The sequence below is a fragment of the Oreochromis niloticus genome, linkage group LG11, assembly GCF_001858045.2.
Source record: "Oreochromis niloticus isolate F11D_XX linkage group LG11, O_niloticus_UMD_NMBU, whole genome shotgun sequence".
NCBI lineage: Eukaryota > Metazoa > Chordata > Actinopteri > Cichliformes > Cichlidae > Oreochromis > Oreochromis niloticus.
This window is the reverse complement of record NC_031976.2, coordinates 29,911,767-30,055,945: the sequence shown is the minus strand read 5'-3', so window position 1 is coordinate 30,055,945 and position 144,179 is coordinate 29,911,767. Positions and strand designations below refer to the sequence as shown.

General features: G+C 38.1%; 6 protein-coding genes, 3 long non-coding RNA genes and 1 pseudogene across 14 annotated transcripts in view; 4 read left to right on the top strand and 6 right to left on the bottom strand.

Annotated features, from left to right (window-relative positions):
- LOC102075790 (uncharacterized) overlaps window positions 1-1,594 on the top strand; it is a 15,384-nt gene extending 13,790 nt beyond the window's left edge. For all 4 annotated transcript variants that reach the window (XR_003222257.1, XR_003222256.1, XR_001223019.3 and 1 more), the window contains one exon: window positions 1-1,594. This exon is cut by the window's left edge and continues 178 nt beyond it. This is a non-coding gene — a long non-coding RNA (uncharacterized LOC102075790).
- Window positions 1,595-40,969: 39,375 nt separating this feature from the next.
- On the bottom strand, window positions 40,970-50,478 carry rhbg (Rh family B glycoprotein). The gene is made up of 10 exons (XM_003456422.5): window positions 50,108-50,478; window positions 46,746-46,932; window positions 45,848-45,998; window positions 45,566-45,713; window positions 45,117-45,283; window positions 43,646-43,783; window positions 43,203-43,336; window positions 42,633-42,754; window positions 42,243-42,316; window positions 40,970-41,677 (listed from the first exon to the last, which is right to left on the bottom strand). The coding sequence occupies exons 1-10, from the start codon at window positions 50,283-50,285 to the stop codon at window positions 41,585-41,587; spliced, it is 1,392 nt and encodes a 463-aa protein (XP_003456470.1). The 5' UTR covers window positions 50,286-50,478; the 3' UTR covers window positions 40,970-41,584.
- Window positions 50,479-62,500: 12,022 nt separating this feature from the next.
- On the top strand, window positions 62,501-67,291 carry hapln2 (hyaluronan and proteoglycan link protein 2). Its single transcript, XM_005472777.4, has 6 exons — window positions 62,501-62,752; window positions 62,890-62,994; window positions 63,756-64,112; window positions 64,498-64,614; window positions 64,705-64,887; window positions 66,564-67,291. Exons 1-6 carry the CDS (start codon window positions 62,719-62,721, stop codon window positions 66,839-66,841), a joined length of 1,074 nt encoding a protein of 357 aa, XP_005472834.1. The 5' UTR covers window positions 62,501-62,718; the 3' UTR covers window positions 66,842-67,291.
- A 1,949-nt stretch (window positions 67,292-69,240) lies between these two features.
- bcan (brevican) lies at window positions 69,241-97,647 on the bottom strand. 2 transcript variants are annotated; one of them, XM_013264845.3, is made up of 15 exons: window positions 97,431-97,647; window positions 88,018-88,100; window positions 84,703-85,110; window positions 80,264-80,438; window positions 79,725-79,852; window positions 79,300-79,593; window positions 78,207-79,073; window positions 76,334-77,065; window positions 74,753-74,992; window positions 73,652-73,756; window positions 73,365-73,523; window positions 71,646-71,728; window positions 71,307-71,451; window positions 71,019-71,201; window positions 69,241-70,449 (listed from the first exon to the last, which is right to left on the bottom strand). In XM_013264845.3, exons 1-15 carry the CDS (start codon window positions 97,433-97,435, stop codon window positions 70,334-70,336), a joined length of 3,723 nt encoding a protein of 1,240 aa, XP_013120299.1. In that variant the 5' UTR covers window positions 97,436-97,647; the 3' UTR covers window positions 69,241-70,333. The 2 variants fall into 2 exon arrangements, with proteins under 2 accessions (XP_013120299.1, XP_005472835.1); XM_005472778.4 differs by having other exon boundaries at window positions 84,703-85,095.
- Window positions 97,648-102,785: 5,138 nt separating this feature from the next.
- isg20l2 (interferon stimulated exonuclease gene 20-like 2) lies at window positions 102,786-109,371 on the bottom strand. 2 transcript variants are annotated; one of them, XM_019364785.2, is made up of 4 exons: window positions 109,277-109,371; window positions 107,355-108,085; window positions 105,170-105,370; window positions 102,786-104,766 (listed from the first exon to the last, which is right to left on the bottom strand). In XM_019364785.2, exons 2-4 carry the CDS (start codon window positions 107,961-107,963, stop codon window positions 104,653-104,655), a joined length of 924 nt encoding a protein of 307 aa, XP_019220330.1. In that variant the 5' UTR covers window positions 107,964-108,085; window positions 109,277-109,371; the 3' UTR covers window positions 102,786-104,652. The 2 variants fall into 2 exon arrangements, with proteins under 2 accessions (XP_019220330.1, XP_019220329.1); XM_019364784.2 differs by having other exon boundaries at window positions 109,020-109,344.
- Window positions 109,372-109,709: 338 nt separating this feature from the next.
- mettl25b (methyltransferase like 25B) lies at window positions 109,710-116,124 on the top strand. The gene is made up of 8 exons (XM_019364783.2): window positions 109,710-110,044; window positions 111,170-111,288; window positions 111,838-112,054; window positions 112,139-112,201; window positions 112,421-112,558; window positions 113,447-114,261; window positions 115,126-115,310; window positions 115,398-116,124. The coding sequence occupies exons 1-8, from the start codon at window positions 109,943-109,945 to the stop codon at window positions 115,484-115,486; spliced, it is 1,728 nt and encodes a 575-aa protein (XP_019220328.1). The 5' UTR covers window positions 109,710-109,942; the 3' UTR covers window positions 115,487-116,124.
- Window positions 116,125-116,334: 210 nt separating this feature from the next.
- On the bottom strand, window positions 116,335-121,988 carry LOC100711512 (interferon-stimulated 20 kDa exonuclease-like 2). Its single transcript, XM_005472779.4, has 4 exons — window positions 121,842-121,988; window positions 119,412-120,109; window positions 117,676-117,876; window positions 116,335-117,437 (listed from the first exon to the last, which is right to left on the bottom strand). Exons 2-4 carry the CDS (start codon window positions 120,012-120,014, stop codon window positions 117,246-117,248), a joined length of 996 nt encoding a protein of 331 aa, XP_005472836.3. The 5' UTR covers window positions 120,015-120,109; window positions 121,842-121,988; the 3' UTR covers window positions 116,335-117,245.
- A 2,354-nt stretch (window positions 121,989-124,342) lies between these two features.
- On the top strand, window positions 124,343-125,679 carry LOC109204087 (protein RRNAD1-like; annotated as a pseudogene).
- A 5,937-nt stretch (window positions 125,680-131,616) lies between these two features.
- On the bottom strand, window positions 131,617-133,429 carry LOC100691040 (uncharacterized). The gene is made up of 3 exons (XR_269581.3): window positions 133,331-133,429; window positions 132,679-132,832; window positions 131,617-132,565 (listed from the first exon to the last, which is right to left on the bottom strand). It is a non-coding gene; the product is annotated as an uncharacterized LOC100691040 (long non-coding RNA).
- A 6,561-nt stretch (window positions 133,430-139,990) lies between these two features.
- On the bottom strand, window positions 139,991-141,129 carry LOC100690774 (protein S100-A12). The gene is made up of 3 exons (XR_003222094.1): window positions 141,084-141,129; window positions 140,445-140,595; window positions 139,991-140,336 (listed from the first exon to the last, which is right to left on the bottom strand). It is a non-coding gene; the product is annotated as a protein S100-A12 (long non-coding RNA).
- Between the last annotated feature and the right edge of the window lie 3,050 nt (window positions 141,130-144,179).

Here is a 144,179-nt window from a genome sequence, read left to right as displayed (position 1 = left end):
TTGATGCATCGCTCGAACCAACACTCAGCCTGGACTGCTTGTGAATGACTTTTGGTGTTTTAACTGAGCAAACATCATCGTGGACTCCAATCATGGAAACCTGGGGGACTCAGTGGAAAATAAGCAGCCCGAGGGCTGGAGGAACTGCTTGATAATTGTGACTCTTCTTTCTTTTATTTGTAGATGTGGCACTGAATTTTGTAATTATTATCCTATATTTGATTGTAAAAAAAATATTGTTTAGACATGAAGGAATATAATCTGTGTTCAGCTATCACAGGCTCCACTTAATGTAGGCTGTATTTGATTATTTGTAGCCCATATTTTGCTCATTTTCTCTTTTGTTATAGTTGCTAGGACTCAAAAGACATGTGAATGTGAGACCCACGGCAGCAGTGAATAATACTGCACTGCGATTGGGCAGCTCCGTGTGTCAGCTGACACAATGGCGAAGGAGTGAGCTGTCGTCTTTATACTCTATGCAACTGTTCTCTTTTTTTCCTTTCTTTATTGTTTAGAGGAAAAAACCTTTTCATATTTATTTTGGATTATTTTTTGAGCCACAAGTTTACAGAAATTCCTTCAGACATCATCAAGAGAAATGGTTTATGAGGTGCCGACATTGCAGTTATTAATATAGTGAAACAGAAATTACAGTCAGGGTGTGTGTGTGAGTGTGTGACAGATGACAGGATACAGCAGTTTCATCAGTGGATGGATTGAATCTCATATTTGCAGCTTTCGACTGTGCAGCCATGAGCCAGAGTCTGAGTAAATGTGGACTCAAGCATTTAATATTCCTGGTGGTTGGAGTGTGTTTGATCAGCAGGAAGTGGCTCTGCGTGTATACAGAACATGCCACACTATTAAAAGCGGCTCCCTATAGCAGTCGTTGAGGCACAGCGGTTTGGCACATAATAGTTACCTGCTTTAGTGTAATGATACATCTTTGGGTGAGACATGACAAATACATTGGCTTCAAACACTGCCTTAATTTCCTGTTCTTGACATTAACACACAGCGACACACACACCCGCACACACACATGCACCCAAATGCAATAAGGCAAGTACTATCAGAGCCTAATTCATTCTATATTAATTTTCGGGAAGTGGCAAATTTTTTATTACGATTGATAATCTATGCAAATCTTTTAAATATTACTTTAGACAATCTATGTCTATGCAGCGCTTTTGCAATTGATTCAAGGGAGACTATCTTGGCCTAATTTAGAAAATGTATTCTTTTGATAATCATGCACATCCCAGTGCTCAAGACAATTACTTATCTGCCTGGATAAGCTTGAAATTATGTTTTTAATCTCTTGCAAAAAAAAGTCACTCTTCTGAAATCAGTCCAGAGGCTTGAAAACCATGAATTGTGGTCTAAAATAATTAAATCAGTTGCACTAAATCTCCCTTTTCCTTAAATGTAGATCAAATATATATATTTAGCTTTGAATAGCATACTGTTTATATAAGCAACAATGTTTGTATTATGCAATCTCATCTTTGTCAATGAGTGTTCACCACACGTGCCTTTGTATGGAAAACTGTTGAAATAGTAATAAAGGTTTACACTGAAAACAATGAAATTTCCTGTGCATGCTTTTGATCAGTTTTGGTTGCATATCGCTGGCTGGCAGGATCGTCTAGTGATAAATGGAAAAGTACATTAAGCAGCCGTATATAGTGCTGAAGTGTCCTTGAGCCGTCGCTGAGCCTGGTCAGCAGTGATGTAATTCACTGAAAGAAAGAAATATAAATGTAAATAACTGTCTTTAAAATGAGAGACAGAAGAGGTTACAGCTTTCTAAAATTACAAATGGAAAATCTATAAAAACAAACAAAACCTAAATGTGCTTTTCCTTAATGATTTTGCTGCTTCAGTCACATCTACAGAGAAATCTACCACAGTTCAGTTTCAGCACATTGTCACTGCCAAATGAAAAGATTACCACAATTCCCCCGAGATCAAACAATTTTCTAAACACCATCAGGGATGTGGGTGTTCAGACGCAACCTACACTGGAGGGAAACAGAACAGTTCTGTCCTCTTTTGGTGTAAAATTAATCAGGACAAAGACGCTCTCTCTAGTAACCAATAAAAATCTTAACCTTGGTGTTTGTTGTGTAGATGAATAATAAGCCAGCCACATGTCATTTAACCTGCTGTTATTCCAAGTTTGGGGAAAACAAAGAACCCATAGCACCCTCACCCTGGATTGTGATAATCTGCGTGCAGCGCCGTCGCTTTGCGAGCTGCTGTGTGCTGTACAAAACACTTCCCCTGCGTGATTTGCTGTGTGACACCACATATGGCGAACGCGCCCACACCGACATATGGGCCCCTCACAATTCATTAGCATTGTCATGTAAAAAAAGGGTAATCCCACTGTAAAACAAATGAAATGTAACCCTTTACAGTACAGGTTGATTTGGCAGCTCTTTTCATTCATTCCCTCTCTTTTATGAAGTCTCATGTAATTCAATGAAAGAGGTTTTTAACGCAGCTCCGATGCACCCCCATGGGTGTCTGCATTCTCGGTTTGTAGCAGCCGAGGCTTTACGAGCTACTCTCCTCTTGTTTACAGCTGCGCTGCACGTTCAAATGAGCCATAGTACACATAAACAGCAGCTCCATGCAAATATTACAATGCCCTTATTAACCAGGGCAGGCGGCAATTACATTATGTCCCAGGCGTTAACATCCAAAGAGCTAGCGTGGTCCTCTGTGACAACTCCACTCGCCCTCTGTGTTTCTTGGCTGCGTTATGGCCCTCATAATCTGATTCACAGTTTTTGTCATTCTGCCAAGAGGCAAGCTGCATTAGCCAAGCACTATAGGCTTTAATGAACTGAGTGTCAATGTTAAGCATACTAGAGCAAGCTGGAGTGACGGCGTACAACCAGGCTGTCGTTTGCAGCCATGTTGGATCACAGTCAAAGTTCTAGCCGCTCAGAATTAAAGGTTTGTCAGGCCACTGAGTAAAAAAAGAAAAAGTTGACCCTGCTTTTTGCTTTGTGCTTTGTGCTAAATGACAGTAAGTCTTGTGTTTAGGGAGCTGTGTTTATAGCGATGGGGTGTGGCTTCCTTTTGACATAAAGCACAAAATGGCTGCTCGCAACGGCCAATCATGAGACTGAAGAAATTGATTCCAAGATGGCGTCTCAATGACATTAACACGACTTGGACCAGATTTAAAGAAAAAATGCAAAGGCGACGCTTCTGCAGGACAATTTGATTGACGAGAACACAAGGAGCCTGGTGACAAGAGGGGGAAATGGCGGGTTTTGGTGCACGTCCAAGGTCTTGGAACTGGTGTGATGCTTTGTGATGAACTTTCACAAGTTGCTCAGAATCGCATTGGTATGCAGGAATGCAACCCTAGGAGGCCATTCTGTGTGATTTTGGGGGGAAAACATGTTTGCAACTGGTTGCAAGGACAGAGGATATGTGTGTCTTTGGATGCTGTCGTAGCTGGAGCCAAAAAAAGTGGGCGTCCGTCCAGATCTGTCCACCTTTGTGAGCTGCTTGCAGTGTGGCAGCCTGGTCATTCTGTTCATAGAGCAAAGACAAAATGACATCAGATGCTCTGAAGGATGTGTTGTCGAGTGTGATGTTTCATTTATAATAAATAAAGAATAAAGATGCGGACGTGTGTGTGTGTGAACAGAGAGTTGGTCTGTTCGGTGTGGAGATTACTGAAGGATTTCTTGATAAGAAATCTGGCGAGTGGCAGCTAGAGGATCAAATTTTAGCCCCTTGTACACACACACACACACACACACACACACACACACACACACACACACACACACAGTGTTCACATGGGTAAAAAGTGGCTTATGCCACTCAGATAAAATTTAAAATATTATTAAACATGATTGTTCCACTTTGACTATCAGATGATTTATTTTTGCTATAAATACATTACCATCATGAAGCTGAAAGGGGGCAGACAGGATGGACAGCGGGTCTGTAAGTCAGACTGGAACGAGTATTTCTTCATTTGAAAAATAGTCTGAATAACTGCTTTTCTAAATAGAGAACATATGACTGGAAAACCATGTATCACGATGTTCCTCTTGTGTGCTTGGCAATGCTTTTGTTCCTAGTAGTGAAGAAATCTGGAAATCTGACAACTAGAGGGTTCGAGCTGCCAAATAAGGAGACTCATGGGAACTCCAGTAACACTGACTTAATGATTTTTCCTTTTCTGGAAAAGCATCTTTCATGCTTCTGCTCCTATACATTTCAAAAGGGAAATGATGTCTTATTTTCGAGCTGAAAATCTTGATACTGCTTACTTTGAATATTATGATGCAACATAAAAAAAACATGCAAACATTTGATGATTAGTAACAGCATACAAAAATAGTTAAACCACCATAAGGTGCTATGAATGAGCATAATTAACGAATAAGTACTGCTGCATTAAATGATGTACAATTTACTGAATTATGCTCCATTCTTTTTCCTTTAAATATTTTTAGTATCATTTGCTAATACACTGTGAAATCTAATTAGTTCCCAGAACTTGAAAAAATTACACAAACTCGTTGCCTTAAAAACACTAAGTAAAGCTTACTTAAGTTGAATAAGTTAGGGTAGTACTACTTAGCAAACCTAAGCAAAACAGTGAATACTGGACTTTCACTAGTAATGTTAAAATCATATTTAGATGACTGGATGTTAGCTATGTTATTGCGCTTCACAAAATAACCTTCATTTTTTTGAAGCTGAGATTACATAGCACACATACGTATAAAACGTTCACATTAAACCCAAATTCACTTCTTTTTAAACTTAGACATCCGCCATTACTCTTCACATTTCACTGATATGAAAAATTGTGACCTTATGTTCGGCTACAATAAGAGAAGGGGGTAAAACGACACCAGAATCGACACGTTTTTGTATTTCTCAGGATGGCAACTCAGTACCATAATCTAGCTTGCAGCTTGACATCCCTGCATTTTTCAGTTTGGCTAACGGAGTTTGGAAAGATAACAGAATTGTGTGGCGTAAACGAGGACCTTCAGTGTTTCAGCCTAACTTAAAAGGTAAAAAAAGTGAGAGTGACAAGGTTTTTACCTTTGCAGGATGACATTTCAAATTGAAGTTTTGTCATCTGCACAGGTAGCAGTTAAAACATTAAGCTTAAAATCCTCTCACACCCTAAAGCCGTCGCTTGGAGCTTATGTATTTATAAAATGAAGGAGAAATACTCAAGCAGGAGAGGCTAGTAAAACTTGCAGCTTAGGCCTGATGAGTTAGACGTCCGGATCACTGAGGATGCTTTTTCTTGAAGGCGAGCGAGCCCTGTTGTGGAATGTCAAGTAGTTTGGCCGGGGCGGGTGACTGAAGCGGGAAGTGATTTGACTAATGTTTTTCCTTTCATAGGGCTGCTCTCCACCACGTCCCCCTCTGTCCTCCCCAACCGCCAAAAACCTCCCCAGAAAACTTTACGGTGATGTCATTCATATGCAAAACAGGCATGCTTTTAGCTAGTGAATGTGTGTGCATGCGTCCGTGAGCAAGTGTGTGTGTGTGTTGCTTGAGTGGCTGATTCCATTACTTGAAGGACCATTACACTTGCCTGTCAAAAGCCAAAAGACCTGAGAAAAATTAGCAGATTAAATCACTCTGCTCCTCTCCTCCTCTCCTTCCGTCTTCTTGCCCCCGCTAGCATCCGAGTTGTTGTTCATACCATGGAGGTGTTTTGACAAAATCAAAAATGCAGTGCAACTCCTTTGAAAGCTGCTTCATTTTTGATCAGTGACAGGTCCTAATTTTGGAGACAAATCTCTTAAAAATGACAAAAAAATGAAAACAATGATAATGGTGCAAGACACAATCAGAGCAGAGCTCCTGGGAACGTGAGTAGCTTGGAGGCAAAATCCTATAAACAGGGGCAACTAGGGAGATGGAAGCTAAATGTGGTTTTATAGTCTTGTAAAAATTAAATGACACATTTGGGGATCCGGTACTCATTTATTGAAGCAGTTGGGTGAAAGTTAAAATGCTGGTCAGGGTTCAGAAGATTAAAGATTGGAGAATTCCTGAAAATCATCAGTTCTTTGATGGCTTTAATCACAAATCTTGATCATAATGCTGTAACAGAGTTCAGCTTTTAAACCTACAGTAGTTATCCTTTGCCCTGTGATAGGACAAATCCTGCAGCGCTTCTCTCCTTAAAAACAAAAGAATAAATCCCAGATCCAGAATGTGGGAATGAGCCCCCCCACCCTGGGGGTCAGATTAGCATTCTGGGAAAACAAAATTCCCCACTGGAGTGTGGGGAGTTTGCACAGAGCAGATGGGTACACACAAATCAGAAATACAGGGGGAAGTGGTTACAGAAGAAGACGAAGAGGAAGAAGAGGTTTGGCCCCCGGGGAAGATGGAGGACAGAGCGTTGGGTGGGGAGGAGCAGGTTGTGAGAGAGAGGCGCGAAGAGTTAATGCCGACAGCTCAACAAAGGCCACCACCACCGCTGAGGGCAGAGAGGAGCACGGGAAAAGAGCTAAGGTCAAGGGGACCTCGGGGGGGTGGGGTTCAAGTTCAAGGCGACTGTCAGTGTCTGCTTTTTAACAGTTGCACCACACCCTCTGAGTATACTTACACTTCTATTTGGAACAACAACTGCACCCCCACATCACCATTTACTCCCCAGCATTAAATCTGAAGCTGCACACAAGCTGGCCATTGTCTCTCTGTTGCCATATCAGGGCCACATAGAGGCAATAAGGTGAAAGCAGTGAGGGTGGAGGTTTATCTGGCTGGCTCCCATGGTAATGCGTGAGATTTTAAACTTGTGAGGGCCTCCGCAGGAGAGCTGCTGTCGGGAGGTCTTGTGTGTTTGTGGGCTGTGGGTGGCATTGTGGATGAAGGACAGGAAATGTTCAGTGACTTGCATGAAATGTGTTGTATTCAGTGGCCTCAGATTGTTTAGAGATGGGTCTGTCTGGACGTTGGAGGAACTGCGGCTTTTCAGTGATCTAATCTTGACACGGCTCAGGCTGAGAAAAGACCCACGAGTGATGAATGTTGTAAACTTGTATTGTATTGGTAAATTAACTATAAAGTATATTTGAACCCTCAGACATGCAGTTTATTTCTCACCCAGCAACTTTAAGTTAGTTAAAATTAAATTATTTCCCTTATTTTCACAGTATATAATATTCGGTGTATAATGCTGTGCCAGGCTTTTCTTGAAACTATGGTGAATTATTCAAAGAAATGAAATATTCTATATTTACATATTTTCTCCTGAGTTTAGTCTGACAGCTTCGAAATAAATTAAAATCTGCACACAAATGTGAAATAATGTGGGCTGAATAACCTGTGAACAATCTTGAAACTTGCTGTAAATTTCTGGAGTTCACAGTAATGAATTAATTGATGTTAAGTAATGTAATGTTATCAATTTTAGGGGACACCGCAAGGATTTAAAAATATAACACACATAAAGTAATGGGTATTGATTGGTTATTTCCCTGCTAAGAAAAGGAAGATGAATATCCTGAAATGTTATTGAGCTTTTTTGTTCAACTGCCCTTTTGTGATTTTTGTACATTATTTAACAACCGCAAAACTCAATTCCAGGGTTGTTTTATTGTGGCCTTCATCAGCAGATTAAACAGAAATGAGAGCGCTTTTAATCAATATTTTTTCAATGTTTTTTTCTGTTTGTTTTAAACATGCTTTACACATTAAAGATTTCTTTGTTCCTCTGAATGTGTGAAGTTCCTCATCTCGCCTTAATGAGCTCCTAGCTGTAAAAGACAGAATTTCCTATGATACTTTTTAAAAGTCAAACTCTGGGGGGATATTTGAAGACACTGGGGGTAAAACACCATTTACATCACTGATACTGTGACTGTTCAGCAGCAGGTTCAGAATTACTGCATAACCGAACAGACCTTTTTTCCCTATTTTCAAAATAACTTCCATTATGAGAGACTTTTACTGAATTAAACATCATTACTTGGTTACATTAAGTATTTTGGAGAAAACGTGAGTTATAGCTATCTGTTTCTTTTGGGGTTTTACATCCAGAATATTCGAGCACTTAAAATAAGATTCTGCCAAATATGCAGAACAATGGCATAATGAGATTTTTAAAGTCAATTATATCGATTATTTCTGCTTCTCTCACATGTCAAAGGCTACATTAGGATGCCAAAACAATTCAGCATGGAAGAAGGAGATGTAATCTGCTACAACCTTGAAATATGTTATTTGTCGCCACATACTGTTTGAGTTAAGGTACCTAGGAAAGCACTGGTCTGGCTGGTGACACAGAATGAAAAGGAAACAGTAAGATAGTTTCTCAGAGCAAAAGGAAAGATGGCTATATGTTAGAAAGAGAAAAGATTCAATGATTCACTTATTCAAGTGCTGTATATCACAGAGGGCGAACACAGGTTCAGTTCACCTTTGGCCAACCCAGCAGCTCTGTGCACACCATGTTGTACATTCAACAGGTGGTTGATATCCTTTTGGTAGTGATTTGATGACTGAAAAATCCAAAACTTTCAAGGTCTCCCAGGTAGAACAGAAGGATGTTGTCCAAATGATTTACTTTTTCTTTGTAAACTAATTAATAACAGGTTAAACTACCCAACAGGTCCCGCAAAATACTGACACACTGTTTCAGGTGCAGACAATCTTAAACAGGATTTTTAAAAATATTTTTTTAATTTACTAATTTTTTTTTTTTTTATCGTTACATCTGACACCTTAAGCTTTCCTGCAAAAATTAAGGCAAACTTGAGCTGAGGTTTGACTTGAGAAAGGGTGAAACTAAGTTCCTGGCAGTATTTAGCAGAATAATTTTTTTTGGTTGCCAAAATTCTTGGATAGGCAAAGAAAAAAAAAGTCCTGGGAAGACTTTTCAGATTATTTGAACAAGTATATAAAGTGGAAAAGTTTGTTTCAAAAACTAGGATATGGACAGGCAGCGAAGTTTGCCTGGGAACGTGCGGTGAGGAAAAGGTTTATGCTGAGGAATATGTGCATAAGTTGGTCGTTGTCTGTTAATGACAGAGAGATGAGCTGTCTATTGTCAAATTCTGTCTTTTTGCTTTGATAAGAGTGTTGTTTTATGTATTATTTGAAATAGTTTTTAAACCAAGCTATCTAACTGATCTGTTAGAATCACATTTGGGGATAGGAACAGATAAAATGTCCTGTTCTGATATGGAGAAATGGGGGTTTTTCTATCTTGACATTATGGTCTGGAAACACTGTGACATTACATCATCTCTAAATAATCTTGACCATAGTGGAAGTCCTAATCTATTTAATGAACTGGAACCTCCCAAGTTGTCCCTTGTGATTTAGAGTCAATTTAAAAAGAGCATATGTTTGTTTTCTTTTCTATGATCAGGCTGAGGTCAGAGGTCAGGCAGACCACCATCAACCCGTAAAACATAGCATCTCCACTGACCTCCTTGTCACCTCTCAAACCTCCCCACAATGGAAGGTCAATGGGGTGGAAATTTGTGTCATTGCCTGCTTTTGTTACCCTGAAATGGACTAGACAAACCACAACATGTCCACAAGCCGACCTCTGACCAATCAGCGTGATGGTCAAACTCCCCAAGCTCTGTGCAGCGTCCCAGCGAAGAGATTAATATCTAAACTGCAGATTCAGCCTTTCTGAATCACCAGTGTCAGACAGGGATAGTAGTGAGAAGCATTTTTTGAAGTTATTTATTTGATAAGAGAAATTCACTCATAGACAAAAAACTGTTTTTTACCTGTGTACTTTCAGTGGATTTCAAATCCTGTACTTTTTCATTTTTACTTGAATAAAGAGTTAAATCAATATCTCATTTTTTTCACTATTTCCGGAAGCAGACAATAAAGAAAGGGAGCAGAAACCCTGGCACTTCACAGCCAAATGCAATTTGGGGTTTTGGGGATAACAAATTCTGCATGAAATATTGTCATTTGGATTTGGGCATTTCAATATTTTTATGTAGCAAGCACGTCTATACCCAAGTGCTTTGAAATGCCTTTCATTAACCTCAAACACATATACGCACCGATAAAAGAGAGGTGCCATTAAAGGCGCTCTGAAGCAGTTGCACGTTCAGTGTGTTGCTCAAGGACACTGTTGACATATTGGTTCAAGTTCATGGAGATAAAACCAACAAATTGAAGAGGGATGGAAAACCTGGTTCATCTTCTGAGACTTTCTGATTTCACTCATTTGAGAGGTCTGCACAGCCAAGGCAGTAATCTAACATACTGATCATAATACTGAGGATATCATGTAGCTGCTGTATCTACTGTATGGACAATGTTAAAGGGAACATGGGCAAAAACAGGCCATTCGGGTTTAAAAGAATGATTCAAAAGCACATGAAGATTTTATACAAAATATATCATTTCCTCACTCTCGAGCCAAAAACCCTTTGACCTTTGACATCACTGCTTTCACAATTCATCCTCAGGAACATGCAGCTGCTTTAAATTCAGTGTGATTCAATGCAAGAAACTAAATATCCCAATGGAAGTAAACGCCCAAGGATTTGGGCGTTTACTTCAAATCTTTACTGAAATCATCAACATAAACTTGAAAGCAGAACTTGGATGTGACAGCTGTAACAATAAAGCCTTTGTTAAATACACTTTTAACTGGTATACTCTATAAGCTTCGTGTAAACTCACAAGAGGGAGAAAATGTTTTTCCAGCCATAAAGTGACATCTAATTATTGAATTTAAACAGCGAAGTGTAACTGGAAAGCAGACGATGGTTAATGGACACAGCATCTTTTGTTATTTACTCTTTCAGGCTGTTAATGTCGCCATCCCCCTCCTCCCCTGTCTCATTATGGGTCAACACAGGAATATGCACAAAAACACACATTACTGCATCACCTTCACATGCACACACACACACACACACACACACAAACAGTGGCAGTTGCTTGTCAGGCTGGTGCCATGCTCCACCTCTCCTCACAGCTTTCATGCTAGCTCCTGGTTGCCATGGCAACTGGCTGTGTGTGTGTATGTGTGTGTGTGAATGTTGGCACTGTGTTGAGAACGTGAAGAGAGAAGGAGAGCGTGGAGAGCAGCAAATGCAGCTACACATGCAAAAACACACAAAATGTTTGAGGGAAACACATGCGCATGCACGCACACACACACACATATACACACGCACACACACAAATTAATTTATGGAGATGTGAGAAGTGCAGGATTAGCATTATGGCTGGTGTTACTACACATCCACTTTAGTGGCCTGATGGCGAAGCAGACCACAAAACCACATCGTCAAGCCAAGACATGTTGGATCCTTCTCTCTCTGTCTCGCCGTCTTTCTCAAAATACAAGAACGCATTCAAGAAAAAAATCAAATAAAAAAAACGCAAACACATGGGAAATAACTGAATGACAGGAAATGCACAATCAGTGGTGATTTAAAGGTGGTAATAGAGTGTAATTGATTGTTGCTTTCTATTAAGCGCTCTGTAATTTATGGAGAGCGATTCTGTTTTGTTATATGTGGGTATTGTTATGCACATTATACATATGCAAACATTACATGCACTGAATGCATTCCAGCTATACTGCAGGTGTGTGGCTCTAAATGTGTGGATGACTTAAAGTCCGTAACCACAAAAGGTGACAAAATTGCTAATCTGCCGTCATTTATGCTGCACATTTCATGCATATTTTAAAACTAGAGTGCGTACTGCTTGGGTTGATCTACTTTGCATTCATGCATCCATTTACCTTCCCTTTATTTTTCTGAATTAAGGTTATTAAAAGGATTTACTACAAACAAGGTGACATCACACCTACACGTTAAGTTAAGTGGGTGTCCAGATGAAACACCCATATGACTGCTTAGCAATTTGTTTTAAATCCATTACCATTAATGTGTTTCTGTAACGGCTTCAAATGTCCTGGTTTCTGAAGGGTCACGGGTGGGATGAATAATTTTGCTTCTTTTATGTTACTTTTTGTGACATCACTGGGCCACTAACACTTCTTTAAAGGAAATATCCCTCATCAGTTGCTCTGTTAGTAAGACACATGCCAACTGAGACTTGGTTTCACAAGCAGACAACGGTCATTTTCATGGTAACAAGTCAAAAAAGAAACAAATGAAGCAGATAATTAAATCAACTTTATGGAAGTAGTTTTCTGAGGACCATTATTACACTTTTGCATCCATTTTTATAAACAGAACATGTTGTCCTATATTTTTAAAACAGAAGGCATTGCCATTCTGATTGTTCTCTTGCTGTGATTACTGTAGAAGCAAAATGCGCCGTGTGCGTACAGCTGAGGTTTCACTAATCTGTCAGCTGTAAATGTCAAGAATGTGACGTCACTCCCTCACAATCAAACAGAAGTTGTTTCAAGAGCCATCCTTTCCTTCTGAGGTTTAGTCAAAGATGGTGAAATGTACTGCATAAAAGACACAGAGTCATTTTTATACGTACAACCAAACACCAGAAATGAACCACAATGCAATGAAGCTGCAGCTTGCATCAGTCGAGCTGTGTTAACACTGGAATGTGAAGTCTATACAAGTGTCCCTTATTGTCTTCAGTGTTATTACTATCAGTGTCATTCAGTCTTCAGACACCAGTACTCTGCAGCCACAGTACCGCTGTTTTCGGTCTCACCAGCTAATTGCAGTTAATTGCATTCACCTGCTGGCCCTGGTGTGAACCAGCCCCTAATTAGAGGGTTGGAATGAAAAGCCACAGGACTCTGCAGCATTCCGACTACGACAGAGGACTGCTGACCTATGTGTAGAGGCCGTTTTCACATTCAGTCCCACTGGGATGCTACAAATCAGCTTACCTTCTCCATTTTATATACATATGTATGTATTAATGTATATATAGATATAGAGATAAACTGTGAAATGTTTCCAACTAACATGCAGGAAGTTAATATTGAATATATCATTAAAATGTTCATTTGTGGTAACAGATCATATTAAGCTTTTATGTGGAGATATTATTTAAAGCAGTTTTACTTTGCTTTATATGGAAAATAATGAATTAAAAATAAATTTTACACTTTTCTTTTCCTCCTAAGCATAACATGATGTAACATGATGTAAATGAGCATGGTCTGCACAATTTAAGCCATTAAAAAAAGGATAATATAGAGGTAATGTTCATGTCACAGACTCTCTCTCTCATATATATATATATATATATGAATTAGTCTGAAGCTACATTGGAAGTAGATTGAGTTCCTGAGTCTGAGAGTGACAGTGTCACTTTATTTGATCCCATAAAGATTGTTGTTGTACACCTTAATCCACATGCATGCCTCCTCCCTCTTTCATTGAGGAGCTCTGATTGGATTACACCACAGCTCAGCCCATGTGTGTGTGTGTGTGTGTGTGTGTGTGTGTGTGTGTGTGAGAGAGAGAGAGAGAGAAAATAGGGAACAGAGAGAGTGGAAAGAAGAGCATATGGGAGGAAAAGAGGGAGAATAATGCTGGTGAGCTGGATTCAGTTCCTTTCACAAACGCCCTGTATTTCCATCACATCTTGTCTCCATTGTCATGTTTATAACCTTAAGACAGAATATTTGGATCTTGATCAAGTTTTAAGCAAAACCTTGAAATCTTTCATTCCAGTATATTTTCATTTCACTGTGATTTTTTTTCTTTTCAGTGTAAATTATGCTTCCAAAGTTCAGATCCAAATCCAGATTTAAACTAGATCTCCAGATATTTACAAATTGTTACATACCGATGACCAAAAAATCCAGAAATATACTGTATATATTAATATTACTTTAAACACATATTGCTGTGCTTTATATTAAAGAGGCATTTCGTATTGACTACAAAAAAATGCTTGAACATGCTGCACTCCAGCATCTACTGTGTGCTTGCGTGCCTATGTGTAGATGTGTGCATGTACATGTGTGTGTCTGTGTGTGTGTGCCATTATGCTTTGTGTCTACAAAAAATTGGATTCTAATTAAGATTCCTTTGAGCACACAGACAAAAGCTGTCCCATTTCCATACATACTTATTCTAAACAGCTTTTGAGTTTGTAGTATGAGTGTAGGGGAAATAAAATCAGCAAGCAGTTTAAGAATGTGTAATTTTCAATTTGGTTGTTGACAGATGCCAATGTCCCACAATAGGGTTGCGCACATAAGGAATAAACAAACAAACAAATAAATAACCAAATAAATAAATAAGCAGCCTGTGGAGTTTGCGTGTCGTCATTATGCTGATGTCGGCTCCTTCCACAGTCCACAGACATCCTTGTTAGGTTAAATGGCCATTCACAAGTGAGCATGGGCACAAAATGGATAAAGCTTATGGAATAAAGTCCTGTAAGACTATATGGTTAAATTTATGAAATACTTTGAAGGCACATTAAGACCAAAATAGAATAAATGCTCCATAAATGCCAATCAATTTCCATATACACCAAAAACTGTATATTGTTTCCATGGAGCTTGAAATTACACTACAGCTATTATTTGTTTTTTTGACTTTGGCAACATGAAGATTGCCTTTAAAACCTTGAGTGTAAACCACAGAAATTGCACAAAATAACACCACGATGAAGGGAGGCAAAGGATTGTTGATCTTCCAAATTACAGGGCAAAAAATACAACTATAATATCAACTGTAATCCTACTACTAAACCATTTTTTCTGCATTAGCTTTTATACCAGCACAGAGGGTTATGCATTATTTTACTAGCTAACCATTGCCTCCTCTTAGCAGTGTAAACTATGAGAGTGGACTTTAGATTGAAACGCACAGAAGGCAAGCTGAAATTTGAATAATGGCATTTTAAAATCCTCTTTGAATATGACAGTGAAACATTTTCTAAAAAGTATTACTAAATATCAAACAGGTCCATCGTGATCCTGCACTCTTGTGCACAGTAACCAGATTTTCTGCTATGCTATGTTAGTTTTAAACAAAAGGCTTTGGTTTGTGGTTCAACTTTACAAGACCCTTAAAAACTTATATTAGGAAAGGGGAATGTCAGAAAGACAAAAATGAGCCAACAGATACTGTGTCCCGAAAGTGTTCACAGACTATATCAGAACATTAGGGTAGGAAAATAATGGCTGAAAAGAGGCATGTTTTATGCAATTTAAACTCATCCACTTCTTTAAATGCAGCTCATTGCTGACAGACTTAGCAGTTTTGTTCTCAGAGTCATGCTGTTTATGCAGTTTGGAAGTGTCCACAAAGTAAGCACTCACACAGCCCATTCAGCTGAAATCGTTGCATGTGGTTGCCTAGTGATAAGATAAAACTGAAGAAAAAGAATGACTGTGAGCCCATAGTGCAGCTTTCCTCTATCAAAACATAAGTGAATAGGATGTCAAACGCATTGTTCTATACAAAGCATAAAGTACAAAGTGCTCTACAGTCTGTGATTTTCATTTTAATGAAATGGTAGAAGTTTTGGCTGTTTATACAAACTGTTGCCTCCTGAGTTTGATGTGTTAAAAAAAATACATGGCTCTGACCTCTGACTTACTACAAAGTGTCTTTATATTATACCATACCACTGTAAGGCCATATTAAATGGGAAATATTGTGGTTTCGAATAGATGCCCATGCATCAAAAGCAATTTATTAATTGTGGTATCCTATATTTGGTTATTCTGAATCTAAATAGACACTTAATTAGGTAAACCTTGCTAGTATCGGGTTGGACCCCCTTTTGTCTTCACAACTGCCTGCCACACAGTTGTTGCAGATTTGTTGGATGCATGTCCATGATGCAAATCTCCTGTTCCACTACATACCAGAAATGCTGTTTGGATTTAGTTCTGGTCACATTTGTGGCCATTTGAGTATAGTGAACTCACTGTCCTGTTTAAAAACCAGTTCAAGACAACTGGAGTATTGTGATATGGCACGTCACACAGCTGGGTATCAGAAGATGGGTACATTGTGGACATATGGGGATGGATGGGGCCATAGACAATACTGAGGCAGGCTTTTAAAATGCCAAGAAAACATCCCCAACACCATTACTCCACCAACAGTGTCGACCATTGGTACAAGGCAGGATGGAGACTTAAGTTCTGCTGAATACCACAGCAGAAATCAAGTCTCATCAGACTAGACCCTTGAAATGTTTATGCAAGAAAATCTCAGCATATCAGCAGCTTCTGAAATACTCAGATGACCCCATCTGGTTCCTACAACCACCTTCAAAGTCACTTAAATCATCTTTCTTCCTGATTCCGATGTGTCTAAATACACTGGTTTGTTCTTATGTGATTGTTAATGCAAATATCCAGTAAGCCAATCAGTTGAACAGGTGTTCCTAATAAAGTGTCCAGTGAGTATATATATTAGTGTCATCGCTTACTGATGCTTGTTCAAGACATACTCGTTATATTTTAACAAATGAAACAACGTTTTAATTAGTGTGAAAATTGTAACTGATGAAAAAGTTTATTCTTTTAAAACTGTGAAAGGAGCTATTCGAACCCAAAACTATGACATGGTTTCCTAAACGTTACCAGACAGTGACTGAAAAGGAAAATGAAAAATAGATAAAAATAAAAACCAACAGTTCTAGATGGGATACAAACCCATGCTTTTTTTGTTTTCTTTGTTTTTAGTTAGACTGTGTGTCAGATTTTTCTGGTACATCATCATGATATCCATCATGTAAATATGAGTATGATACATGCTACCTCTACAGTTAAGGTGGGTCTCCCCAGCTCACAAACCAGGACAGCCAGAGAAAGTTTGTTGGCATCTCCCTTCATTTTGATGTTCAAAAAGATGTCAAGCTTGCAAGCCAGTTCAGGCAGTGAGTTTAAGTTTGCTCCTACTCTTAGATAACACAATACTGTCACTGCAAGACACGGCATATCTGATCCATCCTTTTTTTATAGTAGAGTACCTAAATTGTCAGCACTCTTGTGGCCATGCAAGATGATTTGGACAAGCTGCTTATCAGAAAACCTACCCTCACGTTACAGCAACATTTCAGTAATTACTATTATTAAATCTAAACAGTGAGTAAACGTGGACGCAAAGAGCAAGTTTAAAAATAAAAACGTAAGAAATCAGCAACAGAACAGAAAATGGAGAGACAAAATATAACAAAGCATATACAATTTTTAACTTAAAAACCAGTGACTCATGAGATAAAATAAGATAAAAATGTATTTTAAAGGTTATGGAAATTACTGAGTTACAGCAGCTACAATATGAAAAGCCAACCTAGCTCAGGAAAATAAATTTAACATCACAAAAAAGTTTTTAAAAATATAAAGAGCTCAATTTATCAAAATCTAATGCTAATATAAGTATTACTGAATAAAGAGCTCAGTAAGTAAAATCAAACAAATGAATAAAGGTACTGTATAGCTAGGAAAGTTGTGAGACAGGTTATCGATTTATTTACAATCAGTCGATGTATTTAATTCTACCTAAATCAAAACTGAATTTAACCAGAAACAACAACTACAGATTTTACTTGACAAAAATGGATGCAATCACACAAGTCACACTGTGGTCCAGCTCCTGGAAATGCTGTGTTCCCTCTGGTCTTAATCACCTTCTCTAGCTCAGGAACATGCTGGCATTTTTGGAGGTTTTAGTGTCCTGCCCAAAGGCACAAATAACCAAAGCCAAAGATCAAACCACCAGGACTGGGGGACAGGAAAGAGAAAGAAAGAGAGGTTGGGAAGACAGTCAACAGAAGGAGAGGAGAAGAAAAAGAATAGACGAGAAGAGGGATAGCGAGAGAAAAGACACTGAAAATCTGCTTGATCAAACCACCAACTTTCCGACTAGTGGAATCACCTTCTGTACCTTGTGAAAAACATGAATTCCAAATGTACACATGTATGCATGATTGTGTCTTGAAGACAGTGAGAAATGTTGGATGTAGACAAAGAAACATAACCTTGGAGTTATGCAGTGCTGTCTCAAGCATTGTGAGCTGCTCTGCATAACGGCATGCACTAAAAGCCCAAAACATAGGACCATCACCAAAACCCAAGGTCAAATCTACAAGGTTGCTTGAGCTATTTTAAGTCATTACTCTGCTTCTCTCCTTCAAATTGGCACAAATATAAAGGTCTTAAGTGACATTTTGCTCTGGGAGTCATGGCAACCATTTTACTCTAAACCCCACCATTACCACCTGAACATATTAGGGATGAGGCACAGAAAAGAAAAAGGCACCTGAGGGTGTGCTCTATGTCTGTTGTTCCTCTATGAAACATCCTTAAAATTACTGGGACAGGTCAAGGCTGTTAGAAATACTTACTGACCTCAGAGAGCTAATGCTTGCAAGGAGTTTGGCTGCTGTGAATCAACCCTCCCAGGTTAGAGATGTGGGGGCAGGAAGAGGAAAGAAGGAAAGTTGAAGCTCGTGAGTTGACCTCTACATGTGTGTCTGACCGTCCCCCTGGGAAAAGAAGAAGGCAGAGGACAGAGCCTTTTGATGGCCTCCTACAGCCAGCTCTAGTCTTGCTGAGGACAATGAGCAATCAGGACTAAGTGTTGATGATTAGGGAGACACTCAGAGCACACCTGGCCTCCACTGAATCTACTGAACCCCAAACAACAGCCTCCAGCAACCCTTAAAGAACCATGCCTTCCTGTTCTTTCTAAAACTGAAAACAAAGCCTTTTCTTCTCGTTTCCCACTTCCACTTGCTAGTTTCAGACCTTTTTCAGAAAAGAACTTTTAAGTTCTCTTACAAGTGGATACGACAAAAACTTGTGCTTGCATTATGATGTGCGAGGTAAGGGATTTTGACAGCAATTACATAAACTTACACTCGATAAAGTGTGTGGACATTTGCTCTTTCTTTCTCACTCCTAATTTATTTTGTCAGGAGGATGCTCAGTTTTAAATATTGATTTAATAAATATCACTTTGCTGAAAAGCATAACCAATAAGTGAAGAAGGACCAACAGAGCCACTAGATTCAACCTGATGGAATACAGCAGTCTATCTAAACTATGTATGTATTACTCTTGTGAAATGGTAGCTGTAATAATTTAATTCATAATGGAAAGAAAAAAAAGAAAGAAAATGAAATACATTCTTTTTGGTCTAGTGTAACCATGTATGGATGGGTGGTAAACGTGAGAGACGCAACAAAGTCTAAATCACATACTTGTCATATATAGTGATACTTAGTTCTCTCATGGTATACAACCGGATATCCTTTCAGCATCGCTTTTCAAGGTGAAGGGCTGCACTACAACATGGCAAGATGGGGATGTATAAGAACCAACAAAACTCCAGGTTAGCAGATAAGTGGGCCCACACTGGCATAAGCCGCAGGATCCCAAACACATTCGTTAATGTGGAATCTAAAACTGGTGATTATGGATTTCTATTGGACTACACTGACTTTTCACTTCTCGCTATCAAATCTGCTTGGTGAAGTTTAGAAACAGATCACAATTTTTTGGTTTGTTTCACAGCTTTGATCATATATCTACTTTAAATCCTTCCTCCTGGCACCGGGCTTCTTCTTTTTCTTGGTTAACAACCAAAGGGAAGCGCAAACAAACAAGATCAACAAGTTAAGAATGAGCTCTCCATCCTTAAACTTAACTTGACCAGAAAGTATTTAGCTGTTTAATCTTTCTCATTTATAATTGTTTGACACATCCTTGGCTCCATTTCTAAAGGTCAGCCCTTGTGTGAGATCACTAACCTCATATATTTGATTGGAATAGACTCTTTGATTTGTTGGAGGTGATATTTTTGGGCTCTAGTAGCTGATTTATCTATGTGATATTTTTTTTAAATTTTATACATTTTTAGATAATCAGCCTCTTTTTAAAATTTACTCTCAGCAGTGTGAAAGACTCTGAAACAACATTGAGACCAGAATGGAATATTAACATTTTCCATTGAACATCAGACTAATGAAATTCTTTCATGGTTAGCAGCTCTTCAAAGCTACATGACCCTATGACACTCACATGTATTCAATAGCTGGGACCTGGATGTCTAGAATAAATTACTGCATTTAAATGAAGAAATAATGTCAAAAGATTGTTGTAAATGAACAGTTAAAATGCAGAATAAAGGCTGCCATAAAACACCAGTTCAATGAAGGATGTCTGAATGTGGATTTAGGATGAATTAAATAAGTAATATACAATCCTAATTGATGTAGCGTAACAAAAAAAAAACTGACTTCAGAAAAGCAACCTCTGCAACTGAGGTAAAAAAAATCCACAGTTGATCAAATATTAATCTTTGCTGCTCTTAAACATCCTCACCACTTTGTCTGGATGATAATTAGCTTCGCATTTTTGAAAAAAACAACAACAAAAAAACACATTTCAATGGTGCTACAAAAATTTTAAAACAACATCATTGCAATCAAAACTGCTTTGGTGTTAAAAGCAGTCGTGGTGATTACCATATGGAAACAGTAGCGCGTACAAAGACATTCCTGGGCTTTGATGCTAAAACAGAGGACACCATTGATGCTGCTGTGATTGTGACGCACTCATAATATGCTGCATATGTTTCTCATCCCGTTGCAACTCTGTGGGATTAGGCCTACAAAGCTAGACACATGCACACACACATACACAAAGATACACACATGCAACAGCCTTGCAACTCAGGGTTTCCCTAATCATGTTCCTTCCATGGGTCCCCCTGTCTTCATTAAAACTCAGACAAGAAAAGGGGGTGCAGACAGGAGCAGGGTGGCAAAGAAAGGCTGCTGAGACGGAGTCCTCCAGCCTGTCTGGTTAAGAGTGTGGGAGCGTGTGTGACGGTGTGTGTTTTTGGAGAGAAGGGGGTGTATGGGAATTGACTTTGGCATTAAACAACTTGATTGAAAGACACCCACCCACTCTTCTTCCCCGGCGCGAGGACCGCAGGGGCTGTCGAGCACTGAGGGACCCGCCACTACCACCGCAGCAATTTGCTGTCTGGGAAGCACAAAGGGGAGGTCAGAGGTCAAATAAGTGCAGTGAGACGGAGGTGCTTTCTCATGATAATGCACTCACAAACAACTCTGCATCATTCCAGGGCTGTTAGGGAAGAACAGCAGTGCACAGAACGTGGGGGACTCTCCAATATTATGCTGGCCTGATTATAAACGACACCTTTGAGGAATCTATGTGAAGTAACAGACAGCTCTACACTGAGTTAAGCAAGTGACAAACAAGCGTGAATCACAGTTACATATTTAACATCGGCGAAAATACCAGCCGCAGTTTATAGTGGAGGTGGGAAAAACACACTAACTTTACCCGGTCGTCAAAGCCAAGTTATTCGTTTAAACTTTGTTTATATAATTTATTTAGGTGAGAATGACTATATCATAGGAGGAATAGGTAACAAGCAGCACTACAGTGATCTTTCAAATACAGAATGACTCAGAAAAGAAATGCTTTAGGGGTAGCTGTAGATTTACTCACACGCTGTTACCATTATTCTCACAAACCAAGCAGCAATACTGTGACCTCCAGATAGACTGCATAGTAAAGAGGACAGATGTGTCTTTATTGAAGTTATGTGGACCCTATCACAGTTTTAAAGACTAAAAATCAGCATAACTTGATCTAATACTCGAGCAGTTTGGACAACTGGAAACTTTTCCTGAAACTTTTGTAGGAACTTTGCCTACATTTCAGCTACAGGCTTCTGGTTCAGCTCTGTTCTTCCAGGCTTCATCACCTCAAAGACATTTAGACTGTATTATTGTAGGGTCCCTACCTTACAATATAAAGCACCTTGAAGTGACTGTTGTTGTGATTTGGCGCTATATAAATACAATTGAATTGAATTGAATGCATATTCCCTTAAGCTTGACTTGGAACTACTATGGAGAAATGCAATTGTAACTGTAATTCTAATCTATTTTTTTCTAGTAGCTGTCCACTTACAAACATTGATTTTTGTTAAATCAAAAAATTGACTAGACTAATATTTCAAAAGCTGAAAAAATTGAATCTCTTACAAACTATTGTATAACTGTTTTCACTAGACACATCATTATGATAAAGTAAAACTATTGTCCACATCTGGAGACATTTTGTTTCAGAAAATGCCGAGTTGGAACACATGACCCCGAGCACAGCCACTCACTTGGTGTTAATTTTCTGGACAGTTTCTACTCTCTGTATTCTAGTCGTACTGGACTCAAACAGCTCGACCAGGAGACATCTAAAAAGTTCAGGGCTAAAGTTCTTAACTAGTTTTCAGTGTAACGTTCATTCAGCACTCAGAGACGGGATTCACTTCAGTTTCTTGTTTGGTTTAGGCAACATGTAATTTAGTTGAGATATTAAAAAGATTTTGATTAAATGTAAATAAAAATGGAGTTTTTTCCTCTATTAGACGCAACCACAATCTCTCACTAAAATAAACTAAGTGTTTCCAGTGCATTTGCATAACCATAAAAAGGTTACATAATGGTGTAATTTAAAGTGGATACTTTGGCTGAAAAATGTGTTTTTACTGATACATTCTGCATGTGCTTTAATTTGCCTTATAGGTTAATAATGTTTCCCAATTACAGTGATAGAAAATGTAATTTTGTAGCAATTACATTTTCTTTAGGACATATTTGCAATTGCAATTTAGTTCTATAGAAACATAAATTGTAGGGGACAACTTTTAAAAGTGTTAGCAGATCCTTACTAATACTATCTGTCTTGCCTGTGTGATCTGTACTCTTTCCAGCATATATTAAACATTACAGTTACTCAGCAAATGGCAAATACATGAATGATATCATGATGAGTACAGCATCATAATAAACCATTGCTCTTGGCTAGCTCAGTCTGTAAAAGCAGAAATAATTTTCCAAAATTTTCCACTGCTTCTTAAAGGCTCTGAGTGTAGCCCCTGGGACTAAAATACAAAAATACTTACAAGTGGTCTTAAATAAACACAAAGATGCAGCAAAGTCAAGGAGCTGATTCATCCCACCCCTGCACTTTTTCACACACACAGAGACCTCCACCCTTTTGTTGTTGGCTGGCTGCCTCTCAGGAGGTGGCTGTGGGATTGGGCCTGACTACAGAACCTCCTTCCATCTTCTTCTGAGAGACAGGGAGGCCCCTCCACAAGCATACATGCAGTATTATATTTGCAGCCTGCCTTGTTGTCTGGGTGGAGAGGCTGTTCAGACGGAAGGGAGGAGGCACCTCAGGCCTCATTACAGGGATGTTCATTAAAGCTGTCTCGGGTGTCGACAGAGAGTAAAAGCATACACTCCATACTTGAATACTTGCAGTGTGTCCAGGCGTGCTCGTTTCATGACGTCTCTAGCAGAGGAAGGAAGACATCATTAGAATCAGCCCAAAAATGACAGTAAAGGTTAATTGTTTGATGACGGTTAAAACAACCAGTGTTTATTTATTAAGGTGACCTCTTGTGGTTGTGTGAATAAGTACAGTACTTATAAAATCTCCAAACTTTTCAAATAAGCGATTTCATGGTAACTAATTTCCTGACAACCACCCATATTTTGAATGGGATGAGAGAAGGTCGTAACAGGTGGTCAAAATTGTGAAATGGTCTGTTTATATCTAAACCATTATCTCCTTCTAAGACTAGACTAATTTAATTGCCCCAAAAATCAAAAAAGCTAATTAAAAAAAATCATAATATTAACTAAAAATAATATTGTTCTCACATGGGGCACATAGCCACCAGCAAAGTAAATAACTGTTGATCATAGCCTTGAAGCTTGGAAAATGGATTACTTTGGGTTTATTTTGTTTGTTTGTTTTTCTGTTGTTCACTGATGGTATGGTTTCTTTTTGTTCAGTGCAGTAATCTTCATGAATACAATAAGATATACTTTTATAAATACTGCTTCCCCGAATCCAAGATCTACAGGCTGATCTCATGTGTTTTCAGAGCTGCTGATCATGTTTTGTCTTTCTTCACAGTGTGACTGGTGTCGAGCTAACATTTCAACCAGGGGAGGATCCCCGAAGGAGCCTGCCAGGCACAGGCCCAAGGGCCTGAGGTTAAGAGATCCTTGGGCAGTTCTTCTGTTGGCATTTCCTTTTAGAAATTTAATCAACCAGCTACAAAGAGGGACAAGATAACTATAGCTGCCTTTTTAACTGCCTCCTTTTAGCCTGGCAGTGCCGTACAAATGTGCAAATGCAAATTGACATTTCCCTTCAGTTTCCATCAAGAGCTGTTTTCAGCAGATCAAAATGTATTTGGACACAATGGGCTCAACATACAACCACACAGTGCAATGCACCATCTGAATGATATAAAAATGTATACACAGTTCAGCAGGCTGAGATTTTGGTAACAGAACAGTTACGATCAGCCTGGCATAAGCAGAGCAAGTGAAACACTGAATCCCTGATTTGTTTCGAGGTACATTAAGGTGGCTCTTTGCATCAGTGTCAATTCGGGTTATGTGGGAGGAGTGAGGGGCCTCTTACATATCTGTGCCCAAGATCCCATTGTCTCATAGGCTGTGCATGGTGCCAGCTAGATAAAGAGTATAAAGACTTTTTTTCTTTTTTCTATATTGTTAGCGTACAACAATTCCGCATTGTGAGTTGTTTTTATCAATTAAATTTTATAAATTATTTAATTTATTTATTTATACAGAATCGGTTTTAACTCATATTTACCTGATTTTGTCACACTAAAAGACTGCCATCCATTCGTATTCATATGGGTCCTGTTTCAGCGGTTGTGGCATTCATATGTTCTGAGTCTCTTGAGTCTGTTTAAAGCGTGAACTAATCCAATAATAACCAGAAACACATTCGTTATGCTGATCACGACTCATCAGCAGCACCAACCTGCTCCATCATGCCTCCTTAGCTAAGACGACCGAAGGTCGTACTTTTTGCTTTTGTGGAAAGTTTAGCTTATAATGTTTTGCGCTTGATTGATTTCTTTTTTTCCCCCCTGTGTTTATTAATTTAGTTATGTCCTTGACCTGTATTCACTGAAACACTGAAGCCCAGAAGTGATTTGAAGAAGGCATTTTATTTTTATTTATCATTTCAAAATAAAGTACCCGAGACGTTTTATTTTGAAATAAACTTTTTAACGACAATAATGATTAGATATGACTAATTCCGTGTAGCAACCCAAATGTAAGTAGACCCCCAACCTCATTTTATTCTGTCTTAATTCCTTTTTTTGCATCATCCGATAGCTCATGTGTTGATATGATATCGATACTTCACAAATATAGTAGCAGGGTACTATAAGTATTAAGATTTTTTTTTTTTAACTTAAATAGAGGAAAAAAAACTAAACGCTTATCATAAATCAGCTGCTGGGATTATGAAAATGCATTTAGAAAAATGAAGTCCTCTCTTAGGTTAGGAAATAAGTTTTTGTCCTCCATTTTTCAATCAGTAAATGTGCTTAAACTGAATTTGGGTCACATATTAATTTTTATGATGTTACAGTGACTGTTTTCCACCGTATTTCTGCAGAAAAGATGAAAAATGAAGAAAATATAAATTTTCTAATGAGAAAAAGATAAACTAGAAAATGATAATTTTTTTATTAAGAATAATGATGAGTGAAATCTCCATGCTTCGGGCAACAGGAGTTTCAAGCAGCTCCTTGTGTACTGACAGAGGTGATCTGTATGTCCTGTAGGCTAATAGATATGGCTGAAATAATCACAAAGATGTATTCAAATGTTCAAAAACGAAAAAGCGGGCCTTTATTTGTGATGGTCACCGGACAGGAGCTCTTCTCTCAGGGCCTTTTCTTTCTCTTTGCAGGCCCCACACTCTCTCCATCTCTCTTTCTCTCTCTCTCTTTCTCTTGCCCTGTCTGCTGAGGGGTGTCTAATCAGGAAAGACAAGCGGCTGACGGAATGACGATGCTTAATTGGCATGGAGTCGTGGGAACGCGTAAACAAACAGCTGCCATTTTCATTTTGCTTGTTTCCCCCTCGTCCCTCTTCCTCATGAATAAAAGCCGCCGCAGAGAAGAAGTGGAACAGCAACCTGGCAGCTGCAGGGAGGCTGAACTTAAGGAACGAAAAAGAGAAGAAGAGGAGGAGGAGGCCCGGATTGGAGATTAGCTTCACTTTAATCCGCCCTCAACCTCCTCCAGTGATGGGAGGAAAAGAACACCGCACAGATATACCTTTCTCAACAACAGAAAAATCTCCTTTTTACATAAAGGGGAACACATTTCCAAGAAAAGTCCTGCATGTGATTATCCCTCTTTTATACAAGTATAGATATGCCCTGTAAGAAAAAAAAATACCCCCCCCAAATAATCACAAGTTTTTCTCAAGAGCCATGAACTGCTCCATATAAATATAGCGTATTGTCTGTCCCTCACGGCGCTATATTCCTATAATCTCTCTGTTATAGTGGGACACACAACTGAAGATCATCTTTTTATACTACACTTAAAAATTTAAATTGCTCAGACAACTTCAGTACACAAAAAATTACTACAATAAATTAAAAAAATAACTATAAAAGTTTAAAGATGCGTAAAAGAAATATTCATGAACAAAAATGCCAACTTTTCTTTCAGAAAAAGAATGCTTTGTATGTTTTTTTTATTTATGTATTTTTTACATTGAATAAATTTTATAGGCTATTTAACTATAGTGTCCACCCAAAATCTCTCAGTTGATTTATTTTGTGCCTGTGAATTGGTCACACTAACAAACAACAGCCAAAATGATCCCATAACAGATTAAAATGTACAGAAAAAAATGTACAACTTAAAAAATAGTTTACATATTACAACTATTAGATTTAAAGTTCTGCATCAAAGGTAAGTAAGTACATTTTATAGTCCTACATAACTCTTAAAAACAAATATTTCAAAGTGTTGCATTGAAAATAAGAAAATATCAGAGTAATAACAGATGCAAGTGCAGTAAAATGCATTTCACCAAAGAGATATGGTGTAAGCCAAAAGACCAAAGAATCATATAAGAAAAATAAGGAATTTTAAAAAATATTTAAATATTATTGTTCATGGTAATGAAGGAACGTGCTGACCAGTTCAACAGTGGACCACGTGAAGTTTTTAATTGTTCTATGCTCCTCAGGGACAATATATTTCTCTGTGGCATTAACTGGCAATTAGAAAAATAAGGTAGATCACCGATTTAAGTTTTCTTTGGATGACGTCTTGCTTCTGTGAATTGTTGTCCCTGATGTGAACTTCAGCCATTACAAGGCAAACATATTAAACTTTACAAATAAATGCATGTTATCCTCCAGCACTGAATGAATGAAAAGGACCTGTAAAGGTCTGACCTTCTATACATGTCTCTTTTCTGCTCTTCAAGCTTTAAATCACCTTTGTCAGTTAAAGAAGAAAGATGCATTATTCATCTGAGCAAAAGTCCACTAACATGTCCTGCTTACTTAAATTTATCAACATGAAACCAGCAACTGGAGACTTCTTCAAATTCATTATCTCCATTAACAATGCCATTAATTCAAATGGAAGCTGCCTGTTTCTTTTCATAATGTGTTTTGATGGAAATCCTGTAATTTCATCAACTTAACTGAACTCTGAATAAAGCCATAACTGCACATTAAAGTTAAAATGTCACATAAAGAATATTTTACCATCCATGTCTTCTGCGAGCCAAACTGACAACTGCGCACTTATGGCACTAATTTATCTCTGAAACATGTTATTCAACAGTTAGTATAAATCTCCACATTAGCTGCTCTTCTTCTTTGAATACATTCTTATTAGCATTTCATTTTCAGCTATTTAATCCCCGCATATGTTCTATCAGAACTCCATATAGTGCCGAGCAGACATTAAGATTAAGCCTTGATTAAAAATGAGAATTAATTAATTCTTTTGAAGTTACACATGTTCTGATTGGCTTTTGTAGTGAAGCAAAACTTCATCCTGAAATGTGAGATCTGCTCTGACAGGGCTCTGCAAAGGTAGTACAAACAGGAGAGCAGTGCACTAACACAAATGTGATATGTAGACTGTATTTATAGAGCAAATCAAAGCAGAAAAGAGATATCCAAAGCTTCTCCTTGCTTAGCAGTTGATGCAGTTTTACACAGCTTGTCTATCTTTGATAGTGCCAGTTAATTAGCCCACTTAATATACACAAAAAGGGAGCTTGTGCAGTGGGATGGTCGAGTTAAAAGTCATCATGACTGATTCCTTTCTTTATTTTCTATCTGGATAAAATCAGAGCCAGAATCTGCACCTTCAGGGTTTGATACTAGTGTCTTAACAAGCTTAATGCATATCAAACTTATCTTCCTCAGCAGATGGGGTTTGCATAGCTTTTTCTTTTCTGAACACTTAAACAGCTTCCAATATTTTGTTTGTAGTAGTTAGAAGTGTTTTACACAAAGAAATGTAACGCTTACAACATGCTGCATTTTCTATTACTTAATTCGTATATTACTATTACATGAAATTTCCCCTGTCAGAGGGGGCGATTAACAATGTGACTGTATGTTTGCTGTTTGGCTTGTCTTGTAGTGTACTAATCATCTCTGAAAAGGCTTATTGGTGGACATGAGAAATGTTTTTGAAAAGGAGTCCAATCAGTAAGCGAACTCCCACTGCTTGAAGCCAATGATAGGTGGGATGAACGGGGAGGGACCGCAAGCAGAGCTCTTCTTGTAAGGATTTAAGAGTTTGACGCACCTTTGATATTTTTCTTTAAATATAAGGGGGCATTTTCCTTTTTTGTTTCCCACAGTGGTATAATTGAGTACGGCAGCAGAAAGGGGACACCTCTGCAGAGCCACAAATTATGCTATTTGCAAAGCTGTGCTGTATTTTCTGCTCATAAGAATATGTGGTGGTGTTGGGGGTGCAATAGGAGAAGAAAAGCAACAGGACCACAATTGGACCAATGAAGCATATCACGTGCATTCACTTTGCATTTGCCACTTCCTTCGAGACTTTTCTTTCTTTGATTTCTTTGATGCACTGCGGCACTCCTCACATGCTAATAATAGACTTGTCCATCAACTGTCCCCACCCTTGGAGTTAATTGGCGTTGTGCAAAGGGAGCCAGTGTTGCTCTGAAGTCGGGCCATCATTAGATCAGTGGATGCTGACCATCCTCTGCTCACATACATCCCTCTGATCTGCACACGCTCCCCATCTCTTTTTCACCACCCCACCTGCTCTCACAGCATGCCCCCACCCCTGCAGAGCTGACCCTCCCTTTTGCCATCCTGTGGTGTCTTCTGAGAAGGTCTTGAGAAGGCCGACCTGGCTCTTTTCACATCTTCGTCTCAGATGCTTCTGATCTGATCTCACTTTAACTAGATAGCTCTCTTACAGTACCCCCCCACCCCCTTCCCCCAAAAGCTAGAAGAGGGTACTCATTCTGCAGCTTGGTTTTACCTTCATAAAATTCTCTGCTCTGTGTTCGTCTATCAAATTTTCTATTCAAAGTCTTATTGGATCACTTGTTTCTCTTATTTTATTCTCCTTCTTATCTTACATAAAATCTTTTGCCAGTTTGTTGAAATTACTCCCACATATTCCTACTGGTTTCAGCAGTTCTCTTCTGGTATGAGTGGCTACTTTTTTCTTTCTTTTTTTTTTTTTTTTTTTTTACCATTTTTTACCCTTTCATTGAAATGATTTATTAAAAAAAAGGATAGTTAGATTGCTATTTCTTCCCATGTTGAAAAGCAATGCTTACAGAAGCAGCTATGACATAAACACACTGACTGCCAAGTTCATGTGTGTGTGTGTGTCGGTGGGTGGGAGTGTAAACATGTGAACCTTTGGTGCACACAAATACACACAATGCATATGTGTGCCAGCAAGTCTCGTCCTTGTTTTTGGCTTCTACTGTCATGCTTATGCATATCTCCAAATGTGTGCATCTTCACTGGTGTTTCACTGATTGATATTGGTGTTTCAGCAGGTTATGGTGGATAATTATTTAAACATTGGAGAGACGTGGTGGTGTCCACAAAAAGGCAATGACTGGAGTAGTAAAACAAAACAAAACAAAACCCTCAGAAGAAAAACAGGAAAATATGAGATTTTCATGGAGTGAAGAATTTGGACACCCAGCATGGGGTTTAATTCTTTTTACAGTCGTTCATTTTATGATATTTCCTTTTTTACTCTCTGCGCATTTCATTGGTTTATCTTTTGTTATTCGCCCGCCACGTTCATGAAAAGAAAGAAAGAAATTGAATCTATGCCAATAACAAGTATTTTATTTGTATTCAAAGCCTAAAATATCTTGCTTCTCTGCCACCGAGCCCCATTGTTGTCCAAAAGCACATTAAAAACACATCAGTGAACCATACTGTTGCATTGGGTGACATGATCCTTCATTACCATGAGAACGCACAAATCTTTTTCTATCCCACATGCACTGCGTTGCACAAAAACACTCTGTAGATCACTAAATGTTGATTAACGCACAGCTGATAAACCCAACAAATGTCTTTCTGAGAAATATTTCACAAAAATGATTTGGATTTTTTCTATGACAATATATAGATTTCTGTAGAAGATGCTAATTTTTAGTAAAACAGTAACTATTACTGAATATTAACATGTTGTTAGTCCCTGGAATTTCATTATTTGAATGTTATTTGGCAAAAAAGAAAGGATGAGATCACTGTTTTATTCTTAATATGTGTGAATCTGTGGGGTTGTATTTAGATATGCGGGGAAAAGTTCCATAAGAAATGTGTTAATTTTTTAAAAATTGTGCTGAATACATCATGAAAAAATAGTAATTCAGATCTTTGTTAGAACAAAACCTCTAACAACTAATGCCTAAAATATTGGCACCAGCCTTCAAAACCCAGCAGTAGCTGAACCTTGCTACATACATGCAAGCCCCAATTTGTGCGTGCAAGAGAATAAATGTGTCCTTTTGGGAGTTTGTGTATGTATATGCACAGCAATGAGTTTCGAACACAAAACACTGCCTCATGCCCTCTTTGTCCCATCCTCCCCTGCCCTGGCAGCTCTCCCAAGATGCCCCTGCCCCCGGCTTCCTGCCTCTAATGGCCGTCTCTGTGTGCCATCTCGGGAAGCCTGACATCCCCTCCAGAGGCCGAGGGCCTGGCGTTAATGAAAGCCATTGACGGGCGAAGAAAGCCTCTTTTGTGGTGCCGGGGGCAGGCGTGGGCACCCGTTTGCTCAAACACAGCTTCCCCTCCGCACACACTGGGCCCACCGCTCAGAACTGAGTGCCAAGAGCGGAGATCGAAAGACAGGAGAAGCAAAGTGCCCCCTTACCAGGGAAATGGCAGAAAGCGATGGGTAAAGCCGAGGGAGAGAGGAAGGGAGGGGGAGTGCTGGTGAGAATGAGAGAGGGAGGGTGAAAATGACAGGGGGTTGCGTTGGCAAAGAAGGGGAAAGCAAAGAGGAAGGGATAGGTGGGGATAGGCCCGAGTGAGAAGAAAGGCCGAGAAAGAGCATTAGAGATTAGCCCAAGAAGACAAATTCAATTGGCGCATAGGAGGAATGAATAAAAAAGGGGAAATGGGGTACAAACCTCGCAACCAAACACAGAACACCAGAGAAAGGAAACCTGGAGAAAAGGGAAATTGAGCAGCAAAAACAAAGAAACGGAGGTTGGACTTGCCCATGTAAATGAAGCTGGGTGGCCTTGAAGGATAAAAAACAGTGGCAGGGTGCTGGAGGTCTCCCTCTGCCACTGTACAGCCTGTCAGCTTCTCACTGGCTCACACCCCTTTTGGTGATTTATAACACCTGAATTGTTCTCCTTTAACAGAGTTGTGAATGGGAGAGAAAGAAGAGAGCTGCCAGCATGCCAAACAGTCGCTCCGTTATTGATAACCAAACAGATGTGTCCAGTTTGGATTTAACATCTGACGCTAAATCTGGGCTAACGGTTTTTGTTGTCAGGGAAATACTATAAACTGGCAGCCAGGCACTCAATAGAGATGCAGAGTTATAGTGTGTAATATTGGCTTCATTCAGTTCAAATAAAACCTGTGTTTGCTTGTACATTGCTTTGCAGGTGAGCTCCCTTCCTTGCTTCATTGTTGGCTGTGAAAAGCCTTCAGCAAAAATCTAAAATATACCTTTTTGATTACGTTCATTTGATGACACGTCCGGTTTGAATGCACATTTTGAGGTTTATGCATGGAAAAAAAGAGCTTTTGTGCAGTTTTAAGCTTCTTTGACTCAACATCGCCACCTATTGGTTTGACATTCACCCCATCAGCCACCTCTTGTCTCCCTGCTGCGCAGCACACAGCCTACTGTATTGTTCAGGCCACTAATTCATCCCAACAGCTCCTGCTGCTAATTTCCAACCACTGGCAAAATGCCATTGGCGGAAGTGGCAGTGTGCACTCCCTGTATCCATGCGCCACCGTGGGAGAGCAGCAAGAAAGTAGTGCCATATTTGTCCCAGTATGTCATCTGTTTAACACGCCTGATTGGCTTTCACACCATAGCCTCCTAATTAATATGCAGTGGCCCCTCGCCCCGCCTCTCCTTGCAATGCCCTAAGACAAAAGCGTATTGTGTGAGCACCTCCTGTTTTAATTACGCTCAAAAGGGAGCTGTGTGAAGATTTTCAGTGTGTGTGTTTGTGCCGCATTTATGAATGCATGAACAGCACTTGTCCACTTGTTTGTGTATATGTGTGTGTACACACGGTATGAAAAAGTACAGTATGTGCACCAAGGGAATCATAAAACAAGCACATTCGTCGTCATGTCATCCTGCACGTATGCTCCTGTTTGTGTGTGTGTGTGAGTGTGTGCATACTAAAATGAGAAGAATTGCAATTCCATTGCTAGGGGAGGAGCTGCTGCTGTCCTCTCCCACAGGAGAGAAAAAAAGTGTTGTTGCTTGTTGCCTTTATGCAAATAGGCATCCGATAAAGGTTTTTTGGGAGAGCCACAAAGAGGGTTTGTGATCGGAGCACTGGGGAGAATGGGAGAGGTTAGGAGGGGTTATGGGGAAAAGACAGGGACAAAATTCCCATCGGCGTACCCAGACCCATCATGTTACATCTCTTCTCTGACTTTCTTTTTCCTCCTCTTTCTTTTCATCCCTCTTTTCCTCACATCCACGACCCAGTTATTAATTTGGTTGAGATTAGTCACTCGTTAATTAACGCACCCCCCTCAAATCTTTTAGTCTTTCATTCTTTCCTTCATTTGATTGTATCAGATTCTGGCTATTTTCTTTTCCCCTGTCTTTCATCAGAAGGCTTCTTTTTTGTCTTTTCGGTGATGAGAATGAGGTAATGCACAGTGTGAGGGGAGTAAGAGAAGAGGGTTGTGTGGGTCTCTCCTCGATTCCATCAGGGAGCTTTTCCAACATAGATAGTGAACACTTTAAAATAGGATGGTCTGAACTGCTGAATTTAAAATTTGATTTCATAGACAGCTGAGATCTGGACTGATTGCTTAGATCTTCAAACAAATTCACTGAATTTCATCCTGGAAAATGACACACAGAACACGTTTCCACCTCTAAACAGACCTTGTCTTGTCTTTGTTCTTTTGTAGCTCTAGGATTTAGTGAAATTGAGCTCAGGGGTCTCTAATATGAGGCATACAATAAGATATATGCAGTAGCATTGAATAAATCGAGTCTGCTGTGTAAACAATTAAACAGTGAATAATATGACCAGGAGCAAGATTCAGCTTGGAAAATTTTAAATTTAAACCCCCAGAATCTAGCTGGGAATATGTGTGGTTTGGCAAAAATCTCTGACATCGTCCTGATTCTTCTGATTCATGTACGGCTTTCTGTAAAGAAGTTGTCTTGATGTCTTCTTCAATTCTCATGAACCAGCATGTTTAATTGGCAGATGTATCGTAGTATTTCCTTTTTGGTTAAGCATATAGATGATTAATATTTCAGGCACACTCTTATCAGTAAGAACTTAAAACATCTAAACATTCCAATCAGACAACATTTTTCTGAAACCAAATACAAAAAGTTCCCTTTGGACATGGAAACAATATTGTTGTATGCTATATATATATATATATATGTTTTATTGCTTAATTACACTTTTTTCCCCAGTCATCTACTGTGTATATCCTGTGCACCAGTATTCAGATGGCTGCTGTTCTTCCAGCTGTTTCAAGCTCTTTATATTCAGGTATTCAGTGTTTTTTTTTTTAACATGTGGCCAATTTTGAGGATTAAATGCTGAATACCAAGCATCATCATAACTTAACTTTGGACCAAGACCTGAGGTCAGCATTATTTACTTATATTAGCTTTTTACTTTGTTGTTAAAAGTCAGGCACAATAAAATGTTTATTATCCAACAAGGTGATGTTATTGCTAAGGTCTCAACAAGAAAGTCTTTACAAAGGAATTTCATTTAGAAAGGGCAGGTAAAAATAAATAAATACAATCAGCTGAAAACCTGCACATGTATTTAACCATGTTTTCTATCTGGATTCATAAAGGCCCAAATTAACACTAAGCTCAATACTGTAAAAGCAGAAAAAAACACTCCAGAGACCTGAGAGGTGGTGTGATGGGCTCTGCTGTTCATTCATATTGTCATCTCTCTCTCTGAGCTTTTTTTGCTCTTCCAGCTAAACTAGCGTGACCTCATAGCTGCTCTTAGCCTCTGGTCTGGCCATGCTGAGCCACATGCTCCCTTGGTGGCTCACTCAATTAAAAGGCCACGAAGCCCCCAACCTCTCCCGACCTCTGCCGACCCCCTCGTGTCACGCATCTCCACAATGCCTGCAGCACAGAGGGATGCGTGTGGTGGAAGTGGCTGATCTGGAGCAGAGGGCCCATGAGGGGGTTGGAGGTTTGTAGTGGTGGGGTTGGTCAGTCTGCTTTTGTTCCAGTGGTGTCCATCTTGCCCCCCCTTCACCCCTGGTGTCTTTCATAAGGAGTGTGTAATAACTGCCTTTGTTGGTTTTTCCTCTTGTAATGGGTCCAGTGGGAGGCCTTGTTAGTGCACAGGGTGCTAAGCCAGGGGACCTCGCAGGAACTCTGGGATTAGAGGCTGCCCCATTCTGCCCTAAATGTGATCCTTCTCTGTCAGAATGGTCATTCAACCAGTGGATGAATGTTATTCTTTAGATCTTCCTAATTGCAAAAGCCTTTTTTGTTCTATCTAAAAGTCTTAAGTTTCAGTTTACTTAGTTATCTAAGGGAGAATTAAAGGCCCAGTACGCAGCGTGAGGAAGGATAAAGAGAAGTATGAGTTATAGAGTGGCACATCAATGATATAATGACCTCAAAGAATCAAAGTAATAGAGACTTGTGGAATGAGGTCATGAGAAAGCTGTTTAGTAGCAGTAGCAGAAATTGACTTGCTGTTTCTGTGGATTTGTGATAAGACTTGGATGCATTTTGGTCTTGATGTTAGGGGGGGTCTAATTCCAGCACTTGGGTCTTAGTTTTAAAACAACAAGAAACTTTGGTTTCAACCACTTTTTATGTTTGATAACATTTTTTCTTTTTTTCATCTAAGCTTGCTTTAAAATGACTTGAATGCCTACTTTAATTACATTCTAAATCATTAGCAACACTTTCAACTCTAATATCTATAAAATGGTGTTGAATTGATACAGTTAATTTAATCTTAAAAAACTTCAAGAGGATAACGGTATCAAAATAGTGCTAAACAATGCATCCCTAACAATTTGCAACACCTCTATTTTTGAATCAGTTGCTATTAAGTTGCCAGTGTCACTGCCAGTGACACAGTGATTATAACATATATATCAGGTCTTTGAAGCTAATGATGGCTAAAATATTAATCTTGGTTGAGAAAATTTTAAAACACACTTCCCTTAATTTCCAAAATGCCCGGGGATAGGGTGAGATAGATAGCTACATGTGCCCTACAAATTCAGTGTGAATTTCTAACCCATGTTTGTATGTAATTTGAGGCATTATGAGTTCAACAAATCTTGAATTTTGTTCAAGAGAGAATATCTTCAAATCAGTATTTGCTCATGCTGGACTTGAGGGGAGGTCCAGGTGTGACGGGTTGCACTCTGCTTTCACACGCAGGATTTGTCGACCACAGGCTATAAAAGAGGCCCATATTTGAGGGGCACGAAATGAACACTGCCTCTACTTTTGTTGATTTGGCATTCATACAGCTAGCCATTTTTCAGGGAGGAAATTCAAGTGAAGCACTCCCATGTACTTGTGAAGCACACTGAAGGCAATTTCCCCTCAGTCAAGAGGCTAAAACCCACTCAAACTGAACTACTTCCTGCATTTAGTCAACACCCCCCCACCGACACTGCTGCTCCATCATCACCCTGCTTAGCTGGCATCAGTCACAACCTCTTACTGGGGCTCTGCTCTTTCCAGAATGGTGACAAGGAGGCTACGACAACAGCTTTGTTTCTGAACCTAAACCACAATCACAGACATAAATCTCAAATGTGCATTTAAGTTTAGTTTTTGCATTACATCCTATGGTTTCATTTCCCCTGCGAAGATTTTAAGTAGTAATGCTCAAGCAAAAATGTTTTCTGTGGTGTGGTGATTATACACACAGCTGACAAGTGCTGATTGGAGAGCTGATATGGCTTTGGGGATGACTTCAAAATTATAAGTGTGTGTTAAATTAACATTGATGAGTGTACACTTCTAAATGTACCTATAAAGTGTTTATATTTGTACTTGTGAGTGCAAATCGCAGCAAGAAGTTTGCTTTTGAGGGTCTCAGCAAAAGCCATAAGCAGATGGAATAATCATGCAATCAAAAGATTATCACTGTAAATTAAAAAGTTAGGTAACCAAAGTGCATGAAGTTTTGCACTTTTAGATTTTACGTTTCACTCAGGATTCAGAATTCATCATGGAACAGAGAAAGCACTACGGGCTATGAAGAGACTCATCTCTGCGCTTGTAGTGTTAGGCCTCAATACAGTGCTCAATACTGTTGATTTTAATACACAGACTAAAATACACTATTGTTATTAAAGTAAATGCACAACAGTGGTTTGAATTATATCTATCTGACAGACTCACAGTTGCAGAGTTCCACAGGTTTCTGTACTGGGACCAATAGTTTTTACATTATACATGCTTCATTAGACAGTATCATTAGAAAACAATGCATACACTTTCATTGTTTGCTGATGATGTCCAGCAATGTCTATCTATGAACCCAGATGACAAAAATCAATTAATTAAATTGAAGGTTGTCTTAAAGACAAAAGGCCCTGGAGGTCCCACTATTTCCTGACAAAACTGAGCTTCTTGTTCTTGGCCATAAATATCTTAGAAACATGATGTCTAACCAGGTACTTACTCTGGATAAATTTACTTTGGCTTCCAGCAACGCTGAGAAATCCTGGAGTCATTTTTGTTCATGATATGTCCTTCAATGTTTACAAACAAATGTAGGTATCGCTAAAATTAGAAACATAGTGTCTCAGAGTTATGCTAAAGAACTAGTTCATGCATTCATTACTGCTAGGCTGAAGTATTGCAATTCATTATTATAAGGTTGTTCTAAAAGTTCCCTATAAAGCCTGACAGGGATATACGCTTCTCCCATACATGCTTCTCTTCATCATTCATCATCACTTATCATTCATGGCCAAGGTGGCTAGCAAAACGAAACTCATCTGTTACGATGATAAGTCACTGAAGCTCGTTTATTTGCTAATGCTAGCTGTGTTTCCACGCAAAGTGCAGATCATCACTGATCTCAGAGAAGTGAAAGCTGAGCAAGAGGCAGTTTGCCTTGCACACTTGTCTCCCATCAATTTACAGTCGAAGACTGGAGGTTTATCCACAACGTGCATCTACACTCAACCAGAAAAATGCTACTGGCCAATCAGCTTGCCCAGCTCCAATTATTGTTAATAGGAGACAGACACGCCCATACCACAGAGAGAGCGATAGTTCTTATGAGCGTGAAACACGTGCACTTTCCAGTGACAATAGCTGACTGTGGCCACATGATGGCAGTATTTTAAAGGATGAACTTTATTATAGCCCTGTCCGAGATAAAAGGAGAGAGAAATCAATTTACTCTGGTATGTTAATTTATGTCTGTCGTTAGAGTTAGCAAGGCAAGTACTGCTTAACTTGCTTATCCCAATGATTCCGAGAATTTCTAAACGTAGAATGGGAGGTAAAGCCTACAGCTATTAGGCCATTTCCTGCGACGCCAGCTCCCAGTTTGGATTAAAGAGACAGATATCCTCTATATTTTTCAGATTAAACTCAAAACTTTACTTTTTAAAAAAACAAACAACCTTATAGTTAGGCCTGGATCAGATAACCCTGAACTATCCCTTTGTTTTTCTGCTATCGGCTGACCTGTTAACCTGAACCTGAATTGTTGTCAAATTTTTGTATTTATTTTATTTTTTAAATTTACATTCAGCTACACAGGATTTTATACTTTTACTGCTCTACACTTCTGGATGTATTCCAAATACCACATTATAAAATTATCAAACTCTGATGGCCTTACTTGTTTCCAAAAAACACTTTGAATTTCATGAATGAATAATTTGTGGTTTGAGGTACATTTTCTTAAACATTTCAGGTAAATAAATGCCCCCATTTCATGCTATCCCTTCATAAATGATGTATTTTCTTATAAATCTTATCAGGGTCTGATATCCTGTCAGTGTGTCAGATCAATATAGCGGTGTAAGCCTTACCCCATTATGGCCTCCACAGGACTGCAAGCAGACTAAGGGCTCCCACAGGGGACCAGGAGATCCTGAGGGAGCCTATTAATCCATTATGTTCACCTCCAGAGCAGTGTTAAGGATAACAATCACATACGAGCCGGAGGCAGGGCCACAGGAGGCTACAGCTGCTTAGGATGACCCGCGTTGCCTGGGGGACTGATCAGCATCATTCCCATGCTGTGTCTTGCCCAGTGACCACATGTAGAGAAGTACAGTTATAAGGTCAAGAGTATATTATTTGTAGAAATTTGGATGTGATGTTATAGTGAAAAGTGAGAAATCATGTATTTTTTAAATTATATTTTCTGCCTTATCAGGAAATGTTAATATATTTAACAATTTTAACAAAAAATTCCATCATCATAATAATTATAAAAATGAAGAAGACAAAGACTTAACTCTAAAATGTCCCAAAAAAGGAAAAATATGGCCTTTCCTGTCCAGGCTTTATTTAGATTTATTATATATTTATTTATACCAACTCCCTAAAGATTTAGTATCACCATTTTTTTCTATTATAATGATAGCTTTTGTACAAGCTTGACAACCTCAAAGGATTTTTACTTTTTTTTTGTCATTGTCTTCAACATATTGCAGGTATGATGCCAAAGAAGCACATCTCCAGAAGACATATTAGACAATAGAATAATTACCATAATCATGATTATTTTTCCTTGCATTTTAATTAGCCCTATGAAGCTCAATTAAGCTCTTCAGTATAAGCGCCTATTCAGTAAACAGCTGTCCACCTGTCTTCTAGTTCTTGGGAAAAGGCTGTGGCGCCTGTTCACGCCAAGGAAACCATCACCAAACCGGGTGGGGGGTAAAACATGGCCCCTGCAGCCTGCAAGGGGCCCCTTATATGAAGGGTGATTAATGAAATACAGTGGCAGGAAAACAACAGGGACATGGACTATATGCATGTATATAATCCAAACTGAAATATGATGTGACTGATCAGAAAAAAAAAATTATAGATTGAATTTTGCTTGTTTAAACAAACAAAAGTGTTCTTGGCAAAGTTATCGGTTTGAAGAATACAATAAAATAAAATACATATATAAAAAAAGAATTAAATATTTTTTGTGAAATGGTATATAATATGTAACAATATCCAAAAAATAAAAGTTCCACTGTAGTGGGCATAGTTATTATGATTGGAGCAAAGGAAGAAGTTGGGATGTGGTCAAACATTGGACTGGAGGTGGCCAGTTAGCTATGTTGCTTCTTGTCTAAAGCATGATAGAAAGCATGTTGTTCTGTGTTGTTATGTCCCACCCTTCCAGAGTTTTACTTGTAATGTTCTAACTTGTTGGAATAAAATCAGGTAAAGTGGTATACTGCTGGAACATCCATACTAGCGTCTCTTAAATGTATTGATGCATAAAAAGAAGGTAGAAAAAAGCCATTGTAGCCTCTGTTTGTATTCTTCTTTCCATTATTTGTAATAAACCTGTGTGTGGTTACCATCAATCAGTCCTGCACAGCAAATATAAGGTTGCTATTTTTGTATATATGCATTGTGAAAAGACACGCTGCATTAGGTACAAGAGTTCCTCATTGCATTCTAGAAAAGGAAACAAAGAAGTGTACAAGTATATTTTAGGCACTGTAGAAAAAGTTTGATAGTCACAAGACAATATTTAAAATCTGATTTAAAAACCATATAAATAAGGAGAACTCTGTTTTTTATGATATACCATGATTATATTTATGGACAGTCATCTCAATGGACAAAACTGGATCGCAATTGATAACTGATTCTACTGACTGGGGGCTGATGCAAGGGAATAAGTTATTACAGTATGTGTCCTTTTTTAAAAGTTCTTCATCACGATGCAAATCCTGTCAAGTCTTTGTAGCTGCCAACAATAAAACAAAGTGTGCACACATGTTTTGTTTTTGATAGCGCTTCTGTACTTCTTTAGTGGCATTGGCACTGAGGAGACCATTTCTTGTGAGGACACCTGCTTTCTTTGGTTGTTTCATCCTTGAAAGAGAAACTGTGTAAATTACTTGTGAGAGACAAATCCCATATGAATTGAAAGCATTAACCCATTCTGTCATTATTGCTACGCAGTCATTAAGCCTTCAAGACAAAAGAACTAATGATGACTGGCCTTCATCATAATAAGCAGAGACTTGATTACATAGCTCCTTGCCTTCTTACCATATTCTATAAAATTACTAAATCTTATAACAGAGAGCCAGACTTTTCTATGTTTCATTCTGATGTCCAATTTTTGATTATGATGATCAATAACTGAATGTCATTTGTTTTTATTCCTATTGTTTTTGACCCCATTAACAAAAAAGCAGACCCACTTAGTCATAAGTAGTAAATGAAACACAATGCACATTTGAAATATTTATTTTGCCAAAAATATTACAATATTGTCTTTCAAAATTATTTAACTTCAGATGTAACCTTCCTTAGGTCAGTCTCCTAAATGTTAAAATGTCTGTTATACTAACCAAATAGATGTACATAACTAGAAAAAAACAACATATTGGTTGAAGAATAACATTTGTAATATGTAATGTTCTGAAGGTATTTTTTATTAGATGCCTGTCTTTGGTTTGAACTGTCTGTAAAACTTTTATTTTGTAACAATACGTTGCTTTAGGAAACAATTACAAAGCACCTTTCATCAAATGGACACCTCATTTGGAAATGCAGCCTTTCTGCAGGCCAGTAGCACAGAGTGATGGAGCTCTAGATCGACATCTAGTGGTTGAAACTGTCCAGAACATATTAAATGGACACTTATGTTCTTTTTAGTTTTAGTTCTTTAGGGATTTTTTCATTTTGGAAAGCAAAGATGTGAATAAAAATGTAACAGCACATTGTGGCAAATTTACATTTACATTAGTACAATATAGGTAGCTTTATATATTTTCTTAGAAGGGTCTAGGTTGCTATAATCTCACAGTGTGTGTGCCTGGTTCTGTCTTTCTGTCTTTTTGTGTCTAGTTGAGCTTCTCAGTCTCCTCTGGCTTTGCGAACTCTTCTGTCTTCACAGTGGTCAACTGGCCCTCGTGACTTCCCTCGTCCCCAGGTACCTGACAGATACCAGGAGATAATTGAGTTCCCAGACTTCCGATATCAACTGGTCTCAAACATCCTTCCATTTTCCACTATGTCACATTTCAAGGCACTCATTAGTAGCTGGTTCTTGGTTTAATGGTATTAATTGTCTACTGGTTCAATGTATCTAAATGTCAGACGGATTGCAAAAATGGGACAAATGTATTTCTTTTAAACGTGTGGTCATTCAAACATTCATAAACACAAACTCAAAAGCACCAAGGGCAACAAAAATCTAAATGACGTCAGCCCAAAGTGATCAGATTCTGTGTAATAAACCAGGCTGATCATAAATTGTAGTGTTGAATTTGCTCCACCTGGTGGTTCAACAGCTTTACTAGCTATGAGCCGTATGACAGTCTTTGACATCTGATTGTTGGTGAAACACTCCCATCTTGTGGCAAAATTAGGCACTGCTCTGTTTTACAGCAGGGAAGTCTGAATCTTAAACTCCACATAGCCTACAGTATAGTTGCAGTGTTTCTTTGGCTGTGGACAAATACAGAGTTTAGAAGTGTCTAAAAGTTTCTTTGAACTTACTTCCCAGTAGATGCTGTCCTCAAAACACGAGGCGTCAGAAGGAGCTCCAAAGATGGGAAGCTTCATAATGAAACCTAAACAAAGGATTATTTGTAATTAATCTTTTTTTTTTAAATGAAGATTTTCAATAAGTTTTAAAGACATAAGTTGAAAGCAAGGCTTTGGGTTTCTAAATTTACAAGATTTTATTTGTTTGAACAGCACTGCTGACCGCTGAATTATAAATCTTGAGATATCATTTACATAATATTCTTTGCTTTTTACTGATCTGGTAACTCACAGGTCACAAAAGTCCACTAAGTTAAACTGTACTTCATGTTTCATATCACGCATGTTAACAGTGTGTTAAATCCAAGGAATTAAAAAAAGTAAAGGCGGGTGTGAACCTACCAACAAGAAGCCCTCCCACCAGGGCAAAGCCTAGAGTGACAGCAAGGGAGATGGCCTGAATTGCACCTTGGTAAGATGCGGTTCTCTTATTATCTGCCACGTCAGGGAACACTTCTTCCATACTGAAATATGCACAGAGGAAAAACATAGAGTAAGCTCAAATTTAATTTACGGAAGGGCTGGATGGATTTTTCACTCTCAAAATTGCACACCTCCACATCCAACATATTTCCATCCCATTGCAATCCCCAACAATGAAAGGAGCAGGTTGAAGAAAGCCTAAAGTTTTCTGCCTGATAATTTCTGATTTGTAAATCATCAAAAGAATGATTTACATTTTTTATATGCAACCCTTTAAATCGAATATTTTTAATGTTCTTTTATGTCCTGGTCTTGACAGTTCATAACTTAGACCATATGCTAAAGTACATATTTTTTTGTATTTGTTCTTTCAAAATTATGCTCTCCCTTAACCTTTCATTACAATGTTTTTTGGGGGGAAAAGGTCAACATGATATTTGATCTTACACCTTTTTATTTTTTCAAACAAATACAAAAAGAAATGTTTACCCATTGCCATAAATCTCTATGGTAGCCAGAGAAGCAGTGACGGCTCCCACAATAGCGCCCATAACACCGGGCATACCGTGCAGGTTGTGAATCCCACAGGTGTCTTGGATCTTCAGCTTGCTCTCCAGGATGGGCTGATGGAGAGAAAACAAAATGAGAGGATTATGTGGCAGTGTTTGTTTTGTGGATGAAACTAGTGCTAAACAACATCATGTATTCACAGCCCATTCAAGTTAATAATATTTTCAGTAAAAATGAATTAATTTTAGTGTTTTTTAACCCCACGTTTTAATAACTTGAAAACATAAATTAGCACATACATATTTTTGAAAGATTAGCCGAAATTGTATGTTTTAGCAACCTCTTTTTGTTCCTTTCCCTTCCACAAGTACATCACAGTTCATTGTCTGATTTATTAAACATGAAAACTGAATCATCCTTACTGAGAGGTACTTGTAGCCCAGAACAGAGATGATACCAGCCAAGAAACCGACAATCATGGAGCCAAAAGGCGTCAGCATCATTTCTCCAGCTGTTCCTGCTGCCACTCCACCGGCCAAGGCAGCGTTTTGAATGTGGACCTAAAATAGTGACAGAAGGATTTTTAATGATGCATCTTTAAAATTACACAGCAAATCCTGTAATCACTCCGTTAGATTTATATAACACATTAATTTTGGACTTTCAACTTTAAAATTTGACTAATTTATGTATTCAGTTACCTTTGTAGCTGAAAGTTGTTTTTTTACTTTTAAATTTCTTATTTTGAGTACATTTCAGAGCCTGTACTTTTTCACTTTTACTTAAGTTGCTTCAATACTTCAACTTTTATTGGCGTATTTTTTAACCCAGGTATCTGTATTTCTACTTAGGTAGAGAAAGTCTGTACTTTTGCCACCTCTGGTCCTCATAATGTACCACAAATATGACTTAAATAATCCCGTTTTTCTCTCTTTTCATGAAAAGCATGCTTTATTATCTTGCTTTCAGCAACTACAGTTCTGTAGACTGTATGTATTTGCATGTCTGTAGAGGAGATCTACAAAATAATAAATGAACAGATGAGACCGTCAGATGCGAGCACCAAGAACTGTAAGATAATTAATCTTTCTGTAGCATGCTGGTTTTGCGCCACGTGCTAGCAAATAGGTGGAAGATATTAGAGATAAGCTGATTCCTTCTGATGATTGGTTTGTCTTTACTATCAGCAGGTTGTGTGGCACGTCTGTCTCCTTTGTCAATTTTATGAGCTGTTTATATTTCCCTCTTCGGTTTGATTCAAATCAGCACAGGAATGTCTCGTCTTGACTTCTTACTGTTAACAGACGGGCTTGACAACAAGCACATGTGACTGAGTGACAGTGTCATTTTTTGGGGGGGAGTGTACCGTCAGCTGACATGTTTGTCAGTTTTTATCAGAAGTGACTCTGTCGTGACCTGGATCAGCTGACTTTCACATTGCTGACAGGAGGAAAAAACCTAGTTCTTGACCCCACCCTGCCTTCACTGTGTTAATACTGACTGTGCACTCCTTCTGACTTCTACAGATGTGAATAATTTTTTAAATTATATCTTTTATTCTTAAATCTTTACCCCATAAGAAAACATTTGACAACCTCCCCTAAACCCATTATAATAAGTTTTACACCTCAGTATGGATCAATAAAAATGTGGTTTGATGTCCACCAGACTGCTTTCTGGGTTTTACCAAGGGTAGCTGCATAGGCAGAGACCCCCCCGACTAACTTCTGATGCAAACTCAGTCATTTTGTTCCACAAAGAGGCCTGAAATATGACGGTTTAGAAATAAGCTTCAAGGGATACTCCTATTAGGCTTTCAAGTGGTAAAGAGTTAAGGTGAATTGCTTTTGGAAGCTACAATTCAATTAATAAATTATAATTTTGTATCCTCACCATGTCCAGTTTGCCATCATGAGCCGTGAGGGCAGACATGGCATAAGTAGACAGAGTGCAGGCTGCCAGGGAGTAGTAGGTGTTCAGTGCTGTACGATGCTGATCGTCTCCGTGAGCTGTGATGGCAGAGTTAAAGCTGGGCCAGAACATCCACAGGTAGAGAGTACCTATACAGAAACAGTATAGAAAAGACAACATTTTAATATTTCATCACTACAGTAGTTTTGATTGCATTTTACACTTTGAAATTACTCCAAATAGAACTGTTCCTGTTTCAAATACTATAGCGTGCTTCTATATGTTTTTATTTGGGTGATTACAGACACAGTTCACGCTAACAGCACTTGAGAGCACAAGTGACTGAAGATTTACTCTTAAATGAGACAAGTATACATATAATAAGAAAAATTTTATATTTGCATTTCACAAAAGTAGTTGCAAGTGTTTACCGATCATAGCAAACAAATCTGAGTGGTAGACTGAGCTGTTCTTGTGTTTGCTCTTGTCCAAGTTGGGTCGGTACAAGACTCGAGTCACCATCAGGCCAAAGTAGGCTCCAAATGTGTGAATGGTCATGGAGCCACCAGCATCCTTGGTCTGGAACAGGCCGAGTGTAAGAATGGTGAAGATTCAGGTGTGCATTGTGCATTTTAGACCAATCTCTACAGTTCCAGTTTTTATTTATGTAATTCATGTTTTCATAATATGAATTTCATTATATTATAACTTACTCCAAGAATGCTTAGCAGGATGAACTCGTTGACTGCAAACAGTGTGACCTCAAACACAGCCATAACAAGCAACTGGACTGGACTTGTTTTACCCAGAACAGCTCCAAACGAGATCAGCACAGAGCCGGTGCAGAAATCAGCATTGATCATACTGAAAGAAACAAAGGAACAAATACCAATTTAATGTTTTGTTTTGGGTTTTTTTTGCATTCATCAAGTGGTAAGAGTATTGACAGTTTACTACCTCCAGGTAACCATAAGATGTATTCAGGCTGCTTTAAATGTAAGATATGCAACTGAGCAATGGTCACACAGTGGAGGTGAACAATATTTCCAGGAATTGCTTAACCATGAAGCAATTAACACTGCAAAAGTAGTCAGCCACTCCTATAGTCAGCCACTCCTATAGTCAGCCACTCCTATAGTCAGCCACTCCTATAGTCAGCCACTCCTATAGTTTCGACAAAGAACATTCTGTCCCCCTTGTCATAAGAAAAGGCTAAAATAAGATCTTTATTGCCATTTTTTATATAAGTACACAATGTGCCAGTCTCACAGGTGGAAATCAAGACTAGCTCAAGAATAACTTACAAATCTTGTCAAATCCATTATTTAAACTCTTTTCTGACAACCTAAAAAGAGTTTTTCTTTAAATTAGTATTTTGTTTAATTATTTGCCTATGCACATTTAACTGCTGTTATTATATGCCATATATGGATAACAAATGAAACTGATTTGTTTGTATATGTATTTGCACGTGTTCAATTATGTGCACTCGTGTTTATAATTGTAATTAAGAGGATTAAGAGTCAAGAAAAGACAAGACTTTTCTCATGTATTTTGCATATTCTGTATGCGTTTGCATGCACATTCATATATGCATGGTTGTCCACATACCTTTCCACTCCAACGTGGATCTTGCCTCCATGCATACCATGGAAGAAACCCTGCATAAGTGTGGCCCACTGTAAGGCGAAAGCTGCAATCAGGAAATTGAAACCAACACTGCTGAAGCCATAACGCTGGAGGAAAGTCATGAGGAAACCGAAACCAATGAAGATCATAACATGTACATCCTGGAAACCTGCAAAATGTAGAACATGTAGATGAAAAGAGTTAAAAACTGAGAAACAAAAAGATGAAATAATGAATTACCAATGGTATTTAAAACATTTTCCCCTCATTTTTTTTTTCATCAAACAACAATAAATTTTCTTTGGTCAGAGGAATTCCGACAGCACTTCAGGGAGGATATCACTCGCTTGGATTGGTCTGGAATGTTTTCCTTAATAGCTACTCTCAACAAACTCACTCAGTCATTGCCAGCGACACTGTGACTTGAGGGCTTTGTAGTGAAAAAAAAAATAACAGACTGAATGGCTACTTACATAAGCTTTGGTTAAATGGAACGTCAGGTTAAGTTGCGACATGCTTCAGTATGATGAAACCTCCTATTCATTCTTGGATCATCACTTTATCACTTGTATTGTGTGAAAGACTAGCTTTTGCGACAAGAAAGCATATGAATCTGAACTCTCTAAACTTGCACCTGGGTGTTTCCATTTATGTTTATCTATTTGTCCCATATTCCCAAACACAAAATTGCACTGTGCTTTGCCTGCTGTCACTATGGTAACAGTTAACTGGCAGGACAATGCAGAGGCGTTGCCAATGTCCTCATTGCCGTTTTGGCCCAAATGCCGTTCTCATTAGCTCCTGGTTAAGATAAGATAAGATAAGATAAGATAACCTTTATTAGTCCCACATGTGGGAAATTTGTTTGTCACAGCAGGAAGTGGACAGTGCAAAAGTTATGAAGCAAAAATTAGAATAAAATAAAATGAGAATAAATACAGTACACAACTGTACAGAATAGAATAAAATAAAATACTATATACAGTAGAATAAAATAGAATAAAATATACAATAAGATAAAAATAGAATACAAATGCTATATACAACTGAGTAAAAAATACAACGATCCCAGGAAGATTATTGCACATTAGTGTTATTGCACATGTGTTGACACCAGAGTCAAAGCAGTAAAAGGTTTCACTGGGTTAAGTCTAACATTTGGCTTCTGCTTGACCTCCAGTAACAACTATTTACATGTTTCCACATTGCGTTGAATTCAAGACACTGATATTGTCTCTCATTTATGGAATTTTTATTTGTTACAAAATAAAACAAACAAAAAAAAACAGTAAAAGCATTAAAGCTATTACTGTAAAAGTATTTATATTGTTTAATGACAAATAAAATATGCTTATGTGATTTAGGATCAACAGAGACAGACTGAAGTCCTTGAAAAATTCTTGATAACATTTACACAAAAAATGGATGTTTATCTGCAGTGTAGGGTATCAACTTGTAACCTTTAGACCACTGAAAGATGACCTCTTTCATTACTTATTGGCTTTGTTCACCCTCAGGTAAACTATTGCACCAGTTCTCAACTATAGTTCCTCAGTCAGAGCACTTTTTTTCTAAACCTACCCATGCAAGTGTTTTTCCAGTGAAACTTGTATGTCGCTGGATTTCAAAAGAATATATTTCAGAGGAAGTGCACATCAGGACTTCATTTTAACTATAAGTTGTGACCTGTGTGTTTCCTTTCTGGAGGACAGTCTAGTAAAACACAGGCTTTGTACAGTGTAAACTTCTATGTTTACTGTACATTTTTTCCCAAGAATGAAATAAGGGTAAACGATGTAGGTTTTGCAAAAGGTGAACTTTTCTATCATCTCCCATGACAGTGAGGGTGTCAGGTTAAAGACTGCCATACACCACAATGAACCTTTTGTCTCTGTGCTTACTTTATGAATTTCGAATAATCTGTTATGTCCTGTACTGTTTGAGGCAGAGCTGAAGAGAATAGTTGTCATTTGGTCAAAGCTTTGTTAAAAGTACAGGTTTTAATGTTTCATTTTGTACCGTTGAATGATGTGTCAAAATGCAGTGACTATGCTAACCAACTGATAACAGTCAAGTTATTAGTTTAGCTCACCAAACAAATTTCCCATGTGTGGGACTAATTAAGGTTTATCTTTCAGTGCAAAGAACAAATGTTGCTGATGAGAATGTGATGAGTTTGCAGAATTTTCTTTTTATTTAAAAAATTGTAATAATTGGTCATGTAATAACTACGTAAAAAAATATTGCTGACTTTGTGGCTTTATTAGTTCCTGTAATTTGGTTTTGAAATAAAGTAATATGTACGCTAATTCTGCTCCAGTAGGTTCTCAAAGGTGACTTACAAATAGGGCAGGGCAGGATCAACACCCAAGTTAGCTGCCTGCAGGTGGGAGGTGGCTTGTAAAGAAGAGGGAGTTCATCTCCCCAGATTCTCTTCACAGAATGCTGCCTGATTTGTTAACACACGCCCAGCATAACACAAAGCACCATCTTAACAGACATGTCCAACTGCTAAGCTAGAACTTTGTGCTCCATGACTTCCAAGAACTTCAGTGTTAAGTTTACCAATGTAAATGCAAGAAACAAAACACATATTTTCCATTATTAGGTCTATTACATTTCATTTTAAGTTCTGCTGAAAATATAATTTCTAACTGGAAGTTCTATATATTAAATGTAAATAAAATTAAATGTAATAAGAGCGTTAATACAATCATTTCAAGTTATTACATAAAACTGACCACAAATCTATACTTTTATTTATCCAATGAGTGCCCCTAACAAGTATGAAAGTTGTTTTTGGTTGTTGTTTTTTTGTTTGTTTGTTTGTTTTTTGTTTTTTTGCCACATAAATGTTTTGGTAACATCACAAAGTTAACAAATAGCGGGGACAATGTTTTTGCCTCTGTGGGACAGCAGTGGACTGGAAGACATTTCCATGAAATGTTCACTCACAATGAATAGGATCATCCAATTATGGAAAAGAGAGCTGGTGAAATTTAATTCAGCAGCTTTTCTCCTTTAATGCACAACTAAACAATTGTGTTTTGTTGAAATATACTTGCATGCGATCATGAATTACACATCAGTCCTAAAATAAGCACACAGTGAGGCCATGTCTCAAAACAACGGGCAATAAAGAGAACCACTTTAACATATATATTTGAAACTTTGAAAGGATTTGCTGATAGCCTAAAGAACAAGGCAGAGGTAAGCTTATCGTTAAAATTATTATTTTGTTTTCTTGGTTTACACTAATCTGTAATATGCTATGTGCAAAAAATAAAGTTATATTAAGTAGGAGTAATGTACAAATTTTCCTTCCATGTCTGCAGAACACTCACTTGGGTAGCGGTAGTAGAAATCGTTGTCATATTGACTGTGGTTCGAATGGTGCCACTTCTTTGCGTCTGTCTCTTCGTCATACTCCACCAGCACCCCAAAGAGGATGATGAGGATGATCTCCAGGATGAAGCAGGTGATCGGCAGTTTGAGCCGCATGTTGGTATTTGCGTCTGCCATGTTTTCTTCCCGGTGAGATGAAGAGGAGAAATTTAATGAGGCTTGTTCTTCATGAAATCAATTACAGCTCTAGCACAGAAAGTTGGACACACTGTCTCTCTCACACACTGAGGGGCGTCCTGCAGAGACAGGAGGATGTTTTGTGTGAGAGTGGAAGAACTAGCTCACAGACAAACACAAGCGCTGAACTTGCATGTGTGTTTTTCATCTCCTGGGACACACCTACCGGACGTAAAATGGCATAATTAATATTATTCCCGCCCCCTTCTACCTACTTTTTAAGGTGGTTTGAAGTGCTGGAGTTCAGCAAATAAGTTTATGATAAGTAATAATCCAGTACTTTTGATAGATACAGTTTGATCATTTGTGTTTCAAGTGTTTTTAGACACTAATTTATGGCTAATAAGTTTAAGTTATAAACTAGTAGTTTAGCACTTAGTTAAGCCTCTAGTTTATGGCTGCTGGACAACCACATTTTAGCCAGTAGCATCAGATTTAAGTGTCATGTTAATTTTCTGTGTACAACTGTCATCATAATATTGCAATTTGGCAGCAACCACTCTTTCATTCAGACAGCATACAGTTTGAGACAGTTTCTGTTCTGTATTTCTGTTTCATGCTAAAAGCAGAGAAAAGCAAAGCAAAATAATTCAGCTACACAGTCATAGTGGGTGTGTTTTTGAATCCTGTTTGAAAGAATGCATAAACAAGTTCCTGAAAGTTCCTGAGACAACTCACTCACACACACACACTCTGGATGCACAGCGGATCTCTCAGTGATTAAAAAAAACTGTAGCCTATAAGGCCTACTACTCATACAACTGTCAATTAAAACCACACAGGGATGAGTTCAGAATGAAAAGGACAAGAAGCCAGTATCAGCAAATACATATAGGGTTTTATCATTTAAAAGATTTGTAATAATACTAGACCATTAAAAGAAAAAAAAAACATATTTGCACAAAGTAAATCACCTGAGAAAAAAAATACTAAATCACACCAACAGGAGGCTTACAGGTTACTTTAGTAACAAATCCACTATAAATAAATGTGATCCTACAGGGACAATTACATGAACTCAACACCTCCCCACTGCAACAGCTGCTAGCACTGCAACCAAATTATACTATCCTATACACAGAAAATCCTTATATCACGAACAATTATACAAAGCCCGACTCCTACATGGTATTAGCCTCAGCTCAGGAATTGCACGTACCCATCTATAATGTTGCACCATTGCTAGGTGACATAAAAACAAACCAAAATAACAACATTCACAATAATAAAATAAGGGCTTTTTAGCCTATTCAAAAGTAATACCATGGAACATAAAGGAAAACAGGAGGGAAAATTTAAAAAAGCATGACAATGTGACTCACACAGACACTCTCTTACAGGATACAATTTAAGTTACATATCAGCCTATATTTACAACAATGTTTTCTCTCAAAGCTTACACAGAAATGCTGTACCTTGGCAAACTGAATGACACGCTTACCACGCTTGATTGTAATTATATTAAGAATTACTGAAAGAAGAAGAAAACACAATAAGTATCATATAAATAAATTACACATAAAGATAGGCAGTAAAAAGTATATACGACCTAAAACATTCATTTTGCACGTTAAACCTCTGCTGAATGGCAGTGTAGTCCTGAATGTGTGTCTGAATGGCTCCGGGAGATTTTCGGGATGGCCACTGAAATTTGGGATTCTCCCGGAAAAATCGGGAGGGTCTCTAATCGTTGTACCCCAGTCTGTAACACACCCACTGAAGAGACGGTAACCATCCTGCTTTGGATAGAGCAGCTCTCATTTCTAGAAACCTGGCCAAACCCCCACAAAGAATGTGACTATCCAGTTGGGACCAGGAAGCAAAGCTGCAATCTTACATGCCTCTCTGCAGCTTCTTTCCTCTTGTTATTCCCCTGAAATCCTATCCCCATAGAGACTGTGTCTGCTCCCAAACCAACAAGAAGCAAAAAGACTCCATCAAAAAATCACAAAGAAAGAAGAATATAGTGTCCACGAGTGAAAACAGTGTGATGTGAAACATTAAACATTAGATTTTTTTTTTCTAAGTCCCTGTTAGTACAAAAATGCATAATCTGCTGTTACTGGCCCCTAATGCTATTTACTGCAACTCCTACATGCACGTACATTTCACACTTTGAAGAGGTCTCCAAAGTGTGAAATGGACACGGTGGACCAGCGTGTCCATTACACATTTTTCCATGATATTAAGCTGAGCAGAGTGGCATACTTAGCAAAGCCCCACGAGAAAACAGAGGTATTATGAAGCAAACTACAAATAACTGTAGCTCTGTGCTAGTCGGCAGTGCCCATTCAGCTACTTAGCAGAGTCAATGGCCATTTTAAATGCAGAAATCAAATGCTACAGATATCCATCTTGATGCTGCGGCACATCTCTAACTTTAGACTGTGCTCTGTGAGTCTAGTCAAGACCAAATCAAGATGTTCAAAGTGCTGATAAGGCGGATGAAAAAACAACAATATCGCCCAGATGCGGTAGCAAAGAAACTACTTTGCTCTGGTGCTCACTCCTTTGTACTTTTAATGGATTAATTTTAAGTTTAGGAGACTGCATCAATTTGATGGAAGATGTAATTACACACTAATCAGTGTATATTTATGGGAACAATATGAATGATTGTACCTAAATAGAATCATACCTTAAATTTATGGAGCAACCATAGATATCAGTGCCTCACAATGCCGATTTTTTCCCCCCCATAATTGCAAGTTTTCTTCCTTTTACGATAGAATGTCTGATATGCAAAATGAGATATCCACATATGCAGAGTTCAACAGACACAACAGAAAATTAAATCACCAAATGTTGATATTTCACCCAATAAGATATCATCGTGTGTTATCACTCATGCATTTTTTTCTCCAGAATCTCGAAACTAAAGCCACAGATGCATAGACCATTTGCTATGCTTTTTACACAGACAGAGCTGTGACAGACACTAGAGAGAACAGCTATATATTTGTGAAAGGACTGGACAAGCTGAGGTTGTACAAAGCTAAGGTAAGCTAACTTTCATGTGCATTCTCTTTCTCTTGCTATAATGTTTCATAACATATGTCACTCACACCTGTATCTTCATCTTCTATCAGCACAGGCTGCCTTTTCTTCAGAGCTGGCAAGAATGCTGTTATGTTTTTGAAGTATTTAAACTATTACCCCGTGATACCACGGGCGTCAAAGAGAAGCCATGAACTCTGGAGAGAGATAACTCTTTCTGCTCAGCTTCCTGTCACAAAGTCAAAACTTCACTGATCGGTATTCTCATATGACACGATGTCATGTGACAAACTAAGCATTTTATCATTATATAAGCTTTATATCCATGAAAATACCTAAATTAAATGTGAATTCCTGTTGTGGGACATGTATATTATTCATCTATACCACAAATTTATTAAAGTATGTTGCTTTAAAGGTACAGTTCTGGTACAGTTAGTCATTTTTTGAGCTTATTTTATAGAAGAAAATATAATATTCACAAATATGCACTGCTTAGTGTGTAAATGAGGATTGTGTTGGTGTGTGAAACTTTAAGTTCAAGTTTATATTGTTAGTATGAGGCAATCCACTTCTGGTCATTTTATGGAATAATGACAAAGTAATGTAATAAGAAAGTTAAGAGTAATTAAGTGTGCACTGAATTACTTTAAAGAAAAGTCAAATGCACCCCTTCAGCTAAATTCTACTGATATACTTCAATGATAAGTTACACTAACTGATACAGTCTGGTAATAAAACATTTTGGCAACTATAATGGCGATAACTTATTGCACTGCAATTTATTTATTCAATTCACAGAAGTTATGTGTTTCTGCAGCAACTGCGCAGTTGGTTTTTGAACTTTAAAAATTGCAAAACAAATGGAAATGTTTTGAGGATATTGCGAGTTCACAGTCAGCTGTCCTTGTGTGAGGTGAAGTCATTGATGCACTTTTGGACTAACCAAAAATACCTCTCCTGTTTTGACTCCATGATCTAAAACAGATATTTTTGCGCTTTTCAAACTGTGGTACATATCTCTATGAGTGTACTATGCATGCATGGTACAGTAGTAAATACACATGTTTGAGTGGGTACAAGGGCATTTCTTTCTTTTTTATGTCTTTTTTAATTTTTATGTAATAACAAAGCGGCTTGAGCCTAAAGTTGGTTGCCTCTCCATGTCTCCGTCCTCCAGTTCCTAGGATTTTGTAGTTCAATTGGGAGGGAAAAGAAAACAGAATTCAGTTGACCACAGTCTGTAATCTGGTGACATCTACCAGTTTTATTTTACACACTTTAACTTTAATACCATAAACACAAACTCTAGAGTCTATATAACCTATTCCCTATAAAAAAAATGTTATTCCCAAATAAAAGGCATCTGTGTGTGTTTCTGAACCACTTTTTATATCCAACTATAATGTAAAGTAAAATCTCCTTATAAGATATATTATCAAAATGTGTTCTGGATTCCATTGCATTAAAAAAAGTCTAAGAAAGGAGTATTGTTTTAAACAGTCTTAGTATGCCTTATTTTATCTTCTTTTAACATTTGGGAGTTTTAAAATTGTAAATGAATATATAAATTCCTTTCTACAGGTGCGTTGTATTCCTAACTAATTTAAGAATAAAACAGTTTTTAAAGAAATTTTTATCGTTAGAGAGTAATTTACACAAGGCTGAAGATTACCAGTGTAAAGAAATCTCACAGATACCCTGACATAGACTTTTTACGGAAGATTTCATACCTAGCTGTTCAATCGAACAGAAAACAGAGCAATGCATTTAATTCAACACTCATGCAGGTATAGTCTTGTTTATGGAAAAAACCCATTAGATATGTCTTGTTTTATGATTTATAACCTAAATGAAACATAAAACTTCAGAGATAAGGACCTACATGTAGACATGCCAAATCTTGTCTTTGCTCTTGAACTGGTCCTGTTCCTTATCGCTTTATCTTAGCAGTTTGAGGCTTGCATTAAAAATCAACAAGGTTTCCAGCCAACTTCAGCTTTCTAAACTTGAAACTGAAACTCTGATTAAAGTTCACAACTGCTGCTGCTGTTAATGGGAAAATGACAACATAGAAACCTCTCAGCTCATTGTATGTGAATGTGATGACTGATGTGCAACAGCCTGAAACAGAAACTGAATGAGAAAGATCTTGTTAGAAATGAAGGATTGTTTAGATATCACAGGGAAGCTGACAGCTGTCCCAACAAATGCAATCAGAACCTGAGACAGCAACACAGAAACATGTGAGTAAAAAAATTGAAGGTTTATGTAAAACAAACGAGGAAATTATTTATAACCAATGTAGGGAATGAATCCCCTTCTCTAATAAGCATCCATTACTTCAGAGAAAAAAAATATCATTATTTATCACGGCTTGGGCAGTCAGATCAATATCAATAAATCAATATTTATCACATTACTGTAACTCCTTGTATGTTAGTTTTAGCCAGTCCTCGGTGTCTCAAAATGCTGCTGCATGACTTTTAAATGGCGTTGCGCCACCCTATCTCTCTGAGTTGCTGCACTTCCAGCCCCCTTTCCCATTGCTAAGAGCTCCTCCTGGATGTGCCAAGGGGGCAGGGCTTTTGCTGTATAGCAGCTCCCAAATTCATTTCCATTTCACATTGGACAGGCCTCTTCATTTTCAGTTTTTCAAATTAGTCACAAATTAGTAACTCCAAAAACAAAATGAGTAACAAATGTTGTTATTCTTTGTTTTTATTAATAGATAACATAATGTGACACAGAGCAGGCAAACCAAAGCTGGAATATATCCACATATCGCTCTGCACAATCAAAACATCTGGATTATCCTTAACCTTGCAACTTTCAGTGTTTATTTAAATGGGATTAACCTGTAAGTGATGCATGTAAAGCTCACTCCAACAGGTGCCTTTAAAAAAAAGTGTTGAGGGAGGGGAGCCAGATGTAACCAGTGTAATAATCCAATGATATAATGAGCAACAACAATAATGAAGCACAGCTGTTACCTTACTCAGAGCCTCGATCTAGAAAATTTTACATGGGGGGAGGGGCAAAGGAGGGGCAAGAGGTCTAGGCAGGGGGGCACTCAGTGAAATATGTGAAAATCCCCTATATGTAAATATAGCCAACAAAATACCCACAAAAACACTTGAAAACAATTTATTGCATCATGATCTTGTCTAAGAAAAGAAAGGCTACAAGAGGCATTTGCACAAACAAGCAATTAGTTTTTACAAGGGGAGGGGGGAAGTTTCTAAACATGGGGATAGTTGCCCCCCCACCCCCACCCTTGTAGATCTGCCCCTGACCTTCCTGCTAACACGCAAACACTTTTCTGACTGAAGTGAAGTGATCCAAACCTGCAGCGATTTGTTATGGTGCAGGTTTGGAGCATTGAGCTCTTCCTTAACCATGATTTGATTAAAAAAAATTTGGCCAGTTAGCTTTCCTCAGTCTGATGCCAAAACAGACAAACCAACCGACAGACAAAAGGGCACCAAAGTCAAAAGATACCTCAGCTGCACTTCTTCAAAGATAAGGCTGAAATGAGATAAATTTAGAATGTTCGGTATCGTTTCCAGATCTTACAGGACAGAGGTGCATGTGAAAACTACATTAGATAATTGTCGTTGGTGTGTCACCTGACTGATTGTGAACTAGCACCAGGGGTTCAAGCGTGCATACCACAGTTTTTTTTGTAGTACTGTGTTACTTATTGTCGTTCCACCAGTGCAGTACTGGCTCCCATGTTCTACTGATAACACAATCTTCCCATCAGAGGCGGTATAGTAACAACAAACAGAAAGAGCCCCAGCACCACATGAAAAGAGATAAATGCAAGACTAAGCTTGCCTGTTATGTAAGACTGAGATAGCTGACAGTGGGAAGCTATACTGGTACTTGACACTTTTATACTGTACTCTTGGAACTTTGTGCCTATGTGACCTTTTAAGAGAGCAAAGCAGGAAAAAAAGGATCTATTATTTGAGCTTACTATAACTGAACCAAATTTTTAGTTATAGCGTTTTTGTTATAGCCATAGAAAAAATGATATAGCTTTCTGTACGAAATGCCTTAAACCTGCATGAAAACACATTTGAATGAAAACACTTTCCTAATAAGTTCATAGTATCATTGCTGGTTTCACATCGCGTTGAACACAACATGTTGTGCAGTTTGAAAAAGATGATCCCAGTAAGAATAAAATAGTCAACATAGTATGAAGCAAGGTACGCTTTAGGGTGTGGCTATTTTTGATGGACAAGCGCTGCTGTATGAGCATGCAGTGTTCCTTGGTTTCTAAGTCAGATCCACCTCTCACTTGTCATATCCAGCTTTCAAGACATCAAGGTGGCAATGACCAGAATATTCAACTTGGGTGACATCACACTGGCCATTTTCATTGTTTAAATTCAATCTATGCCACTTCATCTGAACGTACAGTATCACAATTTGCTAAATCTTTAACCTCTTCATTTCTTTTTCGGTATAATACCATATGTTATATCTCTGGCACAAAATGTCTTGTCCCAGGGTAAAACTGACAAATTATATATTTCTTTAAATAGTGGCAATTAGAGTTAGGGTTACATCATTGTAGGAAATATTTTACATATATTTTTAAATGTATGTAAAGTTATAAGTTATAAGGTAAATGATTTGATATTGATGAAAGTATCAACTATATGTATACTAGTTACAGGATTAGTACCACGCACACACACACATACACACACACACACACACACACACACACACACACACACACACAACCTGCATTTTGTTGTTTTTGGTTTCCTGTTCTGGCAGGAAACAACCTGGAGGGAGCTCCATTCTCAAAAGGGAAAAACATGTATGAGAATGTTAAGTTAAGATTCATATCTACTTCTTTGACTGTTACACAACTAACTCAGCTTGTGCCCCAGGCCTCAGGTTCATTAGTAAATCACTCCGTGTAAAGGACAAGGGGTCAAAGGACTCCTGTCTTTTTTTTAAATATATTTTTTGTATAATGTACAGTGCTGTGAAAGTATGAGTATTACCCGCTTCTAATATAATGCAGATAAATATAAAATGTAATTTCTACATGATTATTTCACTTACTAAGTGAAAAAAAAACCATGCGTCAGTGGTGACCCTTCCCAGTTGTGGACAGCTTATCAAAATTACTCCATTGACAAAATCCGCTGCTGATCAAAAAGAACATAAAGGCTTATCTCACATTTGCCAAAAAAAACATGTTGATGTTCCCCAAAAGCTTTGGGAAAATATTTTGTGCAGTGACTGTGTGCAAAAATGTGAAAACTTCTTTATATAAATAACTAAATGTGTAGCAATGTTTATTGAAGCATTTTGTTCATCAAAACTAAACAATGTTGAAGTGTGATAGGGTATGAGTACTCTCATTAGAATGAGGTATCTGAGCAGCCAACCAATGCATGATCTGGATCAGTGCTTCGAGACTAACAAGTGTCACATGTCTTATATCGCATTAATCAGCATACCATGACAACGTGATTTGTTGAAAATCATGGACAGAGTCAAATGACACATCACACTGATAACTTGACAACCATCAGCGTAATACAGAAGTGGCATCACGGGAATGTTTAAATGCTTACAGCACGCTACTAAAATATGCCACTATCCTATTGACATTCCAAACACAGCCTTACACGACGTTAATTTGTATTGATGTGAAACAGTAACATCAGTGATAATGTAAAAGGAAAAATAAATAAAGGTGCAGTCAGTGAGACTGGCACAGAGAACAAATATCCTATTCAAAGTCAGTGCAGTTTTTGTTCTTATTTACTTAATTTTTAGATGCAATTTTTAGTACAAACAACAAAAAAAGCTACTAAATTTGGAAAGTGAACTGCTACCTTGAATTATGTTCACTGGTAACATTTGAGTCAACTGAGCATGGAAAATGTGAAGGGATGTGAAGGGGTGAATGGTAAGTATACAAAGGTAAGTAAAGGACTGATAGTAATGACTGGTGTTTCCATCCGGCAGCCTGCATGGTTTAAAATGTGTTTTGTTTCATGTAAAAACATTTGCCCTTACTGATGAACTCATCTAAAATTACAGCCTGACTCTGTAGTACACCTCAGCTCTACATCTTACAAGCTTGTTGTTTTGGTTTTAAATACCAGCAACTTCATTTTCAGTGTAACAGTCAGTTGACATTTCCTGAGAACTGTTTTCTAAGAAACAGTTTGTGCCCATATGGGCTTTATGGTTACAAGGACGGTAAAAGTTTACAAGGACCTCTGAAAGTAGCAGGGAAAATAATACATTATTTCTCCTAAGAGCTGGCTGTGAAAAAGAGACATGTCACTTTTAGTTTCACACATTTCTGCTGTAAACACTTTACTTGATGTAAAATTAAACAGGCGCAGGAAAGGAGCGGAAAACAGCTTTCACACTTCTTATAGAAGATCATTATATGCTTCATAAGAATCAAAAGGTCAAAAGGTTTTATTTTAGACCCCTGGTACTTCGATGAAATGCAATGACAAAAAAGCCACCTACAAGGAAGATATGGGAAACCTAGTCAGACAAGGAAGTGCCTCCAGCCACTCATTAGCATTGGATTTTTTAAAAACTTTAAGGAAGGTAAAACTGTCATTATGCTCACAAACTGTCACTCTCTGCATGGGAATCAAGAAGAAGGGTATTTTGAAGTGTGTTAGAAGTTAGGGTGATGTGTCTTTACATGACGAAGTTTCAGAGATGTAGAAGCGTTGGCAAAAAGTACATACTTTTACCATGAGGCACTTTCATGACCCCAGCACTTTTCACAGATTTTGTCAACAGAGTCATGCATCAGTACTACATCAGGGCTGCAGGCAGGTCGACCAGCTCTTATATCAGCCCCACTCATCAACTGTAGATGGACTGAGCGGTTATCAAATGCGTTGAGATTAAAACGTTGAACGCCTTTAACGGACTCTGTGATTTGCAGCCCTGCTTAGTGCTTCAAAAGTAAATTGCAAAACACCAAGAACACATCCATCAAGAAAATGGAAATTAATTGTCACCGAGTGAGAGAGCATTTACCTGCAGGCTGGAATTAGTAACTATGAGCCTTAGGCAGCTGCGGAATATAAGAAAATGAGCCAAAAACTAAGAAGAAAAATATTTTTGTGAGGCTTTTGAACCTTTGTTATATTTACAGTGAAGAGCTGAAGTAACTTATGCAAACTGTGATCTATATTTTTCAATAAAGAATAATAAAAAATGTTGAAAAATATAGATCACAGTTTGGTGTAAAAAATTGTATTGAAACTACCACATGATGGCACTATGACAAAATGAAGTTACTTATTGTCGTTATGATAGTTAAACTGCAGAGGGCAACATTTCTATACAACATAGGGCACAAAGCCCTCCAAGCAACATTCAGCTATCCCTTTAAATGCAACCAGAATCTGAAGAACAAATATCCTGATGATTTTGTTTCTTCTGTTCTCTGATAGAATTGGTGTAGTTGCCCCAAAATGGCATAACATTATTTTTCTTTTCATAGACAGGAGATCAACACTCACAAAGACCATGAAAGCCTGCACAAAATGGCATGCAGTCAAGTGAAAAAGAACATTTTCATAGGAGTTCATGCACTTGATTAACTGATCATCAACAAGTGTGATCTCCTATATATAAGCAGACGTCTATGTAGTTTGCTGAAATGGAACATTCAGGTCTGTGTTAACACAATGCAAGGCTCTTCACAGGCGTTGATATCCCAGCAGTTCACCCCAAAGAGATTCTACAGGCTTTAGTTTACATGCTAAATATTAAACTTATGAGAGAACAATTATAAAACAAGCCTGAATATGCTGGACTTGTTGGGAGGGTTATCAGAAGAAAGCTTGTCTCTATTAGGAGCATGACTGCATAGCATAGATTTGAAAACTTTGATTTGAATAAATCAAAAGACCTCTGGAACAGTGTTGTTTGGGGACACCAGCCACAGGACACATTGAGTCAACCATGAACTCTTCTGTATACCAGTTGAATGTGAGGCCAGGTAAAGCTTTGTTTATCAGCAGGCAAAGTTACTGAAATAAGAAAGAATCAAAGTGATGTAATGATCCAATCAAAGTGTAGAAGATAGCTGTGCACAAAAGAATACCTTCAAACCTTAACAAACTGAAGCAACGTAATAAATGCATTGGTACTGTATATGGAGAGAGTTCTGTAGAGCCACTTGGTTGTTGTCACCTAGAGGTGTTTGTGTGAATACTAATTGGAGGACATGAAAGAGTCCCATTGATGACGGAGCACAATGGGGAAGCAACACAAGCAAAAACAGAAGAATCCCATCATTTAATCTTTTTTCCACATTGGACCGTGTTTGTGTGTCTCCTGCCTGCTGTCACTGTGTGGAGAACATGACCCTCACAATGCTGCCCTTGTGCCGAGGACTGTGGTGGAATAGGAAACTAGGTCCGACACAGCTTCCTCTCCCACTGCCCCCAGAGCCATGTGGGCAATAACAAAGATGGCTCAATGCGCACTATAGTGCTCTTTGGCAACGACCTTATGGGAAAGGTTAGAATACACAGGCTAACTTGTTGTCTACAGGGTTCAGAGATGGCTCATCACTCTGTGCACTTTATTGTACAATATGTTTTTTGACAGCACAAAGGAATGTAAGAAAAGTCTGCAGATTTGATGAAAGTTAATACTTTTCTTTGTTTTAATGTGTAATTTTAAGGTTTTCCTTCTTAAGTGTTCTTAAGACGCAACACACAAAACTTATCTTTGTATATATTCATTGTTTTTTCAGTCATTTCAAACAGGAATTTAATAAGATTATAGTTTACAGATACTTTGCTATCTGGTAATTGATCAATTAATACTTTAATGGGCAATTAATAAATAATGCATGTGTTCTAAAGGTAACATCTACCACTGACAAGTTTAGAATGTGTCAGCTCTCTTTGCATTTTCAAACAAGGCATGTTTTACAAGTCAGTGTTTGCACCTTGACCTGCAATACCAAAATGTAGAATTTTAGGTGCTAATGTTTCATTCATAGTTATAATCCTCTGAAAAACTTTTTGTTTTTCATATTTTGTCTCATATTTAATAAAAACAAAGAAAGAATGACTATAAACAAAAACAGACAGAAAGCTTTTGAGTGTCAGATCTTCATATGGTTACAAGAGTCCAGTTTACACACTGTTGATTACAGAGTGGACCATATGACCAGAGCGAGGGGAGAGAGGGAGTAAGAGTTAGAGACTGATGACAGATGAACATTTGATGATTGGACAGAGGACACAACAGAGATAAATAGTAGAGAAACAAAGTCAAGCTTTATCCAGAGAATTTTCTGATTGGACACTGAAAACATCGTGCTGGACGATGCTGGAGGATGACCGAACGGATGTATCTTCTCAATTACGCAGGTTTCTGTCTTTGCCTTTCCGATTAAAAATTTGGGAAACATTGAATTTAAAATTTACCTCTTAACTGGAAGTTTTATTGACTGATGATGCCAGGCTGTCTGTGAGAACAAAATATTCTGTTTTCTCATGAATCACAGGAGGAGGAGGAGTGACACCCTTCATAATGAACTGTGTGGTGATTCTTTTATTGATATCAAGGTGCTTCACCTGGTCTTCAGCTTTATATACCCCTGAGAGAGCAGGTAAAATCCCATTACTCTCACATGATGGGTGACGTTTTGGCAAAGCTTTGCAGTTATATATTCATGTACTGACCTGAGCATACTTTACATACCTGTTAATTTACTGCCTAACTTGCATCATTTTTGATGACTCAACCTGTGAATTTATCTGTGTAACAGAAGAAAAATAATTCATATTTGTGGATGTTATCAATATTGCCCAGTATTGAACTCCTGATCAGTTTGTTTTATGTAAAATGCAAATATGGGCTAAATTTCATCTTCAGCACAGTATTCATTATGAGGAGAATATTTTTTTATCAGTGCTGCAAAGAAAAGAATATATGTTACTGCATACAATGTAGAAGGCTACTTCTAGTCATAGATGGAGTGGAATTTATATACCACTACTCAATCGGAGCACTTAAAGTGCATCAGGGAGAACTTGGGGGTTTAGTATTTTGTTCAAAGACCCAACCAATCCAACCTTCTGGTTGGTACTGACCTGCTCTTAAAAATCATTACTGAATTAGATTGAATTAGATTTTTTTTTTCATGATTATCAATGTAAATATTTTTGCCAAAAATGTGTCTTGTGAAGAAAATTTTAAAGCTTTAACCTAAAAGGGTAAAAATAACTTTTGCACTGCAGAAAAATTACACTACACTGCTCGGTGTAGTGCAAACAAGTTGTTCTTTTACCCAAAAAAGTTGTCACAGTGGAGGTTGACATTAGTGTTCTATTTATGACTGACTGATACTTGACTTTCTTTCGCCCACAGCTTCCAAGAAACTAAAGTATCTTCTTGAGCCGCCTGTGTCTGCAGACGTCACTGGTCAAAGAGGAGATAATGTCACCTTACCATGTATCCTCAGAACCAAACCCAGCCATTACAAGGTTAAATGGACCAAAACTGAACCAGAGAAGGTTGGACCAGAAAATATTATCATGATATCCAATGCACATACATTCAAGCCATACGGCCATCTTGGACAGCGAGCTTCTCTGCGGAAGGCTCATGCCATGGACGCCTCCCTGCAGCTCGGCCGTCTTGAGCTGGAAGATGAAGGCACGTATCGCTGTGAGCTGGTCAATGGCATTGAGGATGAGAGCGTCACCATTACTTTGAGGATTGAAGGTAAAAAAAAGTTTGTATCTGCTTTTTCAGGATATCGGTACATGTCTGATTATTCAATTATTCATATGGTATACACTAGCTAAAAAAGGGTATTTCTGGTAAAATAGTGGTTTGAGCCATTGGTGGGTCATGGGGCAAAAACACATGAGAATAAAAAGGATTTTTTTGTAGAAAAAATAAGGTTTACCCATGTTTTTATGGTTCAACTTGGATCTTTTTTTCTCCTGCTTATCAAGAAGGGTCTGCCAGAAAAAAAAAATAGTCTGAGAACCGCTGATGTGAAAGATATACAGGCTATTTTGAAATGTTCTCATAGCTTCATAGGGGCACTCATTTTGCCAGGGCAGAGAAAAACCAGCACTGACAGCAGGCCTTCTATTTGTAGGTGTGGTCTTCCCGTATCAGAGTAAAGATGGCCGTTACAGATTCAATTACCAAGAAGCAAAAGAGGCTTGTGCCACGCAAGATGGCACATTAGCCACATACAGCCAGCTTTACAGAGGTACCCCACACACTGTTCAAAGCATGTATTCCCAATCAACAAATGCTATCTACTGCTTGTCCAGCTTTATTATTTTGTCTCTTCCTGCAGCTTGGACTGAGGGTTTGGACTGGTGCAATGCAGGTTGGCTCCATGATGGCACTGTTCATTATCCGATTATTCACCCACGACCAGTTTGTGGAGGCGAGTTGCCTTCAGGCATCCGCAGTTATGGCCCAAAAGATAAAAACAATGATCGGTTTGATGCTTTTTGCTTCACTTCACAGACATCTGGTAAGATAGGAAACAAACTTTTCTACTCTTCCATTTTTTTGCAAGTGTGGTTAAATATTTTTCAAATCTCAAACTGTTTGAAATATAGAATCACTGATCCGAATGCTATTATTTATTCCTGTTGTAATACGCTTGTCTAAAATCACAGCATTTTTTGGAGACCGTATCTTCAGAAAGAATTAATCAGCAGAAGCCGAGAGAGTCACATAACAAGGCGTGGAAGTCTTGAGAGGCTAGTGTATGTTTGCTCTTCATGTGGGAGTTCTTCAAAATAGAAAAGGAATCGAATAATACTAAGTCAGCTTCTTTAAGAAATAATTTAACACCAGATAAAGTATACAATGTCACACAATAGACTGTTTATAAAAGATGGACATAGCCACGTGACCATACCCAGTGGTTTTAAATCCCCATTTTGACTCCTGGAATGTTGGTTTTGTTAAACCTGAAACAGCCTATTTTATTTGAGAGGGTGGAGTGTGAAGTTAATTTAACCCACCAAAACTGAAACACAAGCTTCATGTACCACACAGCAACAAGTTGTATTTTGTGTAATTCAATAAAAATGACCCAAGTTCTCTATATCAGCACTCAACAAAACAAGTAAATTACTGAAATAGAAAAAAACTGTCACTCATCTTACAGCTGTTACCAGTTGAGAAACAGCCTTGGGTGACTTTTCCAAGAAATGCAGGTTTTAGCACTTCCTCATCCTGCCTTAGGCACTCCTGTAGGCTGTATGCACTCTTGGTTACACCCTTAATTATGAGAAAACAATTCTGAACTTCTATGAATCAAAGTGACAAAATAAACTGACTCAACCCAGAAGAATCCTTAGAAAATATCATCTTTTTTGTATACAGTTATACAGTTTAACAAATGTATTAAACCACCAGAAAAAAAGTCATAAAAACAAGAAAATTCAAATATTTTAAAAGTCTTTTAGTCATTTTTCAACTAAAAATAACTGGGTTCACTGAACTTAATTCACATTTTTCTCATTTAGGCTGAAACACGGCTTAACTGTAAAACAGCAAATTCATAAGCTATTACTATTATTTTAGCATGAAATGATTAACTATTACAGAAATATAAAACGTGATATTGTTCATTATCAGTACTGTTAACATTACACTGGGTGGTGGCATAATAAATTTGTGAAGCACTGTATATCGTGCAGTTAAAAATCTATGCAGTGATTATTTTTTTAAAAAGAGTTCCCCCTTTAGAAACCCGAGCAGTGCACCTCAAACACACCCAGGTCCCAGAAAGTCACCACACTTTGGATTTCTTGGTAATGCCAGTAGAGCCATGGTCTACAGGGCGTTGCTTCTTAATTTTTTATTGATGATTGTTTATGGTTGAGTGCAGTGATACTGAATCCGGATTCTCAGTAGAAATAATGTGACCTTTAATACCTACCACACAAAAGCAGTATTGATAGTAGGTGCTGTTGTGACATGATGGAAACACGTTCAGTGGGAAAATGCTTGTTTGTCTCTCCAGCTGGAAAGCCCTACTGATACTCCCACTCTTACTGTTGAAAATATGACAGACATGTTTGGACTTGTAAAACAATAAGGACTTTTAAACAGTTGCAGATTTTCTTTTTGTCAGCATTTAAATAATTACCTATTCTCTATATCTCTTTCTACAAATGTTTCCTGCTCCCACAGGCTCCGTCTTCTACATAGCAGGGGCTTTCTCCTTCGAACAGGCCGGACGCACTTGTAAAAATCAGGGAGCTGAGATGGCATTGGTTGGCCAGCTTTATGCTGCCTGGCATTTCCGTAAGTTTGACCAGTGCGATGCCGGTTGGTTAAAAGATGGCAGTGTTCGGTTTCCCATCAGCAACCCCAGGGAGCGCTGTGGAGGCATCCCAGAGGCAGGAGTACGGTCATTTGGATTCCCAGACAAGAACACACATGTTTACGGGGTCTATTGCTATAGGTAATCCAAGAGCACGACTAAGAAAGACAGAGAAACCTGAGAGACCACAATACATACAGCTTTATATACCAAAAGATTGTCCCAAATAAGAAAGTTTATATCTGAGGCTACAGACACTTTGCACTATTGTTATTTTCAACATTATAGTAAAGTAACTATGACTGGGTATAATAATGATTAAAAATAACTAAAAGAATGAAAGTTCGTGGAAAGTTCAACAACTAGTAGATTGCAGGCAAATGTTATAAAATAATGTTTATATGCACAATCATCTATCACTAAGCCTTTAATAATAACAGCTCTGCAAACACATCATGTGTCTGTTTAACATAACTCTGACTTGCTTTTATATGAGCATATTCTAAGGAGAATAAACACAAAGGATGAACTGATTTATGTGTAAATTAATGATACATAATTTAATTTACTGAATAAAAAGATGACCTGTTATCAGTTTGGATGTTTTTGTATATTTTTTCCTTACTTTCCAAAAATATCTCAGCTGCTGGAGCCTCTGTCCTTATTTATCATAGTGCCTGGATGTAGCCTACCTTTAAAATATTCATTTTTGACATGCATCTAGATGCCATCAGTCCTTGGAATATAAATGAAGGAAGGAGTAGCCTCTTTCAAAACTGCACAGATAAGGTCATGATGTCAAGATGTTAATGATTTAAAGTAGCAGCAACAAGTTACATTACAGTTTACTGTTAAGTTTTCAGTTTCAGTACAGCTGCTAGGTTTCAATGTGGGTCCAAGGGTGTAAGGGAAAGCTTCCTGCCTCAACAGTGCATTGAAAGAAAATATTAAAGCAAGGAGGGACTTATTTAATGAGCCTTGCAATAGAAGTTAAAATAACACGAATTATACATTTTTACACATATTTATGAAAAATATATACAAATAAAAAATATAAAATATAGCAGTGATCTGCACTCCTATTAAATGTTTAATGAGTACCGAGACAGTCCGGTAGCCTTATCCGTTTGTCTACATGAAATTTCTCTGATTTCAGTGTTGGTACTTTCCCTCATCTAAAGAAATACCAAAATTAAAGGGAATCACTGATGTCCCCTTCAAGAAAATGTTAACATAGTTTCCACATGGTGTTTAAATCAGTTAAACATGTTAGAAAACAAAACAAACTGTGTCTGATTAAATCTGATTAAAGCTGGTGTGACTCACACTTTGATGGGACCTTATCTATATGTAAATTGTATCTATACATTCTTAAGAGAAATAAAAAAACACTTCCAAAGAAGTTCCCACCTCTTCCTCCTTCTCTTATCTCCGCCTTCAAGCAAGAAAACAACAACAGATGAACCAGTCCTGTGAAAAAATGAAGAAAAGGAAGCGCCCAAACAAAAGGGTTACTCCAGGTCAGTCAAAGAACCACAAAGCAAAGGCCCCATAAATGATGAGGGTCGCAATTACCAAAAAGGGGTGGGCAGCTGGCCCACAACATATTACTCCATATTATTTGGATCAATGATAAATTTGTCATCAGTGTACGCTATGGTGGGCAATCTTATGGCTACAAATGAGGGGAACTCCTAAATATTCACACTGTTTTTGAGACATAACATCTCTAGCAATAAACAATTTGACAACAACGCTTATCATGTTTGGGGTTTTTTTGTTGCTTGAATTTTTTTTATGTTCACTGTAATTAATGTTGTGGTTAGTTTTGTTTGCTATTATAACTAATATTACATGGAGGATATGTCTCAGTGGCAAGATTCATCAAGTTCAAATATTGTATTGCAAAATATACAGTTGACTCACAGTCAAGTGGGTAGCCAAGTCTAAGCAAAGAATTTCCAAATCTTCCTAATGCTTGTTGTGTTGACAAATGTCTAAATACTACAACTACACATTGCCTTGACTTGCCATTTTTAAGTTTGTTTTTCAAGCCCACACATTTTTTTGTACCCTTTTCGTAACCTATAATGATCTTGCTACAGAGTATACCACATCATTTCCTTTTATCTGAGATGCACTGCACTAGCCCTTATAACAGTTACACATTGAGATCTACTACCCACTTTCAGTTAAAACAGAACACACATGAAATCCCTTTTTAATAAAGGTGAAAGGTGAAAAAAGATTTTGTGTTTAGAATTCAGCAAAGTTATAGCAGCTTCAGAGAAATTTATAACAGTAAAACAAAATGTGTCCCTTTAATGAGCAGTTACATGCTCTTTCTCCCAGTAATGAAGCATTGTGCTATATTAGAGCAGAATAGCAGCACTTCCTCGAGTGCAGCTACTCTAAGGCCTCATTTGAATTTCTTTGATCATTAGATATGTGTGAGCTATCTTAGGTTTGACACATCTGGTGGTGTTTTCAAAATTAAAATTCACAGAAAACCGTCACTCATAAATAAAAACAAGGAATCAGTCAGACTGTAAGAACAACAGATTTTAGTGAATGTCAGACCAGCTGATGCTGAGAATCAATTCACACTTTGCTACATTTAACACCTATCAGAAACTCATCAAACTATCATGAACAGCAGTTTGTTACAAATATGTTAAAATTACAGTGTGTGGTAGCAGCAGTCAAATTCAAGAATTCAACATTGTCATTAAACAGGTTGATTTCAATGTCTGCTATTGTCACCTAAAACACAACAAAGGCCAGCTAGAACGGCTGATTGTGAAAGTATGTTACATCAGTAACAGTGTTACTAAGTCATAACTGGCTACAGTTACTGGTTCATAAATATTCCTTGATCTCTTAACTGCCCATATCGTATTAACAGCTTGGGTCAAATTTTTTTTTTATATCATCTACTTGGTACTTGGTTTCCATTTGATTTGGTGTATTTCAGGTATTGCAGGCTAATCATCATACATAGATATGCAAGACCTAATTGTTTCCATAATCTGCAATTATTGCTCTAATTATACCACAGATCTCTCATCTTCTAACTGATTCTAATTGATTTATATAAAAGTTGTCCACCAGCTTAAAAGTTGTCCTTCTGTATTAAAAGTAAGAATGTATTTCTTCCATACATACTCCAGCAAAAAATAGATTTTTTTCTTTTTAAACAGAAACCCATTTCTTCCAAAAAGGAGGAGGATGATTGTTGCACCAAAGTATCGTCTACTGATCCAAAATGCGTGTTGGATCCTACTTTATCTTTTGATAAGGTTCATTAGAAACTTATTCTGGGAATCATATTTTTTTCCATGCATGTCTAGATCGAACTGCATTTTCAAACAATATGAACAGATTTTTCTTGATTTCACAAACATTTTAGACACGCTTTGGTCAACACTGTAAAACGCATATTTAAATTAGAGCACTTTTCCAGAATTGTCCATTATTGTGGGAACTGTGACCTTGAACTGATATTAAAATGAATGACTTGTTTTATTCAGGGCAATTTAATGCAGAAACTGGGCAGGACTGACTTATAAGAAACAAGAAAAGTGTGAAAACAGGAGAAGGAATGTTTGATTTTTGTTTTAAATAAGGCAGGGTGGCTTTAAACATTCCAGTTAATGTCCCAGTAGAGCAGAGCTTCTTTCTCTGTGGCTGTACCCATGGCCTCCTCGCGCTGCTCAGCATGTACGGTAACTAGGTCCTCTTCTTCTGAATGAGCTAAATGTGCAAGAAAACAGGGAAAAAAGAAATGATTGCAGATGTTAAAAGACTGATTTACAATATTTTTAGACTTTTTTTTCCATGTCAGCTGCTTTAAATTAGTTTGTTCTCTATAATCTTTGTATAAATGAGCTTCCTGTGCTCAGCTGACACTCCTACGGCCTCATAATGGACAGTCTCAGCTGAATCTGAGATATTCTTTCTTGCCAAAAGTTGGTATGTTCAGTACACCTTAACACCTGCAGACACTTTTTTTTAGTCCCACTCTTGACCATTATATTACGTTACTTCTTGTGCTACAGAGGTCAATACATGCATGCCTGATTTTCTAGTATATTGTTCACTTAGAGTGAAGAAATTTATTTTTTAGGGACAAAAACTCGCAATGTTTCACGGATCTGATATCTGAAGATATTCTGTCTTAAGGCTTTTAGATAAAAATACCAGAAAAGTGTTTTTGTATTTAATTTACATTACAGTCACATATTACATGGCAGAAGCACGTGACGCGACTGTTTTATAGTAATAGGTGTAACTAATCAAGGTCAGACATATGACCAACTTACTTGGCATGCAGGTAATTTGAGGCTCTTCCCACTGGCCACCTGGCAGGCATTTAATGATAGGATTCATTTTCTGGACAAAATCCTCTTCACAGTAGTATCGCACTTTGGTGTTTGTCTCGTAACGCGACCGCTTTTTCCCAAACACCTTGGCATGGGGAACATGGGGGGGCTCACCACAGGAGGCTGTTGGAAACCACTTTGAGTCTTAGATCTTTACTTTTTTTTTTTTTTTAGAAAAGGAGTTTAAAATAGAAGGAATTAGGGGAGATTAAAATGAGGTGAACTCACTGACGCCCTTCTTGCAGGTGTATGACAAGTGGTAGTTGCATGGCACGTCACTCCAGCGGCCTCCATCATGCCACACCATCACCGCACAGTCCTCACCAGACAGGAAGTAGCTGTCAGGCTGGCCTTTGTACCAGTTTTCATAGAGCTGACAAAGAGAAGTGAGCAGATTTGAAATTACATAGTAATCTGTTTGATGTGCTCATTCTCACAGTCATAAATCAGGTGATTAAACAAACCAAATGTAAGAAAATCATGTTAAACAGCTGATAAATCCTCATGTACTTCATGTACTCATGTACTGAATCTCAAACAAGTCAGGTCAAAACTAATAAAACTCACCAGTGGGTTTCCATCTGACCAGCGGAAGTCTCCCTCAATGGTTCTGTCATTTAGTCCAATCCACTGATATTCTCTGTATTTTTCTAAAATTAGCATAAGAATATATGTATTACATATATTGTTTATTAAGTCATTGCACTTTTATTTTGAGGACAAGTTGTAGACAGTTTTCTGTTTGTTGTCAATTTTTTTTAAAATTAGTAAACCCTATTTTTACTCCTGAGAAACACTGCCTCTCTAAGATACTCTTCTTATATCCGATCACCTTTTGCCAATTAACATAATTAAATTATGTTTGTCCAGCTGTTTCTGTGTTCTACTGTGAATAATGCACTTTATGACATTTGCAAATCATTCTGTCTTTACGTACATTTTACACAGCATCACAACTCTTTGGGGAATTCGGGTTACGTTCATCTGCCCCCCCCCCCCCCCCCCCCCCTCCCCCACCCTCAGATCACAATTAAACATGTAATAAAAAAACAAAATGCTTCATGTTCCCAATTTAACATTTATGCACAGCATGTAAACAATATGCAGATATATTCTTCACACTTGCCAGCAAGAATAATTTGAATTAAAGTATGTTTTGTGAGAAAATTATGAAAGAAAAAAATCTTTTGTAGTACACATTCCTGCTTTAAAGTTCTCTGCTGTTTTGGGAAGCCAGCTGCTTTTCACATCCTTACATAACATTACGAGTATCAGTTAATAGGATCAGTACCCACTGCCTGCCGAGCACAAGGAGCCGCCACCACAGCGATGTCAGATAACTATGTCATCGCCCCTTAGCAAGACAAAATACCAACAGCAGCTTTGAGTCACTGCCATTTTCTTGGAGAGAAAAACACATTCCAAGTGATGAAAGACACGAGAGGTTATTGTTGTGTCTTGTCTGGAGAACATCTCAGCGCCTTGTTCCTAAAACAAACTCATGACTTTTCATTTTTTAATAGTTTGACTCATGTTGAAGCATGCAAAATGACTGGTTTGACATCTGCCTCAGTGTAGCAAGGCACAAAACCCAACTGCACAAAACCCAAATAGCACTCAGCTATTAGAAACAACAAAATTCATACTGTCCTTTGATTGGGAATGTGACTTTTTTTTTTTTTTTTACAATGAATTTTAGATTTTACGCGCGGAGAACAAAATACATTATGCATTATTGACCACTGTGCCAGCATCTACCAGTGTTTCTCCACTGGGATTAGGTTACTGACATCTGAAACAAATGAACAAAAATATTTGTACTTATTACAGAAAGTAACTTAATAAGTACCATTTAGTTTTTCATGAGAGCAACCCACATACTCAACTCTGCTGCTCAACTCACAAATGCTGGGAAATAAACAGGTTTTCCAACTGTATAGGATTTACTGCCAAAAAGCATTATTGCAACAAAGAAATAAATGCCCAAATACATACTTCCTTACTTTTTGTGACAGGTTTATTTTTTAAAGCCATGTAATTCAGTGTGTGCTTCTTAGACATGAATTGGATTTTTCAAGTAAGTATTTCAAAACTTTGCAAGATTACCCAGTGCAAACATTAAAAATATACAGACAATCTAAAAGTTTGTCATCATTATTTGTGCGATATACTTGACGTTTCTTCAGCTTCAAGAATCAACATTTAACTCATCCAGTCAAATTATGTTTTTGCTTCCTGATTACAAAATCTTTGAAAAGCGTATGAGTCACTTGAGTCATGTTTTACCATTGATGTAGTCCTGCTCCTCAGGAGTCATGACAGAGAGTAGATGCCCGCCGCACATCCGACAGTGCTGCTCAGCTGCCTCCCAGCTCTGCCGCTTGCTAAAATGACGATAACAATATCCCTGAAATTTCTCCCAGCCTGGCTCACACATCTCCAGGTCTGAGACAGAAGAGAAGAGAAAGGACAGAAAAATATCAAGAAATGTATTAAGTCTGAATAAGTAGAAAGGTTTGCTTATGTTTGGAAGATTGTACATCTGTATTTTCCGTAATTAGCTGGTGCTATACCTCTCTGGCAAAAGTCTCCTCCATAACCGGGTAGACAAAAGCATCTTAGCGATTCACCGTCAACACACGTGCCTCCATTCAAACAGGGATTCTCCAAGCAGGAGTCTGCAGATATGAGAAATGACAGTTATAACAGAGATCCAGAAATATTTCAGGTGTGTGCATTATTCTGTATCTGTGAAACTAATATTTTAGATTTTTTTTAAAAACTGCATGCTTCATTCATTGTATTAAATTGTCAGAGTCTATGTATACAAACATTAATTTCCCAGCCATTTTCTATATTAATGGGAATAAATTTCCACATATATTTTTTATTTTATTTACAATTATAAAACTTATTGCTTAAAAACTCAAAATACACTTAAAAAAAGGAACAGATTATAAAGATAAAACTAATTTTCAAATGTAAAACCCCTTCAAAGACACACCAGCAGAGGGAGCTGTTGCCACAAACATCGTTTCTCCAAATTAGTTACCAGTATTTACTCTGTTATTCTAATTTTAATATTGCAAGTCATTTAATGTCATTTTAAAAATGGGTTTCTTTAAAAAAAAAAAAAAAAAAACAATCTAAAATTTTTAATTGCCTGAAGTGATCCTGCACATTAAGAAAGAACATCCTTCATTCCAGACTTACGCATGAAATACAATATTTGAACTATAACCACAACAAAATCAACTCAAGGGATTTTACGTTAAACATTATGAGTCTCTGATGACATGACCTGGCTGTTCTTTACACTAAAATAACTAAGTTATGTAAATAACTAATCTAATCTAAACTAATAACTGATCCATCCGTTGAGTTGAGTCAGCTTGAAGTCTTAAACAGCAGTATAGGGCTGCGCTATATGATGAAAATCTAATATTGCAATATTTTTTTTGGCTATATCACAATACACGATATATATCGCAATATGTCTTGAGCCGCAGCGCCCCGGTACCGGGAGCAAGGGGGGTGAGCTACAGTTTAACCCTCTGTGCAGTGTAAAATAAACTCCACATTTGACATTTTCCTAATCACACCTTACTCTTCCCAAAACACTGATAAGCATCAGCTGCTGTTTCTATTAGCACTTCTTTCTGGAGTACAGATACCTGAAAAGCCTCCTTGTCCTGCAGCTGAAACTTTGGCAGCAGGCAGGGAGGCAGCCATGGCAGTCTGCTCATTCCCTTCAAAATACACAGGGTATATGGTGGGAGCAATGATAGTCATATCACTGTTGTCTGTGGTCAGTGCTGAACTGGAGGTCTCCTCCTCTTCAGGATGCCATGTGCATATTTTAACTGAAGGCTCATCTGTGCCGGTCACCTCCATACCACCATGGGATCCATGTTCTGCTGAGACATTTCACTACATGTTCACAAGTTCATTTTAAAATCAGACAACAACTTTCTTGGAGTTTGTGTAAGTTGTCTAGCTCTCCATGAGTAAATAAATATGTGGCTTATTAAAAACAGATATGTTCGGACTTCATTACAACTCACTATGTAAGACGGTAGAAGAGGTTACTGTTTGATAAACAAAATATTTTTGTGAAGTATCTAATAAAGGCTTTTAGAGGAGACATATTATCCACAATTTACTTTGCCACTGTTGCGTGCATAATTAGGTATCCCCACTGTGTTGAGACACACAAAACATGAGAAGATAATATTTCTTTGATTTCTTTCATTTAGGTCAGCAATCATATCTGTGAACCAATAAAATTTGCAGCTGTGGTGGCAAGCACAGCACTCCATCCATAAATACATATGCCTGAAAAGCAAGCACTCATAAATCGAAGACAAACTAAGGCAGTTTACCATTGTTATTTCACTGCTACAGCCACCAGAGCATGTCAAATGCTGTGCTTTTACTGAACGAGCAAAACTGGGTCTTTACACACTCCAAGTATTTAGAGGACATTTGAAGAACAGAAGATCCATTGATTTACTATTATTTTGATAGAAAATGGAAAATCTTAAGTGTGGCTAATGTTACCATTACCTTCACAGGCCAAAGATATGCCAAAAAAAGTCAAGAGGTAGGTTACAACTTTTGCTTAATAGGTTAATAGGGCACAATGTCCTGCTGTTAGAGTGATGTTACCAAGGAAGAATGACCCTGAGGTTCATTGATGCTTAGATGGAGTGGCACATGCAGTAGTCACAACTGTCAGAGCAGAACATTGCTTGATCTCTTCTAATAGAGGTTTTCTCATCTACATTTTTTTCTTAGTTTCTTGTGACTGAAATGTGACATATAGTCTAATTAACCATCCATCAGTCATAAGCCGTTTTCCATTTTTCTATAATAATACTATGTCTTACACATGACTTATGAAAGGCAGTGATTCTATACAATGGTGACTTAAAAAGTAAAAGTTCATCATTAAAAGGTTATCATCAATGTCAACCATCCATGTCAACTGAAGGAGCTGCTACTCCCATTGGCTGCTCTACTGTGTCTGACAGAGATGTTATTGTAACAAACAGCAGCTCTTTTGGAGTTATAGCTAAAAACATGTAAAAACAAAAACAACAACAACAAAAACCTGAATGGCACAGGCCTATAAACAAGGGTTTATGAATGATCTGCATGGTTTCCTCAGCTAAAACTCACAATACACATACTGGGAACATGTGGGCCCTACATTTATTTGTTAGAAAGGGGTGTTGGACCCTTTTAAACTTTACCATTAATGGTCCCGGTGTTGATCTCTTGCTCGTTAGAAGCATCATCAGTTTCCTCAGGAGCAGCAGGAGGCTCGGCGCTATATTCTCGATCAGACCGAGACTCCTGTGGTGTGGCGGGAGAAAGCTCAGGTTCCCAATTGGGTGTGAGTGTTAAATGAGGGATCAGAGTGATTTTTATCTCTGAAAGAGGTGCATTCGTGCCAGCATCACCATTAACTCCTTCTGAATTGGTGTCCCCTGAGTTTTCTGGGTTTTCTCCTGACGATTTACCTGGTCCTTCTGTGACATCTTTTTCGGTCCCCTCTTGTGCAATATTTGTGATATTTGGGGCTGTGCGGAGGATAATCACTGAGTTGTCTCCTAATCCCTCCATTTTGGGTTTATCCTGAATGTCGTCCAAAGGCTCAGCCCCAGATGAAATGTTGCTTTCTGGTATGTAGGTTATTATCTCTGAACTGGCTTCAACTTCAACCGGAGGAGGAGATAAGGTTGCAGAGATTGGGGATCCCAACAATAAGACAGGTTGGTTTTTTAGAACAGGAGCGTCGATGCTGGAACCTATGTCGTCTGAGAAAGTGATGACCTCTGCAGCTGAGATTACAGTTGGAGGGTTGTGTCCACTCTGCTCTGCCAGATCATCTGTTGCCACATCTCCTGAAGTGCTACTCAATTCCTCAGCACTATGGTCAATTGACTCCATTACATCTGAGTGGGCTTGAGTAGGATCGTAACCTGCAAACAAAAAAAATATCTCTACACTTCTGAAGCAATTTAGACTCATAATGGGAAAACCACATGCATGGTATAATGCTAAAAACTAGTAAAGTAGCAAAGAAAAGTAACATTTTGGGTATTGGAAATTGTGTTTAAGATATACAGAATGTCACTGTGGGTTACTTTTTGTTGGATACAGACGTGGACAGGCAGATGGGCTGACAGTACACTTTAATGGTGCTCAGAAATAATGTAGCAGTATGCAATCGCTATAATGCTAATTGTGCTGTGGCGCAGGCAAACGTCAGAGCAACACATGTGTACCTCTGCACCAAGGAGGAGAGAAGCCAAGAAGTTTATTTATTACCCAATTCCAGCATGAAGAGAAAGTATATTAGTGGGAGATTACACAGCTGACCACATCTACATGAATTATTTAATCAGTGGATATAATAAATGGATACAGATCAACTAAAAGGTTTAAACTGTAGTAAACAACAGCTCTTTACTTGGTTCTTTATATATATAAATTATTTTAGCTGTGTAATTGTGTTTAAAAATAGTTAATTAGAACAGCAGGCCATTAAGATACAATGGCTAACCTAATCACCAGCTTTTAATGTACTGGCCCTGTGCATTTACTGCCTTGACATTTTGTATTGACACTTAATATCTTTCTACCTCCTGAGTTTTCATTTAGCACTACTACTTGGTCATTTTTTTTAAATTCTGCAGCCGCTTCCATTTTTTCTATTTATGTATTTAATTTATTCAACAAAAGCAGAACAATATACACACACACAATCTCTACCACTAGAGGAAGTAAACAAATTACAACCTTTAGAACTCTAGAAACTCTAGAAAGAGTAACTCTTAATGAAAATAGACTGCCATTTACTCTGAATGACTAATCAAACGACTTTAAACTACAGCTCTCATTTAACCATGTACTATTTTTTCTATATTTTACATATTTAACCACGTCTAATCCATGGCTAGTTTTAGAATCACAAGTTAACCCTTTTGGGAAGAAACCCCCAGACACAGATGGAGAATGACCGCAGCCAGGGTTCAAACCCTCCTGCTGTGAAGGCACAGTGCTAATCACGGCACTACGACCCGTCTTATGGGCTAAATTTCACATTTAAATCTTACTTACTTGAATCAAGGTTTGACTTAGTGACCACTTCGGTTATGGGAGTGGTGTCCAAATCGACTGTCACAGAATGTTCCTGTTCTTCATCTAGAGAATCATCAGCTGTACTATTTTCAAATGCTGGCATCGGGGAAGTGGCGTGAACATCTGTTACCTCAGTGTGGAGTGAACTCATCGCCACTGATATCTCCTCAATAGTACCAGTGCTGGCTTCTTCTGGCTGTTCTGAAGCATCATAAGAGGTGCTCACATAGACAAGCTCAGTCACTGAGGTATTTTCCTCAGGGACATATGGAGTGTGGTCCTTTCGCAAAACAGGTAAATGCCACTCTTGATGCACCTCATCAGCTCCAGATGTGGCATTACTAACTGGCACATCTGGATTTTCAGTCATAGAAATATGATGCTCTGTGGGTTCTCCGCTTTCTGGATCTGTCACATCAGTTATGGGTATAATGGAGTAATAACCAACTGTAACTACATTATCTGTGTTTGGAGAAGGGGATGAAATTATATACGACTCCTCGTGATCTGTGCCTGGATCCTCTTCAGGTGCTGGCTGATAGGACTCAGGGTAGTTGGCTTTCTTTACCAGTTCCCAAGTGTCATTGGTGGACATGTGCTCTTGGTGATCAGACAGAGGAGTTACAGTCTGAGGAATGTCTGCTGTCAATTGTGATATTGTCACTGTGTGAGCCTCGACAGTGCCCTGCTTTATTGGATTTGTAGTCTGGGCAACTCCGTCTGTCGTTGCTTCACTTTTGCTGACATCCTCCTGCGTAGACGTAGTTACAAAAACAATATCTTGGCCAATATCCTCTGGCTCAGTGGCTAAATCCTGGGGAGAATCTGTGTAGGGGCCATTATCACCTGGAGAAAGAAACATAATTTAAAAAAAAAAAAAAAAACTGAATTCACAATATCCCTATGTTTACTCTTCATGGCAATAAATGTAAAATGCCAAATTGAATTTTGTGTAATAAAGCTAAATTTCTTTTCTGTCATTTTTACCATGAAACTACCTGCAAAAGCACCGGCACTGAGGGGACAGAGAATAAACTCTGACAAATAGAAATGACACGACTTGCTCTCTTACTTCTGAAGCAGTAGACATCATGTCGAGAGTGGGTCTCAGGAAAGCCCGTCTGGTTGCTGTATCTGTAAACGGTTCTGACCCCAGGTTCACCACCTCCACAGCGCTCTCTAGGGGTGACAATGGGGTACCGCACACTCCCGTCTGCCAGCCATCCTGGGCTGCAGTGATTTAGTCCGTCATTCCAAGCTGCATAAAGCTGAGCAGTGGTGGCCAACTCTGCACCATGACTGAGACAGTAGGCCTTTGCCTCACCAAAGGTGAAACGCTGGGGGGTGGAGCCATGGAACACCTCACCTTTGATACAGAGAAACAGTAACGTTGACATGTTACTTTTGCTACAGTTTTACATACTAGGTCTAATAAAGCAGGCAATTATCACAAAGGCTATACTTTTGGTATTTTTGATCATTTAACAGTTGTCTTACCGTGAATATTCTCCACATAGCAGTACACGTCATACAGCTCATCAGGCTCTAATAGTCCATAGTTCCTCACTCCTGGCAAGGCATCCATGTCTCCAAAACAGCCCTCTCTTGGCATCTGAATGGGATATCTGTGGATGGAAATGCCAAACATCACTGAAGCACCGCTTCTTCTCTAATGGCAGCACTCTAAACATGGCACTTGTGTAAGTACATTCGTGAGTAGGTCTTGAAGAGCTGAAATGTCTGGTTTGAGATCAGATAAGTGACTCTCGGGTACTTGATGATCTCTGTGTTATAATGTGGAGAGCATATCAAATATTAGCTGTCTGAGTGGAGCACTATCATCCCCAGAATGACTGACCTCTACACTAAATGCTCTTTTTTCTACATAGAAAACAACAAGTCAATCTACAATGTCAGGCCTGATGTTTGTTTGGAGCTGAAGAAAGGATTTGGATTGATTGCAAATGTTCGCTGAAAACAACCTTGAATTAATTTAAATAAAATGCTTAAAAGGCCTTAAAATACCAGGTCCTCACCTCACAGAGTGGTCTGAGAGCCAGCCTGCATCACACTGCTCATATCCGCTGTTATAAGCAGCAAGTAGTTGCTCTGGGGTGGCGATGTCAGCCCCGATGTCCTCACAAGCCTCTTTAGCCTGCTCAAAGGTAAAAGCATAGCGACTGGATGCATCACGGTAGTGAAACACCACTCCTGCAAAAAAAAAAGGAAAGCTTTGCGAGATCTGTGCAGATCTTGTAAAACATGTAATACTAAACAAGCACTCACATAAACAGATTTTGCAAAGACTTTTACATTATTGCAGAGCACATTATCAACATGATAAAATAAAATCATAAAATTATAAAAAACTAACTTCACTAACTGTGATAGAATGCACTTTGCAGTTTAATCTTTTGACTTAGCTTTAAGATTCCTGTAAGATGGTCTCATTGACCATCAGTTGCTGTTCCAAAACATAAGTATTTTTAAGCTTAATTGGCTTCCGCTGAGCATATGCTGCTTGGCTACATGCTGAGAATGGCACCACTAAAACAAAAGATGGGCTGCATGTTGTATTCCCCATGATTGGGCTTTGTCTTGGACATTAAAAGGGGACATGAAACGCTACACATATAAAGGCTAATATACACCGTTGAGCCCTGCTGTTAAAACAGACATAAGTGTAACACTGTCTGTGAAGCTGGTTTTAAGAAATAAGTGCTTAAAGTTTTAAAAACATGTTTACCACCATCTTGTGTCAGTGCGTGTGTCATGACATCATGCGGTTGGTTGGTTGTGGCTAATAGACTTAGTTTATGTTAGCTAAATAGTGATAGAATCAATAACTCAGTGGAAAACAAGGACTAATGTAAGTCTATGAGCCGCAGCCAACCATCCAACTAGAAGACGGTGGTAAACTTTGACTTTAAGGACTTATCCAGCTTTAATCCAGCATTAAATCTACGTCGGTTTTTGAGAGCAGGGCTCAGTGGTGTATATTAACCTTTATATGTGTAGTGTTTCATGTCCCCTTTAAATTAATTAAATGAAATCTGAACTGAATTCCTTTCTTCTGTTAACTATAAGAAGAAGCTGGTTTATTTCCTTAAATTTACATCCCAACAGCCCAACCTTATTGTGATCTTAGTGAGCAATACAATGGAATTCTTGTCATTATTTAATGCAAACTTCGTAAAAGCAGAATTCAGAGCCTGATATATTGGCTCACAAATTACTGTGGTCAGAATATCCATATTGTATTGATTTGAGAGGGCAAAGTCATTCATCACACATGCTGGAACTGTGCATACTATTGATACAGAAACAGGAGAGAAACTGCTTTTCTTCTGTTCTTTAGGGAATGGTTGACCTTATTCCTTTTCATCGTATTGACTGGAACACTTTTCTTTGACTCGGAGTCAAGACACACCTGACTTACAGCACCGACTCACTCATGCCTGGGCAAGGTCATTTCACTATTTTACTTGTCATTGTGACATTATTGCTTGTAGAATAACTACATGATGTGGTTCGCTCTGTTTATTTTAGTACAAAAGTCTTTTTTCTTGTCTGTGTAAAAAAGTCGTGCTTTGAAAAGCATCACGCACAGCAAAATGTACTAAAAATACATTGAAGGAGATGTATTTGCCATTCATCTAAAAAAATGTTGATATTTATTTAAAAAGGGAACGTGAAAAACCCTCAGGTTCCCAAAAAGTCATCTCTTTACATAAAGTCAGACTCCACTACAGGCACGTCAAATAAACTCCCCGTGCACAAATTTCTTGACAACAGCTAGATATAAACTCCAAATCTGCTAAACTTTCACCTCTGAACCAAAGTTAACCTGATTCTAGCCTTAAATGATTGGAATTATGTTTAATTCAATCGTTCCCTGTAGAGTGTTGAGACCAAAGACTGGATTTAGCTCAGAAAACAACATCCATGGACACATGATGCTGGGGCGATATCTGTCTAGTATATATCATTATACTGTTAAAAGTAGGACCATTTAGCAGCAAAAAAGATAAAAACAGGTAGCAAAACTTTGACTCCATATAAATATTTTTTTTCTCTTTAACCATCAGATGTGTAAATAAGTCACTGTTTCCAACAGATTCACGACTATCACTGATAGAAATTACGTTTGCATGTTATTCAAAACGAGCTGAACAACTTTTATGCTGGTTTTGAGCGAGGGAACCCCACAACCACAACCAAAGCAGACATGACGCCAGACCACCAACCTCTGACTCTCTCCCCCACCAATGTAGGAGCAGTGCTGAGCAGGATCAATGTCCACAAGGCTGCAGGTCCTGATGGCATCCCCGGGCGTGTTCTCAGAGCGTGTTCTGGGGAGCTTGCAGGAGTGCTCACAGACATATTCAATCTGTCCTTGGCCCACGCTGTGGTACCAGCCTGCCTCACATCCACCTCCATCGTCCCGATACCCAAAAACTCCAACCCATCTAGCCTCAATGACTACTGCCCAGTAGCACTCACCCCCATCATCACTAAGTGCTTAGAGCAGCTGGTCCTAGCACACTTCAAATCCTGTCTCCCCCCCCCCACCCTGGACTCCCACCAATTCGCATACCACCAGAACAGGAGCACAGAGGATGCAGTCTCCATCACACTGCACTCTGTCCTCTCATACCTGGACAATAACAACACCTACGCCAGAATGTTGTTCATAGACTTCAGTTCAGCGTTCAATACAATCCTCCCCTCACAACTCATCAGGAAACTGACAGACCTGGGCATCAGTTCCCTCATGTGCAAATGGTTACTGGACTTCCTGACCAACCGCCCCCAACATGTCCGGCTGGATAACCGCTGCTCATCAACAATCACAATGAACACCGGTGTACCACAGGGCTGTGTGATGAGCCCTTTCTCTACTCCCTCTTCACCCACGACTGCAGACCTGCCGATGGTTCTAACACCATCATTAAGTTTGCAGATGACACCACGGTGATTGGCCGATGAGGCCGCCTACAGGGAGGGGGAGGATTGTCTGGCTGAGTGGTGCGACACAAACAACCTGCTGCTTAACACTGAGAAGACCAAGGAGCTCATCGTGGACTACAGGAGGAATGCTGACCCACATCCACCCATCCACATTAAGGGGACGGCTGTGGAGCGTGTGAGCAGCTTCAAGTTCCTGGGAGTCCACATCTCCGAGGATCTCATCTGGACGACCAACTGCTCCAAGCTGGTCAAGAAGGCTCACCAGCGCCTCTTCTTCTTGAGGACTCTGAGGAAGAACCACCTGTCCTCAGACATCCTGGTGAACTTCTATCGCTGCATCATCGAGAGCATCCTGACCAACTGTATAACAGTCTGGTACGGGAACTGCTCTGCCTCGGACCGGAAGGCGTTGCAGAGGGTCATGAAAACTGCCCAGCGCATTGCCGGAGCACCACTTCCTGCCATAAAGGACATCTACAGGAAGCGGTGTCTGCAAAGGGCTGGGAAAATCATCAAAGACCCCAGTCACCCATCACATGGACTCTTCACCCTCCTGCCCTCTGGGAGGCGCTACAGGAGCCTCCAGACTAAGACCACCAGGTACCGGAACAGCTTCTTCCCCACAGCTGTCAGACTCCTGAACTCTGCCTCCTGACATCTGACCCACATTAAACTCATGGACTGAACATACACACACCCACAACCACCTACACACACACACAATGGACAACCGTACCCTCAAACACACAATAATAACATGGACCGAACCACCACTCACAACCACTAACACTTTATATGGCCTCTGTAGAAATTATCCACATATCTCACTTATCTTAACTGCACTACTGTATAATTCTGTGTAAATAATCATTCTGTACAATACGATAATTTATAATTCTACAACTCTTTATAACTTGCATAGTTCCCATTTCTGTATAGCTGTATATCTCATATTTCTGTATAGTTTTTTTTTTATTTCATATTATGTATATTTTTCATATTTATAGCCTGTACATAGCTTGTACTCACCACAGCCTGTACATACTTATAGTTATAGAATATTCATAACATACTTCATACCGTGTACATTATAACATACCATAATAGACCCATTTCTGTAATATACTTACATATCTATATTATTGCTAATATATATTGTAATATATCTATATCATGGCTAAAGCACTTCTGGATGGATGCAAACTGCATTTCGTTGCCTTGTACCTGTGACATGTGCAATGACAATAAAGTGGAATTCTATTCTATTCTATTCTATTCACTGTGTGAAAGCAGCTAAGAGTAAAGTAGAAGGAACAGTATATTTCTAAAATGACTTCAGAACTCACTGCACATGTTCATGGTATTTGGTCCATGGCCATTAATTCATAAACAATTTAAGTGCAGCTTAATTTTAAAAGTGAAATTCTTAGTATGTTCATTTATTGACAACATTATATTATGTTCTTGACTGACAGACTGATAAAAATATATATGTATGTCTCACCTTTGACCTTGACCTGCACAACATCATTAGCATCCTCGAGACCTTGCTGCACCTCACAGCGGTAAAAGCCAGTGTCGTTCTGCCTCACGCTCTCAAGACGCAGGGTGAGGTCAGCGGGGGAGTAGGCATAGTTGAACAGAGAGGCCCGTTCCTTGTAGGCCTCGCTGACCCTCACTCTGTCACCACGGGCCACCAGGATCTCTGTCTCCATGCCATGATTCAGGACACTCCATTTAATCCGGGGGACAGACAGCACGGCGTGGCGACCATTGGTAGAGGGGGATGGCGGAGGGTGTGCCAGAGACACCAGGCAGGGTAAAGTCAGAGAGCCACCGAGCACCGCAAACACAGGTTGGGTGGCGGGGATGGTTACATGGAGAAGCTTCGAATCATCTGAGAAGAGGCAAGCTTTAAAGTAACAAGTGACCTTTTGTAATGCACTCTAATTTTTTTTTGATAAGAATCAGATGAGAAGGTCAAGACCACTGTCATGTTTGTGTGTTAAGCACAGACATAAAGACAGAGCAGCTTTAGAACTCCCAGTTTTGTCCCTTGTCCCTTTAGGGATTGCCTGCAACTCAGTCTTTTCCTAGCATTGTCTTCCATCACCTCTGTATGTCTTCCTTTACTACATCCATGACTCTTCATTATCCCTCCTTTGCACATATCCAAACCCTAAGAACCATGCCTTTCTAACTTTGTCTCTAAAATCCTCAACCTTATGCCCCTCTTATATATTCATATCTGGTCACTGTACAACTCTGCTACCTTTAGCTTTACCTCCTGTCTTTTTGCTACCATATCCAAACCATGCATCATAGTATGTAGGTCTCACTGCCATCTTCTAAACTGTCCTTTTTCACTCTTGCTGCTATCCTTCTGTCACATATCACCCTTGACACACTCTCTTCTTCACCTCTTTTATGCAACGGCTGACCCCAGGCATTTAAACTCATTCACCTTCACTACCACGATCTCTGCATTATCTACCACTGAAGCAGTAGAGAGCAGTGATGTGGCTGTAGTGAACACATATTTCAAGGTGGATTCAGGGGAAAATGTAACTAGGCGTAGGGTGACCTTGGACGTGAAGAAGAGGTAGCGAGTGAAGGTAGATCCAAGGATTAAATGGTGGAAGTTGAAGAAGGAAGACTGTTGCAGGGAATTCAAGGAGGAAGAAATTGGGTGATATGGTAGAGTTACCAGATGAAGTGATGAAGGAAACTGCCAAGAAGGTGTTTTGTATATTCTTTGGACAAAGGAAAGTTGATAAGGAGACTTGGTGATGGAATGAGAAAGTACAGATAAGCATTGAATGGAAGATTTTGGCAAAGAAAAAGTAGGATAGTCAAGGAGATGAAGAAAGTGGATAGGAGTAATTCGAGGCTATGGTTTACAGCAAATAGAGAGGTGGTAAAAAAATGAAAAAGGCTTTTTATGTGAGGCTGGAGACTAAGGAAGGATAACTAGATTTGCACCATTTGGCTAGATAGACTGAACTGGAAAGGATGTGCTGGAGGTTAGGATGATTAAGGATATAGATGGTAACATACTAACAAGTGAAGAGAGTGTATTAAGAGTGTGTAAGGAGTAGTTTGAGGAACTTATGAATGAAAATGAGAGAGAGAATAAGCTAAATGGAGGAAACGGTTAGTACAAAGCAACTGGGGGCAACTTGAAGACTAGAAAGGTGATTTGTCCAGAGGACATGCCTGTGGTGGTATGGAGATGTCTCAGAGAGAGGGTAGTGGACTTTTAAACCAGATTTCTGAACACAAATTTGGAGAGTGAGAGGATGCCTGAGGAGTGGAGAAGTGAACTGGTACCGATTTTCAAGGACAAGGGTGATGTGCAGAGCTGTAATAACTACAGATGGGATAAAGTTGATGAGCCATACCATGAAGAGATGTGACAGAGGTGTCGAAGCTAGGTTAAGGAGAGAGGTGACGATCAGTAAGGGGTAATATGGCTTCATGCATTACAGATGTGATGTTTGCTTTGACAGTGTTGACAGAGAAGTACAGAGAAGGTCAGAAGGAGCTTCACTGTTTCTTTGTGTATCTAGAGAAAGCATACGATAGGGTGCCAAGAGGGGAACTGTGGTATTGTGTGAGGAAGTTAGAAGTGACAGAAAAGTATTTGAGGTTGGTGCAGAACATGTCTGAGGACGGTGAGACAGTGCTGAGGTGTGTGATAGATGTGACAGATGGATTCCAGGTTGGCACGAGATTACATCAGAAATTGTCTCCGAGCCCTTTCTTCTTTGCAATGATGATGGACAGGCTGACAGATGTGGGCAGGCAGGAGTCTCCGTGGACTGTGATGTTTGCAGACAATGATGTGATTGAGTCACTGGTAAGTTCAAAACCAAACTCTGGTGGGCAAAGTATGAAACATGGCTGAGGTTTTAAATAACAGTGTCGGTGTCTCTGGGAGCAAAAAGCTCAGAGTTTAGACTGGTCAGAATGCTCTGTTTCAGACAGTTTCTTCTACTCCTATCTGTATAAAAAAGGATACTAATGTGTTCATCTCGGACACACAGCTCTGGCTGTAAACACGACAGTATCACCCACCTGCTGTTATGTTTGCAAGAATCACCAAAGCAGAGGAAAGTTGACTTAAAGAGAGGGAGACATTACATTTAATTCATGTTTGTCAGACAGTGCATGAGCTGAGGGTGTGCACCTCACCTCAGGAAATGTGAATCACATAAAGCTGCTCTAGAAGAGTCCAAGAATAAGAAACAAATGAAACTAGAAATGAGCATAAAAGGTCAATTCTAATGAGCTACTTCTTGGGTTATTATACATACTATTCATTGAGGACATTTGTGTAAATATTTGTGTTTTAGTAATATTATATAAATTAGGGACACACAAACATGACTCAGCCACTTCTACTAAACGTAGACACAATGATGTTTTAACAAAATGCTAATGTTAGCTAAATACGGTTACAGCTCTCACCCTGATGATGGTACTAGATGAAAAGTTAAGGGATTGCCTGTTGATATAAAAAATTAGCTATTTGATTACTTTATCTTTAATTTTCTTATTCTTTTGCTGACACAACAAAAGAGCTACATTTACAAAGCGGTATCAATTAACCTTGATTTTTAGCTGGAACACTCAGATACCTTTGAGCATGGCCTCCACTGGGTGCATGTCAGCAAAAACAATAAATGACATCAAATGATTAAAGAGGACCGTACTGCCCTAAAATGTTAGAGGTCAGGCGTGATTTAATGAAGCTGTGGATGTCAGTAGTGGTTGGCAGTGGTGAAAGTGACGGAGATAGAGAGGGAGAGGTGCATACCAGGCTCATGGAGGGAAGTAGAGGGCGATAGCAGGACGAAGAAACAGATGGCGCACAGCAGCACACGCAGAGGCACATCCAGCCTGTGGGTAAAAGACAAGAAAGGAGACAGAGGGACATAATGTGTGAACCTGAATATGACAAGGAGTTCTCCAGTTTGAACAACACGTCTTTTAGCCATACTACTTCCTAACACCCTATCTTCACTTTCAGTTACAGTACCCAGTGCATTAAATTTAAATCCCACACTTTTCATCAAACAAACAAACAAAAATTCCTAATTAAATATAAATGATGAGTGGAAGTGCGAAAGAAGCAAAGTTTCTGTCACAGGAAGGATTACTGTCATTATTTTTCTTAATAAAAACAAATAAAACATATTTTTTTGTATTAAACTATTGTGAAATACTCTAATGCTTTACATGTTATCATTTTTTCTCAATCAATTTTTGTCCAAAAACTGTTAAAATACATCACTGAGCCTTCCCAGGTGACTGTATCCCAAATACTCAGCGGAGCACCAAGACAAAAAACTATAAATAGTATGTAAGTGCTTCTAAAAACTTAAATGTAAAAAAAAAAAGATAATAATAATATGCTTCAAAGAGGGTTGATACCTAGAAGACTGTAGTTTTTAGCCCTGTGAAGGATTTTGACAGAAGCGCCCAAAAAAAAAACCAACAGTAAAAATGGATCTCTCTTCTCTCTGGATGATGTAATATTCATAACTATTTAAGTGCTTGCATGTCTTTGGTAACTCTAATTTCACAAGCCGATGAAAAGCTTTTTAAAACATTGACACTTCTTCAGTTTTCTTTCTTGTTTCTATTTTGTTTGTTGTTAGCTTTTTATTTGTTACTAAAAATGACAACTGCAGTTACCCGTTTTTGAAAGGGTCAAACACTTTTGATGTCAGCCGCTGAAATGCAGCTTTTAAAGAACTACAAAACAGTGTGAACTTGACTTCTTGTGCCAAAGATACAGCCTCACTAAAAAACTTGAAGGCAACCTTTTAGAGTGCACTATTTTTATTCTTTTTTTTAAGCATTCTTGGTTCATAACATTGTAGACAGCTGCAGCTGCTGTTCCACAACACCTGACAGCAAGTATCTCCAAATGAGTGTATCACTAAGGAGAGAATAAAAAAGAGGTGCACTGATATGAGAGATTCATCAAACTCAAAGCAGACAAGTTGTGACACCTGCTTTCATATCATGTTTAAACGGTCTAATAAAGCCAGTGAGCGGATAACATGAGCATCTTTGCTGGAAAAAATGAGAGAATGATGAGTGTAGCCATCAAAAGTAATGCTGACACAAACCACAAAAGATACAATTTAGAACACCGCAGATAGGAAACACAAAGGACTTTTTATAATATTATTATAACAACACCTTCAAGAACAAACTAAAAGCCACGAGAGGCTACGACTGGGCCTGCATACTTCAGTGATGCATTCTCCAAGAATAATGATTCACTGAGATAGAACAGTTTCAGCTGTTTCACCTCATTGACTTTTAGTTAATGATTTCCAGCTTTTTTCATTACTATAGCTAGCCAGATTCATTGTGTTTATAGCTAATAGTTTTATTTGTTTATTCTAAGAAAATGATTTTCAGCTGTTAGCAATGCATTTAGTGGAGTATTTCAACCATTTTTTGCAATTTCTGTACACATTTTCTATTGACTATGTGGAAAAAAGAATCATCCTATTTGTGGGTAGAATCAGAAAATAATTAATAAATAAATTTGTTCTGTTTTTCTGTAACTCATGATATTGATGGGAAACTACACCTAGGCGTTCTAAAACCCCCCAGAAACAACAACTTGTGAGTCATCATGAATAATGTGAAAACAAGCAGTTGTGCAGATTAAATTAAAAAAAATGTTTGTTTGTGACCAGCTGTCACAAACAAACATTTTCATCAGCACTGTTGTTTGTGTTACTAACTTTTAGTTATATTGGGTAAATATTTTGAACTCGTATGTGTGGGTGTGTACAATTATCATTATTATTATTATTATTATTAGAATGAGCTTGATGTGAGTTTAGTCTTCAAATTACGATTACAATGGCAACCTTCTCACAACCCTTTCGAGGCCTGTTTGAGAGTTAAAACTTGGTTTTACAGTTAAGGTTAGGATCAATTTTTAACAGACTTTTTTTCAAGTCACGGTTAGACTGTTAGTTGTGATAGTTAAGGTTATTTTATGCAACGTATTATGTGAATGAATGTTCTCATAAAGCTAGCTTTGCAAATATACCCGGGTGTTTTCGCTTTTGTGTGTGAGTCTCTGTGTGTGTGAGTCTGAGTGTGTGTGAGTCTGTGTGTGTGTGTAGGAGACAGAGAGAAGGACTGCCTGTGTGTCCTTGGAGCTTTGTGGCTGCTGTGAGTCAGACTTCAGGAGCTGTGGAGTGTGAGCTGAATTCTGATTTCTAGAAAACTCCCTGGAGGGTCAGACTGAAACCCAACCTCCAGCTTAACTAGATTTACCATTATTAGCACTCGCGTTACCCTGAGCATATTGTGTTTTGCTTTTGGTGTCCTGTTTTCCTTTGTTGTATTTTTTGGTAGACCTAAGGGTATGTTACACCATTTTATGTTATCTCCTTTCTGCTTTTTCTTCACAATGGCAGCTAACAAACAAAGTATGAAAGGCTTTTATCCAAGAGGAAAAGGCCTTTATATTACGAGTTGCAGACAGGCTGCTGAGCTATAATATTACATTCTTTCCTCAAGAACTCTTCATGCAAGTTAAGACCCAAACTCAGCTATTGATTATACTTTAATTTCTACTGTAACAGCTTGTGGCCTTAGGACTTGAAATAATCCTATAATCAGTTTTTTAAAAAGCAAAGAAAAAAGTTCATGAGTTTGGAATTTCTTTCTAAAGCTACGTTGAGAAAAAAAAGCAACAATTAAATTGAAACCTCTTCTATTTCCTTTTCTTTTTTTTTTAGTTAGAATTATCAACAGATGGCAAATTATTGGCCAGATGATTCAACCACAACCAAGCAGAAACCGAGCAGGTCACTCCTTCCCACAGGGGACAAAACCTGACAACACTTCGCCCGCGGGTCTGCATTAATGAAAGGTTCAATAGGAGGAAATAAATGAGGCTGAATAAGAGTAAATGGTCCATTCAGACTCTTAGATCTTTTATGCAAGCTCTTTTTACAAGTTGCCTGTGGAGAGGAGAAGAAGCTGGACTGTCTGTCTGCCTTAGCTGAAGATGAATGTGCAACTCTGGAATCAGACAGTTGTGTCAGTGAACATTTCCTTTTGACTGAAAGGAGTATTAAACATGTGACGACGAGAGAAACTGAAGTTTGTTTTATGGGTCTCAGCAGAGACAGAGTTCTAATCAAAACAGGATTAATAAATAATCGCTCAAAGGCTCTTATAATGGATAAATATGAAGGCTTTGAAGGCTTTGAAGGCAGAAATGCCACATGGGATAAAGCTGGCCGTTCAAATCAATTTAACCGAACAGAGATTTAGACTGACAGGTACCCATATCCATTAAACTTAAATGGGAATGGGCTAAAGAAAAGAAAAGGCAAAATTCAGCATACACTAAAGATTTGTCATATGAGAAAGAGTGCCCTTGAGAAACATTTACATGTTACATAAAGATTACCAAAGTACAGCTCAGCACATAAAAAGGTGTGGGTAAAAATAAATAAATAAATGTAATTTAGATAATTCAAACAAGTTTGATTTTACATGAGTATTTTTATTTTATGCAACTTAATGTTTTTACCACTACACAGTCTTGTCCCCTGCTTTTGTTTGGGGTACATCATCAATATAAAGGAGGGTCTCCAACAGCTGCTCCTCAAGAAATCCCATCTGTCGCTGGCATCAGCATCGAAGCCTGGGCTGGCTTCAGTGTCGATGCCAATTACGAAGCACGATACTCAGGTCTGTCTATTCTATTACACTACTATTGCACTTTTTACAAAAATATGTGGACTGTATGTCTGCTTGATCACCAGCTATAATCTTAAAAAGTTTAAACTTAGTTGCACAAATGAAATGCTCCACTGATGTCTGACACTTTTTTAGTCAATTAGCTTATCTGACTGGCTGACTTCAATATCTCCTGGCCAAATAGAATGAACTCAGTTCTGTCAATGGCAATTTTGCATATGTAGTATTACTTAGTGTTATTGTTAAAGAGTTCACACATTTGATGAGCAAAGTAACCAAAAGCAGAACACTTTGCATGACGCCCTAAGGCTGTCAAAAGCAAATCTAATTCCAATTTCACCCACAATCTCATTGGTTGCTGTTTTTTTTTAATATAACTGGGACATCAACATCTCATCTACAAAACTAGGATTTATTAAATGAGCACAACACCAGCTAGCTTGACTTGCTGATAAAATCTGAGATGTGAGTGATTTAGAAGTCTGACATAGAGTATCAACGATTAAAAAGTTGCATAAAAACATGAAAATATTGTAGAGGAAAAAAAAAGAAGTGGATATATCCACACAAAGAGATATTCTATTAAGATCATTTCAAATTCTAACATTAATAACTTCTATAATAGTTGAACAAGCTTGAGTAAATCAGACAGTAATTGCATCTTCCATGCTGATTTTATTTCAGCTTCAGATCACACTGATGTGAAACTTTCTGCAAACTGTGCTTTACATTTTAAACTTATCAGCTATCTGTCTCCCTCACTTGATAATTCAGCTGCTCTGTGGGTGTAGCCTCCCACCATGACCACATTTCCACAGGGCATGAAGTTTATAGAGACACACAGAGAGAAGACGAAATAATAAGAGAGAGAGAAGTGTTTTTTTCCCAGGCAATGGATGCATTCTGGTCAACAACAGAAGTGCAAAGTCAGGCATCACAAGTGGCTGAATAGTCAGTGACTTCACCTTAAGGGAAATGCAGGGAGGGCCAAGAGAGAGGATGTTTGACCGCTAAGTATGCCAGGAAAGGTCATTTGAGGCTGGAAGGGAGGAAGGAGGTAGAAGGGGTGAACTACATTCTTAAGGACTGCACCAGCTTTGTGAGAGTTTGGCCCATTTGTCACTTTACCCAGGATGTGATGAGAGGGTTGATGCTCCAGCAGAAAGCTAAGTGCAGCACACATGCTGACATTTCTGTAAACGGGTTGACTGCATTGCTGCATCTTTAGAGCATCAACCACAGTTAAGTGTTTGCAAAAAAGAAGACATTGGAGTTCTGTCATTGTGAATTTCAAGGAAAAACTACCTTTTGAATTACACTCAGCTTGACACACTGAAGGTTTATGACAGCAGTGCTAAGTTCAGAGTTTTTAGAATTATTTCACACTTTTTCTCTTTTTGTAGTTTTTTTTCAGTGTTAGGGTTGGAATACTGCCTCAGCTGTTTGTAAATGATGCGATCCTGTTAAGTTCATCAGTGCTCCAGCCTTTTACAAATGGCAGCGAGGAGAATAAGCACCTCCAGGTGTAAGACTATGATTCTCAACTGCAAAAGTGTGGACTTGGTATTTCAGGAAGATGAGGTGCTGCTTCAAGTCAAGGATTTCAAGTGTCTGGGGTCTCGCTGTTGATTTACTGATCTGCATGAGGGTGGGAATGGGCTATGAGATGAAATAATAAGATTATGGATATGAGGGGTAAAAATGAGCTTCCAAAGGGTGTCTTAGTCTCACCCTTAGAGATCGTTTTCACTTTGGAGAAAGAGTTTGTATTTCCCCAAAAGAACTGGAGGAGTTGGCTGAGGAGAGAGAGGTCTGGGCTTCTCTGCTTGGACTGCTGCCCCTGTGACCCAGATCTGTACTGGCAGTACAAAGGGGATGGATGGATTTAGCTTTCCTTAGCTCTTTTATTTACAGTAAGGAACATGCAAATCTACTTATGTTAGTTAACATCAAAGCTGTAAGCAGAGTTTACACAATAGTGAGGATCAAACAATTTTTTCTCTTACTGAATCATATTAAAGCTCTAGTGCGTGTGCTTTAGTGACCAGTAGAAGAAGCTACACTTCTGAAAGACACTGGGACCTTGAGTTGTACAATCAAAACCAGCTTAGAGGTTATTTCATGTATATATATATAATGTATATTTTACTACTGCATTTTTACAGCAAAAACATCCTTTTGTAATAGCATTTACAGTAAAGTTGCTGTAAATTTAATTCACTGTACTGTAATTTCATTTGCAAGAATTGTATTAAAAATAAAAACATATTAAAAATGTGTTTTTTACAGTATCTTACTGGTATCTAGCTTCCAGTAAGTTACTGCTGAATTTATAGCAACCTGTTCACAGTGCTGTATACAGTTTGTGTACAGTTTAAAGTTACTGTCCCTTTTTTAAAAAGTATTTTCAGTATTTTCATATATATATTTATGCTAACTGACATCAGATTTTAAAGTCATATGAGGCTAAATTAATTATGAACAAAGAAGAAGTTTAAACAGATTTTATAAGTACTTTTATTAAATGATTCTAAATTAATAAATGCAAAGGAACTCAGTAGCACCGAAAGCTTTTCACCACACAGTCTAAAACTGCCTCTTTTTGCTGCTGTCATTCAGATTTAAGAATGGATTCAAAAACTACTTTCCAGCCCATCACTGGTCAAACACTGACCTCCACTGTACCCCTCCATTTTCTCTAAGAAAGGACCCCCACAGTAAACTCCTGTCGCCCCTCGGCACATCCTCACTACCCCATCCCACCAGTCCCACATCACACCACCTAGAATGGATCAGCCTGCCCATCTCCAGGGGCAACCTGAACACCCCCACCTCCCACCCCGAATAGACACAATCTGACAGGAAGCAAGGAGCAGCCAGGGAGGGCTGGAAGCAAGGGAAACCTCAAAGAGAATAGGGGAGGCAGAAAAGAAGAAAGAGGCTCCATACAGCATGACTGAGTGCTGAGAGAGATGTTAAGTTCACAGGAATGATTTGGAACAGCTCGCCAGGCAGCCTCAGGCAGCAGTCATGTCTTGTTAGCTGTTAGCCGCTGACTCTGTGTGCTGGAGGGCAAAACTTTTAAAGCAGTGACAAAAGCCATAAGCTACAAGTCTCTGGGTGTTAGCTACAGCAGCAGTTAGACTTGTGTGAGTTTGTGTGTGTGAGTGTGTTGTAGTCTGTGTGCCACAAGCCGATTAGGCAGATCTGCTGTGAGTTTTAAGGGCTTATGCCTCAGACAGAGTGAGAAAAAACAACAGCACTGGTTTCCACTCATTATATACTTTTTGGAGGAGATAGAAACTTGCTGCTGCTTTAGAGAAGCAACACCTTTTGAAGTTATGGGAAAGGGCAGTGAACACAATGACCTGATTGCTTATGGCCCCCACAGAGAGCCAGCTGTATCATCAGTTGCTGAGAGCCCACAACTAATTGATTGAGTTAAAATTTACCCTATTGGAAAACTCCACTCGCCACATGCTTAAATAGAAATTAACAGCAACACTTACATTAGATTTACCATATCCACTCAAAAAATTAAAGGAAGTGATCAGATATGCACCAAGATGTAATGCTTTTTACAGTTCTAGAATTAAAAGTAAAGCTGATCAACACAAACAGATTAGCCAAGTCAAACTTGGTCCTTACATAAAAGTGGTTATATAAACATGGAAGGGTTGTTACATTCTCTGAAATCTATTATGTGCTGGGTTTGTACAGATGCAGTAATTCCATTTGTATAGCAGCCATTTCCTTGAGGCAATGTGTGAACCTTACATTTACAGGTCAAAAGAATAAGTTTCTTAGTGACTCCCATATGTGCAGAGCAATCTGCATATCAAATTAAAGTTGATGAGTTTCTGCAATGTTCAGAGATCAAATTGTTGGTCTTGATTTCTCTGCAACAGGTTTTCAAGAACAGTGTGTAATATGGTCTGTGATCATGTATGTATGTGAATCAGTATGTAATGGATTTTAACAGAAGCGCTATAAATTGTCTTTCCAGAACTCTGTTGATCTACTGAAACCTCTAAATTTAAACCGCTGGATCAGGCTTCACATATAGAAGCTGAATAGACAGAAGTAAAAAAGTTCACAGATTATGATACTGTACACTTTAGATGTTCAGAATTCGGAATGAGAAATAGATTCTGTATAAAGGATTGTTGGTTACAAAGAATTCAAATGAAGGACTGTTTTTTTTTTATTTAGAGTTATCAAAAAGGTTTGACTTTGGAAAATGAACTTAGTAGTTTGTTAATATGTAAATTGGCACCTAAAATAAACAGTAGATCTGCACGAGTTCTGGTGCCTTTCTTTTCCTGATTGCAAACGTTCACCTAACTGCCCAAGTTTAAATCAAAGGTTTTTCCATGTGGAGCAGTAATAATAATACCCTATTTGAATTCCTATATATGAGACTGACAAGAAAAGACATTCAGTGATGCTGTCTGAACAAGTGCAAGCTGACTTATATTATAGAGAAAGGTATTTTCAATTATTATATGAATATTCAAATTAAGGACTGTATACTAAACAAAAGTGGAGAGCTGCAGGATAACAACCAGGTAACAATTCAAACTTTTCTCATTGAGCGTGGATGTAAACCCAAGATTCAGCACTTTACATAAATGCTGAATTTTGAATCATTTCCGATGCAGCACTGAAAATTGATGCATACACTTATACATTGTGTTGAATATATGTGACGTTTTTACAGCTAAATGAGGAGAAAACACATCTCAAACCTGAACTAATTAACTTTAAAACTGTTTCTCCAAAGAGAAAATAACAAAAAAGGAAATACATCAATAAATAAATCAATTTTTAAAACTTTATTTGTATTAAGGTATTGATTGCATGTTAATGGCACAGTTATTTCCACTGGCTTATACTTTTTTTTGCCATAATTGATTTATTTATTTACTTACTTACAGGTTACATGTATTTATATCTACCAGGTGCAACATAAGGATAACAAATTTGGCTAAATATATAAGACACAAAACCCTGAAAACAAGTAATTCTGCAAGATCAGCATTTCCCCTTTGATGCATGCACAATGTGCTGATTTTTTTCCTTCTATTTTTAGCCTACCGCGTTAGAGTATTTTTAAATTGTGCTATCACTACTTTTTTCTTTACAACATCCGATTATTACTTCTAGCTCTGCACATACTATCACTAAACATCTCTGGGGTAATGTTGTGATGCTGAGGTTGTTAAGTGATGCTGTTAGCGCACTACTTTGTATTACCAAGCTGTATCACTCATTGTTCGGCATTTCAAGTTTAACGATCCCAAAAATTCGTTCCATAGAAATGCAAACGGTGTTTCGAAATAAAATGCATGCGTAGCAACGTCAGAGGCTTAAACAAATATCAAACACGGCACAAAAAGAAGTCGAAAACCTAAAAGCACGATTTTGCTTGCGCGTTTTACACTAATGAAATTCGCAAAACAGATATAAAGGACTTACTTCATGTTTAGACTTCTCGGCTTGGTTTTGCAGAAGTTAATCGGCGTCTCTTCTCGAAGAAGCCTCGGCACAGGTGCAGGTGTTTGTATCTATTTCCCGACCGAAATTCATCCAGGAATCTCTCACTGCTGAAGCGACTGCAGAAGAGAAGTAGAGGCTTTCACTCCCGTCCTTCCCCGCCGCCAAAATGAGAGGAGGTGGAGAGAGGAGAAACTGGGATGAGAGCACTTTTAAAAGCCCAAGAACCCCCTCACTCCCTCCTCCTCCTTCTGCTAAAGAATGAACAAATGAGGATGCTTATCATCAGTATCATAAGCGGGTCGTCCTCATAGCCCATAATTTGATGCTGGAAAACTAGTTCATGCATTCATTACTTCTAGGCAGGACTATTGTCATTCAGTGTTATCTTTTTTCTCCCTAAAAGTTTCCTAAAAAGCCTCCAATCAATCCAAAACGCTGCAGGGAGAGTGTGAACAGGTGCAAGAAAGAGAAGTCATATTTCTTAAATACTGGCTTCTCGTCATTGGCTCCCTGTTAATTCCAGAATATATGCTAAATTTAAAATAGTTCTCCTGACATATAAAGTGAGGTCTCAACTTTTTAGACTCAAAACTTTCCTTTTGATAAAGTTTATAGTTAGGGCTCAATCGGGTGAATCATACCTTACTTATGCGGGACTTCACGTGATACACCATGCAATTTTCACCCCACTGCAGCATGACATTAAATGTTCTTCTTCTCCCATAGCGTCGACGGTTAAAGAGTCAATAATTGACATTTATGGCCACTATAGGGGGAGGAACAATTCCATAAGAATTTGACAAAATGCTCTAATATATAATGCCCTTATTAAGGGCTAATGCCTGCAGTCTAACCCAGATTTCCAGCAGACTCAATAAAATTAGCATTCAGCTGTAGTCTCAAAACATTACCACTCACAATCATGTCTGGATCTCCAAAGAAGGAAAAAAGTGACACATTTTCTGATGATTTATGCTAGAATCTTGGGAGATCTGCATCTCATTTCACAAACTGTGTGTCACATAATTACAAGATAACATCTCAAAATATAATTAGTCAGTATTCTTGCATAATGATATTGTGGTTATCTGACTTCCTGTTGTTTGTTTCTTCACTTTGGGCACAAATTGATGTGACTAATTCATCAGTGGCAATTTGAATGTCAATTACAATTTGCAAAGTCCGTCTATGAGCTCACTAGCTAATTTGGTGTGTATTAAATATTTTTCTCTGAGCTTTTGTTTTGGCAAAGAGTTCAAGAGTAGTGATGTTGAGCCATATAGTAATATGTGTATCAAAACCAATGCTCTAAGAGACTAAAGCGCCACAAAGCTGGAATATAATTGTAAATGTAACTTTAGCGACCAAATATTGAGGTAAGCTGGTAGTTTTAGCATGTTATAAGTGCTTGAGGTCATGAGATCACCATCCAAATATTAAGCAATGTTCATGGGATTTGTAATTTCTAAAAATAAATATGTTTGTTTATTTGTTTATTTATAAGGAACCCCATTAGCTTCCACAACAGTGGTTGCTAGTCTTCCTGGGGCCCAAACCATCAAATACAATCAAATAAAATATTACACAATAAAGTGGATGCAAAATATCTGCAATAAACATTAATAAACTGTTAAATAAGAAAACAATCCAAGGGTCATCTAAACCAGTTTTTCCACTCACAGGTTAGCTCTTTGACCCTAGAGTGACCTAGTTCATGTTGCATATTTATTAGCTTATACATTTAATTATTCTATGAGATCTATAAATGTTACAGGGGAGCAGCAGTAAAGAACAACTTTGTATTCACTGCTGGGTACTTGAATGTCACTGGACCCAGTAAAAACCATTAATGTGAGATAAAGTGAATGAGTGAATGAGTTATAGGGAATTCAATATGCCTCTACCCTATTTTATAGTGTATTTTAAACAGATTTGTAATAAATCTAGAAAGTTGCTTATTCCAGAGATTTCTATTTCCTCCTGCATAGTTTTCATAACCCACATGCATGACACTATAAGAACCTAAGCTTCCACATATCCTGACCCTGCTACCAACCCACTGTATGTACTGTAGGTTAACTCCTGTAGAAATCTGCAAAACAGACAAATTCTTGATGGCTTGGACATGGGCAATAAAAACTGATTATGCACATAGAGCTGAGGCTGGGCCATGACTAATATATTTGCTGTGTAATATGTGTCTGAAAAGGGTAATCTGCAGAGTCTAGCTCCCAGTAACTTGACCCCAGGGGCAATAAATTCCATAAAATCCATATTGTATGGTATAATGAGACCCACAGTAGTCTTGCATGTATTCCAAGGTCTAATTAATCCTGCAGGTAGTCACTTAATCTTCTTTAATTTCAAAATTCAAGAATAATTTAAATCAATAATGTGCAATCACATTTAACAAAGGGCAATGTTGACCAAAAGAATCAGTGAGCCAAAAGTTGTTTCTCATTTGAAATGGTCAATATAAAAAAGATTTCAAAAATATTAGACTTAATACAGCTACAGAAGAAAATCCAAAGCCTCTTTAATTTAAAGCTCTGGCTTTCACTTTTGAATCTAATAACAGGGAATAAAATCAAAGTATTCACATTATTGGCCAGATGCAAAGAGATTAAGAGGGGATAAACAGCATGGGATAATCTAGAGAATGGATTAAACCACATGTCGCTTCACAGCAACAAAGGGGGTGTACGTGGTCTGCAACTATATTTACAGTAGATTGATGATAGTGTCAAAGTTACATCCACATGAAAGCCAAGGCCCAAAGTTTCCCAGCAGAACAAGATGAGATGAACGATATTCATTCCACTTGTCAATTATTTTAATGTTCTGGCTGACTGGTGTACTTAATTACAGTGGTCTGTGGGGGGGAACCTGCTTTTTGGGACATTGATTGGTGGCACTGGTGCCATTTCCTCTCACAACTTCTGTGTTGGTTAAACACTGTCATCCTACTCTGTGATGTGACTTATGTGCTTTTTTTGTTGTAGCAAGTGTCTTAGCCTCTGTATCTAAAACAGGTTGTATTCATTTGGTGGTATACACTCATTATATTTGAAGTATTGTTTCTCGGTTGGTTCTGGCCTTCTCATATCTATGTCTCAGTTTAATATATTTGTTGAAAATAGAGTAAAGAAATGTCATGTTACATTACTTTAATGATTTAAATAGTTGTGTTGCCAGTTGCCTTTTTAACAGTCTTACCTTTGTTATTTCAAATGTAAATTTCCCAGCATTGCACATGAATTGAATAACATTAAATTTGGCAGTTAGGTCAGCAATATTTGTCTACCTACCTACCTTGTTTTGCCAGAATTTTCCAGATACAAGGTTATGAGCTCAGTTTGCCAGCTGAGAAGCCAAAACAGCTACTAACAGATTATGAGAAGCTTTGTAGAGCAAAGAAAGACGTGAATAGCTTGGTGTTAATTCGTCTGCCATAGATGAAGTTTTTTCAGCGTTACATCCCTGCAAAATTATTGAGGTAAATTTGATAAAAACCTGTTAAAAAACACACACACACACATAACATTAAAATTTCAAGTTAGTCTTCAAGACTTCCTGCTCCTTGTGAGTGCCCTTGTGCTACCACATTCACATTAAACAGATTTGACCCACTGTTACTAAGAAATTACCCCAATTAAAAGTATGAAACAGAGTGGATGTGTGCTGAATCCAATAAATCTGTGCTCTGATACGTTCACCTTTAAGGACAAACAGCTGCCAAAGGGGACATAAAGTGGAACAGTATGAGACTGTGGAAGAATATGCTTTAACCAGCAAAGTGGTGTAAAGTTGGAAGAGTAGAAATATGTTGATGCAGCTGCTGATGTGCTCTCTGGAAAGGCTAGCCTTCAATAAAACAGGGAATTCATACGTTTTGTGCCGTTTGTCAGATCTGACATTTGACCAAGGTCTGTTCTGTCAAAAGACTTTTGAAAAGGGGTGGATGAGTTCTGAGACACAAAGTTGCACTAACAACAAGTACTCTCAGAACTCAGCTACCAGGCCATTGGAGCCATAATGATTGCCGTTTTAGATATAGACATCAATTCTATGCATCTGCAGGATGTACCAGAATGCACTGGAACATACAAAAAAGAATAATTATGTTAAATTTTGTCCTTCAATCTTTGTTTTGGTAAAAGAATCAACTGGCAGCAATTATACTCTTATAGACCTTTGGCATTCAGGCATGCAATTTATTGAAGGAATCTGGAACAACATAAGTTAGAATTGCTGTGCTCTGCTTTTCATTTTATGAGTTTTTTGTTTGATTTTTTTAAATTAAAAGCCAGGATATGTGGAAAACAAAGTTATGCATATATATGACCATGCCGTAGACACTAGAAGTCCAGACGTTTTTCTTTCCAAGCTCCTTACACTACGATGACCTGGATGACTGAGAACCTTCACAGACATACTGTAGACACTATTGACAGAACATGTATGCACTATATGGTGGGCTGGTTCCCAAAAGTGCTTAATGGGGTTGAGATCCAGTGACTTGACTCCAATACAAACAGAGTACCAGCCCACAGCTTCTTTAAATACTTTTTGCATCCTTTGGAGCTTTGTCATTGTCCTATTGGAAAAAGAAACCCGCTCCAATCAACTAGTATCCACACTGAAAAATAGTCTAACTTTCCTTATCATGATGCCTTTGATCATGTACAAATCTCTCGCTTTGCCTTTATATTTCCCCACCAAAAGGAATTGGAAATGTAAAGGTATTTCCTGACACATGGCATCTAGTCTTATAAATAAACCCGTTAACCCAAAATCTTATTTTCTTTTTGAATTTGCCTTGTCCAGTGTTTGCACATTTTTGCCCATCTTAACCATTACTTAACCACCTATTGGCTAGGGCCAGACAGGTTTTTTTTTTCTTTGCAACTCTGTCTACAAGGCCAGTTTCCCGGAGTCGACTGTTCACTGTTGATTTTGAGACTAATGTTTTGTAGAGGGTAATGAAGCTGCCAACAGAGGACCTGTGAGGCATCCGTTTTTCAAACTGATGTACTTCCTATTCCTCAGTCGTCTATCAGAGACTACCATAGAGCTCATTTATGCTGTTCAGATGAGGAGATAGTATCAAAGTCTTTCTAAAAGAATTTTTAGGAATTTGCAGACATCAACAGACACTTCCAGGCACCTTTATTGGGAAGCAATTTTAACCTTTAATTTAAATAGTTCAGGAATTCACTGGGACAGGAAATCTGCATTCACAGACTCACTAGCTTCATGGTCATATTTGGGGCTCTTTATGTGCTGCCACTTATGAAGTTTCTACACTCACTGATGCAAACGGGCACTACAAAGTGATACAGACATCTTTCACTACCTCAAATGGCCACAGATGGCACCGTTGCTTGTTTTTTTTTCCACATTAGTTTTTAAAACAGCAAGGACTGTTTCAAACTGAAAAGTTAAACAGTGTTTTGTGCACATAAGTATTTGAACGTTATCTCAGTTTTGTTGGTTTCTTTACACCCAATTATAGTAACACCACAAAATTACTGCTGTAATGATTTATCGATTTTAAAATCAGGATGACAGTGTAGTGAATAACATATTCCAACAGACATTGCATAGGAAATTGCACAGATTCAGAAAGTCACCACTTATGTTTCTTGAACTTGGTGGAAAAGAAGTGGAAAGAGGGAAGATGGTTAACTGGACACTCAGACCACTCCTGTAACAGGAGAAATGGAAGATCAAACCAGTGGCTAGCAGTGTGGACCCTGAAGTCTAAACAGAAGTATTTTGGGGAATGGGAGTGAAGTTTAATAATGATCAATTCTTGATTTTTGTGTTTTTTAATGATAACTAACTCCAATAAATTTAACAATGCAAGCTTTATAAATGTCTGGGATATTAACAATTCAGTCCTTAAAACAAATTAATAAAGTCTACACAGATGACTCATGGGTTAAGTCTTTGTTGAATTTTAGCTATGGTCCTGAATAAAATTAGATGTTTGACTAACGCTCTTTTAGTCAGGGCTGACTTTCTTTTTCACTGGCGTTCACATGGTAAAAATATAAGACCATTTATTTGCAGTGTTTACATGACTCTTGATAAAATGCGGTCCTACTACAGCCCAGTGCTGATTTAGTAAAAAAACAACAAAAAAACAACAAACATGTGAAAAGCTAGAAACTGTTTACATCACATAATAATGTTCCAGCAAAGACATGACTGCCCCCAAGTGGCATGAGCACCATTTGAACACAGTGTAAAACCCTGACACAAAGTGTAACTGCTGCAATTAAAGCTTGATTTATAGTCCTGCACTGAATCTCTGCAGGACCATAATAGCCATTGCAGCTTTTGCATGTTTACTTGTGGCGTTTGGACAAATGCGTCTTCATTACTCTTCCATTAAGGATGACACTGAGCTCATCTTGCTGGACTTGCAGCAAATACATATAAAACACTCATCTTTACTGAAACAGATAAGAGAAGTGTCTTCAAAAACACCTGCCTCTATGCCAACACCCAACGTCATTCTAGAAAGTCCCAGCAGTGAGCAGACTCCTCCTGGAATTTACTTGTGCAATTATTTACAAGCATGTACAGAATTACTACTCACATCTGATTAAACTTGATTTAAAAGCCTTGGTAGTTATACTTCTACCAATATTTCTGCTGCAGTGCTACCATATATTTCAATGTAGGCTTCTTTGGGTGGGTAATATATCTGTCTGTATACAGACTTTCATGGTTTAAAAAAAAAAAAAACACTGGCTGAAAACTGGCAACTGTGTTAGCTTTTCTTGAGAAAGCCAGATACAATTGTGGTCTATTACAAATTGTTTCAATGAAACAATATCATTGTGTTACTCACATATTTTACTACCAAATGGACCAATCCAGATAAATTTCTGGGAAGATACATAAGGGAAGATAAGATGTAATGGTAAGGCATAGATTTCATCCAGTAGTACAAATCAAGCTTAAATTGATGTAGAAGAAGTTTCAGCTCCAACAGATATTCACATTCTTCCCCTCCACTGACAACAGTACAGTTTTATTTAAATTCAGGCAGCTGGTAGAAGGTTATCCGGTTTGTTGAATGAGCAATTGCAGTTCTCCTGGTTTTGTTATTCACACAACAATGGGACAGTTAAATTCCGCAGTCCAAACCGCACGCCCGCCATATCAAGTGTTTTACCCCAACTTGGCACTACCTAGCCATTGAGTTAGCAGTAAGTTCCGTCTCCCACTCATGTTCCACCACTTTGTAAAGCTCCATAGTGGCTCTAGCATCCTCCACAGAGGAGTGGCCTTTGTTCCCAGTCTGAGGACACAAGAGAGGACATGTTAAACATTATGTTGGTCACATTTATAAAATCATGATGACATTACATGACATTAACCTTTTAGTTGAAAAACTGGTTTTCTACCCAGGTTTCAGTTTTAATTTGTCATTGACAACAACCCACTACGTTAAAGAGGATTCCAGGGTTAAAAAAAGAAGAAAATAATTCAAAACCAAAAATCTTCTATGGTAAATATTAATGTTCAATCCGATATAATTCTGTGAAAAAAACACTGTCGTTAGTGATTCACATTAAAAAAAAAAAATTACTGGTGTCCAGATGTGTAATTAATGTCAATTATTATCATTTCTAACAAACTAGCTCCACTAACTGTACATATCTTCCATTTTCTACTCAACCAAACAGAGAACTCTGTCTCACCTGAATGTCACGGTTGAAGATGGCCTTTGTGAGCGTCTTCAGTGAAGTGCACTTATTCCCTTCAATGCCGGCCATCTGGTTGAGGAGAGGAATTCGAGAAGTGTCCCTGGTCAGCTCGGGGGGATGACAGTAACCAATCACCTTGAAGTCATTGTGGATGGCATGGCCAACCACCACCTTACCCTTAATCAGCGACAGTATCTGTAGTACCAGCGGGAAAAAAAAAACATCTTACTTACTAAACTCATATGGTTTATACAAAGTAATGGACGCTGCAAAATCAAATCCTACAATAGAATGAAATAATGTCTAAATTAAAGTTAATTTGGACATCTTAACCCAGTTGGGATTCTTTTTTCACATTAAGACCATTAAAAGGAACCAGTAAATAAATTCAAACAGTAAAACATATATAAATTAACAGTTGGTTTACCTAAACAAATTCATTAATATTAGCACCGGTCTGCATGAAACTGTGAAGTTCCTTTCCTTTCAAGAATACCTTACCTGATCATAAGTGTGCTCCCTTTTTAACAACAGCTTTTTATAAAACTAACAACAAATACATTTAATTACCATAAGTGTTAGGAAACTTAATTATCATTTCATTTTATTTTTGCATTTTTAATTTTCATTTGTGGGTCCATACCCCAAACGCATACATGTTAGGTCAATTGGAGATTCTATTTTGTGTATTAATGGTTGTCAGGCTCTTTATTGTTAGCCCTGTGATAACGCTGTGTTGTAGACAGCTACAACAGGCTCCAGACCAACTGTAACCTAGAACAGGATAAACGGACGAAAATGGATTAGGATTAGAGCTGGGCGATATAAGATTTTTTCATATCACGATATGTTTTTTTAATTTCAGGCGATAACGATATATATCACGATATAAGCCAAATAACTATATTTGTAAGATTTAAATGTGACGTTGCTCACAAGTAAAATGTGAAATAATTAGCAGCTTGTTTTAATTAAAATATTTATTTCCCATAATAAGTTCAACAGGGTAGATGTACTTAAGGAACATGAGACTTCAGTTTCAGATAAATAAAGGCAAATATTGCAAACTACACAAAAGGCAGCCGCTAAAGCGTTTAAGTGTCAAAATAGAACAAACAAAACAGACTACTAAATTGTCAACTCCACTTAGAAACAAAATATTAATTCTAAAAATAAATCTTAGGTCGTTTTACAGAAGAACAGACAAAATTGACTAACTTTTGTCAATATCAAATAAACTGAGAACTAAAAGGAAATTCTCAATCTCTCCTTGTTGTATAGCTTAGCTTTTCAAACAGTTTTAACAGTGACTTTAGTCTGACAAAAGCCGAATGACGAATTAGTGCTTTCAGTCAGAGATTGAGCATGCACCGGTTTATTGTATTTCCAGACTTGCTTTCGGCACAATTTACAGTGCGCGCTACTCTGTTTTTTGTCAGACTTGAAATAGCCGAAATACCTTCACACTACGGAACTTCTGTGGCCCTTCCGTTCGACAAGCTCTCCGGCATTGGAACCATCATCTGTTTTTTCTTTGGTAACCTTCGCTCACGCTCTCGGTTGATTTTTCTCTAGTCGGCAAACTCATTTCCTTCATTACCCGGGCTGCACGGCTGCAAAAACAAATACACATGTGTGCCTTGGCGCTTGTGCTGTACGTAACAAGTCACGTGACGTGACGCTGCGGCTGTGATTGGTTCGGCTCTGCGCTACTTAATTTGGATTGGCTGTTCTTTTTTTTTTTTTTTTTTTTTTTTTTAAGAGGACAAGAGAGATGAGGCCTATCGCAATAGTTTAATTTTTCTATCGAGAAAAAGTTATTTCGCAATACATATCGTTATCGTTTTATCGCCCAGCTCTAATTAAGATGATAAATTATTCCTGCAGTTGTCTTTAATTGCTGTTATTTACTGTGTCTTTACACTAGCTGCAACTTGTATGGTACCTCACACATGTCGTGCGTTCATCCGGATTAAAATGTGTTTTATCTGACAATATATTTTAGTGCTGGTTAACTGTCAAATTAATAACTATATTAACTATAACTATATAAATTATATATTAGCTATAATAACATTGGTACTTACATATCTTCCAGCATCTCTGCAGTTGTTGAGTTCATTTTACACTGTAAAAGAACACGCTAAATCGTTTAAAAAAAACAGTACACTTTTCTCACCTCCATCCTGGCCTTGGCGAATGGCATGGCATTGATGAGGTCACGGCGTCGGACGCCGCTCCATCGAGTGCGATAGTCTGTGACTTGTGCAGAGGGCTTGATAAACTTATCGTAAATCACATCTCCTTCATAGGAGACTATACTGCAGCGTGCAAGCTCACTGAGGCGCTTTGGTCCCGTGCCAACCATCTCACAGTCAATAGCGACATACTTAGAAGGGTTCCCTGATGACATGGTGATGGGCTTACAGGTGCTTGATACTGAGGAACCAGGGCTGCTGGCTGCTGATTTCAGGGGCTCCTTTGGTTTTTCACCACATGAAGCCATGGAACTACTGTGTGAAGCACTGGCCAGACATGGTAAACTTTTGCTTTGTGTGGAAGTGGAAGCTGGTGGGCATTTAATGGACGCACCATTCTGAAGTAGTGTTTGGCTCTGTCTGAAGTCTTGCCTATACTGGTTGTTTTTTTGTTTACCTTCCCTGTACCCCTTTGCTCCACGGTTGTGCCTCTTTCTACGCAGCCACTCTTTTTTCCTGTTTAGCTTGCCTGCTGGAGCTTTTTTCGGTGCAGTTCCATCAAGAGATAAGTTAATCCAAATGTCTGACATGTTTACATCAAATTAAATAATTTCAAAACACACACTTTCCCACAAAACAATCTCATAGAGCTGCTTATTTGTAATCCTTCAACAGGTCCTTGTTGGGTTTAGTCCAGTTTAGAAGTCTCATCCTGCAAGGCAAACACAATATTATCAAACTGTGCCTGGATTTGCAGAATTATAACCAATCAGACAAGTGCCTGAAAATTTTCAGATACTTTTCTAGGCAAAGAACACTTCAGGAAATCATTGTTACTGTTCTCTGTGGAACTGTCCAATAACTCTTCTTTCTGTGAGGTGAACACACTTCTCAGGCACAACATTTTACAGATATATCTCAGTATTTTACTGTTATACAGCCGTTTCTTAGATTTAGAGTGTTTATATCACTCACTAATATAATTTTCACTAATTTATTGCACAATCTAAGTCTTATCTTTACTTCTTAACTCATTTCATTTCTTAAAATGCTCTGTTTTTAATCCCTGTTGTATATATAAAATTTGTGCACTTTTTTTCCACTCAAGTTGTAAAGTCATCACTATGAGCATGTAGCGTTTTTGCTTCAGCTATGTTGCCTATAATTGAAGACTGTACTATTTTTATTCTTTATCCTGTTGCTATAACACAAAAATTTTGCTCGTAAAATTGAATAAAGTATCCATATATCTAATTATCCAACCTCTAGACCAATTTGGGGACGTAACATCAATCTGGACTTGTCCGGGAAACTAGAAAACATTGAAGTTGCCAGATTAACAATGTAAACATTGGTACTAATCCATCCTTTCACAATAGATGTTTTCCGTTTTAATTGTTTACTTTTTGCGACGTGATAGTTTGTGGTCGTGGTTGGAAGGGTGAACACTTTTCCCAACTTAACGTGGTAACCTGAGGGATTCGGGAAATATAAAATCTTAAAGCTAACTTTATACGGGATTTATAAGCAACTGGTAAATGAGCAGGCACAGTAACTGTCCCATCATGTCGCAGATTCAAACTTTACAAACAGTACTGTTTATAAAGTTGGGGAAACCTGAAGGTAAGGAAACCTGATTTACTTACCTGGATGACCGAGCAGGCATCAGGAAACCTCATCAGCTGCACTTGGTGAATGCTACTATATCTTCTAATACTAACATTAGCTAATAACTGCTAAGGTTAGCCCGCTAACGCTAACGTTGGACACCAAACACTGTTTATTGATAGTCTCTCTCAATGGACAGTTTCTCTTTCTGCTTCTGAACATTTGGTCGGTCGATAGCGATATATCCCTTCAAAGGAAATGTCTAAAATTAACTTCTAGAAACATAAAACCAGACCTGCTACACGTGAACCGAACGAATCCTCCTGCCCAGAACAGATGATCTACATCCGGGGCATGTTGCCTTTGGATACCCTTTGTCCATCTTGAAGATTCCAGATTGGTATGAATACTTTTATCTCTGGTATCTCAAAGCCTCTCTATTATATTTCTTTGAAATCATAAAATATTTTAAAATTGACATGCACAATAACGTTGAGTAATATGCTAAACTAAAACTCTTTAAACGTCTTTTGTGGTATCCTTTCCACTAATTCCTAAATAATGTACTATTTACTCACAGTAGGGAGTGATTTATTATAAGTTATTAATAAAACCCCATATCAGATGTATATAAGGAACCAAGTAGAAGACTGTTTTCTAAAGTTTAAAATTAAGATTCTAATTTAGAAAATTTTGTGCACTTGTGTCTAAAATTACGGCGAGTACCTAAATGCATCACGATCACGATCGAAAAACGTGAGTTAGCGACGGAAACAAGCTAGTGGCTAAAAGCAATTATCAGTTCAGAAATTTAAAGGAAATACTTTTAACGTTAAAATTGTATTTTATGGAGATGGTTGTAATAGTTTTGCTATTTCAGACACACTCGGTCTTAACTAGAAAAATAAAATAAAACGACGTTAACGAGCTAACTTGTTAGCATTACCTTCAGGATGTCGAGATGTTTACAACAAGTTTCACAGCGGAGCAGCAGAGGGAACTAGCCAAGAAACTCGCCACCTTTCTGTCTCAGTACAGCCACCTGTCCGACTCCTACATAATTGTGCGTATCGATAGATATTTCTGAAGTATGCAGCTTGCCCAGTGGTTTTGTTTTTTTGTTACGTTTGGCATAAGTAAATAACCAGGTCTCTAAAACTAAATGTTATTGTGCACATTTATTTACTTGTTTCGTACATGTCAAAGCCAATAGTGCCAGCTAGTGACGAGTGATTGTTTACCGTTGCGAGAGAAGTAGATCAGTGAAACTGGGGTTTGCAAGAATTTTTTTATGCAAAACTCTCTTAAGGCTCTACCACAGCATTTCATTCAGGTTGAGGTCTGGACTTTGACTGGACCATTGGAACACACTGATCCTTTTCTTTTTCTGCCATTCTATTGTAGATTTTCTGCAGTGCTTGAGATCATCAGTCCCTTGCATAACCTAGTTTAGCCCAGGCTTGAGCCGTCAGACAGATGATCTGATAGTTGGCTCTAGAATACTTTGGTATACAGAGTTCATAGTCGATCTAATGACTGCCCAGATCCTGTGACAGCAAAACAAGTCCAAATCATCATCCCTCCAGCACGGTGATTAATAGTTGGTATGATGTGTGTTGTGCTGATAATCTAATGTGGTGCTGTTCATTAGGGCCAGATATCTCCACTTTGGTTTCATTCATATGTCCAAAGGACATAGAGGAATTTTGTAGAGATCCAGTTTTGTAGAGATCAAATTCTGTTTTCAAACAAGTTAATACTTGTTCAGTCTTTTTCTTGTCATACTGAGATGAGCTTTAACATTTAAAATCTTAACTGAAACCCGTAGTCTCACTCTAAAATGTAGCTCTTGGGTTTTCTTGGGAGTTTCTCTAAGCATCGACCTCAAAGTGAATTTGCTGGGACGTCCACTCCTCGAAAGAATGTATATTACACCTAAATGCTCCAGACCAGCAAACTGCCAAAACCTCTGCTTTATTAAGGGTGGTCATGCTTGCTGATGATCAGTTAATCAAGTGCATTTGATTAGCACTGAGTGGCTGTTATGTACCCTTCTAATTTCTGTGGAAGTAGTAAGGGTTTACTTAGTTTTTCACATGACTGTAAAGTATGGTATATGAATTGTAATCAAGCCTTATTTACACAGTGCAACAGCTGGATCCTTATCAGTTTGTTATCCCTTCTACAGGAATTTTTCACAGAAGATCTGTGGCACACATTACCCAGCAGCTGGCAGCCTGTGTTGCAGGACCTGTCATATCCACAGATTGCAGACCTATTGCTGGATGCCACTCATGAAGACAGGAGGTACTACTGGATTGTTATTAGGCCCTTTACATAACCTTAAAGCAAGGTTGCAGATATCCAAATCAAACTCAAATAAACTAAAGCAACAAAAGCAAAGTTGCTTTTAGCAAAGCCCAGAAGGTTTGGTATCCTTGTTTTACAAAATTGAATTAATTCATACATTCATTTGTTTATTTAGGCAAAGTAAGCATAAATTAAACAATGAGAAAAGGTCTAAACAGAGTGTCTACAGGTTCTAAAAAGCTTTTAATTCCTTCAGAAAAGGCTTCACAAGATTTTAAAGTTTTCAAGACTTTTCTTGACTTTTAAAAGCAGTAATATTACTTTTTTTTTTTTTGCTTAAATGTGTATAAAATGTAAACAATGTTCTGAAGCATTTCACTATAGCGTGATTCGAGGTTCCTTTGTAATCAGCTGTAATAGGAGTTACTACCTAAATGTTTTTCCTTTTTTCTTCTTTGAAGATGTTTGTGCCCTTCATATAATATCATATCAATAAAAGCTTCCCCCTATTAGGTAATTAATTGCCTAAAACCTTTCTCATTACAGATATCCTTCAGTGTGGCCTCTGTCTCTCTTGGCTTTTCGTGCCACAGCCCATGCCCTGGCATTTCCTAGGGAGAGCAGGAGTGAGGGATGCAGAGTAGGCGGGTCAGTGAAGCCAAAGGAGTTCCTGGAAAATCACAGTCAGAGCTCCCTCCTGGGTCACATTTTCAGGAAGCATGTTAAACCCAAGAAACAGCATGAGATTCGCAAGCTCGGCACAGTATGTATGCTTACAGGTGGCTGCTTTAGCACGTCTTGGCTTTTCTGTTTAGAATGTTTTTAATATATATTTTTATATTTGCAGCTGGTTAAGCAACTTTGTGAGCAGACTGATTGCAACAGAGTGGTCGATGTGGGCTCTGGGCAGGTATTACTCACAGTCGCATGATTTTAACACATAAGCACATCACAACAATACATTTTTTAAGGTAGCACTTTAATGTTCATGGGAATGGAATTAGATTTCATGGTTCTGTAGTAAAAGTCTATAAAATCAGTTTTCATGCAAATTTTTAAGAGTTGAAATCAAAAATGAAGCAGTAAATCTTGCCACAGTAAATGCTGAGTTCCATTTTTGCCTAACCAGGGTCACCTGACTCGTTTCCTGTCCTTTGGACTTGGACTTTCTGTGACTGCTATTGAAGCTGATCCAACCCTGGTTACTATGGCATCCAAGTTTGATGGACAGTTGGTGTGGGCCTTGGAGAAGGAGAAGCAGAAAAAGGTTAGTGATTTTCTAATATTATTGCACAGTGTAAATATCTAAATAAAGTTTGTATCTCAGAGAACTCTAAATGTCCTGTAAGGTTAATAGAATACTTAAGTATTTTGTATAATGCTCTACCATTGCTCCACCAATAATCCTTATTAATTATTATTTACTATTTTCAAGCCTAGTTTTTCCATGTTTTTCCTCTTTATAGCCTGTTGTCAAGAAGAGCATTCTGGGTCCAAAAAGTCCAAAACTATAAATAAGAACTGAACTGTGTTGAGTTGACAAAGCAGTGTGAGTTAAAGTGCAGCATCCTCCGTGATCTTTGTTCAAAGGCAAGATTAAGCCTGACACTTCCATTTTTGCCACTTGGGGGCAGCAAATACAAAGTGTAAACACTGTCTTATCACCCTTGTGGATAATTTGTTGACCCTCTTAGCAAACAGTGGGCTTTTCCACCTTTAGCAGATGCAGGGCATCATTGCCATTCACCTGGAATTTGTTTATTTCTACCTGATAAATGTAAGAACAGTTATTCACTCTTTAAAGTTGTAGTTTCCTCTTTATCAACTCTTGGAAAATTATCTGCTTCTTTACCTGTTAGATACTCGCTTCACTAGTTAGTCTCAAACAGTAGTGGTTTCTGGATGCTTTTTCACTGAAAAGTAAGAATGGATAAAAACACAGTTAATGATCAAGCTTTAAGTTTGAAATGTTGACCTCAAATTTGCGTAAACGCTCCTTAAAGCCTCGGGGAACAACATAGTGATGATTTTGTGATTTACCAATCAGTGACAGTTTTAATTATGATTATATTTAAAGAATCCATTGTATAGACATTTTACCTCCTACTATAGTACATATCAACAGAAATATTAATGAACATTTTTTGCTTCCTAGAACTGCTCCTCTCACATTCCAGCACAAAATTTTCCTCGTCACATCGCCGGTTGGGTAAACCCGAAGGCATCATGGGAGGCTTTCATCGGACAGCTAAAAGCTGCAGATCATGTCAGTGAAGGTCCCCCAACTCCATCTGGACCCAGCAAAAAGAAACTGCGAGGCTCTGTGCAACAGGGAAGCCTCCATGTAGTTCAGACTTCTTATGCTCGTTCTGATTCTAACTCTCAAGAGTCTGAACTGTCAAAACAACAAAAGTCAAAAAAGATGTCCGGAGTGGAATTCGTTGACGAAAAATGCTGCTCATGCATCCACTCTGACGGTCACGAGGGGGCATACTCTGAGGAAGACAGCCTGCAAGGCTATCCAAACTTTGTCCTGACTGGTCTCCATGCCTGCGGTGACCTCAGTGCCACCCTCCTCCGCCATTTTGTCAAATGCCCGCATGTGCGCGGCATCACCTCAGTGGCATGCTGTTACATGAAAATCACAACCAAAGAAAACCCCACCCCTCCAGGACTGGTCATACCGCCTGCTCCACCAACACCGGATCAAGAGTCAGTTCAGTCAGAGTTTGGCTACCCGATGAGCTCCTGGGTGTCAGGGCTGTCGGGACATCAGTTGTCCTATAAGGCCCGAGAGGGGGCGTGTCATGCTTTGGAGGACTATGTGCGGCGACTCAGGGAAGAAAGCGAGTTGCTCAGGTCGCACTGTTACAGAGCGATGCTTGAGACCTTCATCAGAGACACAAGGCCAGATCTGCGCAGGGCAGGAATCCAGACCATCAAGAAATCCCACCTATTACCTTTTACAGAGTGAGTAAAAATTGCATCCATCAGCTATTTACACAGGTCTTTCATTTCAGCTGATATGGTTTGTCAGTTGTCTAAAAATGCAGCAATAATTGGTACAACAGGAGGAGGGTCACTAAATTTATAATAACAGTGCATGCCCATGTTATAATATTGTTTGGCCTTTCAGGGCGTAAATGCTAAAATTTGGTCATTTTTGCCCAATGCTAGGTGGTTGCTAGGCAACATGATTATAATGTTTTACTATATGAAGTGTAAATCCACTTTTGTGGATATAAATAAGATGTTATAGTCATGAAATGTAAGTAATACATTGTGCTCATATTGGTTTGTAAAGGCAAAGTAAAATTTATTTATATAGCACATTTAAAACAACAACTGTTGACCAAGGTGCTGTACAATTAAGATAATCAAGAAAAATTAAAACATAGGAAGACATGATAAAAGTTAAGAAAAAGAAAAGTAAAGCCGTGAAGGCTAGGAAATATTAGCCTGCTACTAGATGGTTGCCAGAGAACATGACGGCGACATATATATCTTGCATAGTTCAACTTTTGTGGATGTGAATTACATGTTATTGTGAAATTAAAGTGACATGAAGGTGTTATACAGGCCATGAATTGGTAATTTAGCCGTGTTTGCTCAGTAGTGGCTAGGCAACTGGATGATATCATAATATGTGATATAGATAAAAACCTCTTAAGAGGCACATGTGTTTGGTTGCTCAGCCCCTGGAAGAGTTCTGGACAAAGACAGGCAGAGATTTGGTGTCACTTTTGCATGTATAATTTACATTCTGTAAGAATCATTTTAGTTTCTGACTATAGTATCCTGTCCTGTTTTGTCTACATTTGTTATCCCTCCCAGATATGCTCGTTTGGGTCTGGCTCGGGTCGGACTGCCTCCTGAATTGCCCCTGGACCTGGGGCGAGTGGAGGCCATGTTGAAGGAACAGGGCAGGGTGGTGGTGTACTTCAGCTTGTCCCTGCTGCTGGCCCCTGTGGTGGAGACAATGGTGCTGCTGGATAGGATGATCTACCTCCAAGAGAATGGTTGGACAATTGATGCTGTCACATGACTCAAATATTATGATTGCGTGGTGTAGCCATTTATCTCAAACCTCTACTGTCTCTCTACAGGTGTGAACAGTCAGCTTGTTCCTCTCTTCAACCCAAACTTCTCTCCAAGAAACTTTGTACTGGTGGCTCTGAAGCCTTGTGGACAATGACAACAAAAGGGGCATTCCCACTTAATCACTCTTTGTTTTTAGGAATTTTAAATATTGAATATTAAGAAAAGTTTTAAGTTTTTAATCCATCTGAGCATCGTGATCCTGACACATACATGTAACACTGTTTATCACTTAAAGCCTCTATGACAGCTTAGAGATATGCGTGGGTTAGGTATCAATTTCCTTTGCATGGTTTGGTTTCTGTATAGACAGACATTATGTTTGTTGTTGTTTTTTTTAATTGTTTTTATTTATTCTATTTCTTGCGCCATTTTTAGTAAAGGAGAAAGGGAACATCATATTTTACTGTGTGTGAACAATATATCCATCCATCTTCTTGTGCTTATCTAATCCAGGGTCATGGGGAGGGATTAAGGATAGATGTGGGCATCGTCATCACCAAGAAATGTTAAAGCCTAGAAATTGTGCCAATAAGCTGCTTTAGAGCAGGTTATGTTACCATCTCAATTGATGTTGGGTTTTTTTCTATAGTTGAAAGTGAAAAAATAGAAACTTTTCTCTCATTTATTATTTATTTATTATGTAATTACTTTGGTGTATTAGTAGTAATGGGAGAGGGCTTTATGAGAAATGTTGTAAAGCTTGTGAAAATACAGTAAAAACTTCAAAGTTTATGTCCTTCTTAATATTTCCAGTGGGCTTGATTCAAGTCTTTACCAGGCCAATTCTGGCCACTGGGCCTTATGTTTGACACCTCTGACCTGAAGTCTTTGTGCTTCCCTGGTGAACGTCTAAGAAATATAGATATTTTTTGGAACAACTTTGTTGATTTTTTTGCAAGCAAGTTAAATGAGAATAACAAATTTTCCATTACATTTCCAACCTTTTGATTAATCACACTAAATCATACAAAGGTAATTTCTAGTCTAACACCATACATACAATATCAACAACATTGCATAATCAGAGAGGTTTCACAGTGTGCATCATTCTACAGTATCAGATACAATTTTACACTTGATGTTCATCCCACTCTCACTATCCTCTCTTCTTCATCTGAGTCTCCAACCCTTTGGTAATTTATAATTGTTCTTATAGTCTAAAATTTGTATGCAAAATAGCAGTAATGATACAAAAATTCCAAAAATATCAGATTACACATGGAAATATGAAAGAGCATTAGTTGTTCAGCTTTATCACTTTAGTTAAATTAAGTTGTTCATTTATGAGAAACTGTTGTTAAGATAAGGAAGCCATTTGGTCTGAGACATGTTTCTCAAACTTCATCATTAAATGCATCAGGCAATGTTTCTAATTTAGTGACTGTTTCTATAAAAGAACCATTTTCAGCAGTATTGTTAGGGGTGGAGTTACACATGCATCACCAAACATCACACACACTCCTTTGTGCTGCTTTATCAATCACATTTAGCTCTGAAAGAAGAAGTTCATTCTCTGGGTCCTCAAAGCATGTTTCAAAGCCCAATAAAATTCCTTAATGAAGTGGAATGTCCCCAAAATCCTATTTTTAGGGTTTCAGGTAATGTGTCAGAATTTAATAGAAATGTCAAAGGAACTTAGAACTGTTGCTGCTATATTTACTAGGGTAATGAGGATCGAATGCACTTAGGTGTCAGGAACTGGCATGTTAGAGAAGTGGTCTAGCTGCCATACAAAATGTGCGCATGTCAGAGAGGGGTCTCACTCTCTGTTAATCGCCGCCTGATTGTCTTCAACTTACTCACAATGGCTTAACTGTGTGTGGAACAAAGCACGAAACATATGTGATGCTATCCTATATGTATGTAAGTAAGTGACAAAAAAGTAATGTTACTATTACTAAAGTGATCATTTCAGAAAATGAAGAAATTTCCACTCTGGCCATTGAGTTGGCAGCAAGTTGCCTCTCCCACTCATGTTCCACCACTTTGTAAAGCTCCATAGCGGCTCTAGCATCCTCCACAGAGGAGTGGCCCTTGTTCCCAGTCTGAGGACACAGGAGAGAACATGTTAAACATTACGTTGTTCACATTTATAAAATGAAAATGTGACTGAGCAAAAAATGAAAAATCTGAAATGTTCACAATGTTGAGTAAAACTGAAGAACGACTGAAAAAAATCAAGTGCCTTTCTTTTAATTTTAGGATCCACTTCTAATAAACTAGCTCCACTAACTGTACAAATCTTCCATTTTCTACTCAACCAAACAGAGAACTCTGTCTTACCTGAATGTCACGGTTGAAGATGGCCTTTGTGAGCGTCTTCAGTGAAGTGCACTTATTCCCTTCAATGCCGGCCATCTGGTTGAGGAGAGGAATTCGAGAAGTGTCCCTGGTCAGCTCAGGGGGATGACAGTAACCAATCACCTTGAAGTCATTGTGGATGGCATGGCCAACCACCACCTTACCCTTAATCAGCGACAGTATCTGTAGTACCAATGCAAAAAACCCATCTTATTTACTAAACTCATATGGTTTATACAGAGTAATGGACGCTGCAAAATCAAATCCTACGATGGAATGAAATAACAATGTCTAAATTAAAGTTAATTTGGCCATCCTAACCCACTTGTGATTCTTTTTTACATTAAAACCATTAAAAGGAACCATTACCGTATTTTTCAGACTATAAGGCGCACTTAAAATCCTTAAATTTTCTCAAATATCAACAGTGCGCCTTATAATCCGGTGTGCCTTATGTATGAATTCTGGTTGCGCTTACTGACCTTGAACCGATTTTATGTGGTACACGGCGCTCAAAAATCAGTCAAAAAATGTTTTAGTACAACTTTGGGAAGCTACGAAGCCGCACCGCTTGATGGATTATCGGAGCATTACGGCTACCGTATTTAGGAGCCTCGCGGAGTAATCCGGGTCCAAACTCTGCTTCAAGTTAACGTGATGGTTCCCGATGGTTAGGAACAAATGCAATTGCATGGCAGGGTGCTGTAAACGGACCAGCTGACCAGCTTGAGACAGGAGAACAGCTGAAATAATCCATCCACAATATGAGGTTATTCATTAATATACTGCAACAACATGGGAATAGAGCAGCTGCCAGAGAATTCAACATTAATAAATCAATGGTACAGAAGTGGAGGAAGCAAGAAGAATGAGCTGAGTAAATTTTGACTTATCTAACTGTTTTGTTTCGCTTAATGCGCCTTATACTCCAGTGCGCCTTGTGGTCCGAAAAATACGGTAAATAAATTCAAACAGTAACACATATAAAAATTAACAGTTGGTTTACCTAAACAAATTAATTAATATTAGCAAAAGTCTGCATGAAGCTGATGAAGCTCCTTTCAAGAATACCCTACCTGATCATAAGTGTGCTCCCTTTTTAACAACAGCTTTTTATCAAACTAACGACAAATACATTTAACTACCATAAGTTTAATTTTAATTTGTGGGTCCATACTCCAAACGCATACATGTTAGGTTAATTGGAGATTATATTTTGTGTGTGAATGGTTGTCAAACTCTTTGTTGTTAGCCCTTTTAAAACCCTGTGATAATCCTGTGATAGCAACAGGCTCCAGACCAACTGTAACCCAGAACAGGATAAACGGACGAAAATGGATTAGGATGATAAATCCTTCATGCACTTGTCTTTAATTCCTATTATTTACTGTGTCTTTACACTAGCTGCAACTTGTATGGTACCTCACACATGTTGTGCTTCCATCCGGATTAAAATGTGTTTTATCCGACAATATATTATAGTCCCGGTTAGCTTTCAAATTATTAACTATAACTATATAACAATATTAATAATATATTAGCTATAATAACATTGGTACTTATATCTCTTCCAGCATGTTTGCGGTTGTTGACTTCTCCTTTACATTTAAATTCAATATTTTTGCCCATATCTCTCTCTCTTAACTCCTCTGATGACAAGCATTTTACACTGTAAAAGAACATGCTAAATCGTTTAAAAAAAAGTACACTTTTCTCACCTCCATCCTGGCCTGGGCGAATGGCATGGCATTGACGAGGTCACGGCGTCGGATGCCGCTCCATCGAGTGCGATAGTCTGTGACTTGTGCAGACGGCTGAATAAACTGATCGTAAATCACATCTCCTTCATAGGAGACTATACTGCAGCGTGCAAGCTCACTGAGGCGCTTTGGTCCCGTGCCAACCATCTCACAGTCAATAGCGACATACTTAGAAGGGTTCCCTGATGACATGGTGATGGGCTTACAGGTGCTTGATACTGAGGAACCAGGGCTGCTGGCTGCTGATTTCAGGGGCTCCTTTGGTTTTTCACCAAACGGAGGCATGGAACTACTGTGTGAAGCACTGGCCAGACATGGTAAACTTTTGTTTTGTGTGGAAGTGGATGGCGGTGGACATTCAATGGAAGCGCCATTCTGAAGTGTTTGGCTCTGTCTGAAGTCTTCCCTATATTGGTTGTTGTGTTTACCTTCCTTGTACCCCTTTGCTCCACAGTGGTGTCTGTTTCTATGAAGCCACTCTTTTTTCCTGTTTAGCTTGCCTACTGGAGCTTTTTTCTGTGCAGTTTCATCAAGAGATAAGTTAATCCAAAAGTCTGACATGTTTACATCAAATTTAATAATTTCAAAACACAAACTTCAACAGTAATCCTTCAACAAGTCCTTGTTGGTTTTTAGTCCAGTTTAGAAGTTTTATCCTGCAAGGCAAACACAATATTATCAAACTGTGCCTGGATTTGCAGAATTATAATCAACGAGACACGTGCCTGAAAATGCCTGCAAATTTTCAGATACTTTTCTAGCCATATGCTGTAGTGACAAATATTAGAAAATGAGAATTTTTTGTGTTTTTGTGCAAAAGTTCAGAGTGCAGATTTGATCAGAGAGTGACAGACCAAATTAGAACCTCATTATCCAATTTTTGTGCACTGGATAAGTGAGAAATATCTGTGGACAGGTTTAACAGTATCTCTGAATTTGTCTATCACACTGGCAGTCTGCGTCACACAGTTCAAACTCATCCTCACTTAGAATTATATTATTCTCTTTACTACTGAGGCACAAAGAACACTTCAGGAAATCATTGCTACTGTTCTCTGTGAAACTGTCCAATTACTCTTCTTTCTGTGAGGTGAACACACTTCTCAGGCACAACATTTTATAGACATATCTCTGTCTTATATCTTTTTACAGCTTTTTTTTTAGATTTATAATGTATATATCATTTATTAATACAATTTTCAGAACTATCTCTTGCACAATTTAAGCCTTATTTTAACTCTTTCACTTATTTCATTCATTAAAATGCTCTCCGTTTTTAAATTCATGTTGTATATATAAACTGTTTGCACTTTTTTGGTACTCACGGTGTAAAGTACTCACTATGCACATGTGGCACTTTTGCTTGAACTATGTTGCTTATTAATTGTAGACTGTACTATTTTTTTCTTTATCCTGTTGCTGTAACACAATCATTTTCCTCGTGGAACCCAATAAAGTATCTATCTATCTAACCCCTAAACTAATTTGCTGATGTAACATCACTGGGGACTTGTCTTGTTAACTAGAAAAATATCGATGAAGTTGCCAGATTGAAATGGCAATAATCTTTGTTTACTTCTTTTCTGCGAAGTGATAGTATTGTGGTTGAGAATGGCAAACACTTTTCCAACTTAACATAGGAAACTGAGGGATTCTAAAATTACAAAATCTTAAAGCTAACTTTATATGGGATTTACAAGCAACCTGTACAAGACGAGGCATAGTAACTGTCCCAATCATATCGCAGATTGAAACTTTACAAAACGTACTGTTTATAAAGTTGGGGAAACCTGGATGATTGAGCATGTATTAGGAAACTGAGCTGCACTTGCTGGATGTTACTAAATCTTCTAACAGACTGACAGGCTCAAAAATAGTTTCTTCCCAAAAGCCATAACCACCCTGAACTCACACATGCACTGACAACACAGTTCCACCCCCGATCCAAAGACTTTCCTCTACACACAACTACCATCACCACTGTGCAATTCTTAATTTACGTGCAATAACGCACACTGTAAATATATAACACTATTTATTTTCCCCCCCGGTTTGTATATTTGTTTGTATATATATAGTGCTGCAGTACTGTGCACCTCACCCCCCTTTCTTTTCCCACATGTCTGCAATGAGAAGGAGATGCTCTGTATCTCACTGTACATCTGTTTAGACAATAAAAGGCATTCTATTCTATTCTAATACTAACATTAGCTAATAACTGCTAAGGTTAACTCGCTAACGCTAACGTTGGATACCAAACACTGTTTACTGATCGTGTCTCTCAATGGACAGTTTCTCTTTCTGCTTGTGAACATTTGATCGGTCGATACCGATATATGCCCTCAAAGGAAATGTCTAAAATTAACTTTTAGAAACATAAAACCAGACCTGCTACACGTGAATCCTCCTGCCCAGTACAAACGATCTACATCCAGGGCATGCTGCCTTTGAATACCCTTTGTCCGTCTTGAAGATTCTAGATTGGTATGAATATTTTCATCCCTAGTATCGCAAAGCCTCTTTATTTTATTTCTTTGGAACCATGAAATAGTTTACAATTGACATGTACAATAACTTTGAGTAATATACTAAACTAAAAATCTCTCTTTAGTTTTTTTTTTAAACGTTTGTTCTAGTATCCTTTCCAATAAATCCTAAATAGTGTATCATTTACCCGCAGTAGCGAGTGATTTGATAAAAGTTATTAATAAAGCCCCATATCGAATGTATATAAGGAACCAAGTTTTCTAAAGTTTAAAATTAAGATTCTAATTTCAGAATTTTCGTGCACTTGTATCTCAAATTACGGCGAGTACCTAAATGCATCACGATTCACGAAAACGTAAAAGTTCCCGATAGCGACGGAAACAAGCTAGTGGCTAAAAGCAATTATCAGTTGTGAAATTAAAGGGAAATACTTTTAACGCAATAATTGTATTTTATAAAGATGGTTGTAATAGTTTTGCTATTTTAGATACACTTGGTCTTTACTACTGTAATATCCTGTGCCACGGAGGAATCACGGAGACCTCACAGACTTCACCTCTATTTACCCGACTGGGGGCATGCGCAACAAACAACAAAACTGTTCTCCAAAAACTGTTGCCCCCTGGTGGACAAAATCCTGTCCACCTACTGCTACATCCTAACATTCCTCCCCCCTAAAACTGAAACTACTCTGTAGTTTTAATTACTACATCACATACCCATATAAAACCTTAACCATAATTAAAATGTAACACCCCCCCTTAGGTTTACTATAACAGTTTCACAGTAACCTCCTATCAGTCCCCCTTCTAATTATTGTCAATGACTGCACAAAGTCTCTCATATGCTCCGGAGGTCTCAACTCTGCGGCTGGCAACTCCTGTGAGCCACTATTCTCTGTATGTGGCTTCACCACTGGTGAACCTCCATGTTTCTTTCATCAGTGTCCCCCGTCTCAGTGCCGATGAATGCCTTGTTCCCAGCATCACCGTGTAGAAAACAGGCCCCGTCATTTCCTGTATAAGTCCTGGCATCCATTTGGGTCCCCCAGCAAACTTTCTGGTATACACGGCATCTCCGATAACAAACATGCACTCCTTGGCATGTCTGTCATGGTACACTCTTCGGCTATCTTGTGTTGATGTCACTTTCTGTCTCATGTCAGGGTGTATGAGATCAAGTGTGCACCTCAACTTCCTGCCCATCATCAACTCAGCAGGAGACCTCCCTGTTGTGGACTGTGGTGTGATTCGGTAACTAAACAGAGCCCTGTTTAATCTGATTGCCAGTGTGTCTCTGGTACTCTTTTTTCGTGAGTTCTTTGAAAGTTTGCACCGCTCGTTCTGCTAACCCCTGAGACCCTGGGTGACATGGAGCGGAGGAGACCTGTAAAATGCCATTATTTGCCATGAGCTCTTTAGTTTGTTCACTTACGAAACACTGGGCATTGTCCAAGACCACCATTTCAGGGAGGCCGTGCATGCTGAAACTGTTTCTCAAGAAGTCTATGGCTGTAGCTGATGTAGCTGATGCGACTGGATATGCATCTAACCATCTGGAGTGGCCACCACATGTAGCTTCTGGCCAGGCGCTTCATGCGGCTCATTCACGGGTGTGACCGATGTAGCTGTTCCAGCATGGGGGGACCTCGTTCTGATATCACCACCCTAGCCCCCCAATACACACCGACCCATGCTGCACACTCAGCTCTTATTTTCTCTGTCTGTAGGGTTTAAAATTAGGATGTTGCTTAGTGGGCCATCCTCTCAGAATATACTCATGCACTCGGGAGAGTACGGGATCTCTGGTTGTCCACCTTTGTAGCTGCTGAGATGTCATCGCGCTCTCCTGGTCCTGATCCACCATTACCAACTGTTCCTCTGCTGCCAGCTCTTTCGGTATTTGATGACATACTCATAAGCTCTTAATAATACTGCCCATCTTGTGATCCTCTGTGGCGCCATCTGAAGGACGGCCTTCATCTCGTGAAACAAACTTATCAATGGCTTATGATCCGTGATAATCATAAACTTCCTGCCATACAAATACCTATTTAAAAAATGTCAAACAAATATTACAGCCAATCCTTCTTTATGCAGCTGTGAGTAGTTCTTGGTTGGTTATTGGTATCATGAGTGTTGTGCTGATATTCAAATGTGGTGCTGTTCATTAGGGCCACATATCTCATCTTTGGTTTCATATGTCCAAAAACATTGCTCCACAAATTTTGTTGAGATACAGTTTTCCAAAATAAATTCAGTCTTTTTCTTATCATACGCTTGCTGATGATCAGTTATTCAAGTGCATTCAATTAGCATTTACTGGCTGTTATGTACCCTTCTAATTTCTGTGGAAGTAGTAAGGGTTTACTTAGTTTTTCACATGACTGTAAAGTATGCTATATGAAATGTAATCAAGCTATATTTACACAGTACAACAGCTGGATTCTTATCAGTTTGTTATCCCTTCTACAGGAATTTTTCACAGAAGATCTGTGGCACACATTACCCAGCAGCTGGCAGCCTGTGTTGCAGGACCTGTCATATCCACAGATTGCAGACCTATTGCTGGATGCCACTCATGAAGACAGGAGGTACTACTGGATTGTTATTAGGCCCTTTACATAACCTTAAAGCACAAGAAACTAAAGCACTAAAAGCAAAGGGTTGGTAACCTTTTTTTAAAAAGTTGTATTTAGGTGTTTCTGGTTTTGAATTCATTCATACATATATTTGTTTATTTAGTCAAATTAAGCAAAAGATGTGAAAAAGTCTAAACAGAGTGTCTACAGGTTAGGGGTTACTTTTAAAAGCAGTAATATTACATGTTTTTGTTTAAATGTGTGTAAAATGTAAACAATGCTCTGAAGCATTTCACTATAGCGTGATCCGAGGTTCATTTGTAATCAGCTGTAATAGGAGTTACTACCTAAATGTTTTTTCTTTTTTCTTCTGTGAAGAGGTTTGTGCCCTTCATATAATATCATATCAATAAAAGCTTCCCCCAACTAGGTAATTAATTGCCTAAAACCTTTCTCATTACAGATATCCTTCAGTGTGGCCTCTGTCTCTCTTGGCTTTTCGTGCCACAGCCCATGCCCTGGCATTTCCTAGGGAGAGCAGGAGTGAGGGATGCAGAGTAGGCGGGTCAGTGAAGCCAAAGGAGTTCCTGGAAAATCACAGTCAGAGCTCCCTCCTGGGTCACATTTTCAGGAAGCATGTTAAACCCAAAGAAAGCATAAGATTCGCAAGCTTGGCACAGTATTTATGCTTACGCAACTTTGTGAGCAGACTGATTGCAACAGAGTGGTCGATGTGGGCTCTGGGCAGGTATCACTCACAGTTGCATGATTTTAACACATAAGCACATCACAACAATACATTTTTTAAGGTAGCACTTTAATGTTAATGGGAATGGAATTAGATTGCATGGTTCTATAGTAAAAGTCTATAAAATTTTCATACAAATTTTTAAGAGTTGAAATCAAAAATGAAGCAGTAAATCTTGCCACAGTAAACGCTGAGTTCAATTTTTGCCTAACCAGGGTCACCTGACTCGTTTCCTGTCCTTTGGACTTGGACTTTCTGTGACTGCTATTGACGCTGATCCAACCCTGGTTGCTATGGCATCCAAGTTTGATGGACAGTTGGTGTGGGCCTTGGAGAAGGAGAAGCAGAAAAAAATTAGTGATTTTCTAATATTATTGCACAGTGTAAGTTTCTAAATCAAGTTTGGATCTCAGAGAACTCTAAATGTCCTGTAAGGTTAATAGAATACTTACATAATGCTCTACCATTGACTCTTCCTTATTAGTTATTATTTACAGTTTTCAAACATAATTTTTCCATGTTTTTCCTCTTAAAAAAAGGCTGTTATCAAGAAGACCATTCTGGGTGTCATAAAGAAGTCCAAGCCTATAAATAAGAACTGAACTGTGTTGAGTTGACAAAGCAGTGTGAGTTAAAGTGCAGCATGCTCTGTGATGTCTGTTCAAAGGCAAGATTAAGCCTGACACTTCCATTTTTGCCACTTGGGGGCAGCAAATACAAAGTGTAAACTGTCTTATCACCCTTGTGGATAATTTGTTGACCCTCTTAGCAAACGGTGGGCTTTTCCACCTCTAGCAGATGCAGGGCAATATTGCTATTCACCTGGAATTTGTTTATTTCTACCTGATAAATGTAAGAACAGTTATTCACTCTTTTAAGTTGTAGTTTCCTCTTTATCAACTCTTGGAAAAATATGAGCTTCTTTACCTGTTAGATACTCTCTTCACTAGTTAGTCTCAAATAGTAGTGGTTTCTGGATGCTTTTTCACTGAAAATTGCTGCAGTAAGAATGGATAAAAACAACACTGTAGATGATAAACTGCACTTCAGAGAAAAAGGAAATTGAGTTGAGCTCAATATACACTGTTACCGAGTGAACTTTATAAGAGATACAAGGACAGGAGTTGCGGCCATAAATATATCCCACTTATTAGTGTTATTAGTCTCTCTCTTTGCAGTGGCAGTGCAGAAGTCTATGACAACATGTGAACAAAAACATGCCTGTTGGTGGACTTAAGGTGTCTAGAGCTTGATATATTCTCCTTCCTGCTGTTTGTAACTTCAATTATTTAATAACTAAGATGACAAGCCATGTTTCCAAGAAACTAACAGAAACAGACCTGAAACAAAGACACAGGGAGACTCGGGAAAACAACACAGGATGACGCAGGGAAATAACACAGACAAATCAGCAACGAGCACAAGAGGACACACACTATAAATACACACAGAGGAAGACACAGCTGAACCTAACTGACCCGACGAGACAGGGGAAACGTAAAATGAACACACTGACATAAGACATGGACTTTCACAATAAAACAGGAAATGCATAGACTGAAGTCAGAGGCACATTACAGACACTAAACAGAGGGAGCACAGAAACGAAACTCTAAGAACAGAGTCACCTCCCTGCCCTACTTGTTCAATATGGATTCCACTCAACGATAGTTCCAGGGGTACATCAGGTCACAGCCTGACCTTGCATTTTGGACAACTTCTCACTTATCACAGGGAATTTACTCCAGATCATTTATAATGAAAAACCTGAGTAAATGCCTCCCTCTGTAAGAAGAAATGTTAGGAACCCATTCTTCAGATTTAACATAAAATCAATACTCACACAGGAGTTTTGGAAACATGGGTTGTCTTCTTAGTTATTAAATAATCTAATTTAAAAACAGCAGGAAGGAGAACATGTCAAGCTCTAGACACATTAAGTCCACCAACAGGCATGTCTGTACTGGGGTCTAAACCCCAGTACATAATCAGAAGAAACTAGAACACAAGATCATAATCATAATAATAATAAAAAACACAAACTACTGAGTCAAAAGACCCAGGATCATGACACCCAGCATGGTGCAACACTCATTTAAAGACTAGAGGCTCTGCAGGAAAAAGAAGTCCAGTACAATTTTCTATCCTACTTCTGTATTCTTAGTTTTGTACTATATCCAAAGTATCTTCCCCATTGGAAAGTACAGCGGAAAGATTCCAGTCCATCAGGTTCACTACCAGTTCCTTGAAATTGCTGAAGTTGTTCACTGGACGCTTTCTTTCACTTATTAATTTAACAACACTAATCCTGGTGTTAATGTAAGAAAGAAGAGGAGAATTTTACACAAAAACAAACAATCAAAAATACCATGCATAAATAGTCTACAAGAAGGGTTTCACTGTGATACCTCAAAGTTAAAGGGAGATTATACCAGTTTAACTGGACCCCGTTCAATTGAAAATCTATGACTGCTCCATGGAAAGCTGATAAATCTGTAACATGTCAGTGAAAAAGGAAAACAAAAAAGAAACAAAACACTATGTTGTTACAACCTGCCAACTAGAATAGGTAACTGGAATCTCTGATTCATCAGTGTTTTAATGACCAACACAGTTATTCCTGAGAACTCTATTAACTTACACAATGAGTATTAGTGAGATATTTCTTTCTTGTTATTAATATTATAATGCTATTACTATAAAGAATGTATAATAATTGTTTTTCATTTTGTACTGTAGAGTTACATGTACAGACCTTTTTTTTTTTTAACTTATTTTGAGTGTTCATTATATGCTATCATTCATACTAATTTCATCCATCCATCCATTCGCTTCCGCTTATCCTTTTCAGAATAAGACCCCGGCCTGATGGTGGAATTAAACTCAGGACCTTCTTGCTGTGAGGCAACAGTGCTAACCACCGTGCCACGGTGCTGCACAATAAATCCATTAAAGATCTGTGAGGAGGATGTGTGTCTACTCTTCCAGAGACAGAAGACCAAGAAGGCTCCAGGACCTCATGGTGTGTCTCCCTCCTGCCTGAAAGTCTGTGTCGACGAACTGGGCTCCATCTAAACTGGAATCTTTAACAGATCTGTGGAGCTGTGTGTAGTGCCCTCATACTTCAAACGCTCTACTATCATCCCAGTCCTAAAGAAGTCCACCACAACAGAGCCTTGTCTAACCGCTGTAGTTTCCTTACCTATTGTGGATCACTTCAAATTCTTAGGATCCACCACTGACCCCCAAAGATACTGCGCAGGACATTCAAGTTCCCAGGACCCGAGCTTGAAGGATCAAGGTCATCTGCAGGTGCAGTTATGTATATAACATAACAAGGGAGCATGGGTGAAACTTTAACTATACAAAACCTAACTAAGACATACTAATCATAACACTAGAACTTTAGTTACTCTAGTTACCCTAATACATCATAAGAAATCAAATATACAAAGTAAATTCAAAATTCTGGGTCACAGACCCATCGCCCTGACACCTTGCCCTTAACATAAGCCTCAGTTTAAGCTTGTACAAGGTTAAATAAGAGACAGTCTGGTATTTCTCGTTTGAACAGAAACTGGAAATGGGGAAGATCATAGCTTGACCCTGTTCAGTAGAAAAACACCCTTCTCCCAACCATGTGAATGTAATTTTGTAATGTAATGCCGATTAAAGTATAAATGATAGTGGATTGTAATCCTAATCAAATCCAGTAGGCATCCCTGTCAGATGCCCAAACCACCTCAACTAGTTTCTGAGCTTATACTGAATGACTTTGCTTTTCACCCTATATCTAAGGGAAAGCCCAGCTGCCCTTCAGCTCATCCTGTTAGTCACTACTCACTGCTACCATAGTGGAAGTAGGAATGTCGACTGATCTGTAAATCTGCTGATACAGTTTCACCAATCCAGCTGTTATTCTCCAGGTCCCTTCTGCTTTTACTCATAAACAAGACCCTGAGATGCTTAAATACCTCCACATGGAGAAGCAGCAGCCAAAAGGGTGGATACTCCACCCTTTTTCAACTGAGAAACTAGTACAAGCTAAATGTTATCTAGCACAAAGAAGCTAACAAGAGAAGATAATCAAACCTGACACCTTGCATCCCTTTGCTGTAACTTTGTAATTTTTTTCCAGAATTGGTGGCAAAAGGCAACCCCAATAGAACAAACACCCAGTGGGAATGAGTCTATATTATGTGTGTTTTTAATGAGTTAAATGTATTTAGATGTATTTTAGTACAGGCTTCCTTCTATGGAGCTTGCCTTGCTTACAGGAATTGTGTTGCTGCATTTGGGATCCGTCCCCAGGGACGGAATAAGACATCCATATGAGGAGATAGTGACCAATATACTTAGGGGTTAAAATAGGCCAGAATGACATCTTTGTGCAGGTGTGGTCAGGGTATTTTGTTAATACTACAGAAAAAAGAAAAACATAAAGGAAATCACATTTTTAGAGTAAGTAAGTAAGTAAGTAAGTAAGTAAGTAAGTAAGAAAAGTTATTTATATAGCACCTTTCAAGACAACGATCACAAAGTGCTTCACAAAGACATACCAGACTATTTAAAACAAAACAAAACAAAAGTTAAACAAATGCCATTCCAAAAAGATGAGTTATGAGTCCACAGATCTCAAACTCAGAGTAAGAAAGTTCCAGAGTGTGGGGGCCACAATGGCACAAGCTCTGTCTCACTTACTATAACAAGTAGGCCCTGATCACATGACCTCAGGGATCTGCTAGGGATATAGAGTTGCAAAAGTTCAATAATGTAAGCTGGAACGTGTCCATGAAAAGCTCTAAAAGTCAGAACCAGAATCTTAAAACGGACTTTGAATTCACTGGGGAGCCAATGCAGGTGTATTAGCTATGGTGTCACATGCGAGTATTTAGAACATTTGGTCAGAAGCCTTGCTGCAGCGTTTCCAAGGATGTTCCAGGCAGTTTTTGCTTAGGCATATAAACAATGAATTAAAGTAATCCAAATATGATGAAATACATGCATGAATAACAACCTTCAGTTCAGTGATACAATAAGACTTAATTTAGCAATGTTTCTTAAGTGATAAAAGCAAGGCCAAACCAGAGATTTGACATGACCATCCAAAGTGAGAGCGGAGTCAAAAGTTACCCCAAGGTTCCTGATAGACGATTTAACAAATGTCGAAAGGGGACCAAGAGCTTTCATTATCTTAGGTTCAAATCTGTCAGGAGCACATACAAGGACTTCAGATTTTCCTTCATTAAGTTCGAGAAAGTTATTAGCCATCCAATCTTTATTGGAGTCTAAGCACTTATTCAGAATCTGCAGCTTAGAAACATCTTGGGACTTAAAACAAATGTATAACTGAATGTCATCTGCATAGCAGTGGTAGCAAGTGTCCTTAAAGGTGCTCAAAATATGCTGTAGAGGAAGTAGATATATTAGAAACAATAAAGGCCCCAATACAGAACCTTGTGGCACACCATAGGTTAGGGAGGTGGAAGATGACCTGTACTTGTCTTTCAGACAAATATGAGGAGAACCACTCTAAGGCAGATCCAGATACACCGACCCGATATTTCCACCTATCAAGCAAAATGTATTAAAGGCTGACGTAGGAGCAACATAAGCAGAATAGAACATTTTCATGAATTGTTTTGCTTCAAAATGTCAAAATGGAGACTCTAAGAAGAGCTGTTTCAGTAGAATGAGCTCTATGAAAGCCAGACCGAAACTTGTCAAGAATACTGTATTAGCCAAAATCTTAGCAAAGAGGCAGATAATGTCAAATGCAATGTTTCCACTACTGAGAAGATAGTTGTATTATGTTATACACTTGAATTGTCCAGATCAGAAAACTACCAGAACCTCTACTTTTATAGTGGTGGTCACATTGCTGCTGGCTGACTTATCAAGTATGTTTAATTAGCAATACTTGGACTCTTACCGTCTTAATTCCTGTAAACAGAGTAAGGGTATACTCAGTTTTTCATAGGACTGTAGGTGTTGGTACTCTATGAACAAGAGTATATTTTCATGTACTAAACTGCAAAATGACTACTACTTTGAAGTTACATTTAAATTGATAATTAGCGTATTGACAGAGCATATACTTGAACAAATTTAAGCCCAAGTTCTACTGAGTTTTCAGTCTCAGGATCATTAGAAGAGCTTTTACCAGTATCATAATATTTATTAAATATTTGTTTGAGGTTTATGTATACAAGACCTCTTCATAATCATCTGCATGATTAAGAGGTGTCATAGCACCTCTTTTGATCAGCAACAGCACTGGTTTGTTCTAAAACTGTCAGCTTTTGTGTGGAGGCGAGGAAGAAGGAACCCAAACGCAGGACTCGCAGGTAGGTGAAGACTGGTGAAGGTTTATTATAAGGAATGGATGAACAGAGGGTGAACTGACACTGACTGGCTGGATAACTGAATGGCTGACTGAATTGAGGGAACACACGGAAAGGACAACATCACACGAACATCAATGACACGACCAAGAACTGGTGAAACCGAGGAGCTTAAATACACAGGTGGAATGATGACAATGATTGGAAACAGGTGAGTACAGGGCTGAACATAATCCGACTAATGACACAAGCTGACATGGGAGAAAACAGGAAGTGAGAACATTAATGTGGCAAACTAAACTGAACATGAACAGAACTGAATCACTGGGTCAGCGACCCAGGAACCCTGACAAAAACACACAGAAAACATTTCAGAGACTCAATAAATCAAGATGGTTTTAGAAAAGACACACAACCAGATTTACATTCACATGTATATAAACTCTGAGAGTCTTAATACATTCATATTAACATTATCAATGAGTACAAAGGTGAAAGAGTTAATATCATAATGACAAAAAAATGATATTAACTGGGTTGAGAGTTGTTGCTGTATTGCGGAGTAAAAAAATTATAGGCTGTCTGACATACAAAGAAATTACAGCATCATTTAGTTTTGTTTTTGGGTTGGTTTTTTGGGGGGGCAAAGGCTTATGTGATGAGACGCATATTTTGTGCTTTTATGGTTACATTACAACAATACAGTAAAAAGGGTTGAGTGGAGGGGTATTTTTCATTGAACAGAGTGAAGTTAAGATGTTCTCCATTTCCACTTTCTGTGTTAGCAACATGCTAATGTTTAAGCTACATGTGCAGGAGTCTACTTTTTAAAGTAGCTATCACAATCTATCATCAGCCAAGTCACATAGTGAACAAACTGCGCAAAATCCAAACTACTGCCTGGGTTTTTGTCCAGCCTTTCCAAGAAGTTTTTTATCTTGCGCGGGTGGTCCTGAAAAACAATTATAGAACAATGAAAAAACAAGGACTGATATATTTTTCACATCATCATTACATTTGAATTCATGGTTTGATTTATAGATGTACAACAAGAATGGGTTGTACCTTCGACCATTTTTCCAAATCATTATTCAGGATTCTCTTCAGGTCTGCATTCTTTATCTTTTTGTCTTTTGGGTTACCTTGCTGAAATACATCAAGAAGTTTTTCCATGGCCTCTTCCAGTTTGCTCATTTTTGTTTCTGTGACAAATGTCCTACTGAAAAAGTCCAAGGGAAGTGAGGTTAGACACATTTGAATGTGCCTATGTTCAAATGCATACAGTGAGCTTAAGTTTTACTATGCCTGAAGTATCCTATGAACACTTTCATTTGTAACTGAATACAAAAATTATTTACATTAAACTGCATTTAATCCATATTTCATTCTGAGGATGTCAAAACAGCACATCTAAAATAAACTATAAATAAGAAAATATTTTCAAAACAAAGTAAGCAAGTGTACTGTAAGAAGAGTGAACGATAGTTTCAGTATTATCTTTTTACACCTAAACAAGATTCTGTAATTTTGTTCGGTATATTTTTGAAAGTAAACTGTTATTCATATTGAATTTATTTTACTGGATGCATAGAGGAGTAACCCTCATCTCTAGTTCTATAAGCCTTATTGGACATGACTGAATATTAAGTTTTAAAACTAATAATCATTTATCTGTTGAACTGATGTGTCATATATTGCCACAAAATGATGTACTCACCTCTGTAAAGATGTTGAGGAAAATCAGAGGATCCGAAGATATAATGTTCAAAGGCATCTAACTGTATTCATAGAGGGAGATAAGAATGAGGCCCGTCCTTTTGGGTGTTGCTGTAAGTGTCATCATCATCAGACGTCAGTACGGGTTCCACACTGTAGTCAGAAGCTCATTTCTGCTGCTAATTCTTTCGATCACAACCGACAACTCAGATTAACAGTGAAAGTACCAAACTGAAGATTGCAAACTTCACTTTTTCACTTTACTTCAAGTGTGCTGATTAAAAGTGCAATGAAAATAAACTATTAATGTATTTATTACAAGTGTACATCTCTCTTAGTAGTACTTAAATATAATTACAGTAAGTGCACTAGTTAGTCTTGATAATGAAATTATACAGAATACAGTGTATACCAGACCCAAACTAAACATTGGCATGAAATTGTATCCTTTATTTACAGATTAAGAAAACAATACTATGTTAACGTGGCATACAGTGACTTTTACAGAAACAAAAGCAGAACCCCCCACCCCCCCACCCTTCAGCTCTTGGGTAATATAGCAACTGTAAATGAGGACGGAACAAATTAGTTTAATTTGACCGTGTTCACTCGAGAAACTGTTCATGGAAACCTGATAAATGTATAATGTAGGTCTTTTAAACAAGAAAGAAACAAAACACTATGTTGTTACATCCTGCATACTGGAATAGGTAACTGAAATCTCTGATTATGCTTTATGTAAGCTTGACCTAGGTCAAAGCTAAGACACAGTCTGGTACATCAGGGGAGAACAGAAACTGAAAATGGGGAACATCTTAGCTTGACCTTGTTCAGTGGAAAAATACCCTCTATTCAACAGTGTGAATGTAATTTTGTATTGCAATGCAGTTTAAAGTATAAATGATTGTAATCCCAATGAAATCTAGGAGGCATCCTTGCCTAATTCCCAACCCGCTTCAACTGGCTTCTAAGCTTTTCCTGTGTGGCTCTGTCCTTCACCCTATATCTAAGGGAGAGACCAGCTGCCCTTCAGATCAGTCTATAGGTCACTACTCATGGCCACCATAGCTGAAGGTAAGAATGTCGATTCATCTGCAAATCTGCTGATTTTCAAATATGGACATATTGTCAAAGTCAGCCAATGCATATGGTGTTGGTACTGAGAGAAGTGTATACAGTATACTGAAACTAGGTGAACAAGGGAGCCTTCTCTTCCATAGGGCTACCTTAAGTGAGATAGTATGTGACAGCTGCAACTGTATAAGTTTAGACAGGAGAGTTTGCCTTTATTCTGTGTTTTAGCAAATGAGAACCCACACGTGTAAAAGCATCTCGGACCGACTGGGAGTCTGTTTCTTTATTGTCTCAAGGATGGAGTAAACACACAACAAGGTAATACTTTATATTATATCCTATTTATTATATTTGATTTCAAATAAATTTTATTTATATAAAGCTTATCTTTAAGTTCAATAAGGAAGATCTGTAGTCACACATCTGTCTTATTTATGCCACATCACTTCCACTTTCCCATGCTGTCAAGCTCGTTGCGACATCACTGGTGTAGTCCAATCATCTTTCCACACGTCTTCTTAAAGGCATTCAGAACTTTTCCCTGCTGATGTTTTTTTAACTAGAGTATTTAATAATTGAAACTATAACCAATGTTTCCAGAACTCTGGTGTCAGTCTTCATTTTATGCATCATGACAAAGTGAGTAAGCACTGCACTCTGGAGATTTACTGAGGTCTTTCAATACAATCGGGTCACAGGGGTAAATTCTTTCTGTGTTCTTAGTAGTGTGATATATCCAAAAGTCTCTCCCCTTCTCTTCCAGAACAAACTCATTTATTTTCTGTAGTTGTGTAACTCTACTCTGTCCAACAGAAACACAATGTTGTTATAATATTGTGCACCATTCCAGCTGTCCACCGGAAGTGACAGCCGGAATCTCTCAGATTCCCCTGTGTTGAAGCCACAGAGAAATCCTCCTAAGGATTGGCTTCAAAAAACCCTACCATGACTATCCTTTCCAGCCTTACTGACTAAAGTGCTCAAAGCTCACACATATAACATGTGCTATCCTAAAGCTGTTTGGTTATTTTTTTTGTACAGCTTTTGTAAAATTACAAATTAAAACAAAAATTAAGCCTTTTTTTTTTTACTTCATTTCAGTCTTATATACTATACATATCATTCATACGCATATACACACAAATACACATTCTGTAATGTCATTACATTGTTTTATCATGTAGATATAATCTGACACAATCACAGGCCAACAAAACACAGTGTTAGCTTCAACCATTTGCAGAACCACCTTTAGCAGCAATAACTGGAAGTACTGGTTTTCTGTATGGCTTTATTCATCTCCAACATCATTGTAGAGGAATTTTGTCCTGCTGTTCTTTACAACATTTATTTGTTTCACTGAGGTTTATTCATTCTAGGTTCTGCCACAGCATTTCATTTAGGTTCAGGTCTAAACTTTGACTAAACCACCATTGCAACTATTTGATTTTTTTTATCTTTTTTTTTTTTCTTTCAAAAGTCTTTTTATTAAACAAAGGTTTCAATATAATGTATACAAAAAAAAAATGCTTCAGAATTTTCCAAAATTTCAATGTTATTCCCACCCTAACCCTTAAAACAACAAATAGTTGGCTGCCTGCGGCCCAACAAAACAAAAACAAAAAAAAACAGACAAAAACGAAAAACAACAAATAGACTCATATAAGAGAGAGAAAAAAAAAAAAAGAAAAAAAAAGGGGGGGGGGGGGGTGTTTCCTTGGACTTTTTATTTTTTTTAACATTCTGTTGTAGATTTCATGTTGAAAACAAGTAGAGAGACAAGTGATGGAGGCACCAAACAGCAAGAAAAATAGAAAAAAAACACATGACAGGAATTAATGTTGTGAAGGAGGGTAAGCATAGTTTTTTATGTGGCAGACGAGGGCAGGTATGAGGTTTTTTCGTTGATATGCAATGGTTTTCTCCAAATATGGCACTGGCCAAACTTCTCTACTTTGGTCTCGTCTGTCCAAAAGACATTGTTCCAGAGGTCTTGTAGTGTTCTAAGTTGCAGCTTTGCAAACCAAAACTGTGCTGCCATATTTCAGACAGAAACGGTCTTCTTCTGGCAACTCTACCAAACAACCCATAATTGTTCAGTCTTTTTCTGATTGTGCTGTGGTGAACATTAAGCATGTCTCCTAAAACCTGTCTGAGATGTAGCTCTTGAGTTTTTTGCCGCTTCTTTGAGCACTGCACAATTTGACCTATGTTTTGAATTCTCCTGGGAAGACTGAAAACTGTCATGAAGGTTTTGGTGAACAAAATCTTGTTCTTCTGAACAATCTGTAGAATGATGAACCTTATAACACATTCGAGGTTTATCCAATTCAAGGTCGTTGTTGAGGTTTTTCCTCCTTGGCACTGTCACAACACAAACATCAATGCTCCAGACTCGCAAACTGTCAAAGCACTGCTTTTCTACAGGGAGTGCAGAATTATTAGGCAAGTTGTATTTTTGAGGAATAATTTTATTATTGAACAACAACCATGTTCTCAATGAACCCAAAAAACTCATTAATATCAAAGCTGAATGTTTTTGGAAGTAGTTTTTAGTTTGTTTTTAGTTTTAGCTATTTTAGGGGGATATCTGTGTGTGCAGGTGACTATTACTGTGCATAATTATTAGGCAACTTAACAAAAAAAAAATATATACCCATTTCAATTATTTATTTTTACCAGTGAAACCAATATAACATCTCCACATTCACAAATATACATTTCTGACATTCAAAAACAAAACAAAAACAAATCAGCGACCAATATAGCCACCTTTCTTTGCAAGGACACTCAAAAGCCTGCCATCCATGGATTCTGTCAGTGTTTTGATCTGTTCACCATCAACATTGCGTGCAGCAGCAACCACAGCCTCCCAGACACTGTTCAGAGAGGTGTACTGTTTTCCCTCCTTGTAAATCTCACATTTGATGATGGACCACAGGTTCTCAATGGGGTTCAGATCAGGTGAACAAGGAGGCCATGTCATTAGTTTTTCTTCTTTTATACCCTTTCTTGCCAGCCACGCTGTGGAGTACTTGGACGTGTGTGATGGAGATTGTCCTGCATGAAAATCATGTTTTTCTTGAAGGATGCAGACTTCTTCCTGTACCACTGCTTGAAGAAGGTGTCTTCCAGAAACTGGCAGTAGGACTGGGAGTTGAGCTTGACTCCATCCTCAACCCGAAAAGGCCCCACAAGCTCATCTTTGATGATACCAGCCCAAACCAGTACTCCACCTCCACCTTGCTGGCGTCTGAGTCGGACTGGAGCTCTTTGCCCTACACCTGATATAGGGTGTTGATGTCATTAGACCACACCCCTTCTCATTACAGAGATGCACATCACCTAATATGCTTAATTGGTAGTAGGCTTTCGAGCCTATACAGCTTGGAGTAAGACAACATGCACGAAGAGGATGATGTGGACAAAATACTCATTTGCCTAATAATTCTGCACTCCCTGTATGTCTTGATGGATGCTTAATCATCAAATATGTTATTTTCATTCAGTACTTTAAGAAGCTTTGTTCCACCAAACCTGTCATGGAAGTTAAAGCTATAATTTGTGAGGTTGTGTGTGAAATGCCAAATATGATTACTTATGTGGTTGTTGTTTTTGTTATAACAGAATTATATTCATTCTATCAAAATCATTTTTTCACATAATTATTTTTTGCACTGATCTCGTTTTTTGGTTCATATTGCAAGAGACAATCAACTAATTCTCTTAACGGTAAAGCAGCGTGCACTTCTCGAAATAAAAATCCCATAGACCCAGAGACACACAGCTGTTTTTGTTAAGTATGTCAACAGTTATTATATGTTGTGTGTATGTATATTTCAGCTCAAAATCAAATTTATTACAGCCTTTTTATGCAGCACATTCTCAGCCCCCCCAAGAGACCAATAAAGCACATAATCATAACCACATGTTGTTTTTCTATAGGTCTTAATCTCTACGATGTAAGACTGCTGCTCTGAGACCAGTTTGGCTCTCATTTTGTGTTTAAGTTTCACATGTGGTCTTGGCATTGCTCCTAAAGCAGTTTTGTTTGTAGAAACTCCATTGGTGGAGTCATATTCCACCTCTTAGGCTTACAGTAAGAGACACACTGGTTTTAACATTTGTTTTCTTACAGTTTTCCTTCATGTAGCAGAACTAATATGAATTTGATTCCTGGGCTATGCGGTGACATTGGATTTTATATTGTAGGCTGTGTGATATTTTATTCTGTTATTTATTTAACCAAATCAAAACTTGAGTCACAATCACACATAGCAGTAGAGTACAGTAAAGTGTCTACATTCACTTTGTAAATGAGAAGATTTTTTCCAACTATGTATCAGGGTTATTGTGCCAGTTTTTTTCATCTCAAGCAGATGTTCTGCTTGCAACTAAGCTCAGAATCCGTCTCCTCCTATTCCTCCTGGGAATCATGCATATATATCAGATTTTAACAGTGGTCCTAAATCAGTGCCTTGTGTGTAGAAACTCCATTTGTGGACTCATACTCCACCTCCACATTGAAGACACACTCATCTCAAACCTGCTAAAGCTTTGGTAAATAATCCAGGACAGTTTTCGAGCTTACTACGAGCCATGAAGCATTTGTTCTTGGTGGTTTGGGGTTTGCTGCCTCTTCAGTGGGTACACAGCAGGAGCGATGACAGGACAAACTGCAAGCCAGTTACAGCCAGCTTTTGTCAAGGTGTGGGGTACACCACTGCCCTTCATCCAACGGGAGTTCAAGGCTACAACCTGCAGCAAATTGGTCAGATCGTGGAGACTGCTTGTTCACCGCATGTTGCCAAACTTAAGTGTCGCATTGTTGTGCCTGAATGCAGCTTCTGGCCTCCAAGGCTCTGATGTAAGACTTTACCTGAGAACAACTGTGCACAGGTGAGTATAAAATGATAAGAATGTAACGTTTTGCTCTTACTGGCAAATGAAACACAATCTACTCGACTGAACCTATTTAGATAACAAATTAGCACATTACTGAACTTTACTTGAACATTTCTTTGTCTGACAGCTTTTTATTTTTAGTTACTACATTTTTGCACAAAAATCTCTATTTTCTATTAATTACATTTTAAAAACAGGCTGAAGGAAACAATAACATATAACACAATCCTTCTGCTGAATCCGTGATCTGTGCTTAGCACAATGAGATCGAGAGGCAAACCACATATAATTCATATATTATTTATACCCTTTTACTTATGGGCTAAATTGGGCCGCAACAACATTTTTAACTACAAAACTGTAATAATTTAAAGTTACATTTAAATTGACAATTAGTGCATTGACAGAGCATATACTTGAAACAAGTTTATGCCCAAGTTCCACTGAGCCTTCAGTCTCAGGATCATTAGAAGAGCTTTTATCAATATTATAATATTTATTAAATATTTGTTTGAGGTTTTACCCTAAGCTTTATATGGACCAAGAACCCTCTTCTTAATCCAGTGTCATAGCACCTCTTTTGCTCAGCAACAGCACTGATTTGTTATAAAACATACAGTAGAAAACATTTCAGAGACTCGTTAAATCAACATGATTTTAAAAAAAAGACACACCAACCAGATTTAAATACACAACTATATAAACTCTGAGAGTTTTAATAAATTCACATTTATGTTATCAATCAGTACAAAGGTGAAAGAATTGCTGTATAATGACAAAAAAAATGATAGTAACTGGGTTGAGAGGATGATATTTTCTGCTGAACATGGTCAAGCTAAGATCTTCCCCATTTCCAATTCCTGTGTTAGAAACAAGCTGAGAGTAACAGTCTATTTTTGAAAGAAGTAATGACCGCACATCATCAGTCGAGTCACATAGTAAACAAACTCGTCAAAGTTCACACAGTCATGTGGGTTTTCATCCAGCTCCCTCAAGATGTTGTCACGTTTTGTCTTATCCTTGCAGTTCTGAAAAACAATGGTGGAACAATGAAGACTCAAGGACTGATAAGTATATTTTTCACATCATGACTAGATTTGGATTTATGGTGGCTATACAAAGAGAATGAGTTGTACCTGCAGCCAATTATCCAGCTCTGCTCTCAGGGTTCTCTTCAGGTCTTTTTTCATCATTGCTCTGCTCCCAGTGCTTTTCTGTTTAAATATGGCAAGAACTTCTTCCATTGCCTCTTCCAGTTTGCTCATTTGTGTTTCCATGGCAAATGTCCTACTGAGAAAGTCCAAGGGAAGTGAGATTAGACACATTTGAATGTGCCTGTGTTTAAATTCATCCACTGAACACTGAAAGTTTTACAACGCCTGAAGTATCACTTCTATTTGTAACTGAATACAAAAATGATTTACATTAAACTCCATTTATGCCATATTTTTTCAAAGGATATCCACACAGCACATAAATAATACTATATATTCAACAATATCGTGAAAACAAATGAAAGAAATGCAAAACACAAGGAGAGTGAACGATTTCATTGTTAACGTTACATTTAAACACGAGTCTGTAATTTTGTTCTGAATATTTTTGAAGGTAAACTTTTCTTCACATTGAATTTATTTTACTGGCTGAATAGACAAGTGACCCTCATCCACAGTGATAAGCATTACTGGACATGACTGAATGTTAACTTTTAAAACTTTTAATTAGTAATCTGTTGATCTGAAGTGTCATATATTATCTCAAAATGATGTACTCACCTCTGTAAAGATGTTGAGGAAAATCTGAGGATTTGAAGATATAATGTTCAAGGGCATCTCCCTGTTTTTATAGGGAGATAAGAATGAGGGCCGTCCTTTTGGGTGTTGCTCTAAGTGTCATCATCATCAGATGTCAGTGTCATATTTCAAGGTTTCATACTGTAATCTGTATATTGCATTTTAATCAATTGTGACTGTTACAATATAAAAGGTTACTTTCTATTTATTTTGGCTTTGTCATTTGTTAGTTCTTTCTCTCTTGGTAAATAGCATGCAGAAGAAATATTGACTGAAATATTGATATTCAGAAAACAAATCAGACAGAGTCAAATGCAAAGTTAAATTTATTCATATAGCACATTTAAAACAAGGGCTGTTGCCCAAAGTGCTGTACATCTAAAATAATCAAGTAAAATAATTAGGATTATTAGGACTTTACTTAAATGTACTGATCGATAATTTGAATTGAGGTCTAAGCCAGATTGATAAAGGAATAATTCAACAATAATAAAAGATTTTTTGTTTATACTTTGTTTATATTTTATTGGTCTTTTATTTATCTTTTACTTATAAATGTAAGTAAAAAAAATACTATGTTGCAGTGATGTGCAGTGACTTTTATTGAAACTCAAGCAGAGATGATCTATTTTCAAACACTAAAAATACCATCTCTGTAAAAATAAAAGTGTATTATAGGAAAATTGTGCATAAAATATCAAAGGTAAAAATAATGCATTTTTTAATAATAATTCTTTATATTATATTGTATACATTATATTCAATTTCAATTCAGTTTTATTTATATAGAGCCAAATTACAATAGTGGCTAAATATTGTAAGGTAAAGAGCTTGCAATAATAGGGAGAAACCCTAACAATCAGATGACAGTGGGAAAGGAAAAACCTTTTAATTGGAAGACTTCTCGAACAGAACAAGTCTCAGGTTAGGGGCAGCCATCTACTGTTTGGGACTATTTGGGAGTTGGGGGAGAGAGACAAGCCAAAGACATGATGTGGAAGGGATGGTGGAAGAGAGCCAAAGGTCAATAATAACTCATAATTCAATACAGAGTAGTGTATATACACATAATGTGTGAAAGAAGAGGAAATGTTCAGTGGACCATAGTAAACCTCCAGCAGCCAAAGTCTATTGCAGCATTACTAAGGGTTATGTTGCAATCGCAACTTTATTCTAAACAGGATCATCTGACCCACTTCCTGCTCTTTCTTTCCCATTCTTTATAAAGAAGTTTCATTTATTACTTATTACATCCCTCTGAAAAACCCCTCAAGCTTTTAATACTTTAATATTTGCATTATTTGTTAGAACGGACATTTCATTCAGAGCAGTCTCTCTCTCTCTATCATCAGCTTTCCTTGCTAATCTACTGAAAAAGTTATTAACTAGTTTTTCATACTCTGTCTTCTCTCTATCATACAGGTTAGCTCCTTCAGGTTACCAGAACACACTGCTTTTCAGTAAAAGCTGCTGCTAAATCAAAATATGAAGGCAAACTGTTCCATTTTTACTTGCTCACTCTCTATGGGAGAGAAAGCGGCGAAAAGGGCATGAAAGGGCATGAATAGCAGCCTTTACTGGCAGGAAGCAAAATTTTAAATCCAGTCAACAATTAGTATCACAAACAGTCACAAACAAACAGAGAAAAGAAAAGACCAGAATACGTAAATTAGAAATAAGTAATTTATTAGTCCACCACCTAATAAAAGGTTTATGTCAAACCTGCCCTAAACTAACATAATTGGTAATTATCAATAATCAAAAATTGTTTTCATTTGTGTAGTGGTTAATTCATCAGTATGCCCAAGATTGAAACAATATTTTAAATAATAAAATCTAGTTATTGTTGTCATCAATACATTTTCAAATGTATTGTTAATGCATAGTAATGCATTGCATTATTTTCGATTAATGTACCAAATTACAGTTATTTACTTTCTTGAAAAGAAAAATCAGTTCTAGTGGTTAAATGTTATACTTGATTTACTTGTAACTTCTCAGAGAGGTCCAGTGTGTCTATAAAAAAACAAAAACAAAAATGGGTATAAAAATGTGAATTCAGTTATTTGCCTAATTATTGGTTTATGGCATACTTCTAAATTATTTGTGTTTCTTCCTTTTATTCCAGGTGGTCTAATGACTGTGTTAATCATTGGTTGTCCATTGAATGATATGAAGAAGTAAATAATCTCACAGAAAACACTAAACAGGGTCATCTGACTCACTTTCTGTTTTTTGACTTTTCATTTCACTCGGTAACTGCTACTGAAGCGGATCAAACTGTAGTTATTATGGTGCCCAAGTTTTCTGGACAGCTCCTCGTGGGCCTTGGAGATGGAGAAGAAGAAGCAGAAAAAGGTCTGTGATTGGCTGAACTCTTCCACTCTGTCAGTCTGCAGTATAGAGAAAGTTAAAGGTGGGTTGAAGTCCAGCACTATTTTATTTTAAGTGTTAATATAAGTGTAAATACAATATGTTCATTATTTGATGCTCGCCTCTATCCATAAATGGCATAAACATAACTAAATATATATACATACATTTCTTTCTGTTCGAACCACAAACACATGACCCTACACTGTGTTCACTGCATCATTCCATTGTTGCACTGATCATCACCTGCATTCATGTATATATCTACCTGCTTAGCACTTTTAATTTTAATTTTTATGTTTATTTAAACATTGTCTGACAGTATGTTTTGCACTAAGTACTGCAGCAATTTCCTAATGTTGTAAACCTGCGTAACATTTGGCAATAAAACCCTTTCTGATTCTGATTCTTCTTAGAACTGGCTCAGCTGTTCACCTTCCACTGGACACCCATTCATCAACTGGCAACAATCCTAGTGTTTGTGAGAGGGAGTAAGAAGGATTTCACTGTGATTCCTCAAAGTTTAAGGAAGATTATCAAATGTGATGTAAATCTAAACACAAAAAGACATTTTAGGGCAGCGGTCCCCAACCCCCGGGCCGCGAGAGTTGAGGATCGGGTGTGAAATTTATGGTTTTCAGGGTTTTTATCGTTTTTTTGCGTAAATTTTGTAATCGTTTTTATTGTTAACTCAGTTTCCCTGGG

What these genes read in the sequence shown, in the direction of transcription:
- rhbg (XM_003456422.5), bottom strand. Translation starts at nt 50,285, where the DNA reads ATGGCAGACGCAAATACCAACATGCGGCTCAAACTGCCGATCACCTGC. An exon ending in ATCCACGTTGGAGTGGAAAG is followed by an intron (nt 45,999 to 46,745) that starts GTATGTGGACAA and finishes TGTTTCTTTCAG; the next exon opens with TATGATCAATGCTGATTTCT. An exon ending in ATGATGGCAAACTGGACATG is followed by an intron (nt 43,784 to 45,116) that starts GTGAGGATACAA and finishes TCACTATTTTAG; the next exon opens with GTCCACATTCAAAACGCTGC.
- hapln2 (XM_005472777.4), top strand. Translation starts at nt 62,719, where the DNA reads ATGACCGAACGGATGTATCTTCTCAATTACGCAG. An exon ending in ATATACCCCTGAGAGAGCAG is followed by an intron (nt 62,995 to 63,755) that starts GTAAAATCCCAT and finishes TTTCGCCCACAG; the next exon opens with CTTCCAAGAAACTAAAGTAT. An exon ending in CTTCACTTCACAGACATCTG is followed by an intron (nt 64,888 to 66,563) that starts GTAAGATAGGAA and finishes CTGCTCCCACAG; the next exon opens with GCTCCGTCTTCTACATAGCA.
- bcan (XM_013264845.3), bottom strand. An exon ending in TACTTCCCTCCATGAGCCTG is followed by an intron (nt 85,111 to 88,017) that starts GTATGCACCTCT and finishes GTTACTTTAAAG; the next exon opens with CTTGCCTCTTCTCAGATGAT. An exon ending in CAACACCGGGACCATTAATG is followed by an intron (nt 74,993 to 76,333) that starts GTAAAGTTTAAA and finishes ATGTCTCAGCAG; the next exon opens with AACATGGATCCCATGGTGGT.
- isg20l2 (XM_019364785.2), bottom strand. Translation starts at nt 107,963, where the DNA reads ATGTCAGACATTTGGATTAACTTATCTCTTGATGGAACTGCACCGAAA. An exon ending in TCGCCAAGGCCAGGATGGAG is followed by an intron (nt 105,371 to 107,354) that starts GTGAGAAAAGTG and finishes CTGGTACTACAG; the next exon opens with ATACTGTCGCTGATTAAGGG. An exon ending in TCTTCAACCGTGACATTCAG is followed by an intron (nt 104,767 to 105,169) that starts GTGAGACAGAGT and finishes TTGTGTCCTCAG; the next exon opens with ACTGGGAACAAAGGCCACTC.
- mettl25b (XM_019364783.2), top strand. Translation starts at nt 109,943, where the DNA reads ATGTTTACAACAAGTTTCACAGCGGAGCAGCAGAGGGAACTAGCCAAG. An exon ending in GCCACTCATGAAGACAGGAG is followed by an intron (nt 111,289 to 111,837) that starts GTACTACTGGAT and finishes TTCTCATTACAG; the next exon opens with ATATCCTTCAGTGTGGCCTC. An exon ending in AGAAGGAGAAGCAGAAAAAG is followed by an intron (nt 112,559 to 113,446) that starts GTTAGTGATTTT and finishes TTTGCTTCCTAG; the next exon opens with AACTGCTCCTCTCACATTCC.
- LOC100711512 (XM_005472779.4), bottom strand. Translation starts at nt 120,014, where the DNA reads ATGTCAGACTTTTGGATTAACTTATCTCTTGATGAAACTGCACAGAAA. An exon ending in TCGCCCAGGCCAGGATGGAG is followed by an intron (nt 117,877 to 119,411) that starts GTGAGAAAAGTG and finishes TTGGTACTACAG; the next exon opens with ATACTGTCGCTGATTAAGGG. An exon ending in TCTTCAACCGTGACATTCAG is followed by an intron (nt 117,438 to 117,675) that starts GTAAGACAGAGT and finishes CTGTGTCCTCAG; the next exon opens with ACTGGGAACAAGGGCCACTC.